The sequence below is a fragment of the Nothoprocta perdicaria genome, unplaced genomic scaffold, assembly GCF_003342845.1.
Source record: "Nothoprocta perdicaria isolate Ctin4 unplaced genomic scaffold, notPer1 scaffold_4, whole genome shotgun sequence".
NCBI lineage: Eukaryota > Metazoa > Chordata > Aves > Tinamiformes > Tinamidae > Nothoprocta > Nothoprocta perdicaria.
This window is the reverse complement of record NW_020455643.1, coordinates 2,375,381-2,519,559: the sequence shown is the minus strand read 5'-3', so window position 1 is coordinate 2,519,559 and position 144,179 is coordinate 2,375,381. Positions and strand designations below refer to the sequence as shown.

The 144,179-nt window shown below is 40.0% G+C and overlaps 2 long non-coding RNA genes across 6 annotated transcripts; both read right to left on the bottom strand.

The window, feature by feature from the left end:
- Positions 1–48,249: 48,249 nt before the first annotated feature.
- LOC112952478 lies at positions 48,250–88,785 on the bottom strand. 3 transcript variants are annotated; one of them, XR_003250388.1, is made up of 5 exons: positions 88,765–88,785; positions 88,558–88,631; positions 87,631–87,706; positions 59,802–59,900; positions 48,250–48,772 (listed from the first exon to the last, which is right to left on the bottom strand). It is a non-coding gene; the product is annotated as an uncharacterized LOC112952478 (long non-coding RNA). The 3 variants fall into 3 exon arrangements; XR_003250389.1 differs by lacking the exon at positions 88,765–88,785 and having other exon boundaries at positions 88,542–88,668; XR_003250387.1 differs by lacking the exon at positions 88,765–88,785 and having other exon boundaries at positions 88,558–88,668.
- A 22,890-nt stretch (positions 88,786–111,675) lies between these two features.
- Positions 111,676–121,647, bottom strand: LOC112952468. Of its 3 annotated transcripts, none has more exons than XR_003250384.1 (3): positions 121,601–121,647; positions 118,732–118,874; positions 111,676–111,753 (listed from the first exon to the last, which is right to left on the bottom strand). It is a non-coding gene; the product is annotated as an uncharacterized LOC112952468 (long non-coding RNA). The 3 variants fall into 3 exon arrangements; XR_003250382.1 differs by lacking the exon at positions 111,676–111,753 and adding an exon at positions 117,661–117,762; XR_003250383.1 differs by lacking the exon at positions 111,676–111,753 and adding an exon at positions 117,759–117,783.
- Between the last annotated feature and the right edge of the window lie 22,532 nt (positions 121,648–144,179).

The following is a 144,179-nucleotide window of genomic DNA, read 5'->3' as shown; positions in this document are numbered from 1 at the left end:
TCCCATAAAACCAAGGTCAACCTTTATTCTCCCAACAAGAACTGTGCTGAATGCCAACTAGAAGAACTCTTATTTATGCCTGACAGTTCTTTGAGCTTCCGCGGGTGCCTCCAGCTCAGTGTACGCAATTAGGAATATATCTTCAGCAAAGTACCCCACTGCAGTCATCGCCCTTTGTGGAAATACTGACAGAGAATAAATGCAGAATAAATACAGAAAAGCAAACAATAAATGGCAAATGCTTGCCATGCCCATGAATGTTTTATCAGAAGATGATCTAAGTACAAAATTCTTCCAGCAATAGGACAACAGAGCTATATTCTTCCCAAAATTCCACAGAGACAAAGAAAAAAAACAAGATGCCCTCTCTTCTCCAGTGCTTACATTAAGGTATTTTATGTTCAGTCATCTAGAGAAGTTAAGCTCATTGGGCCATGACTCGTCATCATTCCCTCTAAGCCACAGGTGCAACAAATGTTTTCTTTCCTTCTTCAACATAGTTGAATTTAGTACTTTTTCTTTTGACTATCACAACAAATAACAGGCCTGAACTCAATATTGGTTCAGAATCACTCCAGGAAAGTGTCCTTAGGAATGTCACTTTCCTCTAAAAGTATCTGAAACACAAAGCGGCTGCACACAGGGTGCTCTCAGGTCCACATCTCTAGTCATGGACTTTCAGCACCAGACCAGAAACTAGATGTTTTCACTCGTATTGTAATTTCTTATTAAGAGCGGCTTCTTTAAAAAAAAAAATGCCTCAGACTCTTATTTCATCTTATCAATTCCAAATAAAATGTAATATCACCCAAATGCAGTTAACACTCATATTTTCCTGTTGTATACAGAGTATGAATCTATGAAACTTATGCAAATAACAAAGTGTCTGGTTTTGGATTATTTTGGGCAAGAGTCCTACTGAAGGGATGCATAGGGAGAGTTCTCAGAAATGCCAATGGGGTCAATGACACAGTTAAAAGAGAATGAGTCTGAGTACACAATGTATACAATCCTACTAATCCACAACACAAAATTCAGGTAAATCCCAAACCGTTAAACACCTCACACACCCCCATGACCATCCATTACTGCCTCTAAAATTGACATTTTGTGCTAACCTGCAAAGCAGCGCCCATCCCCTCCACAAGCTCCCTTTCTCCAAAACGCCAGCTTCTAAAATTAAGCCATTTTTTAAATTATGCATGACTGTGAAAAAGCGTCCCGTCTAATTAAAGGCAGTTTGGTGCTAAGAAACCTTGTTGGCTCTTAATCCACGGTGTCGGGAATGTAGGGCCCATGACAAGCTGTCACTGTGTAAGGACTGGGCACACATCAGGCTGCTACGGAAGACTCTTGACAAGGGGGTTTATGTGAGCAGCACAATCAGATAGTTAAATATCGCTCTGCTATCGCTGCCACGCTTGACTGCGGTGAAACTTTTAACAGCCAGCTTTGTACGCTGCGTTTTCAGCTCTTTCCACACCTAAGGGCAGCTTGCCTCTCTGTACCGACCTGCTTTGGCTCTGAGAACACCCTTCTGCAAACATTGCAGTCCCAACCAAATCACCTTTTGATGAGGGAAAGAAAAAATAAATAAGTAAATAAAAATAATAATAATAAAAAAAATTGCTGAACTAATTTTCCAAGTGGAAATTTCTCTAGTAAGAGAACCTTGTGCTGGAGTAGTAACTTTCAAGAATTTGAATTTTGGTAAATACACAGGAAGATATTTTCTCAATGTGATTTTTCAAGTATTTTTTTCTTCATCCTTATGATTTTAATAAAAGCTTAACTCTTTCTGAAAAGAAAACAAAGCTTGATGCACTATTGAAAGCTCTAGACTTTCTTCCAAAATGTTTTAGAAAAAATCCCTTTTAAAAATCCTTTTTCACACAAGAAGTAAATTCTTTGGAGGAAAAAATGCAGAAAACAAAAATCAGTAAAAACTGGTTGACTATCTCCGCCTATACTACATCCTTCTCCTGAAGCTATGCCTTTTAATCCAGACAATCAAGTGAAAGGAAGCCAATGGATTTAGTAATCCCAGAAGCACACAGAACCATTTTGGGGCAAGTTGAGGTCTGATCAAATTTGACTTGTTGTTGCCAGCACTGCTACATCTGTCAGGGCTTATAGAGGTGATGGCTTCTTTATGGTTAAAATTCAGGGTGAGATGGGAGAGAACAGTGCAGACTTCACAGTTGTTATAGCAATTTAATTTATTATTTGGTTGTTAAGGAGGCTCAGGGTTTTAACTTTTTAATATTACTCCAGATTCTTCAGTTTTTAAACTTAATTTTGAAATAGATGATAATAAACTGTCTTTGTAATACACTCATTTTTTCAGAAGATGCCTATAGTCAACAGCTACACCCATTTTTTCCCCTCTCATTTTCAATCTGTATTGGCCAAAATACATATTTCTGCACATAAGAACAAGAAATGCTGCTAAATTAGTATTAATCTGAGTTGCTCGGTAAGGGGCAAAAAGCTAAGAGGAACTTTTCAAGTAAGCTAAAGAGGTAGTGACTAAACTATAGGAATGAATATACGGACGCAGAGGGGCACAACATGGCCAGCAATGTTGGTCTCTTCCACCCTACCTGTGCAAGCTCAAGCAGGGTGGCCACAGGGTGGGTGTCCACAGCCGAGGACCTCCTCTCTCACCAAGGCAAGCAATGGGCTTGCCACTCCGCAGCAGCCAAGCCTTCCATCCTACCTGCCATTCCTGTCCTTCCTGGCATTACGGCTCGTGCCCTCCTTCAAATGTGCACCTTGAACCTCACAATAAGAGTTTTCACAAAACAGATGCTATGTCCAAAGTGTGAGTGAGGCCTGCAAAACCCGAGTGAGCACTGAGGCCTGCAGTGGCTTCACAAGGCTAAGCCTGAGGGCGTGGGCAGCACACGACAACGCCATTTATCACGGCATTATTGCTCGCTTGGACAATTAACCTCTCGTTCACCTCTGGACCACTAATTACTGCGGGAGATCATTGCTCCTGACTTATCCTTGCTGCTGGGAAGGCCTTAGCACCACCACAGCTGCTGTGCAGAAGGTAAATGGAGCATGAAGCCCAGCACAAGAGGTGTTAGCGGAGACGTTCCTACCAGATAACATGACCTCTGTGAGTCTTTTAACCTTTTTAATAACCGGAATTTAATCACAGTCCAAGCATCTAAGCTGCATAGATGACCGACCATTTTCTGCTGAATACTTTTGGGACATGGAAAAGCAAATACATCTTTTGAGTGGAAAAAGAACCAAACACAGTGAGGGGAAGCAGCAGCTTGCTTTCACATGTACCCACTGATAAACAGACCCCTCATCTTCTTCCCTGTTTGCTAAAGCAGAGGACTAACAGTATTTCCAGCCATCCTTTCCTCCCTTGCACAGGCTCACTCCTGAAGGAAAAATTGTACCACACGCTGTAAGAACAATTTCGTCAGCTAATTTGCTTTTATTGCTTTGCAAGGTGCCCTGGGTAGCCGTTCGCTCAGTGAAGCGGGTGTGGGGAAGGCTCACAACGCTTTCATTACTGCTGTCCCTCACTCCAAGCTACAGGTCTCACTGCAATATTCAATATTCTAAGTTTTGAATATTCTATATATTCAGTAAGAAATTAATTTTGTCCAAAATCCTCTACATCTGGCGGTTCCCAATGGTTTCTGCAGCACACAGGGTGCTGCTCCCCTGGGACATGGTGCATGTGCAAGGACCTGCCGAACCCCTGCTTGGGAACATCTGTTTGTAACAGGCTTGGGCAGAAAATGGTGAGCAGACAAGCAAGGCTCAAAGTTCAGCCTCCATCGACGCTTTAGAAAACCTTTGGAAAAAGTCGCCTTTCTAAATCACTTTTTGTGGTCCTTTTCAAAACAGGAAACCAAAGATGGGACAGACCGCAACAAGGAGCAGAACTGCAGCTGCTGGGGAAGACTTCACTGGGGCAAAAATTCCAGGAGATTTAGAAAAAAAAGAAAATAAGATGGATCTGGTATTAAGTCACTGTGAATAATTAAGGAAAAAAAAGTTTTCTCATATTCACTATAAACAGAAGGCAGCCACCCAGCTGTTTTAAGGAAAAGCGCCTATTTGCCTTGGATGCCATGTGTGCCAGCCGGATGGCTAGCTCTCTCCCAGATTTAAAACTCTTCTTATCCCTGGAACACAAACTTCTTCATGCTAGAGGATGGGGAGGAGCAGGTGATTGCATCTTCTTTTGTCGCTCTGCCTGCTCGCTTGCTTTTCCAAAGGAAACTCACGTGCTTCAGCTTTCAGGGCCGCTGAAGGATTTCTCCCAATCAGTGGTTTGTGAAACTGTGGAATTCTTCAGGGTAAGACGTAGTGTAATTGAAAACCACAAGATACTAACATTATTAAAGATGCTGTGTGTTATCACAGTAAGAAAAAATGGGGAAAAAGTGCAGTGAAAAAAGAATTGAGAATATCTCATGAATTCAAATTGCAACACTATGTTTTTAAGTGCCTGATTAATTTCCCTGAGATTTTATGGTTTATATAAGCAGGCTCATCCGATAGAGGACAAGAACTGGAGAAGGGCTCTCGAGAACTGAGCTGAGATGGAGCACTACAGCACCAGAGTGCCTTGGTGAGCCTCTACAGCCCTCGCTGATGTGCTGAGGAGGAAATTCCCCAAATCTCTGCATGAAAGATCTTCACCAGAGCAGACTAAGTGGCTTGAAGGCTAGAAATTATCTGTCTGAGCAATGCAGCATATTCCTCCTTCCATGCACTGTCGCAGGGAGAGGTTCAGGAGCTTTTCCCTGTGGCAGAGCCCTGCTTTGATCTCCTCCATGACCTGCAAGATCTGCAGAAGAGCCATGGACATGGCCGCTATAGCAAGGACACCTTTGCCTCCATCATATGGTGCAGCCAGCGCTCTTGCTTCTCCCCCTTCCATCTGCAGCTCTCTATATAAATTACTTTCTTCGCACGTGCAAAAAATACACCAAGACTTAATAAAGAAACAAAAGACAAAATGCTGTGTTTGGTGCTCTAAATTACCTCCTAAACCTCCAAGATATGACCTCCTTGTTGCAAACCCTCACAAGCTATGTGTTGCTATGGCGGTTTAATTTTATTTATTGCTGCCTACTGCAAGCAAGGTGCCTATTGCTCTACAAGGTGTTCGAAGAGCAATGTACAGCACGATCACCGTAACTGCAGCTCCCAGTCACCAGGGAAGAATCACAGTTCCACACTTAGAAAAATTATCTCATCTCCCTTCATTACAGATTGATCTTCGCCCTCTATTATTGATGCTGCTGACAAGGCAATCGCATTAAGAGTCCTCTGAAGAAGCTGACACAATAGGGCTCTCAGATATAAATTTATAAGTGTCCTGACTTGTCAGTTTTCCTATTACAAATCTTCTTTGGCAGGGAATAAGGGGAAATGGCTAGTTATAATTTAGCCATGCAAATTTAATTATAGGGGAAAATCTGCTGAATTGAGGAATGAGGTTTGGTCATAAAACCCCATGCAAAAGAGACACCAAGACCAGAAGATACTTGACATGTCTAAGAGATATTAGCTTTGCTTGTTAATAAGATAGGAAATTAATGGATTATTAGATTAAACATCTCTTTGCTGGAAGCATAAGAAGTGCAGAAAGAACATCTGAGATACGTCAGCAAGGTTTCAACACTTCCATACCCTTATCAATACTGATGCTTGTTTTACCGCTAAGCAAGGTGACTAATTATGCATAAAGTATTTCATATCTCTTACAACAGCCATGGAAGTTCTCCTGAAATCAAGGAAAAGATTTGCCCTGCTGTAGACAATACTTGTCTTTATTTCATGATGTCTGAGCCATTCAGGCCTCTAGACACATCCAACACGGAGACGTCCCGAGAGTCTCGATGGCTCCACCTGCAAGCACTTTCTATAGGACTTTGGAGATTCAGTCCGACCTGGACTAAATTAGTTCCCTCCTTTCAACCTTTGCCTGTCCACCACCCTTCATGGTAATTTCAAGCCAGTTATTAACTTCAACCAGAACTGAAAACCAGTGCAAGAAAATGAGTTGCTTCCAACTAGCAGTCAGCCCCATGCAAGTGTGAGAGAGTATCTAAGTTCTAACAAACCGAGGATATAAACACATTTTGTGTTACAGTTTCTGAGTAATTTGAAGCCAGGATTAAAGCAACATTATAGGCCACGCATCGTTAACATGAATGCCTGAGCTAGGAATTCAGGACACACAGCCCTGGGCAGACATTAGCAGTCACAGCAAGAACTTATAAACAGGACTGTATACAAAAACAAACAAATTAAAAAAAAAAAAAAAAGAAAAATAGAGAAAAAAAAATGATACTGCAGACTGCAGCTGCTCAATATAGGTCATCTTTCAATTTTATTTTGAGTCATCACATTTCCAAGTCCAATTGACTAATACCAGGGCACCTTATCCAAAAGCTACACGGTCCAATCAAAGATCAATTTAAAACATGTTCGGAGAGATTGATTCTCGTAATTCATGGACATAAGCTTTAAGTACTGATAGTGCTGCCAAGACACGACCAAAACATCACTTTTGAAGGCACTCAGGCAATGCTCATAGGATTGAGATTAAAAGAAATGCATCTTTATTAAGTCACCTGGAGACTCTAGCCAGACAAAAGAAACATGGTGCATGTCCTTGAGCATCACATGGTATCAGCAGTGCTTACTTTTTCCTAACCGCTTCTGCCCCGATGTTTGGGGCATCTCCAGCTTGCTTTGGGAGAGCTCTCCCACTTCTTTAAGTGCCTTCTTCTCTTAACAGCCATGCAGGGTGAGAACCTACTGCAAAGGACCAACAGAAATGACCCTGGCCATTAGTGATCTGCTCAACTGCGCCGCCTTGGCTTGGAGCCACCAGATTGATAATCGGCTACCAGCCTCCTACTAGGACCAGAACAGATCCTCTTTGGCCAGAAACATATAGACTGAAACAGAACCACAGAATCATTATGGTTGGAGAAGACCTTAAAGATCATCAAGTCCAACTGTAAAACCTAACGTACTCAGCAATCTAAGACTACTTTCTGAGTGCTAACTATGCCATACCTATGTGCACCTTTAATGTGCACCTGGTTAAGAAACCAGCTTACTTTGCTTATTTTCACACCCGATATACAGATTTCCAGTGCTCTCTGGAAAATGCAACACAGCAAACCCAGCACCTGGTTTGCATTTGAGCCCTTAAGCAATCCAATATCTGTAGGAACCCATTCAGCAATGTTCTTTTTACTCCCACTTGCTGGGTCTTTACGTTGAAATATAATCTCTTCTAAAACGGAGCCACTCTTGACAGTTTTTAGGGGGTTGTTTGTTTTTAGTGTTTGCATTTTCAAGTATTTGCAGCAGAGAAGAATTCAGCATAATTATTCTGCTAAATTTATATATTCAGATTTGGAAAGTTGGACAGACTCTTTTCATTATTGGCTTTGCCACACCATTAACTTTAATTGGTCATGTTAGTAATACAGGCATGCAACACAGCAATCAGACACTTCTCATTTTATTCCCTTTGACACTAAGACCAGAATTCCTTTGTGTAAAATCAGTCATCATATTTATGACCACATGCTTCAAAACTCCCCTTCAAAATGAACCTTTAAGACCTCAAAACTTACATTCAAGGTATTTTCCAACTTTGTAAAACATGTTTAAAAAGAGAAAATAAAACACTCAGAATACTCTAAGATTTCTTCTGCTAATATTCCCATGTGACAGGTAATCCAATTTTTGCACATTACTTATTAAGATATAATCATACCACCAAATAAAATATCTCCATGACTTTGGATAGCACAAGCCAGATTATATAAAAGAGTATGTTTAAGCACAGCACTTAAGGAGCCTGGTTTACAGAGTCACAGGAGGCAGTGCTACTTCAAACCCACACAGGCTCCAAAGCAGCCTGATCACTGGGAACAGATGTTAAAGACTCAAGCTCTATTTTGATGTATCTGCAAAATAGCAATTCTGATTGAATTTCTATTTTCAGAGAAAATTCAGACTATTTTTAACACTTAAAAATATATAGTATGACTTTACCCTCACTTTACCCTCAGACATACTTTTTGGTCTGGACCTTGACCTCATACCTCCACCTTCCTAAGCTGGAAGCATCTTTCCTGAAAATGGATTTATTTCATGAGTTAAGTTGTATCTGATTTCATCTGCACAGTTTTTGGGTTTTTTTTGGAGGTGGGGGGACAAACCCTCCATAATAATGGTGATGTCCCCCTCAAGATCATTTTGACGCAGCGAGAAGCTCATGTTGGATGTACCACCAGGCATGGGACAGCTTCAGATGGAATGCGAGTCTTGCTCAAAAAAAATTGCCTGCATTAACCTCAAATGGAAGAAAGAATAAAGACAAGGGCAGAAGGGCTGTGATGGAAATGGGATCTGCAGTGACTGTGCTGTTTTCAGTAGCTTTGTTGCATGAAGCCTTTATTTATACAATATATCTCATAATCAATATATCAAAATGTTTAAAACAAATCTACGGAGAACGGAGCCAAGATGCGCTTTCTAATGGCTGATATTCTACACGCCGGGAAAGTAAAATATTGCCTAGCAAAACAAACAAGACAACCATTTTATGAAACAGAGCAGAACAGTTTCCTCTAATGCAGGAATCATGGATTAAATTTCCTGCCTCACAATACTCAGGAGGTCAGGCAAGATGTTTATAATGGCACTTCTTGCTTAAGAATCTATGAAAACAGCTGATTGGTATGTCAGGTTTAAGCCATCTTCTACTCCGTTACTTTCCATTATGACCTCTTAATCCCATCCATCTCTGAAAGTTAATACCTTCCTAAATTAATTTGGGTTCTGCAAAGGTTCTGGGATCAGGGAGAATTTTCCATTGGGTGCAGATCGCCCCATTTAGTCCCCATAGATGGATGCACAAGATGTGCTTATTCCATCCATATATATATATGTATATATGTGTGTGTGTGTGTGTATATAAATATATATATATATAGGGCTTTATGAAAAGCACTTCAGCTTGTGTTCCCTATACACTGCCACTGAGACAAATTCTTCACTATCCATCTTTTCTTTTTTTTCTTTTTTTTTTCCTGTTTCCCATGAAGCAGACAGACTTATGACCCTGTGACAGGGCTACAGTTAGGGAGCATCTTCCCTTCCACAATAAGATAAATAAATAAATAACCACAGTTTTTAAAGAGAAAACAAGAAAATCACAAGGGAAGGGATCAGGACCACAGCCAAAAGAGGAAGATGTTGGAAGAAAGTCCCACTGAAAGACTTTGCTCTAGGTTAGAAACAGTCAGAAAAAAGTGCTGAACATAGCCTTTACAAATTTAGAACAGGACTTAAAATTTAGGTGATCTCGGATGTTACTTTAAGAAAAAATGAAAGCTCTAGTCAGTAGTACAAGAAAGTAGCAAATCTAAAGCAACACCGTTAATAAGTTCTAAGCAGATAACATTCATTATATGTAATCTTTGTGAATTTTTAATTACCTTGAACCTTTTTCCCCTAATGGTAGTAACTATATTAGGATGCACCATACTTTCTAATAATCCGCGATATTGATTTATGCTATATTTATATTCCTAAGTATGTTGACTCTTAAGCAATTCAGGATATTTGCAAAATCTAATCAACTGACATAAGCCCTGGTTTAGCAAAGCACTGATTCGTATGTTTTGGTGTGTTTTCAAGAGGGACTGCAAAGCATTTAGAAAGACCAAAACATCTCCTTAATTATCCAGGTGTGCAACATCTGCTCAGGAACTCTTTTTTTTTTTTTAACTCTATTAACAGTAGAAATAAGCACCACCAGAGGATTCAAGTGTGCACTGAAATAAAACAAGAATGCTCCTTAATAAAACCGATTACATTTTCTACACTAATTATTATACTTGTAAAATTAGAATTATATGAAATGCGTATTTAGCATAGCCTCCATAACATAGAATTGGAAGGAAAGGGGTTTCTACACGCTTACTATTGTCCTTCTTTAAATTAATATTAGAATTCAATGACTTAGGGCTTTTTAGTGGTCAGCACAAAGAATTCCACCTAAAGTCTGCCTTAATTGCTTTCCTCTTTGAGAGCCCACAGATCTACCCAAAGAACTGATCCCAACCGAAGACTGAGACGGGGAGGAGTTTAATACCTGTTAAAAGCCTTGTATGCTTCAAACTGAGAACTTTTAGTATTATTATACTATATATATATAGTATGGTTGGTCTGGTTGGTCTACCAGTTGCACTCAGCTACTGCCCTGAGATAGAAGCAGATATTGCTAATTACGTGCTGAAATATTTTAATGAATGCTCTCGTTAACTATTCCTTTATTTTTGATGAACTAATAAATAATTTCTTCCCCGGCCATTATAAAACCATTCAGCATAAAGACCTTTGATGCATTCCTGAGAGGGCCTCCCTTACAAGCCCCTCCAGGTAAATACTCATTATGTATTTTTAATCATCCTGGAACATCTGGAGGGCTTCAGCGGGTCCCTGGTTTGCGTTTGGGGCATTTTCACTGCCAACATCAAGCAGCCCACCCCGGCAGCCCTTTGTATTATTATTTGCAGTAGTTTTGCTGGTTATTCCGAGAAAGACAGAGGTTTCTTTTCCCACTACTGAACTTTCCATTGCCTTTACATTCTCTTCTTTTTTAAAAAGAAAAACGCAACCAGGATAACAAATCCTCTCTGGAAACAATATCTGCTCCCATTACAATGCTTTTTCCTCCCTGCAAGAGGGAAGATAGTGCAGCAAACGTGGCAAGTCCAGCACAAAATCAATTCTATCCACTGCGCACCAGTAAAATGCAAAATATAAATATGAACATTCTTGTGCTGTTATAAACACTGGGTTTTGTTGTTGTTGTTTTAAATGGAGTGTTAGCTTATCTGTATTATTTCCAAAAAAGCTTTTTGGAGTTATATGTGTAACAGCAGCTATAACAACTTGTTCCTTCAGAGAAACCGTGTGATGCAGCATGAGCAGAGCAACCTAAATAGTAATATTACAGGTGAATAGCAGCTGCAGCCCTAACAGCCACTTTTCGTATTTGTTACCCGAGTCATTTAATTCCAAGCGTATTTCAGCACTGAGGCCGAGATAAGCTAAGCAGAAAATCCATGATGATAGTGCTGATGATTATATTTATTTGCACTTGGGTACCAGGCAAGATCCCCAGTCACGCACTAGGAAGCAGGAATGCTAAGTACTGCATAACCTGCGGATATTTAAATAGCTTTACCCCTGGAGCTCGCAATACGGAGAAAACAGCCGAATGGCAGCTCCTTCACTATTCATTAGTGTTGTACACAGTGTCTTAGTTTAAGAAATCCTCTTTTTGGTCCTTTTTTTCTGTGCTGCAGCTAGACAGCATGAATCCAGGCCCGCGCTCCAGATCAGAGATCAAAAGATTTCCAGGTATATTTAAGGAAGCAGTGGCTCATAAGGCACTGACCTTAGAAAGACTTATCCAATATAAAGGGACACCTTACTACACCTCCACCTATATTTCTAACTGTGCCATGGATCACTTGCAACACAAGAGGTTTTAGCTCCAATTGCATGGCTTTTACTACGATGCCGGTAGTAGGTGCAATGCTTGCACCATTCCCATGTCACAGGCTAGGAGGAGGAGGGAAAATTCTCAAAGTCCACCCGCTATTGTTACAACTATAGCTATAAATGCCAAAATTCAAGAGACAGAGTAGGCAGACAGCAAAATGACTGAAAGAGGCAAAGATGGAAAGAATACTGAGTGGAAAATGTGTGTTTTAGCAATGCAATATTCATACAATAAGCCTCACAAGTAAAATCAATTTAACAGAACTTTTTTTCCTCCAACTACATTTCAGTCCCTGAACAATATATTGCTGTGTGCCTACGTTTTGTTCCTTGCCTTTCAATAATTTAATGGTGCTGATGCTTGCCTTGGGCTCAGGAACCTGGAGAACTTGGAGACACTTTTTATTAGAAATCATTTGCCAGAGGCCTTTCTTAAGTTTGCAAAGGTCAGACTTCCAGCCATCCAACTTCCTTCATTATGCAGAATGTACATTCCAACTTACACCTAGGAACAAAATGCTAAAGCTGAAAAGTATATAAAATGTACAAAATGTTGGAAGACAACCTGTAAATATAACTTCATCATCAGAGGATGGGAATACATCTATCAGAAAGGGCACATAGGATAACACCAACCATTACGCTTCACTGAGGTTATTTTAGGAATGCTTCGAATGCTTCTATTTTTGTTATAGAAACCAGTTGCAAGGGAATAAACCCATCATGCTGCGTAAAATAATTCACTGGTATTAAAGTCCCTTTGCTAATGCAACTATTGATACTCTGACATGGAGATGGACCTCTTGTCTGACCCGGAATATCCATTCATGTGATTTTAGGTTGCTTGGCTAATGACCTATGTCTTTCCTCCTTAATTTCAATGTCTCCACACGCACAGTCCCAACAATGTAAGTCCTTGCCAAGAGCGATGAACAATTCCAGCAGCTCACTGTCACATCAACCCTTTCCCAATGTGCCACCACCTCCATCCAAGGACTTCTCCTTCCTTCCACATGTTGCAGTGGGTAGAGCAATTGCAGAGCCACAGGCTGAGGTTGATTATGATGCTTTGGTTTTGCGAGTCACTCCATCAGCTTGGGTTTTTGCCTGAAATCAGTCACTGAAATCAGTCACAGAACCCCAGATCCAGAAGCTAATCTGTATTTTCTCCAGTTTGTTGGTCTAATGGAAGACATTAGGGGAAATAGAAAATTGTAATTCGTGCACCACACAGACTTTATTGGGCAGATGCAGTGGATGAGCACGGTCATATATTCCCATAAGAGACTCATGTTAGGATGAAAATACTCTTTACCTCACTCCCCAGCTCTCCCAGGCATTCCACAAACACGAGCTCCTCTTGGAAGCTGTGTTTGAAGCCAGGGCCACTGATCTGCTGACAACGTTTTGCAGCTTTCTCAAGCTATTTGCCTTACATCTGAGGATGATTTATTGAATGTAGCACGCAAGTTATACACTCGACTATCAGGTACCTCCTAAACAAATTTCAAGATGTGCCTCGGTACATCTGAGGGACTAGAGATGGACACTAAACAAATTTGCTGGTTTTCTGAGCAATCTTGCTGATTTTTTTTTTCTCCCTCTGCACCAGTGATGGAAAGGAGAAACGTGTGTACTTGTGAAGATTAAAATCTCCTTCGCAAATTGAGTGTATTAAGTGTCTATGCTGTTCGGCAGACTTGTGCATCAATTCTGAAATAAAATAAACAGCTCTATAAGATTTTTATCTCTTATAGCTTTCCTCACTCTGGGTGAATAAATAGCAAGGGCAAAAATTGAGCCAGCCGCTTAGACAGGGAACTAAACAGCACTTAAGTCAGATAAGCACAGTGCCCATGCAAGACAATTTGCCTTTTCTTAGGCCATTTCAAGGTATCAAAACTCTTGTGCTCTGAGAGGAACGGCTCTGAATCTGAAAATTGTGTAACTGACCATAGTTTCATGGTATATGGGGTATTTATGTCACAATATTTTCTTATTTATGTCAGGCTGCCTCACTGGCAGGTTCCAATGCTGAGCTATGGGCCCTGCAGTGATGCTGACACCGAGCGCGTAGCGGGACGCTGCCGCCTGCACTGCAAACCACTTCTGCTCCAGGAAACTTCCAGCGGTGCCTAAATAGATGGTTTTTTGGATTCTAATGCTTTATTAGCTACCATCATTCTTCTCATACAGCTACTGCACCACAAATTTGCCCATTTCCTCTAAGCTTTTGCCCATACACCATACTGAGCAGTCAGTCAGAAGAATTTTATGCTCAGAATTATTCTGTGGATCTTTTTTTTTTCCAGTGCATTAAAAAATAATTCAAATTAAAATGCTGCTACTTAGTTTTCTCCGGTTTAAATCAGTTACTTCATACATATCTGTCTAACTGTGATAACTATGATGGTCAGAAAGTCGAAGACCAGCACACCTTAATTGTAGAGCACTAGTGGACAAAAATAACTGAAAAATATATATCTATATAGGAAAATAGTTATGCTTACACAGTTCTTTAATGACTAGGAGAGTGTCCTGAATGGATTTGTATGGAAAGGTATATGAAGGCTTACAAGTTCTTGGCATTAGATCTCCTCCACGATGTAAATAAGTGCTGGAGAGGGTTGTTGAAGCTCCACTGAAGTCAGTAGGGCTCTACCAACTACTCTAGTGGAGCAGCAGCCTCTTTAAGATGAAAATGCTATGAAATCAGAAGAGTCTACCAGCTAGGAGTGCTACTGGGGAAACTGCGGAGCTATCCTGTTTGAAAATCATTAATAAACTATAGGGAAGTGAATCATCCTCCCAAACAAGTCATGTATACATTAAGAAATAGTTTCCGCAGCATTCAAAAAGATTTCAATAGGATGCTTCACGATGAAAGGGGGCTTAATTAAGGGGTACAATTGCCTAATGGAAAAACAAGTACTTCCCTATTATTAGATAATACCCTCAGTAGAACAACTGCAATTACTAGGGACATCCTCTATACATTGAGGAACCACAGAGGCAAATTATTTACATACACATATGTGATTACTCAATTTACCTATGAATCCTGACAGCAGTCATTTTGAATTTAAACTGAAGGTTTTTACAAACCACTGAGAAGTGTTCAATATGTTATAAGACTAAAAAGCCCGTCTACTTAAAAATAAATGGTTAAGGTAAACAAAGACATATGAACTTAAAGGACTTGAATCATGACCTCATACTCAAACTGAAGAGCTAAATAGATGGAGAACCACTAATATTATTAACAATCAATCAAACATTTTGAATGCAAATTAACTTTAACATATAGCCCATATATGGGCTATAAAAACAAAAGACACTTTAGGCAAGCTAATGAGTTAGTATAGCATTTCTTCACATTTTAAATGTTCTAAGCAATTCACAAATTCTATATTGTAGCAGCTCACCCAGGTTATTCTTGACCCCTACTTGATGTTCTGGCTTTGCTGCCATGTGGCAGTAGCACTTTCCATGGTGAGCCCATCCCATAGGAGCTTTATTGACACGCCACAGGGAGAGCTTAAATGTGCTAATAATGACTAATGATTAGTGATACCACTCAAAACACATCATTTCTGCCTGAGGAAAGCATAAATTAATGCAAAACTCTCCTCACCACCAAAGCCACCTACGCTCCTTTTGGGGGACTATTTTTCTTTTCTGTAAAGACTCCTTTTCTGCTCATTTCTCCCCTTCCCATGGCTTTATCTCATGCTCATTAAGGCAGATCTGAGCTGAATGATGGAAAAACAATATTTGGTTCCCCTCCCACCTAAGCAATTGATGGGACATGCTATTAAATCTAGTTTTATTTATTTCTTCTCTATAACAATTTTTTTTTCCTCCCAGCATCTAACTTAACTTCCTTCAGAGAGACACAGAGGCAAATTTCCTCTGCTTTCTCAGAAGAGCCTCTGCAGCTCTTCAGCTATCCTAAGTCACTTGTGGGCCTTTAAGTTAATAAGCAAAAGCCTTGCACACTTTTTCATAGCGTGCATTTGTATTTTACAAATATTTGGAGTCTCAAACTTATGAAATTTTCCCTCAAAATAATTTTGAACTGCAAATACTACACATACAATTGTGTTATGACATTATACTCCAAAGGAGTAGCAGCCTCACACTTTGCAGATCAGACCGTAGTGCTTCACACTGCTGTATTCTAAAATAAGAGCATAAATATTATTTCATACGGAATTAAAACTACAGACAAGGATGAAATGCTCAAAGAAATAATATGACACAAACACCAGATTCATTAGAATGTGAATGGGGATAATTCCTACTTGTTTGAAGAAAATGATATAAATGTCACTCTACTGAGGAATGATTTCTGATCTCTGGTATAATCTAACTATAAGTCTTAATCAAGGAGGATTATTACTGCAAATGGAAGGGGCCAGGGTTTGGGATATATCTAACCTTCAATGTTTAATGCCATGCCTAAAAATATGATTAGATTTGAAAGCCTAAGAACTGGTAAGCCACCTCTCTCTCTGAGGCTTCATTTTTCACAATCTGCATAAACTTGCAGAAACAATTTTGTAATCACGACTGATATTTTCTTGCAAAATCCGTATTGATTAGGACAGTGAACTGATTCTAAATGACATGTTCTCAAACACATGCAATGTAGCCTTAAAACATGACATTTAAACAAACAGCAGTGGAAGAAAGCTGAACACAAGGTCAATTCAAACTATACCCTAAGAATAATCAGAGTAATGAATGGTTCTAATATAATAACTGTAAGAACACCTTGCAGACAAATAGCATCTTTCATGATGAGGGCTCAAATTCTAGATTAATCATTAATGGTTTAAGACTTCAAAATCCCAGAAGTACTTTCTCATTATCACAGTAGGGTGTTTGCACCTTAGGGGGGGAAAACAAAACAAAACAAAACAAAACAAAAAAAAAAAAAATTGGATGTTGAAAAGGCAAATTCTCCAACCAAGGTCTCTCACCCAGGGAGAGCAATTGTTTAATATAAGCTTTATATAACTGTTTAATATACTACATGCATCATTGCAAATCTTGCACTTACATATTTAAACAGGAAGTTTTGCAATACTACACTTTGTATACAATACATATATAAATACATAATTGTATAAAACCTTGTTGTGACTCTTTTGATCTACAAGATAGACATACAGCCATGGGCATTTAGAACTTATTTATAAGCTTGTCAAAAAAAAGATGCCTTTGTTCTTTATTAAATAGGAACCAAATTGCTCATGTTTTTAAATTATTCAGATTCCGATATAAATAAGGTATTTTAATGGTTTATTCTTTATGAATATCAACATTTGTTTTCAGATTTCTGCTTTTAACTGCCCAGATACTTCAGAAGATCTTACTTTATTAGGATTTGATTTCTTTCTGTTCTGCATTTTGACATTAGTTTCTAATTAACACACATGATGCAGCCCAGCTGTGATGAATTAGCACAGAAGAACCATGCAACTTGCATTAACTAAACACTGAGAGAGGGATGCAAGATTAACTTCATATTTAAAAAAAAAAAAGTAATCTAAGAAAAGTACAGAAATTGCAAGTGAAAAGAACATTTGGAGAAAAGAACAGTTCCACAGAGCTTCAAGGAAGCTAATTCTTGTTATTATAATGCTATAATTCTTGTTATCTTGTTAAACGACACATTTATGTGTTCAGGATAATTGTAGGAGCTATCGTACATCACCTGTACGCTGTGATCCCATCCCGTGTCGCCTGGGGACACGGGCACCAGCAGCCGCCTCCCGCCAGAAAGAGCCTTTTTCCCCCCAATTACATTATTTCCAGAAAAATATTTCCCTGCTGACAAAGTTTATGTCCTTGCAAAGAGGAAAAAATAATGCACTGGAAACAAATGAGAACCTACACGTAGTTTTGGCTACATACCAATGGTCTTCATTTAACCTGGAGCAAAATGGTTTTATAATACACAATCAGCATATTAATAAAGAAGAAATGGGTGTACTCTTCAGATAACCTTAAATGCCAACAAATTACACAGCAAAAAACCACTGCGTATTGAAGCAAAAAGTCTAACCACAAGTGGGGATTTTTGGTGGAATTGATATAATTGGGAATCCTTTTTTTTTTCCCCTCTCTTAATTATAATTTGGACTTTGGGAATGCAATGACTGAACATTCCTTAATCCTTATAATTCCACAGTTATTACTGACGCACTTTTATAGCCACTGTCCTAGAGGGTTTTACACTAATGCCTTCATTACAGGACTATCTGGGAGGAAAACGCATCAACGCCAACCACCTCCACCCAGAGCGGGAACAGAGAATATTTAGATTTGAGCTCACAAATCTAAACCACCCTTTGCAGCATTCCTGACATGCAATTTGTCACTGATATTAATTATTTCATTCTAGAAATGCCAGTCTTTGAATGGAAAGGAGGTTTGGACATTGTTCAAAGGTGACGAGGGGAATCCACTGCTCATATAAAACTGCATTTCCCAAACTGCAATAACTACGGAAACTCATGTCCGCCACCTGTCCAAACTTAAAGGGTATTTTCAAATTTCTCCATGATTGAAAAATGCTGCCTAATAATCCAAAAGGCATTGAGCTAACAGTACTGGTGAAGTCAGAGAGAGTAATTGCTATTGTTATTAGGAAATCAGCGTATTATTCTCTGGAGGCATTAGGTACCGTGCCAAACACGCATCATTTTGTCACATGTCACTGTTTTTTGGAGTGCAAAGACGTAAACAAATAGTACATAATATTATTTATATGTAATATAAGAAATATAATAGAGAGACACGTGTGATGGGCGCTGCTTTTGTCCTCGGCCACTCATTGCAACTGCGATGACTCTAGATGGGACCTGGACGTGTTGGAAGGGAGCAGGTCTTTACTCATGGAGTAAGGGTGAGACTTTAGGACTAGCAATATGGTCCCARCTTGACTTTCCAGAGACACACGCACATTTGTCTTTCAAGACTCAAATGCAGAGGTTGCTTGCAATCTCTGAGAGGTCCTACAATCCAATGGTGCATTTTTTTTGCACCATTACTCTAACTTTTCACTTCCTGGCTAATACCTCTGTTGTTTCTGCAGCACACAACAGCATGTTCTTTTTAAATAAGGAATTTGCCAAGAGGATTTGCCAGGACAATGGCTTTGTTTTTCCAGCAGGATTTATACAACTGAAGGAGAAGCTGGAAATTTAGGTTTTTAGCATCCTCTTGGCTCTATTCAGTGCTGAATCCCTGCAGGAACCCCCCCATGTGGAGGTTTCTAACCACCCTTTGGTCACATAGATCCTACACTTAATTTTTAAGGCCAATAAGGACATATCACACGCAACTTCCCATGACTTTAGTGCAGCAAGTTCACAGGGATGTCATTTGYTTCCAATATCAGCAGGAAACTTGGGCCATCCTGAATCACCAACCAGGCAGCRGGGACCTGTTCTGCAGCTCAGCCACCAACTTGATTTAACGCACTCGAGTGCAAACAAACGAGCAGAATTGTGTTTTTGCAGATTTCAGTCATTGAGTAATGCCTGCGGCTTGCCGAAAATCCTTCTTTTTGTTGTTATTGAAAATAGGATATGTCAGCTCAGTCATCACTTTAATTTGTTTTAAAAGATTTATTAGAGTTTGATATTTTCCTCTCAATTTCTATGTATTTCCCTGATAAAATTAAAATCATTGGAGCTTCAACAAGAGATCAACTTCATCAATGTGTCAGCAAGCACAATTTTAACAAAACGCTTTGGGAAAGTTTTTTACTTTGTACTGGGGGTAGGAAGAGCTCACGGGTATGCAGAGACRGGGCCTTCCTTAACACGGTAGCTGTTATCTGGTATTTTTTTTGTTTCCTAGGATACTGTTTTGCGTTTGGCTGCTTTGCTTTAATACCACAGAAGCAGAGTTCTCTTGTGTTTTGCTTCYGCACACGCAGGCACTTATTCCAAATCTTTATATTAGCAACTTATTTTGACACCATTTGAGATAATATTTGGATCTTGTTATAAGCCTGAAGCGTGCAGACAGCTAGAATAAACTTGGAATTTTATCAGTCACATATCACATATTATCAGCGACCAGAGGCGAATTGGGAACAGCCAATTCTCCAGGCCTTTGGATGGAGAACAGGAGCCCCTCACACCCGGCTCCAACGCAACACAGAGCAAAGCTGGGCAAGATAATTCCTGAGCCACCATGATCTGGGCTTTAACCTTCAAATGTCACCTATTTCCTTGCCAAGATGCAAATCTTCTCATCCCACACTGATATTTTTGCTATCCCTGGTTTCAGCTACGGACCAGCAAATAACGTTGACCCAAGAGCATCTCATCCCAGAGCATCTGTCTTATCGTCCTCCCCTCTCCCAGTCTCCTGCCWGTGCAACCACAAACACAAAAAGCTCTGCTGGTTGCTGCTACTGTTTTATCCATGCTTGTCGATAACAAAAACATGTCATGTGGGAGCGACAGATGAATCACAAAAAGTTGATAGAAGAGACATAATTTCACCCACTCTCCAGGTATTAATACAAATATGTCAAGTACCCATATTGGACTTCACTTTGATTTGCAAATTGTCCACCTCACACAAATTAAGCTATGCCAGCAGAAATGTTTAAAGATAAAATCAAAATATCTCACTATTCTGATAAAATTAGTTAAAATGAATATTTGAGGTAACTTGTGTGATAGACAGATGAAAACACTAAGTAACCACATCCACCATGGAAACAAAACAGTATTACCGAAATGAATATACTCTCAGCTCCGCATTACAAAGCTTCCTCGTGAAGACCCAACCCAAATGAATTTGCATTGAGATAGCAAAAGAAACTCAATGATAAGAAAAAAATACAGAGAAATGCATGTGGGAGAGCAAAGTCTGCACTACCCAGCTCCCTTATGGGTTTCAAAATTAATTGTAAGAACTCAGGAGAAAGACTGACATGCTTYTCAACAGATAAGAGCAGACATCTGCTCAATACGTAGCTGCGGTTGAAACCACAAACAAAGCATTAGGATGCCTAAGTGGGATGAAGAATAATATGGAAAAGATTATAATGTCATTATATAAATCACTGGTTCGCTCTCATCATGTGAAATACTGCATGCAGCACTCATCATCATCATCATCATCTCAGAAGGGATAGCACTGAACTAAGTGGCTCTGAGAAACCAGCAGGGAGGATTATTAGGGACATGGAGAACACTTCTGGCAAAATAAGATTGAAAAGATTGAGTTTACCTCCTAAAGGAGGCCAAGGCAAGGACACAATCAAAACATATAGAATTACTAATTCTATATTACAGAGGGAAGGTAGAAACCTCTGTTCTCCAGGTCTTGTAACACCAGGATTAGGGGCAGCATGTGAAATTCACAGGTCACAAATTGGAAAGAGCATTTCCTCGAACACAGCACATAATGAGGGCAGAAACCACCTCCACAAGGACATCACCATGGCCAAGAACTTAGTCAGATGATCAAGACTTGCATAGTTTTTACAGGTAATGAGGGTAGCGACAGTCGAAATAGTAATTTTCAATAAAAAGGTTTTTTGATGGAATTCAAGTACTAGAATTAACTAATTTCTAGTGAGTTAGAATCAGATATTTTCTAGATTGCAAATGTATTTTGTACTTCTTGACTGCTGGAAACTGCTCAAAGAGAATTTGCTGCCTTTCTTCACAGCCCCTCAGCGAGRGGACCCAGGCTGGGCTCAGGAGGGACCAGCGCTGGCATCAACCCTCTTGACCAGCTTCAACATCCACAGAGGTCGACTCACTTCTGTTCCATGTGTTGGAAGCCTTGGCTTGTATTTTAACTTCAATATTTGATGTAGCTCCCCAAACCACCCAAAACCAGACTTGGAATGATTTATAAACGGGAAAGGCAGGGAGTGTGTTGAGGAAGCAGCAGCAGCGCCCACGTCAGCACAGGCTAACAAGCCGTTCCTGGCACTCGGGTGGCACCTTGCACACATCAGCCTGAAGGACTGGCTCATTTTGCAGACAAATGTTGAGGTTTCTCTCATGAGTCATTGGAACCTGCAGTGTTTCATGTGCACAGTCGGGACTTCCAGGTACAGGGGAATGAAAGAAATCCTCCYTTTTTCTTGTAAATCCTGTCATAATTCTGCCTATACCGCTGGTTAGATATGAAAATTGGCAAGGTGTCTCATCTTGTGCTTGCTCGCTCGGCGTTTGAGCTCTTCCTCCCGCGCAGCCAAGTTCAGACGTGCAACCTGGGGTTCTGCCAGGCCATAATGAACTTGACGCTGCCTTTAATAGAGCCCTCGGATTGACTACCGAGCAGGAAAGGCGACGTAGTTGGGGCTGACCTAAATAGGCACGCAGATCCTGTCAGCATTGATAAATATTTCAGACAGCAGCAGAATATGTAAACGCTCAGATTTCAGTRACAAGGTGCCTGCTTCTCCAGGCCGGGCTACGATGTGATAAAGCCACAGCTGAGGATTCATCCTTCAGTTGCTTCTCCTCCGTGCACCGCAAAAACAACTGCTGAAACAGCAGTTCAGATAAAAAGGGGATGTATTTTACTTGAATTCTGCTTTCTATACAAACCTCCCACATCCCGCCAAGACCCAGGTTTCCATATTACTATCGTGTTTTGGCCCAAAGATTAAAGAGCGATAGCAACTTTGGAAGTGACAAACACATAGATCATTTTGTCTCRATTCTCAGCCAAGACTATGAAAATGCGATATGCAACATACTCATGCACCCCTGTATAACATCCCCTCCAGAACCAGGTTTCCCCAGCAAAGTGTTTTTTTATTTTCATTGCAAGGAAATAAAACATAGTATTCATTAAATATATATATAAATCATGGATTTTCTATTTAAAAATAGTTTAATTTTGGATTTTGTTTTAAAATCATTTAATTACAAGTCATTAATAAAAAAGCAGCAAGTAAGGGCTGCCTCACCTTTCCTTTCTAGTGGCAGTAAATGAAAAGGAGGGAGAAATGAAAAATATTCACTATCAAGATAAAAGAAAGATGAGCCATCTGAGAGCAATCAGTGCCAGGGAACTTCTCTCAGTGCCCTCTGTGGTTTGAATTAACCATCAAGACAATGGTTGGCATCTTCCTTTTCCCACTAGKGCTCCTTTTTTCCCTTTTGCCTTGAAAATTCCCCCTTTCTCCTCTTTCTAAACACAAGTGGATGCCTGTAGCCTAGTCCATCAACCCCGTCACGGTGTGCTGGGCTGCTCCCACATCCACAGCTCAATCCCAAGGCTCCCGGTTCATCTCYAAATGCCCTGGCCTTGTTATCCCCCTTGTCAACAAGTCCACTTTGGGGACCCGCTGACCGCTCGTAAGTTATTAATGGAGTGGGCAACTCCACGCTCACACCTAATTAGCTGCCTTTGCAGAACCCGGCTCCTATTTTAAGTTGCCAAATAATCATCTCCATTTTGTGCAATTACGTACCTACTTATGTGTTACATAAAATTAAATCAATGGCTTTGCAGTTTGAACGCTGCTGCTGCTGCTCCACCATGAATACTAAGCTGGGACTTACAAGGTGCAGCTCCGCCTGGAGCTGGAAGCCTGATGCAAAATAACTCCAGGATTATATCTCACTGGCAATGCTATCTGGAGGCTGCCAGGTGCATTTCTTCTGAGATTTCTTGCAAGTCATAATTCTTAGAGGTTCTTATGTAGCATTTTTCTTATTTTACATAAAATCACCTGGATGTCCAACAGCATCCTTTGTGCCAGTTTTTCCCAGGCACGCAAATATACACCTACCACCTTTATTTTGCTATTTTAACTATTCTGTTCTAACATTAACCTAAACTTGATCTTACATTAATAGAAAGTATTAAATGCACCTTCTCTATGCCATTCTGAATAATTAAGTTGTAACTAGTGCTATGCACAATAATTTTAGAGACTGACGTTTATCACTAAAAATGGGTTTGTTCTCTAAATAAAAAAAAAAAAGTGCTCCCAACCTTTCTGAAACACATTCCCCATGCTACCAACCTAATATAAATCAAATACTAATCCAAATATGTCCACCTCATACTCCTCATATGTGAGCTTGACACTTAGGAAAGCATCTGTAAAACTGAGCCATCTAATTTGCAAAATGTAGATGATACCACCACAGGCCYAACAGTAGACTTTACAAAATATATATATGATTTAATTGGTTTTCACCCTGACAGCTCAGTTGGAGGACAGTCCTAGGCAACAAAAAATACGGGATAGCCCCTGGGTCAGCTTTGTACTTGATGTGATCCAGATTAGTGTGAAATCCCACCCCAGCAGCTCCAGGAAAGCTCCATCTCACACTGCACTTCTGAGCCCTTTCTGCAGAATTTAGCATGGATCTGCATACCAATGCTGCAGACAGGTTGGCTGTTCGAGCACCCCTCCGTATGCAGAGCTAAGCGCACGTTTCCTGAAACATAATTTATGGGATATAGTCTCCTATAAAATATGCAAATCTGAAGATGAAAGAGTAAATGCAATTTCATTTTCCATTCCTTTTTAAATATTACAAAACCTGAAGCAAAAGACCTGGAGGAAGCGCTRCTATAGAAAATGCCACGAGTCCCGATGCTACGGCCTTTGCTGAGAAAAGTAAACCAGGGGAGGAGCTGTGCAGCAGAAAAGCCCTAACCACACAGGGTGAGACACGGAAAGCCTCTGAGATATTCAGACCTGAGCAAGGGCTGCATATTGAGCATATAAAAAAAATCTAATTCCCGATTTTTTTTTTTTTTTTTTTTTTTTTTTTGTCCTTTGCAAGCAGAAATGTGGAAGTTTCAATCCATACTGAACTTCAGTGAAGGCAGTTTTAACCTTTTGGTCACTCAAAACATAAAAAGATTTTTATAGATAAAATGGATGACATCGGCGTTAAGCTATAAATTGGACTACCCCTTCTGTGAAGAATTTGGTTTTAAAACAGGTTCAAGCCAGTTAAAAAGATACTTACTATTCTTGAATAGAAGATGCAAATTTGCAACTAATTTGAATAAATAAATGGAAAAATAAGAAAATAAAAGAAAAACTAAACAAAAATACCCATGGGAAGCAGCCCTGAAGAACTGCAGAGGTTCCGTGGGGGAGAAGGAAGGGAATTTTGCTATCCCCACTCATAGTTCAATAACTGTTTCCATCGCAGCCACAGCTTCCTATACACTCTGCGTGAGGACATAAGGATTARGACTGAGGGAGCATGGCAACGTTTCAGATAAACTTTCTGGGAAAATTAAGCGCTTTTTTTTTTTTTTTTCAATCAATATTTGAATTATTTTTCCCCCCTCATATTTTACCTTGGACTCGGTTCTGCTAATTCTGCGATATACCCGCAGGCCTTGACTTAAACAGTGCATGCCACACGTACGGGTGCCAGAAAGAGGAAAATCCTTTTCCATTCTCAAATGACAAAACCCAGTGGTGCAGGACATCGCTGAACACTGGCGGTTGTGTTTTTGGCTCTCGTTCCTCAAAGGGGATCCAAAAAGCAGATGCGAATTTGGAACAAGAGCCTGCAACTCAAGAACTACCCTCAGAAACAGCAAGAGACACTAAGGAACCTTCAGCAAAGGATTTACTACCTTGCCGTGCTCTCCCCCAAAATCATCACTATTTTTTTCAATAAAATACACCAACTGGAAATACTGCAGCTACTGCAACGAATTTGGGTGAGCTTTGTTTGCTTTGGAGATGGCTCAAGTCTGATAAAATGACCCTTGCGATGCCAGCAAAGTCAGTGTCATCTTAAATTACCCCTGACATAAATCCACATTACACAAGTTGCCTCCTGCTAGAAGCTCTTCTTCCAACTTGCACGYGGAATTATTTGGCAAGGTTTCTGTCTGCAGATCAGACCAACTGGCTGGTCTGTCTTGGGTTTTGACCACCCTGACATTTTTCCCTGTTCTCTCCAGGTAGGTTGTTAGTGCTTTGGGAATTTAATCTGGCTTCTCCTCCTGGATGAGCTCAGCATGARGTTCCCTGGGGGAAGGAACCAGGATGAGGGCTTCACAAGGGCAGAAAGAGAATATCCAGGATAACATTGGGTGTGTTAAATAGGAGAGGTAACAAACAGTACAGCCCATATGCCACCATTTCCTAGAAAATACATTTTCTGGATGGAGATATGTATTTGCTAAAAGAGAACAAGGGTTTAACATTGCAGCGTCTTCACCTGGCCTCAGTATCTATGAATATCGACATTTTACTCAGCAATTAGCACAATTTATGGTCTGAAGCTTATTTTCTTCCCAAAATCAATTGCGCTTTTTCCTCTGCTCCGAAAATATTTTTGAGGAAGAAAAGACAAGATCTAAGAGGTTTTTTTTCAGAAAAAAAAAAATCATTTAGCTTCTGGAGGGGCTTAACTGCCTTGCTATGAGGTCAAATTGTACAGAGGCATGTATAATGTCCCCATACAATTACAGATCCTTTCTTTAARCCTTACTTGCCAAAGGTTTTAATTTACCATAAAAATAGGTTTTAATTGAATTACTCAGAATCACTGCCTCCAAACATTCAGGTTTTCCATTAAAAAAATATAAATATCAGTTATAAAACAACGACATACAAAGTAGAAAAACACTGAAAGTTTACTTATCCTAAAATACAGAGAAAAAAAGAAAAAAAAGGGGTGGAATCTAACGGAAACTTTGAACATATTGGGTAGCTGTATACTTTCCAAAACCATTAATTACAGTGTTCCTTTGGACCAGATCAGCAGTTAGCRTAAATCAACACAGCCTCACTGAAATCAATGCCGTTACATTGATTTTGGAACAACCAAAAACTTAGTCCGAGTCCTTTTCCACCCGTCCCCGCTCCGTTTTTAGCATTTGAGAAGTCGGACTGCAGAGTTTCTGAGCTCTGGCGCTGCTCCAGCTCCTCGCATCCCCCTGCCTGCACCCACGGCACTGGTACCCGGGATGCTGAGGAGCACGTGCCCAGCTAGGTTTTTAGCAGCCTCCTTATAGACCTGCTGGATATGGACTCGTTTACTCCTCTTTTGAACCTACTGATGGGCTCTGACTCCACAACCTGCAGTTGTCTTCCCCTCCTCTTCACCTCACGGTCGTGCAATGCTCAGTCTTTCCCTCTCCAAACGGGAACATCCCGACCTTTCCAGCTGCTGCTTGCAAAGCAGCTGCTCCGTTTCCCCATCATTTTATTTTCTTTCCCTGGGAACTCCTCTGACTCTGCTGAGCCCCTCCTGAGACGCGGGACTTGGAGCAGCACACAGTGCTCAAGCTGGGCACAGCAAGGGCTCACACAGCCACAAATGACGTTCTCTGTCTTGTTCCCAGCCGCTTTCTTTTTTTTCTGGTTTAGTTTCATGTAAAGGGCAAGATTTATGCAGTGTAACCAGGAGATGTCAGATTGCAGTGTGCTGCAAATGCCCATTTTCCAGGTGAGTTTGATTCTCACACCCCTCCAAAATGATTTTTTGCAGAAATACTGCAAAGTCCTGTACCTGCAAGCCTGATGGCAGTAGCCGCAGTCAGAGCCTGTAGCCTTCCTGACCAGCCTCCTGCAAACATCTCAGCAGAGACCCCCCCCAAACCAACCTAAAATTACCTAAAATTTCTTACAGCTTCCTAAAATTCTTACCTAAATTGTAAGCTCTTCCTAAAGTATTATTAGTAGCAAGTTTAAGCACAAGCACTTAATTGAATTCCAGACTTTTAATAACTGATTACAAGTATTTATAATACCCTGTAGTGTTTTTCTTTCCTAATCACGCATTCATACCATCTAAAACCTCCAAGAACCCTACACAAGGTGCTCTGCCTCGAAGCAGACACGAGATCTTGGTGTTTCTTATTACCTCGGGGACCAAGGGGCTTGTCCCGCCTGTCCTCTGCCAAGTGACCCAGTATCTTTGGGTCACCTCAGTTTGGGGAAAAACAAAACAAAATTCTGGGATCTTTTTGCAGCTATAAGCTGCACCACTGTTTGAGAAAATATTCCTTATCTAGGTCATTGGTTTTGCTTTTCTTACATTCCTGCCTGATAAAAACAACTTTTATGAGCCAACTTTACAGCAAATAATTTATCAAAAGCAACACATAGGGCACGCACATTATTGAGTCCAAAATAATGAATGTTTTCACGTTCTCTGTTCCTATCTGCACTGCAGGTGGAAGAGTTGGAAAGAAAGCTGCCCAAATCCTGATCTCCCCCTTGGGTGCAGATGGAAAAACTCTGGATGGTGGGTAAAGAAGTGGGAAAATGAGGGAGGAGGAGGCAGTAAATCAAACACATGCTTTTACCTTAATGCATCAGAGCTGGCGTGAGAAATAACCTGCACAGCCCTCCCAGGTTATTGTCTCCTTTCTTAGTGCTATTACACTACCTCGTGCTCCAAGCAGGCTCATCTCCAATGAGACAACAACAGCAAGATTCAAAAATTCTAGCTACCTGCGKGTAGCTGCTTGGGAAAGAGGGTTTCCAATTTAATTAATACATCATCATCACCTCAGTCTAGCGGCAGGTTGCATGTGGTTCAGTGAGAAATGCTCTATTTTCCACCTGCTGATCACTTTGTAATCTTTAATAAGCAAGTACAATTTAAAAGCACCTCGTTCAACAGGTTTCTGGTGATTGGGTCTATCTGCATCGCTGAGATAGAGCGCCTTCCCCGGCGCGGGATGAGGGTGATTGCCCATCACGCCAAGGCACATTTATAGCAAGGAAACAGAGCATGCAACTAATCCTCCCGAGTGCTGGTATTTTATTTGAGGAGATTTACTCCATGCTCTGTTTCACCCATCTGAAGAGTCAGTTATTTTAATTCAAAAGATTTGTGTCCAACACTTCCTCCCTATTAAGATTTAGCACCTTTAAGYTGAAAGACACTTTTCTTCTTCTGTTTGTTTTCTGTGGAATAGCGAGCGCTGAAATACCAATTTGTTCTATGCTACAGCATCTACCAGGAAGCTTTTTCAGTGTTAAATTTAAAACGATGTATATGGCACCCTAGGATACCTCTGAAGGCAACAGAATTGAAGTATTCACAACACCACCCTATAGATCTGCCTTTTTGTTGCTAACAGAAAGTATTTTATTGCTCAAAAATAACAAGATGAGAGCTCAGCACTGCGAGTCAACACTGCATGTAATATTAACATCATGTCCATTATGGGCCTGAGGCAAGACCCATTAAAATCAGTGGAAAAAATTTCATCGACTCGGAGAGGCTTTATGCTAGCCACAACCTCAACAATTTGCACGGAGGAAGCTCGGCCCCACTGAAGCACAACATTAAAGCTCTCAGACTTCAGCAAAATGAACATTTTTGTCTATTGCTCTTAAGGGCCAAGCAAAATATTCTAGTTATCTGCTTTAGCTGGGTGCTGTAGAGCRGTTTCCTCGGAGCACCCCTCCAGTCCCACTGTTTCCTTCACGTGACAGGGTTATCCCAAAGTTGGGAGCTAACAGGAAACCAGGAGAAATTCTGATTACAATTGAACAGCGTCATTTTTATTCTTAAAAGAAYAAATTATATTCTCTAACTTTTGTATGTTTTAGAAGATATAAGACCATTCCTGCTTTAGTTTATCCTAGTTTTTGTCTTTTTTCTCCTCCTTCCCTTTAGGAACTTTATTTCAGCAATTCTATGTAACAGTGGACCATACCTAGGAGATCACAGCTAATTATATACAACYACCATTACAGCACCCTCATTCGCTGTTCAGCTTAATCCCTTGCCCAAGAGTGGAGTTCTTTTTCAAGATCTCTTGCAATGAGTAAAATCGATGCAACTTTAATGTGAGAATTAACTTGCAGTCACTGTCAGAGATGCATCCCGTTGTTATGTCTGCATTGTGTATGAATATCTATGACTGATTTAAGCGACGCTTTGCACTCGGGACTTGTTTAAACCTCTGCCTATAGTGCGTAGCCWGATGCTGAGCACAATCCTTTCCACACAGATATTCCCACCTTTTCTGGCGCCTCTACGGCTACTAGTCRTGTATAAGCACTATCCAAAACACACTGTATCAGCATAGCTACAGCTGAAAGATGCTTATCTTCTTTCCAGTACACGGTGAATATATATGCACACAAAGCTCTCTTCTTTGGAGACYGTTTCCTACGCAGTCTAAAGTGCAGCACGTATCTATTGGCCTTAGAAAGCAAAATAGAGCCAGTCAGTCTAACGCCAATACTCCTCCACAGTACAAACCCTCTGACATGCACATCCTTCTTGCGAGCAGCACTCAGCCCTCTTTGAGGGCATGATTTAATGTATTTAAATTGCCTGGTCTAAATGAGATTATTATTTGTATATAAGATATTGCAGCCCCTAAGATATTGAGCCCTGATGCCAGCCCCAARCTTGACCGTATGACACCCGCTGCCCTTACCCAGCCTGGCACGAGAGCGTTTCACCTCTGCTCATTAAACCCGTGGCTTGGACACCCCATGGGTGACACGTCCACATGCAGTGTCATGGCAATAGCAGCAATTCCCAGCCTCATTTCCAACACTGACATTTTTGTGACAATAACTCGCATGTCTCGCAACTTGCACCACCGTTAATCAGCCACGCGGAGCTTCCTGGAGACAACTGGCACCTCTGAAGCTTAATTGCAGCATCCTGTATTTTATGAATGATTATAAAACAGCAGCGAAGCACCTGCTATACACGACTGGATCAGCCTCCAGGGAATTACACTGGTATTTCTGGATACCTCCCTACTCACCCAGCGCCTTCATCCCACTCAAAAGATGCCCGCAAAAACAACCTAAAAGTCTCTAAAACATTCAGAACAGCAAAAACGCAGCGTTGCTATTTATGGTGCCTCTCCTTCATTGCAAAGCAACAGATGCTCCTCGGCTTTCCAGATGCAGGGGTTTACCACACTAAAGTTTGTCTAAAGTTTGTCAAAGCCAAATGCAGCAGAAGTGAACAATGGACAATGCAGAAGATCCCGACCAACACTCCCKTTCCAACTCCGCTGTTATTTATATCATCATAAACTGGGACTCAAGAGCTGGAAGGGAGGCTAAGAAGCTCTATGGGGAACATCCTTGGAGATGCCCCCACCAGCACCTACCTGGGCAGGGCTTAGAGCTGCTCAAGCCCCAGGATTAGAAAGACCAAACCCCAAACCACCCATAGCTCCTAGGGAAGACCTAGGCTTTGCTCTTCCAGGATTTTCCCCTACCTCAACCTAGACAGAAACATATSTTCTCTGCATCCACTGAACTTTGCAACTTTTTATTAAAAATTTAAGCAGCGTAGCCCAGCTCCCTTTATAATTTGAGATTCTGTTTTCGCAGAGTTRGAGCAGATGTGCAAATGTTTGTTTACTCAGTTCCTTATAGTAGGCATTTGCTAGCGGATGCATGAAATTAATTTCTGCACTGGTATTAAAAATCATTTCCTTGATTTAAATGTCTCTGATAAAGAAACAGCATCATAAAGTGGTTTAGCTGATGAAGCAGTACGAATAGAAACAATACTTGCTATTTTAAGATTGCTATTTCTATTTGCTTAGATTGCATAGTGTGTCTTTCAGGAAAACAAATAATTATTTGTAAAGTCTTCCATTCAAACATTTTTCTTCTGAATGTTTTTTCCAAGGGTAACACAGGAGATTTTATTTTTTAAACTGCAAGAAAAATGAGTTTAGCATCAGGGTATAATTCCTGTGGGTTTCACAGAGCTGGAAGAAAATATAAAACTTCATGCTTTTTCTTTTTCCCGTTTTTCTTCTTTCCTTCYTTTTCTTCTATTCATTTTAGYGGTAGTACTGTGCAMTTGCAGAAAAGCATTAAGGTATTACTGCTGTCCAAGACACTTTTGTGGTGAATACAGATGTCAAGGAAGGCGACTTGCCACGGAATCCGGAACAGGACCTGCTTTGGAAGCAAATGTCCTCTTGGGCTCCTGTCTGCTTTGCCTATTTGCAGTGTCATCTTTTCAACAATCTCTCAAAATATTCCTGATGTAACCAGACCTGCTTGCAAACACGGAAGAAAAGATGGACAACTCTCATCCTGACTCTGCTTCAAAGATCCCTCCTCTCCTGTCAAATCTGTGCTGTCTCAAGAGAGCTTTCCCTACCTAAATGTAGATGCTTGYATGCAAAGATGGAGGAGTTTTTGTCCTCCCGCTCCCTTGAATACATGAGTTTAGGTCAGTGACAATCCCGTCTCCCATGGATAAGCTCGGGATAAATGCACCCAAAGAGCTCGATTTTACAAATGCAATAAAAGCTGCATGGAATATCTGAAGAACGCAAAAGAACTAGTTGGCATCTGTTTAAAAATTAGTCACTTCACCGCATGAGACGATATTTTCAAAAAYGAACAGAGGACATTTTAACTGTCCAAAATACCTCACGCAGAGAGGCTTTGCCCACCGGCAACGGCCGGACCAAAGTCRCGGGGAGGAAGCAGCAGCAGCCACCACACTTAATCCCAGTGATTTTCCTTCCCGAGCAGCAGCCGTTCTCCTTGACGACGGCAACCCCGGGGCCAGGGACAGCAGCTCTTATTAGCAGCAGCAGCTTCTCACTAGCAGATATCCCCATCAGCGGCGGCTGCCTTGAAACCCTACCAAGAGCTGGTCTCGCAGGAAGCACTTCCCATCTAAAAGAGTGAACTCCTTCCCAAGCTACTTGTTTGGACTTCTCAGGTGTTTAATCCTATCCAGATCTTTTCTGTCAAAAAAATAATAATAATAATAATAATGATGTCACTCTTTCAAAGGCAATAAGGGCTCCTTATTGTGTTGGCAGTCAGAGGCTCCSCCAGGTCTGCTCCCAAGAGCAGGTATCACAACTTCAATAGCTTCTGGAAAAGCATCAGTGATGCAAATCCACTATAGGCCTCATATAYGGTCACTTCAATGGCCATCTTCCTCCTGGGTAACAATGCTGGTGAAAAACGCAGGCAGGAATTGCAGCGACTTCAGTTTAAAGCCTGCAGTTTAGTAAAATAACCTTAAGGCACCAGAGGTGTTTGCCAAAGAAATCTGTATCTGGACCTCTCCCACACCTCAGGACCACGCAGATCCTATAATGTCAGCTCATATCACATTAAATTTAGCTCTGTGAAGTGGCCAATTCACAGACACTGTCAGGGCCACAGGAACCTGCACTAGGACAAAGCTTTCTTGATGGGCCCATAAAGACAAGAATGGGCTGCCCTGGTGCTCTGTTGAAGCAAGAAGGTGGCCTGGAACGTGAAAGCCCTCAAGGCAAAGGTAGCTGTTAAAGTGAAGAAAAGGGGGGCGGGGGAGAGAATAAAACCATGACTTGAAACCTCACTGTGGAGCTCAGGGAGAAGGGGGTTATGAGAACTTCTTAGCTTTTATTGCAATATAACATTTCTATGGTCTACAGTTTTCAAGTAACCTGCTGCTTGTTAAGCATGTTTGAGGACTTCTGTTCCTCTTTGGGGCTGTAAAGCACAAGTTCAGGCATAAAGCAGCCTCAGAACAGCCTAAAACACATTTCTTGGCATTGCTTCCCCAGGCACTGCCTCCACACTCCCATCTGCCTGCACCTGTAGGTCAAGATGTTCATCTTGGGGTTTTTTTGTGTGTATTTTGTTTGCTTTGGGGTTTTTTTGATGCATGACAGTTTATAAGTGAATTTGAGACTCAGTTTGACCTTCATCCCTGGTTTCATTCAAAAAAATAAGCGTTAGTGACTTCAAGGTATGCACTCTTTCAATCTCACATTAAATTTTGTTCCCTTTTTTTACTACCAAGCAGAAAGGATTCTCTTCAAGGCTGCAACTCCCGATGCAATAAATTGTTAAAGAAAAATTTGGCTTTCCCTCAGCAAGTGTCCGCATTCCTTTAAGGGGAAGGGACTACAACCCACAGCGCAGAAAAAGCAGTTTAATGTCAGGAATCCCATAAAAAGAGATAAACCATCAGTTCAAAGCACTAACTTGCACAGCACCTAGGACAACAGGCTGTGACAAGTGATGCAGTGGCTGAGGGATCAGACACAACTCWGCAGGATTTTGAGATAACTTTGGCACAGCAAATCCACAAAGCAAATCCACACTGCACGGTCAAACATTCGGGTGAGCATCTTGGTTCCCACTGCGGCTCTCCCTCCTTGCAGGTGCAAAGAGGGRAGACCTCTTGGATAAAAAAACTGGAGAAGCCTGAGGACAGTTCAAGGATCGTTTGGCACCCAAATTTGGGCTGTATGCAACATCTAACTCCATTTGCATTCCAGACATTACTCCTCACTCTCAGTAAAGTATCCAATATCATCTTCTGAAAGAGGGAGACATCCTCCCTCCTTACTTTTGTCATGGAAAACAGCAGAAGACTATTTTCAAAACCCCATTTCTGCCTATTTTGGAGAACTTAATTCTGCTGGTTTTCCAGCACTACTGAACTACTCCTAAGTGTACTTAGGACACTAACTACTAGCGTGTTTTAACATGATCTAAATCAATGTCTTATAAGCAGAACAGAAGAAATTCAAAGGAAAAACAAACAAGAAGACCCTAAGCAGGCTTGGGTGGTTACGATGCTGCTGACATGAGAGGTTTCCATTCAAGCCCCCTTACCCAGTCTGGCAGAGATGAGTTTTGAAATTGATTTTTTTTTTTTTCCCCCCTACATGAGCAGTTCATTCAGCCCATGGATCTACATGTCCACAGAGCATGGGCCCTTCAGTCTACACATTTGTAGAGCCTCAGCCTTCGTGTGGCAGTGTGCCTGGCAAGACCCTTTGGTAAATATTTACCAGACAGCTTTTGCAACTGAAATAGGGGGAAGAACAGATTTAAAATATATTTTTGGCTAGAAGCAACATCAAAAAATCTACAGTTTGCAGAAAGAAAAAGTATAATTTTGCCATTATTACAAGTCTGTAATGAGTTTGCTTTTATGAATCAAAGAGAAAATAAGAATGATTTATTCCCTGCAAAACTCCTGTAATTCTCATTGACACATTATTTTGTAAGTACCCACAATGAGTATGAAGTGCAGAACTGCACCGAAGATACTTTAACTGATAAAATGATACTCTAARTTACTATGTTGAATTTGTTACTTTGTATTTATTATTGTAGGGCCCATGCACCTGTATCTATTATAGTTTCAATTCACTCTCACATTAAATTTATAGCTAATTTATTTGCTTAATCTCAGATGGCAAAGGAATATTAAACCATCCATCAAAAGAATGTTCCATCAGAGTCTTTGAAAGCGTCACCTATAAATCTACAGATTACAACTAATCTGCTATGTACATTAATGGGAGTAATGAATGATTTTTTGTCACTTTGGAACTGTATTTAGTGAMCAGGAACATCATAAAATGCAGTCCTTCTAATACAGCCTGACACTACTGAAAGTCTCCCAGTGCTTCACAACACGCTGGACTTGATACAGGGCATATACACAAAAGTATGATGCGCATCCAGCAAAAAAAAATAAAATAAAATAAAATAAATAAAAGAAAATGAAGAAAAAGTAAATGGAGATTGTTTCCATCTTATATTATACAACCCTTCTAACTCATGACACTCCAATGGTTTGATTTTAACTCTGCACTTGCAACTGCAGGGTTATATAAACATAATAAAACTACACAGACGCACGCAGCTCCGTTTATGAGAGGCTCTCCTGGCCCTTGGCTCACATTAATTAGTCAAGCCTCACAACACAGCGCTCGGCAGTGGAGCACGACTCATCCCTGGGCTTCCTCTCTCCCCACTCTGGCGCTAATGGGCTTGTCGCTGGGTCACTGTGGATGTAATCCCAGGGAGGCAACGAGAATAAATAAATAAATATTCCACTAAAACTACATGCACAGCTTCACGCTGACAATATTGCTCTTCTAGATAAATGGCCCAAGAGGGCGGCCACTCTGCTACCAGGCTGCCAWCCAGCACATTGGCTACGTGCCTTAGCAGCAGCACTTGGTAGCTCTTCTCCCCACACATCTAACCCTAGGAACACACTTAAAAGTGCCCCCCCAATTAAAGAGCAGCTCATATAAGACATGAATAAGAGGATGAAGTTACTACCTATCTCTACAGAGGAGCATAGCGTAGAGGATGAGTAACAGCAGCTACGTGTGTCCCCACCTTGTAGTTCCTGACTCAGATGAGTTGTCCTCAAGGCAGCAGCAGAGTCCAAGGGAAGCCAAATCATCAGTAACAGTCAAGTGCCCAAAACAACTGTTGCTAATAGCAGTTTTTGACTGCTCTGGCAATGCTCAACCCTGCCCCATTCAGATTACAAACAGCCCGATGCACAAAGGCCACTAAAAYACCACTGGAGTTGAGTTGACCCACCTACAGCAGAGGATGGAAGTCCTCCCAGAAGTCATGCAGCACATGTGCTTTCAATTCCAGGCTAAATTTCATCACAGGTGAATCTCAGCAGTGCTTAGCAAGACCTTACATGAAAGCTCTGCTTTAAAATGCTGTGTTAAGTTTGTGATTACGGATAGCAAGGCTTGTTTTATGGCATCGTTTACTCATAGTTAGGCTGYGTTGTGAGGTTAATTGCATGAGGCATGTTTTATGGCTTTATTAAATGCTCTCTTCCATTTCTTATTGCTTTTATAATGCATTATAATGGATTCATTTTGTAGATCTATTTATGTATTTTTAATTTTTTTTATAACAAAGTCTTTTTTTGGCACATCACTGTAAGGTACTGTCAACTARGGTTTAGAAAACAAACTTAAGTTASAAAGCAAACTTAAACTGTATTAAATAAAAGCACACTAGATAAACAAATCACTCTAGAACRAATAGCAGCAACACTCGTTACAAGYTTAAAAACGTAAAGGATTTGGCATGCAGAAAATATTGTGCTAATACTGGGAAAATGACCATGCAAGTCAGTTCTAGACAGAGGGGCTATTTGTGAGTCCACAGGAGCACTGAGTTTGGACTATTCGCATGTGCAGCAAAGTGGCAGACTTTGCCCCGAACATGTGCTATTAATTACAGAGATAGTGGCACCAAATTAACAAYGATACTTCTTATTGTGACTTGTTTATTACTGAAGAACAAACTCCACTTCTTTATTAGACTAATAAAAATATGASTTCTGTGCAAAAGCATTCAAAACCTCAGGTCTCAAAACAATCCCACATCCAATCTAAACTTTGCAGTGAACATTCTTTAAAAATTTAAGTAATATGAAAGTAAGAGAAAAATATAACTCAATAAAATGGATCATCATTTCATGTCAAGAAACTGATATGCCTTTATGTCAGTTTAGATGAATAAAATTCATCTAATTCATCTAAAATTCATCAGCATATAAACAATTTATCACAATGTATTTAGAATTATGGGCATTCTTAGATATATCCTTATTATTTTAAGATCCTCATATGATCCATTTTAAGCAAAACCAATGTGAGCATTACTTATCACACCTTATTAAACCACAKAAACCTACCTTCCTCTTCTAAATACATATAAACAGAGTACCGATCACAGGAGGCACCACAACACATTAACTCTAAAAATAAGTGAACAAGGCAAAGAGCTTATATAGAGAGAAGGACACACATAGGACTCCTCCAGGAAATTCAATTTCAGCAGGGACACAGGCACAGATTGAACTGAAAGACAAAGAGAATGAAGGGCCCATAGTGTCACCTGCACCAAGCAGTTCAAGGTTATCACGTGTACATCACTACTTAGTTTTCCCTTYGTAGCCCTTGTCATTTCCTAGAAGGGGAAAGAAGCACAGAAGGGGCCTTTCCAAGGTCATCGCGTTGATCAAAGATGCCCTGAATAATCWTTTTGTTATTATAGAAAATCTTAAGGCAGAAAATACCCTGGTCAAGCGCAGAGCAAAGAGTGAGGCCAGCACCTTGTTCCRATCTGCCTGGTCACATACCCAAACAGGGCTACATAGGAGCATGCTGCATTTAAAAGCAAATTTCCTTGCGGTGAACCCAAAATACAGCAGAAGATATGAGCACACCAAACATAAACTCCTGTTGTGCACCAAGGAAAACCTCATTTGTCTGCAAAGCTCAACAGGTTTAAGAACTCCCGGAATATGCAGCTCCAAATTGGCACGTCCCCAGCTCCACCAGCACTGCACAGGAACGGATTCTCTCGTCACGTCAATAAATACACGTGTTTAACAACTTGCTGCTTCCCCTTTTCCTCGGCAGGCAGCGGTGCTCATTGCTGCTCACTAACCCGTGTCCTCCAGGAGATGTTGGCAGTCTGAGTAYGGCGTGGAGAAACCCCGTTTTGTAGTTAATGCTCCAGAGGAAGAGTGTGACCATCACTGAAGAGCTGCTTTCTTTACATTCACTCTATTCCCCACTATTCCCTTTTCCTCTGGATACACGCAGTACATACTACCAACAGGGAATCACGTTAATGCACCTAGTCTTGCTGACTGCTTTAACGTGGAATACGGCCCATGTTTAAACCCAGGGAGGGTTATCTCAGCCTATGGTAGGTACCATAATGGTAGGAGAAACATTAATAGTAGTATCACTCCTAATGACTTAAACGAACCTCCAGCTCCAGTGATTGTTCTGCCCATGGCACACCAGAGAATAGAGAATGGATTTGCTGACTATTAACAGAGAGGAACTAGGAAGAGGAATAAGTGGATGCATAGGGTTGTAATGCTCAAGAGCCTGTAAGTGACAATCAGAAGATTTGTGGCAAGTGTTAATTAGTAACGAGCTGTAGATGAGCACTCCCATCAATCTCAGGAGGCCTAGAAAGCCCTTCCTTTCAATTTATATTCCTGTCCTCCTAATTCACCATCAGCTCAGAAGAGAGAGTGTGCATAACTGCTGGGCACTCTCTGCTGCAAGCTCAGACAAGTTCACAGAAACTTTCTGCTGAAGCCAGAATATCAGTGATTTTTTTTTACAAGCTTAGAAGCATAATCGGCATCCATTTGAATTTCACTGTAGATGAATGAGACTTTGCAGCAGGCATACTCACTGAGAAGCGACACACCGGTGATTTCTGGAAACAAATAAAATCTCAACGCAGATTTTACATCATGATCTTTACCAAACACAGAGCCATCTGTTTCTGATGAATGAGCCTTCTCCCTGCAAAACATTCATCTGAGATGGTGGGGAATCCTCTGCTGTAAAATTGGATCTCTTTCCCTTTCTGGTCCACTAACAAATACCCTCTACTTCCCTTCAAAGTGTTAAATTAACAGTAAATGTATTTTCTCAGCTGAGGACACAGTTGCTGTTTTAGAGAGTGCAAGAGGCCTGATCCCCATAGACCGTCATGCCATCAAGCCTTTGACTGTTTTAATGTTGTGTTGGTTCTTGCCTAAATCTTAGTGCTCCGAGGTCTTCTGAGAAGCACTGATGCAGTAAGGCAAAAACCACCATATATGAGATTGATGAATAAAAATGTATCGGTTCAGATGGCTCTCAGGAACTCATCAAATTTGCCATAAATGAAATCTGGCCATCATATCTAATCATATACACAGATGCTGTGTACACGGACAGCATGAGATTTAGGGGCCAAAGGCATTTGTGGGGGAAGTCACAACTTTCCTCTCTGCTTGTGCCAAGCACAATTTCCAGTTTCCATGTAGGTTGAGGCTCAGTGTGAGTCAATGTGCTGCACATAGAAGCTGGAAGTGACCCTTGTAGGAGCTGAGACCTATCTTCCCATCTTGGTGCTAATTATCACTATAGGCTTTTTGCGTGCCTGGTACTCACCTTGACTCAACTTGCACACATTTCCCAATGCAGGAGCTTCCTCAGAAGCAATCTCAAACACAGCATCTGTAACTGGGACCACTAAGGAGGTCTCAACTCTGCCTTCTTTCCTTAACTGTCTAAATTATGCTTTCTGACATAAGGATGTTAACAGATAACAAGTAGAAGAACGCTCTGTTTTATTTTACTGAATACTCAGAGCAGTAGAACTTTTTAATACCCTCCACGGATGAACCTCCTCCAGGACACGAACRTGCATGTCCTGTTCACCCATTTGGCACCTGTACAAGCAGATGTACGGATGCCTCCACAGGCAGATCAAGGGTAGGGTCTGCCCTTGATGAGGATCACGARGAAACGCGTGTCATCATCGCAGAAGCCAAGGTACTGCTGGATTTCCTAACCTCAGGACTTTGCAAAAAGGCAAATTTTGCAGAAGAATTTGAGGGAAGACAGAAAGGTGACTTCCCACATGCAAGCGCTTGAAGACAAAACTTTAAAAGACTCAGCAGCTTYACAGACTCCACAGAACTGCAGGTAGGATCTCAAGGCACCAGTAGATGAAATAGTTCCACTTTCTTTCCATAAAGGGTCGGATGGTGCCTCATAGTTTTCCTAGCTACAACGAACATGCTAGATTTTCTAGCAGTAGGTTATCTAGGCTGTGATCTGACTCACTTAATCACGAGCTGTAATAATTCCCGAAGTGCCTTCCAGACTTTTACTGCAACCGAGGCGGGGATGTGGTTCACACTGCTCAATCTGACAGTGCTGGAGAGAACCTGTTTGCTGTCGCTGACCTTTAGAGATGCTTACCCCGTCGTCYGCGGTGCCAGCACCCTTGCTCACTTCATCTGGCAACTCCGCTCGCACAAAATGGTTTCCTGAACAAAATCCAAATAGATCCTGTAAATAGCTCACTCGCTCTTGTTGTAGGCATGTCACTTCATTAGACTATAAATATCGGAATCCAAAGGTCATGAAATAAATGCAAATACCGTAGTGTTATAAGGGCTAAAAAGGCATATCGCTAAATAGAAATCTAGTAGTGTTACGGGCAAATCTCAGGCTAAAGTTCGCAAAGGGACAAGTAGTAGTCTTCCATTTAAAAGATCAAGTACAAAGAGGTCTTCACACTGTAAAAGAGCAAGATCCATACATTCTTTATATAGCGCAAAATCAATGCTTCGGGGCTAGATAATGGTCCAATAACTTTGTCTCCTGAAGGACGGCTGAGGATCAAATGGATACAATTAAGTGAAAAATATAAGTACTTACAGGAAGAGTTTAAAATGGATTAAATCATAAACTACACATAATGGCTAGTGAAATACTCTATGCAAACCGACTGAGGTCACATTAGCTTTCTTCTTGGAAACCTACTGTAAGTAGTCAGTGAACGCAGTAAATTAAATTTATGGGAAGATAAAGCACCACACAGTCACTCCGACATTTCAAAAGGCAGGAAAATCCAACAAGATTCCTGCATTTCAGAACAGTATCTCTCAACATTGGCTAGGAAATATGAAAGACGAATAATCTCACACCACAGACTGATTTGACTGCTCTAATCTAATCTGTCTTCTTTGTAACCACCCCCAAAATCAAAATTACTACAAGTGTAGCTGCAGCTCATACAACATGAATTGTTCTTTAATATTTTAAGATCAGAGCTTGCTCAATTAGCGAAATGTTTGGGGGAAACAAGCAAGACGCATTTACTGGCACGGTGCTGTCTAGCACGTGCTGCAGAGAGCCATACACTGCCACCACAGTAACTCCATAAAACATTATAATAAACAACCCAGGCTTTTTTTCTCATTGCTTCTCTCCCAAGAAAAGACAGGGGAAAAAGTAGCTTTAAAAGTCAGTGATRGTTCTGGAGGGCCCAATAAGTATCCCAAGGCTCTCCTGCTCTCCTCCAAAGTGGGATAAACATCTCAAAGAGCTACAACCATGGGCAACGGTGATACCATCTGCAGTATCCTTGTTATTCTCCAGTATTAAATGAGCTACGTGGACACAGAGCCGGAGTCTTCAGAGCTTAGAAGGCAACTGCATCTCCCACTGGGACACAGGTGCTGGTTACGGCTAGTTAAGCTTCTGATGGACTAAAACTAGGCTAAGACGCATTTATTTTGCTAACCTTGGTGACAACTGAAGAAACCTAAGCTGAAGCCTCGGACTGAGGTCTCAAGWTGCGGATTTGGATGGACAGGCCAGCTTAGGGATGCCAGATGTCTACAAACGTTGAAAGGATGTCAACTGCTCTAGCGCTGCAAGGAAATCCTTGTTACTTTTGTTAGGCATAAAAGATTTCTGTATATGATATTACTTTTTTTTTTTTTTTTTTTTGCCAAAAAGCTGGCTTGAATCTCTAATATTAAACCGAATGTTTTTCATCCAGCTAACAAAACACAGCTGACTAGGAAATCTCCAATGTAGAGTGAAGGAGGTCAGATGGGAGAGAAATACGGCATTAAAAAAAGGAGAAAGAATACTCATTGCCATCTGTTTGTGACTGGATTAGTAAACAAACTATTGAATAACTCTCACAAACGAAAAAAAAAGGTCTGAATTATGAGGACGAGGGCATGATTTTCAAATTAACCTTTCCAGTTGAGGCACTAATAAAACATTGGTATGCATGTTAAGTCTCTCTAAATCTTTCATGTGCCAAGAGACACACTTAAAATTGATTTTAGGAAATATCTCCCTTCTGGTAAAAATAAGATGAATGATTCTTTCTTCTCCAGCAGTGGGTGGGAAAAGTCCTTGCACAAAATAAAGTGGTATTGAGTTTTATTCCTAACTATGGCTCTGATTTAGGAAAACAGCCTCACTCGAGAGCAGCTCCCAGCACACGCTTAACATCAATTGCATTACCAACACGGAGTAGGATCAGAAGGCACACTCAAAAGTAAATACACTTTTAGGTATATGTATTTGTAAGAAAAGATAAATGAGCTGAACCACTGGGTAAAGGCAGAGGGAAAGGAGAAACCACTTAGTTTATGCTTGATTTTTTTTTTTCATACAAATAGCTTGACTGCAAGAGCTAAAAGAAAGTTGGAAATCGAACCACGGCAAACCTGACAATACCTGCACATAAATGCTTGATTCTAATATAAAAATATTACGAGCCTGAAATTGCTATAGCTTATGATTGGTTTCCTACRGTTTTCTTTTTCCATTAGCAGCTATATTTCAGTAATCATGGAGCCATTTGCTCTTAACATAAAGCAGTTGTCTACCTGGGATCACACACCGGTCCAATTTTCTGCTCAAAATCAGATACATTTCTACCACTGCCACTTGGAATTATCGCCTCAACAACATGAACAGCCAGAAAGTTTGCAGAAGAAAAATGTACAAAAATAAAAAATGTTATGGATATCTATCATCTAGTGATTTTTTTTTTTTTTTTGCTTTTTTTAATGACTGCAAAAGCATGCTGCATATATTTCAGCAAGGCCTCTGAACTTATTATACTTCCCTGAAATCCTTTTATGCAAGTGTTTTTGTTAAATCTAATCATAATTCTGCAAGTAAATTACAGATTTAAGCTTCAAATTTTCTGACTGCCAGGACATTCTCTGCCCATTTACTTATTGGCATAGAGCAGACCATATTTCAGCAAGATTTTGGCTTACATGCACATATTAATTTCTTCATTTATTTTCTGAGGAATAAACTAGTTTTCTGTAGAAAAATCACTGGAAGGAAAATCAATGGCTTACATTTGGTTCTTGTGTTTCTATTACCTGAAATGTCAGATCAGTCTTCGGGGGCACATTTGGTTTTCCTAGTGTAGCAGGTAGGATATGAGGCCCAAGATATATCTATATCTAATTATATCTATATCTATCTGGTATTTATAGATATATATATATGAGCATTTTCAAGAAGTCATACAAATTATAAAAGAAATCAAAAAAATCTTTCCCATATGGATTTGTGATACTGTAGCTCAGAATGAACTTTAACATCTCAGGGTTTCCAGAAACCTACATATTTTCATGGTCCATTATATACAGACACATAATTATTGTCTCCTGCAGAATTTCTCAAAAATGTAAGGAAAGATTATCATTTTCTAATTAACGCATCATGAATTTTCATACAGAAACTACTCCAAGACTTACAATTTAAGAGAGTTGTCACCAAAGCTGAGAAGATAAGAAGGGTTTTTTGACACGCTTAGGCAGTTTTGGCACCTAGAGAATTCCATCATCCTAAAAAGGTGACCAGGACAAAAAAATATATATATATAAAAAGACTAAAAGAAGAATAAGATGAAAATGAACAGTGAGTGACAAGCTGCCTTTTTCCACAGTTATTAGATCCTCACACAAAATTTAATATGAAGCACTTAGAAAAATGATGAAACAGAGCAGTCAAAGCCACGCTAAGTATCTTGACATCCCAGGATGTTTCAGAATGAGCCCAGGGAATAAGATGMTGATAAAATACATAAATAACTAGCATCAGCATGCACAAAAAAAGATATTTGTCATTAGAATCACAGAAATGAATTGTCAGAAATAAATTGCTTAATCTGGGATCTCATTGCCTTATATTCACAACTAGGCAGTTTAATTTATTTTGGAAAAAAAAAATGCTCACTTTGCTGCTGCTCACTCTGCGTACTCTTTGATGACAATTCCTTCCTTTTCACTAATAATATATRTTTTAGTTGCACTTTGTGGCAAATTGCTCTAATTGTAGCAGCACTGATTGAAGTTTTCCTTCCACGTGAGCTGGATTTCAGGTAACATCAACAAGGTTTGCAGGGAAAAAAGAACCAAACTTTGTATATTGTCCTCCGACACGCTGACCATATCGACCATGAGAGCAGGAAACCCTCACCTGCACTTGGGCAAAGACAATAGAATAAATCAACAATTCCAGCACAGAGAGTGCAAATCTGGACAATAAGAGCACGTGTGAAGATTGCCTATAAAAAAAAGCAAATAAATAAATGAGTTCAGGAGACATGCTCTGAAATAAGGTCAGAGAAATGCAGTTATTCACTATTATTCACTATACTGGGTAGGAAGGTAAAGGCCAAATTGGGATTAGAACCCATAGATAACATAAGGACCAACCCTAAAGCCTAGAGTTTCAACATTTTTACAGCTCAAAGCAAAATAATTATACAGGTTGAAATGCCTTAACTCACAGAATATAAAGAAATTGTAGCAGTTTAATCCTTCAGTTGTGGAYATAAAACTTAGTATTTGGAATCAGAGCTTTTTAAATCATGGTTCRAAAACGCTGAAGCGATGGTGACTGGTCTTAAATTTTCCCGTGATTTCAAAGTTAACATTTGTCAAAGCTATGAGATCCAAAATCTCCCCAAAATTTAAAGAGTATGAACTGTGCAGGAATAATGTTAAAAGCTGAAGACAAAGCCACAACCCAGAAGACAAGATCTGGGACAGATTTTCGAGGATTGTTTTAAAATGTTGTACCCACCAAAAGTGTGATCTCACTATTGCTCGTGTTCAGTATTGCAGTGAGACCCTGCAGCTGCTTTTCTTTGCAATTTTACCTTCACAATTTTAATCCGAGGGGCACAATGGTATTGGCGAGTAGAAAAATGAGAGGGAACTGGCAAAGACAAAAGCAAAATAGAATAATACAGATGTAAGTGTAAAAAGCCAGAACGCTCCAGCGTCAGACATCAGAGCTGATATCTAGTGCCATAACATCAGTGTGTTCTGATTTTCCAAATTTACAAAAGGTTTGCAGCTCGAGGAACTTGTTTTATCCTCACAAAACTGAGGGTACACAATTTTGTAATTCCTCTTAGACTCCTCATATGGAAGATAACCATATGCCACTCAAAGATAACTTTACATTTTATTTACCTGCCTCGATTCACAGCAGGAAATTGTGATAAGAAGCCATAAAGGTTCTGTAATTCATTATGCTGTCATTATCATTTATAATCTTCCTGTAATTAGGTATCAGTGGGTTTCCTTAGAGGACATATGATTGAGCCTTAAATTGCAATTAAATTGCAGAATATTCTCAGCAGCATATGACTGCAGCTCGCGTGCTTGCTGCATACTGCTTCTCAAGCATACACTTAATATTGCAAAGGGATTTTTCATGTGTGGAAGCCAATTTTCCAGGGAACGTGTGTGCTTAGCAGCCAACGGGGCTGCAGTTCTTAATGATGACTTTGATCTCCTTGTGTAAAGAAGCGTAAACAACGTATTCCAGCTTAGGATCTGACACCAGGCTTTTTTTTTTGGGAGAGTAAAAATTGCAAGTCTTGCATTTTCAAGTCRTATCAGGGCTCGGTTTCCTTAAAACATGGGCCAAGCAGCAGAGTTGTTCTCAGTGCAAAGCAGTTAAGCCCAGAAACACGCAGCGCACACGCAGACCTGTCCACTGGCACAGCCCAGGGGGCTGCAGGTGGATTTCTGCACGTGTAKTTTTGTGTATGCACACAGGGAATAGCTGGAAACTCACCCCCAGCCACTGCTGCACGAGCTTCACCCTCTGCAGCTCTTCTCAGCAAACCCTCTAAAGGAAAAACCTCTGGGATCAGCTGTAGTTGCAGCAGTGATGTTGCAGAAAAACCCCTAAAAGYGCCACAAAAAGCACCTGTCAATCATCTTCTAGTCACTACTTACGAGGAAAACTGTCTTTATAAAACCTATTAATATGCCAGTAGAAACCTATTGCAGCAAGTATCCTCAGAGGGGAACACGCAAATGAAGGGCCTTTACATCCCATTTTGGGCAGTGAGAAGCTCCCTCTTTGCATATATTTTTTCACATTGCAGATAGAAATGCTAAGATGACAACAATGAAAAACTAATTATCTGCATATATATGTTTATTTTATATATAGAAATTAGATTAGTGAATATTGACTCTTTTCTTCCACTTATGATCGAATCTTTTATTTATCTCAAACACATAACTTCCAATAAGGCTGTACACTTAACTGCCTTATCTGTGATTGCAGCCAGTTGTGATAAAGTTTTAAAAATAACTTATAACATCTTTTAAAATTCAAATGAAACCAAGAGATACATCTCATTACCCATGATTGCTATTGACAAAAATAACACCGTATCACTGGGCTTATATATCTCCAATCTCTAAAACCCAACCCTGAGCCACTAAATTTGAAAAGAAGTTTTACAAAATGGCAATATCAGATTCTTACTCCTGATCCAATAGCTCCCAAAGGCTACGGAAGTGAAGTCTACAAGATACCTAGCAGCAAATTAAGTCCACGACTCAAAATCCCCATCTTTTAAATAAGCTTAACTACTTCTTTGTCATTACTTAGTGATTTCTTATTGGCATGAAAGTCGCTAAATTAAAAATGCCAAAGTTTAATCCTGTGCACTCCAGAGACTCCTGTCATTAGACAAAATGCCTACTTCTTTTTTCCCMAAAAATATGCTCTCAGCAGTTGTCTGTGCACCCTTCTTCCTCCAAAGAAGCTGCWTTTCAGTAAGGAGAGTTGTAATTCTGTTTATCGTGGGTATGTTTTTTAAAGTGCTCTGGAATCCTTGAATTTGTAGGAGAAACAGCTCATCAGCAGCACAGTGTGAAGGCGAGTTTCTTGAAAGGAAACATTATAAAAATGGAAAATAGTATTAGAGTTCACGTGGTTGTACCAAACAAGGAGTTGACATTTTGGTCAAACTCATTTTAAAAATCCAGTGTCCTTCCACTGGTAATTAATATAAGTTATTACAATTTTATACAGAAACAGCAGCACAGCAACCATCATGAAATAAATACCTAAAACAGAGGAGAATACAGCATTTCTACCCTATTGTGTGCAGAGAGGAGGTGAAAGATTCATTCAGACCGAATTTTAAGGAACGACTTGTTTCGATAGAGCACAATACTAACTGAAGTCTAAAACATGGGAGGCTCCTTCCCTCCACAAAAGAGACATCTTAGGAACAGTATATCAAGAAATCAATATAGTTGCTACAGCAAGCTAAAAGAGTAAACATATTTTTCTTTGTATTCCTTTTTTGCTGCTGACACATCAAAGCATTTTTCCAGAACTGAAATGCCAACAGACAGTGACAGGGGTTGTCTGCAGTTCACCGTTTACAGCACGTTGATGCCATGGGGCTCTCAGCTGTAAAAAGATAAAAATTCTCTTTGGGTAAAATTTGTATTCGAGCAGGTGGATTAAGCACTCCCCAGCACCAGCTGTGCTGGGTGAGGCACCGCTTCTCTCCCTTCCTCTCCAAAGGGCCTTCAAGCATTGCCTCCCTGGAAGAAATTTGCTTTTTTGGTTACCCAGATGATTCACACTTAACCTCTGCATCTAAACAGGGATGCAATGACAGCATCGCATAGCAGAGGCCACTGCTTAATGCAGAGGGGAGTAATGTCAGATACAGAATCTATGAGCAGTGCTSGGGCAAGATGAGTGTCCCATGGATAGCCTCCATGGAATGGGAGTCATCTACCAGAAGCCAYCAGTCCAGCTGTGGTTTGGGAGGCAAGCAGTGTTATTACAGAYAAGCTACATGCTGCATACAATATCCAAAGCAGCTGGGTTATACATGAAGTGGTCAATGTCATTGCCCTCTGGTTCCCTTGGGCACAGGTTTTGTTGATTAGCMCAGCAAATTCTTAAGTCTGTTCATTTAAAAGAAAAAAAACACAGACTATTTAGGAGCACATAAGCAGGTGTCAGGTTTACCATGATATATTTATTCCCCAGTTAAAAATCAGCCCAGTTGCCTCCCTTATCTATCAAGCTATGTCATGTTTTATTTAGATGATTTTCTCATTGGCTTCCATATTGATTTTCCTTAGCAGTAAAGATGGCAACATGACAACTGTCACTAGATATTTTACACAACACAAGGTCTGTTGCGTTACTAGCCAAAACCCACATTCCACGTGAAAACTATGGAACAAGAAGTAGTGCTCCTCTTCCTCCTATTTCATGACCCTGAGGCACACAACACATGCCTGGTCATCTCAACGGCAGTGTTTGAGGTCTCGCAATCCTACAGCTACACAATCCAGTGACTTTTCCTATTTGTTTCCAGCCTACTATTGCTCAGACAAAAATTAGAATATGTGAACCGCCTTGCCTGCATTGCATACTTATTTAAGAGGGATGTCTCATAACACTGATTAATCAATCAATAGTCCATGAGAGTGTAAAAACTCAGGAACTGGCACAAAGCAACCACCTCTCCAGGGAGCTGGGATGCACAGGAGCACACTTTCCACAACTTCTCCCTCTCCTCTTATTTCCTTTTTTGCTCTCAATGTTCTCTTTACTTGATTTCTTCAGTGTTGTGTGTGAATTTTTCAATGGATGAGAAGCACTTGAGTGTTGCTGTGGATCTTGAGCATACAGCAGTGGGTGCTTTATAGCAATATAACTTCATATAACAATATGGACTTCACGTTCAGACTTCTGTGAACTCACATTTTCATCAGCAATATACCTGAAAGCAAAAATCTCAAATTCTTAATCAGCGTAAAAGCATAAATAGTTCCCAAATTGCATATTGGGAGCATCTTCTATCCAAAATCCTGCATGAGCTTCCTTTTCAGAAATGAAATTAAATTTTACCTAACTTAGGAAAAGTAACAAATTTCAGAAAAAGAAAACCTTTTTTTTTTTTTTTTTCCCAGCATTTTTCTGAAACCAGGTGCCTTGATTCAGGGAACACATTGGTTGTACACTGGTTTAATCCAACTTGCTCCTGATGTTAGCCCAAGTCCTCTAATGAGATAATGAGATCTACCACTCTGCATTGCTGGGCCCCTGAGGAGTCTCATTAAAACTTGGAAACAGCACTATTATTAACAGGGAGGATTTTTTTTCCCCTCCATGAATACATTTTTACATTATTTAACAAGATCTACAGAAAACAGGGTATTGCCCATTATTATTTGCTGAAATACTTTACCCAATTTTCTAACTGTCCTAGTTTAGAGTCACTGGAACAGGAAAACGAATTCATTGGAATGCTACTGAGAAGAAAGCAGGTAATTCATGGCAAAAAGTTTCAGAATTTCTCTTCAACATGTGGAAATGGATCTTGTTCCTCATAAGTTTTAAGAGGTCTTTTTCTTGTTCCTTGTACATTTTGCACAAGAGGTTGTTGGAGAATGAATACAGTTTTCATCTGATAACACATTGACATAGCAAACATTTTCTCCCTTGGCTGCTTACTGATGGGTGTTACTCAGGCAAATACAGAACCACTGCATGAAAACACAGAACAGGTTTAAAATATTAAGAAGAAATTTATACAGACATTCCCCATGAACCACAGAGCTGCTTGCAGCAGATATAGGAATAAAKGGGAACCAAAGGGCACTAGGGTCTCTCTAGGTGAATATATTGTCTGGGAAAAAATAAATACCAGAATGARGGTGGAAGCCAACAGTGTGAGATATATAGATAGATAGATGTGCGTGTATATGTGTAAAAGTATTTATAGAAATAGTACACAGTAGATATACAGTGTACCCATCCTTCCTTCCACATCCTCAGCTTAAATTGGTCAACACGGGTTCCCCTTAGCTAAGGGTCCATGGAAAATGTGTGGTTARAAAGTAATATTGCCTGGCACTTGCAAACATTTCCTCAAGAAACTTGCTCTCTCAGTAATTTATTTTTGTGGAGGGAGAATCAGGAGAAAAATGTCCTTAGTATTTTTTCATTGTAAAATTGACTTTTACTGTTTGTCTGTCTTGAAATAATTTAAAAGCTTTTTGATTTTTTTCCAGAAGGGGGGTGGGGAGGGGGAAACCACACCACTGTCCACTTGCAATAGAATTTCATTTCATTTGTGACTGTTCCATGACATTTTTGAAAACTCAATTCAAGCCCAGAAAGCCAATTTACATGGATAAATCCTCAGTAATCTATTGCTTCTCTAGAATTTTTTTTTATTATTATTATTATTACTTTTTTGAGCCAAGTATTTTAAAATCTGTCAAAAACCCAATTACTATAAGTGTGTGCAGAGCCTTAACTCCCTCTGGCTTTTTCAATGTTAGACCAGAAGCAAAAAAAATAAAATAAAATCAAATAAAAAAAAAAATCCAAGCCATTAATTCACCTTTGGCAAAATTCTTACAGAACTAGAAGTCTTTAAACTGAGAAGTAGGCCTATGTGCATGAACATTATCCCACATGCTTACATATATGTATACACACATAGATATAGGCCTATATCTCTATACAAAAATATGAATAACATCCTCTGAAATGGAAATTGTTGTAGAGATGCAAAATCTGTTTTAGGCACAACCAATCCATCAGAAATCTTCTGCAGCTGGTATAGATTTTAAGTGTGTCCTATGTTTCATGCAAAGGATAAAAGCTGTTCCTTCTTTTAGCAGTTACCTAATTTTTGGAGGAGGTTATGGGGGGAGGTGGAAGTCAGTGTTACACTTTTTTTCCCCCAAATAATACATAAGTTTTAAAATAGTCTGTGAACTAAATTTCAACTCTTCCAGAAGAAATTCTTTCTCTTCAGTTTTCTTGAATGCCTCAAAAAAATAGTATTAACATAATTAAAAATAAGCATCCTTCCATTTCTGTTTATTAAGCCAAAATATAATTATCAGAGACATGCTGTACTGGATGTTGTCTTTGCAAACAGACGAGCCCAGCATTGTAAACAGGCTGCTCTCCTAACGCCTTATGCATATTTATGTACCCATTTGTAAACATTTTATTTACTTGATTTTTCAGTCGACAGTCTCTAAGACTTTTAAACACAGTTTAATTAMATTCCATAGACTTACAAACAATTACCAGCCACTCATTTTAGAACATGCTCAGTAGCAAAATRTTTGGTGTGCTACTACAATTTTTGGTAATCATAACAAAGCATAAATTAATTGAGAGTTAAAATACAGGCTATAGCTATCTCAGAGAAAGTAAAGTGTTTTCAAAAAGTACACCAGTAAATCACCAGTAAATTAATTTAGGCCAAGCTGAAGGATAATGAAGTAATGTACAAGGATTTGCTCTTTTTTTTTTCCCCTATGTTAAACAGTTYGGTTTTGCTGTTGTCGTTTTAAGAAAATACTTGTACTCTGACATATGCAGGATGAATAGATTATCTGCCTGGAAAAACTACCATCTTTTTCATTTGAGAGAACACCGAAAACTACACATTAATATAACAACATAAAACACCTCAGGAGAWCAGTCCTCCTGCAAAGTCGGTGGCTCCACCATACCCATTTTCTTCTATTCTGTCCTCTCAGATCACAACTCCTACATATGCAGATATACACATGCATGTGTGGTTATATGCACACATATATTTGTGTATATACCTGCTTGCRTGTTCTCTGCACGCTTAGAAGCACTAGGGTTGCTGAAACCGATGCATTTGGCAGTACACGCCTTTGGCTTTCAATCTCTCGTGCTATAAAGGTGCCATTAAGAAAAGAGTACAATGTATTTTGTTTTCATTTTAGGAGTTTTCTACTCCTACAGCTAGTCAGAAGCAACCAGAACTGGTGCATTTACTGCGATTTTGCAGGGCAGGTCCATGTTCAGTGACAAATGCTAAAAAAAGAAGTTATTGTGAAATTGAGGGGCTCCTGATTAAGCAAGAGACTCTGGAAGAAGCCAAGCAAATGTACAAAATCAAGGTTCAGACAGCAAAATCCAGGCAGCTCTCTTCCCTTAACATCCTCCTTGTAAACAACGTGGAGTTATCGAAAGCCTCTAAAAGAAAATCTAATTAGGGAATACACAGCGAACATTCAAAGCTAAATAAACAGGCCAGAAGACAAAGTAAATGAAAACGTATCCAGAGATTAAAAATCAAGGAACATGAGAAAACCGAGAACATCAACAAGGTCAAATACGTTATAACACCTCCTCATTTTAAACATGTGTGTTGTAGATGCAGGGAAAAGTTAGGACTGACCCTGTTTCAGCAAGACCCTCCATTCACCTAGGACACCTCAAGCAGAGCCACCAAACATCACTGCTACAGGCATCAATAATTTGATTTTTAGATGGAATAACAAGACCAGTCCTTGCATATCACCAGCTSTACCCTCCTGGTCTCCTCAGAATGCCACGGCAAGACCAGCTCCAACTTCTCACCTTGTAAGCCTTCATCTCCCTCCACCTATTAAGCTGTTCTCCCAGCTGGAAAAGATGCTCACCTATTTAAGCATAATTCTTTGAATAATACAGATTTCTGGACTAAGCTCGTGTTGCTGCTGTTCTGATTGTGGATCGATTTGAAGCTCCTCTGCAAATTGGGCTTAAAAATTTTAGAGACTGAATTAATCCCAAACTGGGACTTTCAGGAGAAATGCAATATACGAGCCTGAGATACAGACAAATAACGTATAAAAACCTAACAGCTCCTTTTCCAAAGGGGGCTAGATGTAAAGTCTAGACTTAAACTCTAGAGAGCCCCAAGAGGAACAAATTACTATGCAAGCAGAGGGTATAAGCATTAAATCAATCCKTTTTCTTTCCAGTAAAGTCAGCAGAGATCTCTCAATAAAAGTGTGATAAGATAAGGAATTGCATTTTTCCCATAAACAGTGCAGGCTGGAGACATACAGAAGAGATCAGCAAAAGAAAAGATAAAAACCTCAAGTTAAATAGTTTCAGAAAACTATCAGCTACTCAAGGTTTAACAAAACCAGAAATCACACAGGAGAAATTAAKTGTAGCACCTTAAGCATTGCTAACTATAGCAGTAGGAGGGTTAAATCAAAATATTTAGAGGTGTGAAAATCTTATGAAATCATTCAACTTCTGTCTGCCCAAAGTGTCAAACCCCAGGGTCCTGCCTGCACTTGGGAATCCTTCATGGCATCTCATGGCATCTTTCATATACTATAACATTTAAAACCTCAGTTTGTGTAAAAATGTCAATATTTACAATAATGCAGTCATATTAGAAATACTTATAAACATAACTAGGTAAATCAAGTGCAACTTTGCACACATCCCAAAAAGTCAATGACAAATAAGAATATAAAAGAGAAAAATATTCAGACAGCTCTGAGTTGCACCTCATTCTTGTCTGCAAAGGTTTGATGACATCTCTCCAAACGGGAATGGCATAAAGACAATCGTGCAGCAAAGGGAGAGGCAGCTCTGGGTCAGCAGGTACTGAGAAACAGATTTGGGACTTGTCAGCAAAAATGTAACACTAAAACCTACGAGCATGAATAATAGTGCCCTAAAGAAGGATATAAATACAGAGTAGAATAGAAAGCAAAACGATATTAGAGTGACTCAATGAGCAATCTGGGACACTCTGGAAGCRTAAGGACAAATCTCACATTGCCATAATGGGAACCTGAAGAAGGCCAACATATTACAGACTTAATACAAAGATTCAAAAAATCCCAAGCTCATTGCCCACAGCAGCAAATGAAATGTAAGGAAATATAACATCCAATTCACAGAAATGGCATATAGAATTGGGAACAGGACATAACCTAAAGACAATATTTGGAAATGACTGTATTTTTGAACAAACAGAAAATCCATCTGTAAAAAAAAAAATATATGTATATATATATGCTATAGTTATTTGAATTTCCAAGGCTGTATAATCATTACTGATTTCTCTTTACACTTTGAAAAGGAGGTCTCTCTTCTGTACTATGTATGGAGGAAAAAAACCCAAAAGCTTACATTATTCACTCAGAGAGATGCAAAGAACCGCAGGACTCCCCATCTTGCTATTCTGCCAATCATCACATTYCTAATGCCCTGTATCAAAAAATCCTTTAAAGACAGTCCAGACGAAGCCTCATTCATCCACAAGAACTTAGAAGGATGAAAAAAAAAATAGCAGAACCAGGGTGAAGCTTCCTTAAAATTTACGCAAGCTTCCTCATTTATAAAATACCTTGAAGCTGCTGTCAAAGCAAGGAGTGAGCAGGGACTGAGCTGGAATGGGGTCCTGGGCATGGCTGGTGGGGTGCCCAGGGACCTGYCAATTGTGTCGCAAAAACTATGGRCATTCCAACTGGAAATGAGCGACCAGGCTTGCCCTGGAACAACTGTAACTACAATAATGCTATTTTTAGAAGAGATGTGGAGAACGATGGAGACAGAAACAGATAAAGAAAAAAAAAGAAAAAAAAGTAGAGGAAGATGATGGTTTGAATTAAAATCGGTGACTCTCTCTGAAGCTACCTACAATGAATGCAGGATTAAACAGCTGACAAGCTTAACCACTCCGTGATTCTGTGTGAACTATGGTGGGAAGAGAAGTCATGGTGTCTTTGGAGCAGCAATTTGCTGCTCTCGTACTTCTSGAAATGAATGTGGCAGGCTTAGCCAAAAGAACACAAGATGAAAGTTTAGATTGTTAATTTAAGCGGTGGAGAGATGATTACTGCCAGTGACAGCAAGAAAAAGCACATTAAGATGGGAAAGAGTGGGTCATAATTACAACTGAGCATTAGCCTTAAGTACTTCCTGCTTGGTGTTCCAAACATGCATCCAAAACCCTGTGATCAAGCATGATTTAAATTCTAAGTGCATGAAGATAAGAAAAAAGTGAGCAGTTTGGACAGAACAGTAATCTGCTGAATTCAACTCATACRTTTAAAAGCAATCCTTACATTGCATTTACTTATTTCACCTTTCTCCTCAATTCTTTAAGATCTATATTGAAATAACATCGTAGGTTTAGCTGACCTCGTGGTATCAGCTCCAGCAACACGCAGCTACCATATTCAATGTGGCCAGTAAAACAGACATTTCACACAGGACCACACATGGTCTGCTCAGCACCAGGAGGGCAGGACGTGTCCACCTTCACCTTTCCTATTCCTCTACTTACCTGGTACAAGGCACCCATCCCCTCTCCCTACTGAGGGAACGGTCTCCATCCATCTCCAGAGCAAAATCCTTGTACAACTAAGGTCTTTCCAAAATATTTCACTCGAGGAGAGGACAATTAGTAAGACAGAAGCAGATAATAAGCGATAGTCTCACTATCACAAGATCCCAGCAAAAGAAAACCCAAGGAGATAACGGTATCGGCAAACCAGCTCTCGATAGGAATCTGAAGCTCAACATGCTGATTTTGCTGAATATAATCTCAGTGTTCCAAATGCAAAGAGCTACTGAATGATAAAGAATAACCATTGATTGAATCAGGGAAAAAAAAAAAAAAAAAGAGATAAAATATTGGCAGGAGAAGAAATAGAGGAAAAAAAGTCAAAGAATTCCTCAGTAAATTTCAGCACAGGACAATGTATAAGAATGTATATTTAAACATACAATGCAATTAATAAGTGACAATGGGAAGGCAAAAGGAAAGGCCTCAGAAAAATATTAAAAAAAGGAGACGTCCAGGCAATAACCCTTTCAAAAAGTGACACAACATTAATTAGCACAGCAGGAAAAAATATTGTTCAGATTTGTAAAAATTGCTCTGTCTAGTAAAGAGAAGAAACATAAATCTTCTCTTCACACATACAGGATAAGTTCTGATTCCTAAAATTTAGGGGAGGAGTTCTGGAGTATGAGTTTGCATCCGCCTGTGATTTGAAGGGTATTTCACTGGGAAATAAAGAATTTGTTGAACTTTGGTTTAAAGGAAAAACAACAAAGAAATCAYTAGGAGAGTTTTGCAGAGAGAAAAATAACAGCTCATAGAAATCTCATTTAGAAACCTACTTGACTGARAAAAACACAAAACTGTGAACTTCAAATAAATAAATAAAATACCAAAAGCAAATCCATTAAATTCAGAACCAGAAAAAAAAAGAACATCTATAAGAAAGTAAAGATAGGCTAAAGTCCCATCTCCTCCAAAAATGCACAGTTGCAAGTAGGCTTTACATAACAAAGAAAATAAATGCAAAATCATATACTGAATATACAGTGGATATAATACCAGTGGTAAAGAAAAGCTGTGTAATACTTTCCTCCATAAAGAAAAAAGCAAATTGAGATGTCCCATCTTTGGGAAAGGGCACTGCTTTCTAGACAGTGCTACAAATGCTATATATGAATCCTGTTCCTCCACTTCATGACAAAATCCACATCTTTATCTCCAATTCTTAATAGTTATTTCAGGAAAAACAGACAAAGTCAAGAACAAAAGCAAAAAAAAAAACTAGAAAAAAAATCAATTCTTTCTACTGCAGTTTTAAGATGTATTTACTTAACTGAATCAAGTTACTTGAATTATGGTTTTTATACTGCTGTTTCATATTCTTACCTCACACTCTAGAAAGGACACAGAACATCCTAMGATGTTTTTTTCTTACAGTAATAGTTTCACTAAGTGCAAGAGGAAACAGAGCACTTCCCTGAGTTTTATTAGCTAGAATCCAGAAAATAACTGGGGAAAAAATTCTGATTTTACACAGCTTTAAAAGAAGAGTTGCTACAACAGTGGATGGTCATTCCAAAAGACCCTTTACCTCACAGCATGTGGGCAGAACTTGAGCTCTGGTTGCTGCAGTCTGGCTGTACTGCTTTAGGTATCTATTTCCCTAGTTTTTATAACAACAAAGAACAAGAAGCACACTGATGAGGGGTAATGAACTAACAAACTTCTGATCAATGGGAAATTCTGATCAATGGGAAATTCAACCCGAATTTATGAAGCAAATCATTCCCTCTGTATGTCATCTTAAAAAAAATAATTTAAGGTGGGGTATATGCAACAGTTTGATCCTCCTTATCAAAGCTTTTACATTGCATATATTCATAAATACAATAAACACTTATCATGAAAATGACAGGCTGCAAGACAGAGATTTCTAACTGAACTGCAAAGCAGAGTGCAGAATTGCTTGCAGAAGTGGCAAGCTCAGTTCTGAGAAACACAGTCCTTATATGACAATTTTAAGATATTTTACCAGTGCAGGGGTCAAAAGAAAGAACCTTTTCATCACAATTTTAATCTAAATATAAATCAGTCTTGATTACAAAGACTCTTTGCATCTCTGCATTTTGTTTATTGTACATATACTGAAATTATTTACAAGCATTTTTATCTATCTCCCACCTCCTTTTGTAAACATGGACACAAAGTCCAGGTCATCAGGCAGTTGAAATTYGCACAGCTCTGAAACATGTGCATCTGCTTAAAATTAGCACATATAATTTAAATGGCTCCAGTATTTCTCATTCTGACAAATCTTAACTTAAATGTTTAATATTTTCTCTAGGTTTTATCCTTCCTCCTCCCACCCATGTCCAAAGAAAAGGGAACTTGGTTGCCATCACAGCGCCTTCCCTTCCTCTGTCTGCCCTTGCAAGGTGCCTTTTGTCCAAGTCCAGAAAATCTACATATTCTTTATTCTTACAGAAGGCAGTTAACAGATTGCATAAAGTCAACAGTATTTCCTCAATTTTCCAGCTGAATTCAAACCTGGTCGGGAGCGAACTGTAGCACAGCATACGATTCCTACCAGATGCCTCTTTTAGCAGATATTACTAGATTTGAAGCCATGCATAAACTCTCAGGTCAGAGAGAGGTAAAAGAAACAACTGTAAGAGGCTGAACTAAATAGAGGTATACACTTCTAACAACTTTTCTAACAGGCTCCACGTGAGTCASTAAATGCTACCTTTCCTCTGCAGAAAGTTAAATCTCTACAGGAACACACCAATTTTTGCAACAAGAGCAGCAACTTCTATTTACATGAAAGAAGAGGAAAAGGAAGGCAATGCAGCAAATTCTAGTCATTATAGCAAATTCTGTAAAATCACAGCAATATGTAGAATACTCCCACTTACCGCTCTCACCTGAGGAATCTCAGTACTTCCGTCTATAAAATAAACATACCTATAGAGCTAATTCYACAAAGTCTTCATTTAAATTACTTGTTACAAAAGACAGAATTCAGTATTTTGTCTACAAAAACAACTCCCTTTTCCCGCGCCAGAGCTCCCTGTTGAGCCTTTGCTGCTGCGGGGAACAAGACTCAAATACCTCCCGCTTGGAAGTTTGCAGCAGGTGGGGAGAGGGGGAAAACACATTTTTTATTGTTTTTTCTTCTTTTTTTCTTTGTAGTATGTGTTTTTAACACTTTTTAACAAAGTTGAACAGTTTTCATAAAGACTAGTAGTATTTTTTATGGAAACCTCTATTCTAGTCTATGGGCTATGGCACAAAGCCATATCATGACCAGTTGAGGCAGTGTGTGGGAGTGTTTCCCTCTTCATTCTACCCTTTTTGACACATTCACCTGGAAACCCCCAGAATTTTTTTATCAGAAAATCCCTTACCAAGGCAATAATCGGAAGAGCACTGTCTCATACTGAGATATCTACTTGATTCAGCAGGGGAGGACCTCAGAGTTTTGGCCCTCCTCTCACTCAAGCATCAGTTCTGGGACACCACATGCAAAGGACCTGCATTGTGCATGAGCACAGCTGAAATGCTGCACTCCCTCCCTCTCATGCAGCGGCAAAAAGAAAATACAAATTAAAAATACTAGAAAACTGAAATTGTCTACTGTGGAGCAGCAGACAGGACAATTGGAAGACTTAGATTCCCAGTCAACTCYTGCTACTTAACTCTGTTTTGCCTTTAAAAAAAATATCATCTCACCTTTTGTTAGGATTTGCCCCGTCTCCTTAATCTTTCTTTTACATTCAAGTTCTTGAGAGAATAAACTGCTTATAATTKTATCTGTTAACATCTTAGTAGGATCAAATCCCAAACTGTAACTGTCACCTCAACATATTTCCCACATACTACTCGCTGTAGCAAAAAGTTGTTATTAGTTGGAAGACTTTCCAGAAAGTCTGTACTAGTTTTATGCATTTTCTTGCAAGTAGCTTTCATACCACTCCAGCACTGAAGCTACCTAAGCAAGGGTAAGAGCCACATGAAATAGAGCACACAACAGTGAAAAAGTCCACTAAAAGTCTCCCTTTACTTTGAAAAGTCAAAGCTAGATACACAGAATAATCTAGGTGAAGTGTAACTTCTATTGGCAAAACATTCATACTTATTTCATTGATAATACATAAGAAGGGATTTATTTGCCATATTTGATTTTGGCACATTAAAAGCAAAGTAAATAATTTAGACTTTAATGAGCTTCCCTGAAGGCAGCAACTCTCAAGAGAGTTGCGTAAAAGAATCAGTTTACATCCCACACATGGACCGTAGTAACGAGAGATCTCCCTAAATGCAACACGTCAATACAATTTAGAGTCTCTGGCTTTATATAAACTACTATAAATCTGTTTTTCATAGTTTGGCTAATGTAAAACCCTTGTAGCTGAACCATAATGCCATTCAATTCTTATGCCTGASTAGTCTGAGCCATTGGAAGGAAACAAGCAGCATCTAACATACGGGCAGAGACAGCAAAGAAGATTTCAAGCAATTGAACCAAACCAGGAAAGAATAATAAACTAGTTCTCTGATACTTTGAAAGACATTCTGCATGTAGTACAAATACTAATATAATCTAGGTGGTTTTCAGTGATGAGGATATTAACAAGCAATAATATTTTCTTTGGAGTCTCACCATACATAAGCTGAAGAGGCAATTAATGTGGAAATGCAGGAATCCTGGTTTCTGGAGTCTTAGTGCAGTTGTGCCAAGCAGGAACGTTACTTGGAGAGTCTAGAGAGGCAATAAAGAAGATTCAAGTTAAGAAAGAAAAAATCCTTTGCCCTGAGTAGCAAGTCAGATGTTTGCTAAAGCTGTCACGATGGAAGAGACAGTTAAAAGCATCAGTGACTTTCCCTTGAAGTTTGGGGATTCTCAGATTTAATTTGCCATATGCCAGAATTCAGCGGTGGGGCAGATCTAAAACTTTTAACATGCAAGACTTAACAGATTTTAATGCTTTGATTCATAATTCAGACCGTGCTAATCAAAGTATGAGATAGGTTATTATTACAAGTAATTTCTAATGCACAGAACATTAGCTCACCCTTTGCCTGTAGTGAAGAGGGAGTGCAGGTAATTTTTTGGACAACGATTCAAGGGATATTCCCACTCATCTGGCATGAAAAGCACCTTTCCTTGCCCAAGACACTGCCAGAGTCCAGGCAAACTAGGGGCAAGTGATTAAGAACAGCACAAATAGAGAGCGCAAACTGAAGAACCCAAGACCAGATGTCCTGAGGCTCCAGCTGGTGGAAGAATGTCATTCACCTTATTATAATGAAGTTATTGTTTTTAAAATAGTATTGAGAAAGGGTAGAAATGCAGGGGTTTCCTCAAGACTCAACATCTAAATGGCAGTCCAGATTCCTACCACCAAAAACAAACGAGAGGTGAGAACTGGTGGTTGCATCTAGAAAACGTAGGTGCACCACCAGTGTATTCCAGAGAAGCCAGCCAATTAGCAACATTACCAATTAGCAACATCAGCAGCGTGATCAAACCAGTACTGAGTTCCATCACATCGGAGCCTAAATGCAAGTTTTAAATTAGAAAGCAAAGTATTTCTTGCACAAGTAAATAGGTTGGAACCTGTCAGCTGTATACATGCTCAGGGGCGGCTGAAGAAAGTGTTATCACTCATCAACCGCAGCTCTGAGGACATTAAACTACAGCAGTTATGCACCTAATGGGCACAGATGTTCTAGTAAATCCTACAAGTGCTTTTGCTCTATCATTTATTGCATAAATATCTTTAGGAAACCTGGCCCCAAAATTATTGCAGTATAACTTCTTCCGGGGAATAATTGAATCTTGTATGCATTGATGAAAASTGCAAAGAGAGAAAACGCACAGATGACCAGCAATTACTAACAGRAAAAGRCAGCAAAAATATTCTGAGGAGCCAACAAGTCCTCCTGGTCCAGTGCACAGAGCAGCCACTTCACCCGCTCTCAAGAGCCGTCCAAGGTCAACTTGGGAGTCATTCAAACCCCTTTTTTCTCCTGTCACAATAACTTAGTTTTCTTTTTATTTAAATCTAAGGGATATAAATGCACAAGGGAGGTTCTCTCTCATATCCTTTTATTTATTTTTAATCCATTCTCTCCAAGCAACTTTAGGTATTGTTTCTTGAAATATCCATTATCTTTTAGGTCTAAAAACTGCACACAAATCTTACCACCTTCTGATACATCATTAATGATTGCAGTTCCTCTGATGGAAAAGAGTACAAAAATCAAAAGGCTCTTTCAAATTGATGAAATACAGATAAGCACAAAACACTTAAGAAAAAAAAAAAGAAGGAATTATAAAAGGAGGCAAAGAAAAGTAGTGTCACTAAAAAAAAGGGCAAAAAAGAAGTAGTGTCACTTGGGCTAAAGCTCRTGTTAAGTGTATTTGCTGCTTAGTTTCTGCAATTCCCATTCCGAGCTATTTGGGATGCAAGTGCCCTTTGAGGCCTCCCCACTGCTCCTGATAAAGAAAAGGAAGGCATTTTTCACCTCACCACTTCCAAAGAGACACACAGATCTTGTTCTTGTTCTTTCTATTCCAAGTTTGATCACCTACCTATGACCCTTCTTTTAGTCAAAATTACTCTTGAACTTTAAGGACCAATTCAGATATGCCTATCCTGATTAAACTGCACCAATAATGGACAAATCTATAAAGTTCAGTTTTGCTTCAGTTGCAATGCATGGTGGCTGCACACACATATTCTGCAGCTAATGATATTTAGATATTTCTGACAATCATCTCTTGCTAAAAATTTGATATACTGATTTGAAAGCAGACATAGAGCCATTAAGGGTGAAATGGTGGTATTACATTAAACATTAGGTTTTTCCTTACTGCATACAAAGAACGACATAATATGAAGAGATACATCAAATTGTTCCTGACATCCACTCTATCCCATAAATGGGACCTCAAAATGTTAAAACAATCTAATGTGAAAAACTCAAGTGGTATAAATGCAGATTTCTAATATATGCAAGAAATAATCAGTCTGCACCAATTTAATTCAGTTTTTCAGTAAGACTGTCACTTACAGAAACATCAGAATCACCNAAAAAAAAAAAAAAATCACCAAACACACTGAAGACTCTTCACAAAAGCAGCCAAAACCTGTTTTCATGTATAAGTCAGAACTATTGTGCTAATATCTCATTAAAGAGCAACCCTCAAAGTTGCACTTTCCATTAAATTCTCTGCCTTATTTAAAATACCCAATTATAGATCAAGAGGTAATTCTCATAGTTTTGGAAACAGACATCAGATGTTCACTATCTCATGGGAAAAGGCAGGCACACAATTTCTGCAGACAGCAGAGCAGGAACTGATGCCCACCAGGAGCTCGCTCCATGTGTAGGGAATGTCCTCTGGATCCTTTCCGGTTACGGCCTCAATCAGATGCCTCGGGACCACCTGAGGCTCCAAGAACCGCTGCCCATTACCTGCTGGTAGCTTTGCATGCGACTCCATCCTTGTGCTGTTTCCCTGCTCAACAGTGTCCGCGTGGTCCCCACCTTGTCCCCTCGTCACTAACTAGCTGGCAGTTTCCTCACAWCCCCCTCAAGAAAATAAAGAATTTTTGATCTGATAGGCACCCATAATTTCAGTAGTACTATTTTGTGTTTCATTTTGCAGCCTTGAGGTTAAGCCACACTTTGCACACTCTTAAGCCTTTTTCCAGAATTACAAACTTACCTAAAGCATCCCAAAGAGAAGCTAGATTTTTGCCTTCTCATCTTTTCCATTTCCATTTTATCCACCGATAACTGATAAAAGTCTCCAGAAGACTATCCAGGTGGGAAGGCAGGAGCTGAGAGCCCGTTTTGTGATACTGCACGGGCTCAATGAGGTTGGCAATGAGAAATTCTCCCTCCCAAGTCACAGACGAGCAGCGGAAACACGAGCTCAAAAGCAACTCTTACAAAGCTTACAGAAAAGGACACACTGTGGAGAGTGGTGAAGAGGGAGGAAGGAAAATGGGATTGAGGTCACCCCTGCTTAACCTTTCCCGGGGATGAAAACGCAGGTGAAACRGAAAGCTGTTAAAAAGCCAGATCAAATGAAAAGTGATTCTGCCTAATAAAGTTGCCCAAAGGTCAAAGCTGATAGCAAAAATAAATCAAAAGCAAAAAGGAAKGTTTTTCAAGTGAGATCAGCGCTATCCAAAACCCGCCAAAGGAAACCACAGCAGCACTGCACTGGGTACTTTGCATTCTTACCCCAAACCCGCACAGCTTCGACAGCACCGCTTCCTTCGGACCCATCTTGTGCAACAGTGAACATTAACCTTGGTCTTGCAGAGCACAGGTGAGATCACGACACTTTCCTTAGGAGAGCCCAACACTAGCGAGCACCTCCATTGTGTTCTTCAGCTGTGTTATTTCCAGACAAATTTCATACATAAATACACACACATTTTAATTCATTCCTTTTTTTCCCCCCCTCCTTCTCCAGGCAGCATGCACGAGAGTGCTGCCAAAATTACAAAATTAAGGAGGTTTTGGTATCATGCGAGGACATTCAGAGAGTTCTAAATTTCACTTCCTTATTATGAGTCACCCAGCTTTGCTGGAAGTCTCCACAGGGCCACACTTTAGTGACACTACTAAATACAAGCACAGGAGCAAGGGCTTGCAGGATCAAGGACACAGCATGTGTTAGCCTCTACTGCAGGACATTTGGTATCGCTGCTGGAGAGGACATTCAAGTCTTGAAACAGCTAACAATGATCAACCTGAGGATAAGAATTATGATAGCTTAATATTATTAGAAATAAATATATTGGAATTTTAGAAATACATTTGGTCTCACATTGCCTGGAAAAGTTAAGTTCAACCGGAGCATAATCAAATCCAAATTACGCTAGGCCGGTTTAACAAAAAATAAAAATCAAGTAATTTTGGAATCCATCAACTGTTCTTCTCCAATTCTTCTGTAATGCTATCAAAAGCAATGCCCTTGCATTTCATTGCTATATTTGGGAGTAAGTTGTAGCCCGATTCTTGTTTTTGTTTGTTTTAACTGGATAATGCCAAATTGTTTGGAAAAGACATTCAATAGCAATTCATTAAATGGTTTCGAAATTCATTTCAAAGTGGGTTTTTTAGCTTAATATTACACTGGATTGMAAAGATAGATTAGCTTGAAATTTGTTCTGTAATTAATTCCCTGGAGAGAAATCTATTTGCATGCAAAAAGAATGAGATTTAATTAATGGACAAATATATTTAAATTGATATATCAGCTACTCACAGACAATTGTGGCTTCATTCTGTATTGAAATCCAACACAGAACTGACTAGCTTTCCCATAAAGCAAGAGAAGACTATAGAACAGTTCTTCTCTAAGCAAAGTCAGGAACAATTCTTTATATGGGCTTCACAAACTCACTAGATATGGATACACTGATACTGATATTAGTTATACTGGAGAAAATTATATTTAAGCTAAGAAAAGTTGAGGTCCCTTCCTGTCTGAAGTCCCGAGGTTCCTACAGATGCACACGGTGCTCACCTATCGGCTTAATTCACACCAAGAATCTCAGTATTTGCACCATAGAGGACCTTCCACAACCGGCATGAACAATTTTAYTCAGAGTTTGCAGCATGGGCAGCAAACGGCTCTTAGAAAATGACTTTTTCTTCTATAAATGCAAAAGACTGCTGTAGAGGAGCTTGTTYTGACAGGATCTTTGCTTATGGATGGAAAATACAGTACTTCATTTTCTTGGGATATTAACTGGCACCTTTGGGAAGCCTTACTCTCAATGAAAATAAGGAAAACCGCAAGGTAAAAACCAGGAGATTTCCACGAGCATAAATCTTTTCCACCTTCTAAAAATGCCCTAGCTCAACAGAAGCCACGTTCTAATCCCTTCTTCATCTCACCCCTTTCGTGAGCTGGGGAGCTGCTATCTGGCATCTCCAAATCACGTGCCTTTCGGGATATCTACCAGCTGGAATCACCACCCCGGCTATCAGGAAGATAACACTGCCGCAAAACTCATGGGCAATTTATCAGCAGTTTCTCATAACTCTTTCTAGCCAAAAGAAAAAAAAAAATCCTGCATTTTACAGGAAGTAATAACAGACCATACTCAAGGCTCGCTCTGAAGGAAAATGAATGTATTCAGACTTGACTAAAGCAGAGTTTTAAGCACAATSCTCCAACAATGGTTTTCTTGTTCTTAGGATTTAATACATGTATTCAGGAACGAAATGTGCAGCCCTCACTAAAACACTTTGTGCAGAGCATCACTCACAAGCAGCTGCTGAGCTGCAAAGACTGGGCTGGGGTGGTTTTACTGGGAGGATCCCAGTGCAGCTTCCACCAGGAGCATCCAKGAGCACGTCAGGAGATTCTTGTTCTCTCCTTACCTGGTAAAATTTTCACTGAAGCCAACAAATTGTCTCTTCCTAATAAAGGACTTTCTGTCGTATAGAGAAATTGTAAGCGTATTTCTTAGGCCTAACACACCTGGCTATATTTATATGCATAAACTTACACCACTATTCCAACTTATCCCAAGGAAACAAAACTTCTGAGTTTTGTCCCTTCCCTCCATCTCTCAAGAAAAAATGTATTGGAATCATAAACACATGGAGAATTACACTTATGTAGTAAAAATATAGATTTCTTGTAAAGAAAGAAATATGATGGGGCTCTGCTTCAGCTCTCTAGAAAATCCCAAAGCTCCCATCAGATGAGCCCACAAGGTACCTTTATGGAGAACTGCTACACAAATTGTATCAACCTSATTAATCAGGATTTATAACAGATGTCCTGTTGGACAAGTAAAAACATTGATTAGATTATAATATAATGAAAAGAAGTGACTCTGAAGTCAAATACAAAATTGGGTAGAATACATTCTCACAAAGAGCAATGAAAACTGCTAGCTAGATGGGAAAGGCAAAGCACAGAAATATGCAAAACTTTGCATGGAGTCATCATTCRATCAATTTTTCATGCAAAGGTATTATCTAGAATCTACATGTATGTCCATCTTATGAGCTGTGTTTGTGATCAAGCTGCATTAAGCTATAAATTCATATTTATAGCTTAATGAAGGCAGCAGATACAAGAATTCATGTTTTTAAATTAAGACTCCTGGTGAGCTTATAACAAAGCACTTTAGGACAGCAAAGCTGCAAAGCACTGAAGCTAAAGAAAAAGCAGTTTGAAAAATCACATTTCTACCAGTGTCTTCAAGAGCAATGTGTTCAAGATTGCTGTCCTGCAAATTCAAAGAAGTTTGCATGTCCAGGAGATGTCTTCTCCCATGAAAAACAGAACTCTCCTTTTGCACTGTACCAGTAAGACATGGAAGAGGCTACAGAACATGTCATTAGGCAGTACCTGTTACTCAGCATGAGAAGGGATTTTCAAGGGAGGTAGGAGAGAAAAAAAAAAAACCCTCACACTTTTAAAAGTTTGAATTAATGCTATCTGAGATCTCACTATGCTGATTTCTTCTATTATTTCTCTGAACGTTTCAGCATGAATAGGTCTGCTGCAATAGGGTATGAAACTTCAACAGTATATTTGCACGAACAATTGTTGCCAAAGAATTTTAAAACCAACCGACGAAACCTTTCAAAGAAAACATTCTAGCATTATGGTTAGGTAAATTGCTTAAAATTCGAAAAGAAGAATCCTAAAGAGATTATTCAGTTCTGTGCTTCTAAGAGGACATCCCTGCAGAGAGCAAGCTGCACTAAATGCCAGTACAGACGCTGAAAGAAGAACACAAACSCCATGAATATTTACATCATCCTAGGCACAGCACAGAAAACACTAGGCTAGAAAGACTAACAATAATGGTAGTGGTAAAATATAAATCAAGTCCAGCGTTTAAGCAGTAACCGTGAAAAATAGCTTTGCTACCAGCATAATTCAGTAGCTACATCGATAACACAGGCTGAGGCCATACGTGCGGATCACCTAGCCACAAGTCATGCACCCATGGATGGTTCAGCCCTTAAATGCAATCATGACACGAGCTTAACAAATTCAATCAGATAAAGGTAATGGATGAAAGAAAAATGAAAACAAAAAAGAAAAAAGAAAGTCCAATCACATATATAGGAGCCTTTATAAAGCCCTTCATGAAGTCTCGAAAACTTGTTTTCCAGCAGCACTGTTTGCACATGTCAGTCCTCCAACCTGCTCCAAGGTTGCCCAGGAGCATCAGTGACCAGCAGAGGGGATTGAGGAAGTTTGTACCTTATTTTTGCAACCTAAGGAGTTATAGAAAGATGATGTCACACAAAAATTAGTCTTTAAATGGATRTGAGCCTCCACATTTATGAGATTCCTCTTATTTTTCTAAATCCACTTATTCCTAAAGGCTTTTTCCATCAAAAAGGGAAACACTGTCTCCTGGGTACCATTTTCCTGGTACAAATTATTAATTTGATGAAATTAAGCTTTTGTTGGAAAAAGAAAAAAATATATACATATATATATAAAACACAGATGCTTTCAAGGTTGAGTGCTTTTCCTTTCAGCAATGGACAAGCATTAAGAAAAAAACAAAGTCTCTGAAGATTGCACAGATTCATATTACAGCCTCTTCTGCAACATGTCACAAATTCTGTTCAGAGAATGACACTGGCTTTTATCAGGTATCAGCTTCCAATATGTTTAAAGAGGTAGTGCACAGGAACCAAATTACAACTTACGGAGTTAAATATTTCACAGAGCTTCCATACCCCCCTCTTTTGTCAACAGAAGATAGGCGGCTTTTCAGAGCATATCCATTTAGTCTGTCACTTGAAATGTCTCTCTTTAAAAATTAACACAAATACTTAACTTTCAAAGACGTTAGTATGTCATTACTTGTCACATAAATTGTAGAGTTAGAGACTTGCAGAGGTGTATTTGAAGCCTGCTGCTGAGCAACTTTCAGGGTTCATGAATAAGACATAGGACCTTTCATATTTCATTAGGTATATGCACACTTTCTATAGTTACRAAAGGAAAGTGTGCGGTGTCTATTTCTAAAGTAGGTGCCCCCTTCAAATCATCTTTAAATAAATGGTTTCAAAGCAATAGAGCCCTGGGTCTCCATCCCGAGACGCTGGTTCAGAGACAGCATTTCATACTCGCCATCCACGTGAATTAAGGCTTTTCTGTATTGACAGGGGCCGAAGGAGAGAGGAGGACTATGCGGAGGCAGAAACAAATCATAGCTGCTGGTCTGCTACTGAATCAACCTGTTAGAATCAGGTTAAATTTCTCTACTGAAAATGGGCTCCCTGTATGTCTCTTTTTTATTAGCTTTCCTGCAAAATCAACCATAGACTTAGGCTATGCAGACAAGATAATGTTGCACCGGCCTGACTTTAAGGTAGACAAGTTAGCTTCTTTTGCATCAATATCATCTCTGTCCCTTCACTAAGGGTGTTATTTTCCATCTTAAATTCTCATCCCCACTGAAAAAGGATCACTCCAAATGCACAGCACATGCAACCCCAAGTTTGCAAGCATAGACTGGCATTTATTGGCCCATGCCAGGCTCTCCAGCACTATCCCGCCTCCAGCACCATGTTTATATGCCCTTCATTGCTTCAGGGGCATTTTTTGTTTGACACTTCAGGGACATTTATGAGCTGGCATACAGCCACTCTCCTTGGTTTCAGGTCTAGCTTTTGCTAGAAAGCCCTTTTAGCAGCTGTGCTAGYGCTTCCGTATAGATTGCTTTTGGGTTTCATTTCCACCTTAGAAAGCTGGATTTTCTGTTCCTGTGCAGAAAATATTACCAGAATGCAGGTATCTATAAGATATTATCCAAAAAAATAAGACTCAGAACTTCTCTGCCCAGTATCAGGGAATAGTCAGGGCATTCCAGCAGAAACATCTGAAGAAAAAGACATAAAACTCTTTGTATGGCAACGTTATGGTAATCAATGAAACTGAATTACATTTTGCAAGCTGTGTTATCTACAGTGTGGCAATTTTCCATAATTAAATGAGCTACACATGGCTCGTTTGAGGAGACGGCAGGAGGAAGCTCCTTCAGGGCAGCTCCATTTTCTCCCATGATTGGACATTACAGAGCACACTCAACACCCCAGCCTCCAGCTTCCTTTTGCAGGWKTTTTTTKKTTTTTTTTTTTTTTTTTTTTTTAAAGAAATAGCAACAGTCTGCACACATGATGCAAGTCATGTCTCCCTGCTGCTTCCCTCCATCCTTCTGCTTCCAAGATCCTCCCTGAAACAGCATCAGCACCAGGATTTGAGTCGCCAGCCTTCTTTCCCCCAACGATCACATTCCACTTCTTGCTTTCCTGTTCTTCTTCCAGAAAAAGCTTCATCTCGCATTTTATCCCTTGCTCGTGAACTTTCTAACAAGCATTTGGTAACCTCAGATTAGACAAATCCCAGAGCACAGAGCTAGGCAGCAATTTTTCCTCAAGGGACAACTACCCTGGAAATTGGACAGTTAAACCTAAGTGCAGAATGCACTACAATAATGCAATTATTCACAAGGAAACTGTTTTAAGACACAAAAACATTTTGGTTTGATATTGTTAAATGGCTGTGTGATTTTGAATTTAAATCGTGAATCATCCTTGCACGCTCCTTCTGACTTAAACTTGCTTTCATTCAAGCAGCATTCATGAAGGACAAGTGAGTCATTGGGGATGGTCAGGCTTTCACACAGGAGAAGACATTGGAAATTCCCCRCTGCAGCCAGCTCATATCATCCAAAATCAACAGGAAGAACCTGCTTCAGAGGTTAACATAACACTGAAGAGGTTTTCTTTTTTTTCCCCCAAACATAATTTAGCAGATGATAAATTGTTACCGAACTGTGAAGGTGTAGAAGACAAAGGTCTATTATTGTAATTGACAACAGTTATGAATTAAAACTGATTTATAGTTTTAGTTTGGGCAAATCAAAGTTTGAAATTGAGGGAAAATATCACTAGTTAATTTATGTACGAGGAAATAATCATTTATCCACATGATTTACCTGGGCATCAGTCTAACATGCCTGCCTGAGCCTTGCTGTACCTATTTTTAACCTAAAAAGGTTATTGCTCAGTTCTCTCTCAATTCTCTCCTTCCCGATCAAAAATGTGTAGCTCCTTACATACCACAGCCAAGATACATATTTCATATGCCATCTCTATCCATACCTTTTGGGTTTGGGGGTCTGATAATCRTCAGCATCTCTGCAATGTAGACACAACTTCCTACTCTCCGAAAGCAGCAGTGCAACAATATGGGATGCACAATTACAGCAACACGCTACTTTTCTAGCAAACTTTTTTAYAGTTTCCTTATACTTTAAAGCACAGCACAGATTTCAGAACCTTTTTGTTTGTATTTTTTTTTAAAAACAAAGATCACTTAATTAGATTTTGACATGGACCCAAGAATGAGGTTTCACCATCAGCTAATGCCCACCCATAGCCACACTGTCCATGAGCAGCTCCCTTCTCCTCACCTGGCTGTGACAGGACAGTCCCACTTACCAGTCCAGAGGCAGGTAGGACAAGCAAAGGTTGTCCTCTTCTGTGGGAGCACGGCCTTGCTCATGACCACCTTGTGCTCCTCAAGAAATACCTACCCATTTTCATCTATTTTAAAGAAAATATAWACTCAGTCTTTCCTGAAGTCACAGGCAAAAGTCTTAATCATATTTTTTTCCGATTCAAATTCAACAATATTAGCACAAATAGACCACGCTATCACACTCCCATTTTGTTAAATGAACAGAGCTGTCTCACTAGATCAATACAGCTTTTCAAAGCAAACGGTTCATCTCAAAGGAAATTAAAAGCGGCTAAAGATAAAATCAGAAAACACGAAGTGAGAATTTTAACAAAAGGCACTAGCATGGCTAGAAGGAGATGTAGGAGGGGWGCGACTCCACTGCCTCCACACCTGGCCTGAGAGCCCTCTGCTCGTGTCCCTTGGACACGGCTGCTGTGGCAGATGTGGCAGCCCATGTGGACACGYTGGACAGTTCAAGTGGGTCCAGATGTTTATTGGCAACCAAGTTTTACTCAGYACAACAGCACCTGTAATGGTATCAGCAGCTCTGCACTAGGAACATTTACACTGATCCTCTTTTTTAATGGATAAGAAGAATAAACAAAAATTAAAAGATAAGCTGTTCTCTTCAGTTATCGTTSCTAAGTCTCCAATACTCTTGCAAAAGTCAATGCATAGCCTAATAAAGTACTCAAAGCTAAGGGCATAAGAACAATACACAACTCTGAAATTTTAAAACAAACCTCCGAAAACAATACTTGTTTTAAAATACGCATCTGAACTACATGGCAGACAGTTTAATAAACAAATGTCTATTAAATTCTACATGCAAATGATCTTCGACAGGAATAAAATAACTTTTCAATGAATATATTTTCACATACACTGTCCTGTGGGCAAAATCCTCTCTGCAAAGATTGACTATTCATACTTGATGTAGCTGAAGAACAGAGTGGCAGGTGAAGTGGAACATAGGGTCAAAGTGTTGAGCTTTCGTATGCAGAAGATGTTCTCATGGAAAAAAAAGAAAAACAATATTTCAATCAGTACAAAGTGGTAATTGTTCTTAATTTCTCAAGGCCATTTTCCACAAGCGGCCTCGCAGACGCCCGCCAGGCCCTCCAGCTGCCACGAGGAGCCAGATCTTTGACGTATTCCATCRCCCTTTGGAGACAGCAGCCAGATGGCGAGGACAGAAGGTCCCTCGCAGCCGGCCGGGGCTCGTGCACCTACCTGCCACCCAGCTGGCCAAAGGCAGCCCCAGGCTGCCCAGCCAAGGAGCATATGCTGCCTTCACGCGGCTGGTGGAGCAACCCAACGGGATGCAGCAGGAGGCTGGCGCTCGGGAAGCCAGGAGGCAGGGATCCAGCACGGAATCGCACGGAGAAAGCGAGCCGGTTGGGAGGGGAGGCGCATCACGCATCGTAGGCTTGCAAAAACTTCCTTGCGCTCATCTACAAACCACAGCTAGAACTGCTCCACTTTGATAAAATAAAGAACTGCAGAGTTAGAGCTTTCTGTAAAACTGGGTGGGTTTTTTTTTTTTTTTTTTTTTTTGGCCTATAATTAATTTTCCTCACATTGCTAATTTTGCTCTTAGGAAAGGGCCATGTGAACATGCATTGCAGGCTCTGTTAACATGCAAAATAACATCATTCAGAAGTCATACATACAGATCAACTAAAATTCAAAGGCTCATCCACTCTAAGACTGCTTTCCAAAATTATCATCTGTATTTCACTATAGTAAGAGTAGAAATCTGCCTAGAAAGACATTCAAATACACAAAGGGAGATCTGTGCAGGAAGCTGGAAAATAACTAAGGTCATTGCTATTACTTAGTATTTTTCCTAACAGAAATATAATATAGGAGCAGTGGAATGTAGCAGAAATTAGTGTTTCAACATATAAGAGAAGATATAATGTTGTTTCTTTTCTTGTTCAGCACAGGAATTCTGGCTAATAAGCGACACATACAACCCAGCGAGATGAGGTGATGTTCAAGGAACAAATCTGAAGGAAACTCAAGTTGCAAAAGTGTTGTAAGAGTTTGTCTCTTTCCATCTGGAAAGAAATGGAATAATATCCCTGAATGAGCGGAAATATGAATTTCTAAGTTAAAGGGAATGCTACTATAAGTTCAACAAACATGTAGGCATATTGCTTTTAGTTAACATATAACGTTGCAGGGATCGGAAAAGGAGGATGAGGAGAGGGGCAAGTGAGAATTAAAGATATCTCAAGTACAATTTCTTATGCATTTCTTCAGTATTTCAGTTCAAAGACACTGAGGGCAGATCTATGTAAATATTTTCAGGACTTCTACACTCAGAAAATTCCTGCTTAAATAAATCTAAAATCTGCTAGGTTCAGCTTGACATAGGTTTCCTTTTCAAAGTTTTTGGACCCCGATTCATTCACCACAAAGTCCTGGCGTTGCAGGAATCAAGTCAGAGCACACTGACTCACCTCTTCCTCCCCGCAAGGGCAGCTCTCTCTGGCAGGTGCTTTTGTAGCCGATCGAGCCATTCAGCTGGGTTCACAACAAGCAAGTCAGAAGCACTAGTTAATCCCCATTGCTAGTTAATTTATCTGCATTTTATGCAAAGGAGAGTCCTCAAAGAAACAGTTTAGTAAATGACAATGCAAAAGGAGTATTTGTCAACACGTCGCGTCAGCCCAACCAGACGCACTGGAGCAATCTGGAGCCAAGAGCGCCATAAATCCAGGGGCACAAACAGCTCCATCCATCTCTGCACCTGCTAATCTCACAACTGATCACTGCAATTTAAATTTTGTCATAAGGTCTTTTATTACGGGTGATTTGGACTCGGCACTTAAGCAACTGGCTGATGCCAAGGAGTCAAGGCTGCTGGTGGAGGGGAGCAGGATTGTGTGCCCTGCAGTGAGCATCACGTCTACCTCTTCTTACTGGTCCTGCAGGGAAGAGACAAGGGCACAAATGCCACTGAACTTGCACTAAAAGTCCACACTGGCTCCATTTCTAAATATTGCACCGTTCAGTTGCAAGACTTTCAGACATCCTCTGTCCTGTTTACTTCACAGCCAGGTAGATGCTTTAAAACACAAAGAAAATTAAGTATTTCAAATTAAATTTTAACATCTCTGAAGTGTTTTTGTATTGCAGTTTTTAACAGTCAATTTAGTCCAATTCCTGGATTTTTAAAGCCATTTCATGGTAAAAGGATATCAACATATTATCACCATGCAAGTTTTTCTATATGGTCATCCTGTATACAAAGTCATCGCTGTATTAAACAGAAAGATTCTAATTTGAAAGATTTCCTAAAAAAATTCATTGCAGACGTTAGGAAATTAAACCAAGGAAGGCGGGGGGCCCTTTTGTAGATGGACATGAATATTTTACAAGTTTCTGCAAAACATACAAGAGATTCTTGGCAGACCCCAAGTTCGAGTTGCATATCATACTAATGTGTCTTACTAAACAGCTTTGGGCTATTATAGTATTTCCTTATATTGAGTGACAGATCAACCAACAAAYGCACACGTAAGGAATAACGTTCTGCCACCATCTGCATCAGGGGACCTTACTCTACGGCCAAGATACACCTTATCTCCTCATCGGTAAGATTTGTCTTCACCTAATTTGGAGGGCTTGTTTGGTGACCTCCTTAAATATCTGTGGGTGGGATTTTGCACTTAAAGGCAATAGCATTTAAAAGCCTCGAGCACCCAGCAGGATCTGGCCCTCAGTAACGACTCACAGAAGGCTGCAGTTCCAGTTAAGGGACATCAAGCATCCTTAATCCAAAGTCTTCCCTTTGAGCCCATCCACAGACTCCACCTTCTGCCAGTTGGCTCCTGTAGATAGAGTTGCTACAGGCAGTTTGGAAAGCAGCAAGGGCTGCACAGTCTTCAGAGCAGAACAGGACCTTTCAAGTAGCTGCACTTTTGGATGCTGAGCTAAATCCAGTAATCCTGCATTTTTCCTCCTCTGTAATAGACTCTTCAAAGTTTTCTGCCAAAGGCACCACTTTTTGATTAAATAACATAAGAAAAACAGATACCGTCATTAGTTGGACAGATTTTGTTCTGAAAGGACCTTTTAATCTGTGCAAGAAGGCTAGTTGCAAAAGGAGCTTTCAATTATTTGAGAGTCATTTTCCAAAAGCACCATTGCTACAGGTATTTTACAACTACCACAAATACCATTCCTGATAAGAAACAGTTTTTCCCACTTCAGGAACACTTGCCTTTCATCATCATCCGTATATTAAAAAAAACTATGCAATTTCCCAAGCTGCCATGTGCTAATAAGCAGGCACACMTAAGTATGTGTTCTGTAAGTCTGTTCTTTATTAGTTTGGGGCTAGATCTTATTARTCATGTGTATTTATCTCCACCTATTGGAAGCCATTACTCATACATATGGATATTGTCGTGCAGGCACTGCATCCTTCTCCTTTTCTTATACACTCCATGAAACTGTTTCCGGCAAAACTTTGTTCACTTTCTACATGAAGGATATGTCTAGGTCTTACAGTGCTGTCTTAATTTGGATTTTCATTGGCAAAATAAATGTCTCTAGCTTCACCTGGAGAAGAGATCTACTGCAAATCCACCAGCAATAGGGGAAAGGATGAAAGTCTTGCCTAATTTATAAGGAAGGATTCCGATTTGYGCAGCATTTCATATTCAGAGGCTACTATGAAATCCTACCCACACGTATTAGCATAGAGAGCACTAGGGGAGAAAGTGGAAGGATGATACTCATCCCTGAAAAGATGAGCATCAGACTCAAATACTCTTGCACAGAGAAAGCAAAACCTCAAGGATAAGATAGAAGGATCTTCAAAAGCCAAACTGAGGCAKCCTCTGCTTTTCAAAATTATACATATCAAAGAGTCATCCCTAGTTCAAAGATCACTTTACKCCTAGAAGAATGTCTCCCTGGTACCAAGAATGAAAAAAATCAATTGTCCAACCACAGCAGAACTTTAAAAAACAGAAAGGCAACAATCCTCTTGAAACTAATGGTTTTTATAATACAGTTATAAAGCCGAGTCTTTAAAGTGAAGCACGCTTTACGTAAGAGTCATCCGCAAGCTGTAAGGTAACTGTTGTTATTATCGATGAATGAAAAGATGCATGAAATTACAACACAGTTTTGTCAAAATTAAAAAGCAAAAAATATGTATAAACCATGATGTTAGGGATGCAGTTGGTAGCTCTGCATTTACAGGCACACTTTCAATTGGTTTGGTATCTAAAGAAAGCATTAAGCCCTTGGAAAGCCCAAACATTAATTTTCCTGTATTAAGGAAAGCTCACCGTCTACAAAAATCTGCTTCCTTTCAAAAAAGCTCTTTTGCAAAATGGACTTCAAACTCACAGAACTCTGCTTCATTATTGGGGAGTGCTATACTTTAATTTCAAATCATTGATGCCAGCAGTTCCTTGAGCGGCAGTGATGAGCGGTGAAGGGAGGACAGTTTGCAGGAGTGTCATTAATCACGTCTGCATACTGCAGGACTCTGCTTTGACCAAGCTGGTTGGGGGAGGACGTCCTTCCTTTGCTGCTCCAGCAGCAGTCCTTTTTTGCTCRAGGATAGGAAGGCAAGTTCTACCAGACCACTTTCTATTAAAAATAGAAACTCAAAGTGGGGCTTCATAATGTGCTTGGGCTTTTCTTCTTCCCACTGCTTTGGAAGAAGAAAGGAGCTGTTCAAGCAAATCATGGTCACAGAGAACAACCGCTCAAAGCACTTAAAAAATCACACCGTGGAATGTTACTGAACTTCCTGATGGTTGGTATTTTCCACRTACGGTTCGAGCTTCGAATAATATATGCAAAAAAAGAAACACACATATAAAAAGAAAAGTTCAGCCTGCCTAACTTAAAGAATTGGTGCCAAAGATGAACAAGTGAAGTACCAGAAGGTCAATATTTAGCCAAAATACTCAGTTCTGAGAAAGGACCAAGTCAGGTAGAATCTACCACCACYCCAGGGTTGTCTCCTGGCACTATTGCTAGCATTGGGCTCCTCTCTGGGTCCACTAAGCTCCTCAGCTTCTAACTCAGGTGACAAGGATCTGGAGATCAGAGATCTGGGATGGCCAAAGGGCAGGATGCTCCTGCCAGTCTCCTCCAGAAGGATGGTCTCTGTCATGAGCATTTTTACTGGCATCAGGAAAGTAGCTGTTTTCCAGTGGGACAGGCTCACAAAAGCAGGCAGAGGGCCCTTTCAAGTAGTATTCATAGCCTATTGTATACATTACCTATAGCATTAAATCTCAGAGGAATTCTTGTAGGGGAACACAGATGTTCTGGTTATTTTTGCAGAAATGGTGGCCCATTGAAATTAGCGATTCCACCCTTAAGGACAGCCTAGCAAGCTACAGCTTGCTCCGTTCCCTCMTATCGCTGCCAAGAGCCCTGAGTTTTAAGGGCTCTAATCCAAAATTAGCTATTTTGCTCATCCACAGGACACCAAAATTATTTGGCTCTACTGCTGGGAAGACTTAAGCTGCAATGAGCACCATCAAAACTCATTAAAAATGAAATAATACGAAGTAGCTAGCTCACACTAGATTATCTAGCTGTCATTACTTGTGCAGTAACCTGATATCATTTCACACCAACCCTGTCAAGAAGCAGTCATTAAAAAAGTTATGAAATAACCTGACCTGTCTGAAAATGGGAAAATTCTTATTATAGGATAATTTTGGTAAGTGCAAAAACATTAATATTCACAGAAAATGTGCAAAGTTTTGGATTTAACCTACTATCTTCTCAGTGAGGTATTTCCCATTTTTATTTGTTTTTACCAGTAATCTAGCTTTATAGGTTAATCTTCCTTTATTGTAGCATTGCTACCCCATGGGGAGTGCATCCCCATGGCCGATCATCTCTGTCCTTGAAAGCATTTCTGAAGTCAGCATTGAAATAATCTCGCAATAAAAGATTCTGTTGAGGCACTACCCTGTTAATGAAATTAAATAATGATACTCTATTAATCTCCCAAGACTTTGATTAACCGTACACCTGGATAACGGCTCCAAAAAAGCAACAGCACGTTTGAATAGACAAGATACATTTTCTCTAGTTTTGATAGAGACAGAAAAATGTATTACTGTTAATGAAGCATTTCTACTCTGTGCCATTTTTTCCACATTAGCTGGAAGTTCTCAGCAAATATTTTGCCTATTTCTATTCTGAAAATGAAAAGCATGTATTTTAGTCACATTCTTTCTCTGAATAATTTTTGCATGTATGAGAGTACAATGGAAAACATTTCATTTCCATCTGCATTAAGAACGATACCGGTACTGTTGCATTGTTTTGTAAGAAAAAGCACATAATTCTTTCAGCTCTCTCAACAAGAGTTCTTTAGCAGAAAAGAGAAGAAAGGAAGAGGAGGAAAGGAACAGATAGTCAAGTGTTAAGGACAGAATTTTTACACTCTTCATCATATATTACTCTCTCCATCTTTTCAAAGTTACTTCTAAAATCATTAAAAAACATATATTTCAACATCGTACTATGGTTTTAGAAACTACATTTTATACATACTTATTAAATTGTTATAGAACAGGTCTAGACCTCTGATAACTGAATATGTCAATAATGATTCCAAAGTGGATGACTAACACTGCCATTYGAAATAATTACAGATGCCTGGAAACACAGACCACTCCAAAAGCAAGTCATATGCACCATTCATATGTAAAAGTATGCACAAATATCTTCCTGTGGATATATGACTATGCAAATAYACCTATATACATATGGATGTTCTAAATTAATACCGTTTGGCTGTAGTTCAGACTGATTTTGATCTCTAAATTGCAAAATGTCAGATAAAATTCAAAAAGAATTCCTTTCATTGTTACATTCAGCAACAATGGGCTCTAATGTGTTGCCCTCCTTCCACAAATTGGGGTCAATTATTTTCTTCGATAGCTCTCATCACAATCTAATAAACAGGCTAATAAATTCCCGCTTAAAAAGTGAACCACCCATTCCTTAGATAATCACTTATTATGTCATATCAAAGCCTGTCCCTTTGTTTTATTTGAAACTATGATTTCTTTTCCAAGTGACCATTATTTGTTTAAGGGGTTTTCTTTTAAAACAGTTACATCTATTTGATGCTGCATATTAAATATTAATATTCAGCATACCTTTTCTAAGCAGGTTATTTATGCTGCTGTGGTCAGTACCTAAGCCTTCAGGGAAGCTGAACAGGAAGAAATTTATGTATATTGGAAAGATTTAGAAATATTTCTAGAAACAGAAAATGTTTCAGTGTCACAGAAATCATCAAGTGGCTGGATTTAAAAAGCAATAAAGGAATTCTCCACATCATGGACCTCTAACAAGGTCCAGAAGGGTTGTGTGAATAGGACCTTAGCTTACAGGACAAAGCTAGTTGGATAATTTTCATCTTCTCTATCACTGCAATTTTCTGGAAAACATCTGAACAAAGCCTTGAAGGGCTGTGCTGCCATCCAGAGGGACCTGGACAGACTGGAGGACTGGGCGGCGAGAAACCTCATGAGGTTCAACARGGGCAAGTGCAGGGTCCTGCACTTGGGGAGGAATAACCCTGGACACCAGTACAGATTAGGGGTGGACCTGCTGGAGAGCAGYCCYRCAGAGAGGGACCTGGGTGTCATGGTGGACGACAAGTTGACCATGAGGCAGCAGTGTGCCCTGGTGGCCAAGAAGGCCAACGGGATCCTGGGGTGCATTAAGAAAAGCGTCTCCAGCAGGTCGAGGGAAGTGATCATCCCCCTCTACTCAGCCCTGGTGAGGCCACATCTGGAGTACTGCGTCCAGTTCTGGGCTCCCCAGTACAAGAGGGATGTGGAGCTGCTGGAGAGAGTCCAGCGCAGGGCTACCAGGATGATCAGAGGCCTGGAACATCKGCCMTATGAGCARAGGCTGAGAGAGCTGGGYCTGTTCAGCCTGGAGAAGAGGAGGCTGAGGGGGGACCTGATCAGCGTGTATAAATACCTCAAGGGAGGCAGTGAGGAGGAGGGGGGCGGCCTCTTTTCAGTGGTGRGCAGGGATAGGACTAGAGGAAATGGCTTCAAACTGAAGCATCGGAAGTTCCACAGGAACTTAAGGAAGCATTTCTTCACTGTGAGGGTGACARAGCACTGGAACAGGCTGCCCAGAGAGGTTGTGGAGTCTCCTTCTTTGGAGATCTTTAAAACCCGCTTGGATGCAGCCCTGTGCCACGTGCTCTAAGTGACCCTGCGTGAGGCAGGGGGGTTGGACTCGATGACCTCTGAGGTCTCTTCCAACCTTCTATGATTCATTCTATGATTCTAAAGATACGGGAGCCTGATGATCTATGTGGAAGGTTTCTGTATCCTTTTTTCTTCCCAATTTTCCCATTACATACTTCCCATAGTATGCAACATTCCTCTTCCTGTAGCCGGGAAGCATTATTGGTTCTTCTGAGATGCTACTTCAGGATAGTGCATTCTGCTTTTCTTTACCAGCAGAGTCACAAAATCCTCGAGCTACCCTGACACAGACTCCAGTGGACATAAATAGGAATATTTCTGTTATCAATCACACCTGTGGAAACATACCTGCAGCTGGGTGACTTTAGGGAGAGTAAATTGTGTGTAATTAGCTTTAGAAATAATGCTAGATGATGGCAATTATCCTTTTAAACAGCTGCTAAGTAGTGTTAATTGGCTGTTATGGACTACAGTTTTCCAAGGTATATACAGCAAAGAGTCTGTATACAYACACCCTAATTAAGCAGAACATACTTGGTGACATAAGAAATAAATGAAATGTTGAAAACATGGGTTTTGGAAGAAGGAATCACATTAAGACTTCAGAGAGYTACAGACTACTGCTGTAAAAAAGGAATTAAATTTAGCCAGGTTGCCGAGGTTAAGCACTTCCCGGTTATGCAGCATATCACAAAACCCTGACAAAGACCAGCAGATCCCAGGCTGCATCCGTGACCTCTGCCAACGCAGGACGCTGCTATTAAAATTCATGAACGCAAACAAAATTTATTCTATTGAAGAAGGTCAGCTTTCACATTTGCTTTCAACAGGTGAAGTTTTTAGACTAATAGCCAGCAAAAACTGATAAATGGAATCACGACCAAAGTTTGGTGTYTGTGGCATCATTCCATTCAGGCAGCTCCCATGGAATTTACTCCCCCTCTGCTAATACAGCTCGGGACCTAAATCTGGCATTTCCCAGCAACTTTTTCTGCCAAATCTTATCCCAAAAAGTCAGTGCAGCCTGTTCTGAAAAAGCTGCCAGGAGGACAGTCCTCCCAGGCTAGAATTAGCTAAACTCTTGGCATCTGCCTTCATTTTTACTGATCAGAAAGAGTTGTGTTGTAGGAAACTTTACCAAGCATCACTCTATTACTTTGTTTACATGCTAGAAATCTAGAAATGCCCGAGATGTTTTTTAGAAGTTAAAAAATACCTATATAGTTCTACTTGGCCCCATGCTTTTATTTAACATATACTTAGATACCAACTGCAATAACTATGGTGTAGCCAAATGTGCCAAACTGAAGAGCTCAAGTTGGATTATGTCTTTCCAAAACTCCAGAAATCAACACATATTGAAAGTTTTTATAGGGACACAAAAACGTGTTGCAGAGCAGCAAAACCCTCCTAAGGAAATAAAAGAGGAGCTGGGGAGGAAAAACTGCTCCCTGAAACTGAAAAAACTGTCGTGTGACTTACCGATATGTAGACACCACCAGAGCACGAGCTTGGGGAACCAGGGGAGAGACCAAGTTCAGGCAGATATTTCACAGCAAAGTTTGTGGAGAGGCATCAGGAAGAAAACCAGAGGAAGAGAATTGGGACGAGTTTTTACAATAATTCTTTCATCAAAAAGCTAGGGTTACATTATTTTCACATTTCTATCCATTTTAGAGAGAAACAATGGTCATAGTGGTTACTGTAAAGTTAAACTTAGCCCTTTTTCTGTCTGTATATCTGCTGTATTTGCTCTGAAACTTTCTTCAAAACTTGATAACTGATCTAATATATGATCACTATTTTTCAGTCAACAGGAAACTTCGTTAATAACTTCGCTTAATGAAAGGCGAGGAAACTGCTGCATCTCATCTTCCGGAGTTAACTCTTTCTGATTTAATATATGAAAAAGTGTGCAGCAAGTAAATCCATGCATGCAGAGATGAGCATCACAGGGAGAGTTTCTAATTACAAATTATTCCAGCATGATTTCTATTGGGCTACTGACTACTTCTAAGATTGCATTCGTAGCAGATATTCATCCAAGTTGCTACTATAATGTAACTTTTCAATTACTGGCATTTCTGTGTTTTTCTTTCCATGCAGCCACATGCTCAATCTTAAATAGCACTAATTGAAAGCAAGCAATAAATGAAACGGTGCTTAGAGCCTGCGCATCTACCCGCCCAGCTCATCTCTCCAACAGATCCGCGAGCGATACAGTTTAATGCACTGAATTTTCAAGTATGGTATCTAGACAACCAGGCTTCTTACCCACTTCACTATACCCTCATGTACCAATCGCTGTAAAGTTTAAAACTGTTCTGTGAAAAGGCGATTTAATACAAGACTGATCTATGACTCGTGCCACATACGGGCTGAATATTCCTCATGGGGGCACTCAATATCAGAGTGGATATATTTGGTGGCATGCAAGCCTTCAGAGCTTGACTAATTTGGTCAGGATGTCATTTGAGCAAAGCACTCCATTTTGTTCTCATAAAGCTGTATTTCTGCTCATATTTTCCTTCCTACCATTATTTCTAGAAAGGCTTTTCATCACCAAGAAATCTTTGTGAACATCCTCACCTTGGCTGGTCATTWCAGCAACCCTTCCATAAGGTCTCCTAGAAGAGAATGATTTGTGCAAGGGAAATGTTTTATACATGCTCRAAAATGACCCAAGTGAAACCTGAACTAATAATTCACCCCTCCTTTTTAAGAAAAAGGCTACATATCTTGAATTTAACAGTACAGGGTTTTTTCAGTAATTGCTAGTGACTCATGATTTTTTCTGTGGTCTACCCAGAAGGCCTATAGATTTAGGCTCAAAAATTGTAATTTCATTTTTTTTAGAAAAGTCAATTTTGAGCTTTATACTGAGGTACCTGCACTATATATACATTTATGTGTGTGTACATAYGCAAGTGTTATACAGTTGTATATTTTACATAAGTAATTTAGTACATGTGTATAGTTGTTTTGTGTGTGCATGTATATACATATGCAAATATATGTATACATACCTATTTTATATACACACAGAAGAAAATGGATCAAGAGTTTTTCTGCTAAAGGGGAAAAATTAAAAGTCTCAGCGATTCCCAATTCTCCTACATCTGTAAGTGCTGTAGGTGACATTTGCTCGACTGGCTGAAGCAGGAAGCTCCATAATCCTAACCTAAGAAATGACTGCAAGCACCTAGAACRTTTTGTTTCCATTCAATCTACCATGAAGCCCACTTCACAACGTGCTTGTGCATCAGYGTCTGGTGCTGCACAGAGCAGAGCCACCACCCAGTTGGACAGTATTACACATGTGCCTTTTTTCTACTCATTACAGCTAGTAAAAATTCACATCATAAAAGATGGGCTAAGAAAGCAAAATTTCATACCATATTATTAATTCTGAGAAATTAGAATTAGAATCCTGTTAAGTTCCTTCCTTGTCTTCATTCTAAAAGTAAAAAMTGTCTAGCTTTATGTGCAAGTTTTCTAACTTCCAAAATATCAGCCTAATTAGTATCTTTTCCTGAAGGTGATATGATCAACATTGTAATTTTAAGTTTTTAATGTCTACTGTTATTGTCTAGAATCTTGTTTTCAGTGTCATTCTACTCTGTTTTCCAAGTTCTTAAAATTGTCATTCTGATTAGCTACAACTCAACTAGATAAAAGGTAAAATGCAAAATATTGTAAGATTTAGACTCAAGTGTTTCAGAGCTTCCCGAAAGTCAAGTAGGAGAAATAAGTTCAAACTAAAATCCAAGTTACCAAGGATACAGATCTAAATGTGRTATGTAGGCTTCTCTTTGTGTGTTCTCGGACACACATACTTTTCTCACCACCTCAAGAAAACCTCTTCCTATTCTTTGTATTTTATTATCATGCTCTTAATTATGGTAGCAGTATTAAAAAAAAAAAAAAAAAACAAGCACAATTTTCCTAAAATCATTTTGCTAACACAATATTTACAGTAGAGCTCAACACTATTGTTAAGAGATGGTGGTGGAGCTGAAACGGGTGCAGACCTAGACCAAAGTTGCAGTAGTAACTTCTATTTCGTTTAATCGAGCATCGTTCAGTGAAGTCACTGAATTTAAAGTATTGGAAAAGGAAATCACATTCAAGGTTATACCACCCTAACTTATACCTTTAAGTAAATACACATTTATGGAAGATGCTTATATGTTTCACAATCTCCAAGTACTGCACTATCATTAAAGTCACCCATTACAGCAAAAAAGGCTAATAGAGTCGCTGTTCCAAACTGTTTGAAGTAGACTAATTATCACAAGATTGATTTCACCATAACATGCAAAAAGGCCTACAGAAATCCTACTATTTGTAGTAACATATCTGTAATCTCCAGACAGGAAGTCTATTTTCAGTCCATTTGTTATTATGATTTCCCTTGAAAAAAATGCACAGATATAGCATCCATTTGACCAGCCTCACTGAACAAAGTAACTTCAGAAATATTTTCTTCCCCACTCACTTGTAGGAATCTCTCTGTATCAGCAGCTCAGTCATTTGAGAAACCTATAAACACACAGAGACCAGCTTTCTTAAAAGGCTGCATTGATGGATGTACTTCAGTTTATCTTCATCATTAGGTGCAATCCAAAGATTTCAGCAAGCCACAGAAAACTCGGGCTAATGAAGTTCATTAGATCAACAAAATGCTTAATACTAAAGAAGAAAGATGGTAGATTTGAAAAGCAAATCCAAAATTAGGTCAAGAAGAGTGATAACAACAAATTCCTGTTTACTAATTAAATCTATGTGATATATAACAAGGCAGAGAAAAAAAAAAAAAACATCCCAGAACAGTGCACATGAATASCCAAGTTTTGAGGGTTTTGAGTTCAGGGAAGATGCATTTCAAATAAAGTTCACAGAGTTGTTTATTTTCTTTCCCAAGGTTTCATTTTTATGATAATAGCTATATATTTATAGCTAATAACATTATGCCATATTTAGAATGCATTCTTTAAATAAATGAAAGAACTCTGCCTTTCACACTTTACACCTAATGAGCTTGGTTTTTCCACATAAGGCTCGGAAGACATAAGAGGACATACTCCCAGTTGGTGTTTATACATAGAATATTTACCAACAAAAATTCTATCATATATGTGGGTCTTAAATTATTCCACAGCTTTAAATCAAGTGATTATACAATGGGGTGGTTCAGTGGGAGTAAAGGAGGCAGTTCAGCTTGCTCCCAGCTGTGGAAGCCTGCGCCTTCTGCAGATGCTCAGCTGGGATGCAGCTCATCCACCTCTTCTGAAATCCCTGCACAGGGAAAGAATAGTTTTCAAGACCCCAGATTTTCTCCAAATCAAGTCATCATTGAGCTTTTTTCATTTTCAGTGGCAAGGTTGTTTTTCCTGAGCAACAAGGCTGCACTGAAGACATCTCCCCTAGCAGCCAACCTTGTAGGCCCGCAAGCCCTGCRTTCTCACATCAGCATAGACAGAGACACGAGCTATTTATCATGGTTCTCCAAAGCCCTTTCTTTGCTCGTGGTTCCGTAGAACATCACGGGGCCCATCTCCATATCAGGATCCCACCCGGAAGGTGCCAAATCCTTGGAAGGTCTATCCAAACCCCAGCTCTGCAGATGAGCCACGTGCTCAGCGTGTGGTGGGAAAGACAATAATGAGAAACCAGAGAATTATTTTTTTCTGGTAATAACTTAGTATTGAAGATTATCAGCTCTCAGTGCAAGCAGTCCACCGGAGTGGATGTGCACTGTCAAGCAGAAAGGCTAATACAGTAAAAGCGTAGATATGAATGCCTCGTGGCACTACCCATGGGGGCATCGGGAAAGGAAGAGATATAAATAATTATTTCAAAAGCATCATTTAAATATTCATTAACACAGCTCTTTTCGAAAAGTGGTGGAGAATGTAGAAAAATAAATCGACTGCCTAAATACCTTCAAGAACAGACACAAATTAACAAGTACAAATACCACTAAAAATCCAATAAATATCAAAATATTTTTTTTTACTTGATTTATTTTAACTCTGTGTGCCTCACAGCTCACCAGTAAACGACTTGGAAAATTAAAGTAATGGCAGAAACCAGACATAGAAGAGAATTTGAATTCCMCCTCGTATAACCAGAATATTAATTCCAGGAAATTCTTCAGCCATAGTTAAGTTTATTTCATGCCATTAACCACTGGCACTGATTTTATCTGACATTTAATTCTGTTCAGGCAGCACTAGCTCAGCAAATCACACGACAAGTCACCCTGCACATATCTAAGGAGGGGAATTTACCATAAGTCACCGAAGGAGCTCTCATTAATCTGCAAGGAATTAAGGAAAATTGACCGATATAAAAGTGCCCCACATACACCTTTTTTGAGGGAAAAATCAGTTTTCACTCTAATTGGGCATGCCTAGTGACACACATGTAGTGGTGGTGTGGGGAAGATTTTTTGCAAAAGTGTTTGCARAAAAAAGGGGGTAAAAGGATATATATCAGCTATAAGGTTTTCTGGTCAGCAGGTGTTTTGCTCTGCTTAGGACAGGCCAGAACGACCTAGTAAAATCCAGGACTACAACTCCTAGACATTACGTGGAAATAAGTTAATAGACTGAAAGCACTGGAATAGGGAGAATGTCCCAGCAATAAAATGAGATATTTAGAGGTTTTGATCAGATGCATACAGAGCTGCAGGAAGATGCCTTTATTGGCAGGAAAGTAAGGAAATTCCTRAGCATATATTGTAAATACTAACTCGGCCACACACAAGGGACAAGAGGTGGCCCATGCAAAATACACCCCGAGGTGCACAGCAGCACATGAAAAGGGTTCTCCTTGCACAGCACAAGATCTCCAAACAAAACTGGCCCAGGAGCAGGAGTTTCACAGAGAGCAACTTCCCTATACATTGAATATCCAAGAAGTTATCCCAGTCTCTAGGCATCAAACCACAAAAGTCAGAGTCGAGGCTTCCCACAGCAGGCCAGAAAGCTGGAAGAAACCTTCCCTTTAGGTGCTTCAATGGACAAGAGGGKCTGCAGAGCAGGGAGGACAACCCGAGGGACAGAATCGCCTACACCAGGACTGCACAAGTCCACTCGCACACAGGACAAGGCTCAGGAGTCCTGCGGGTGTAATCCTACGTACTGCTAAGYGGAACCATGCAAAAAAGGAAGCATATTTTTAAAAGCATAATGAACTATTTAATTGCTGTCTGAACATTGAGCATTGCCGTTTATATCCTTCAAATGACAATAATTGTATACTGACTTGAGAGCTKGGAAGCTCCAAGAAAGCCACTAGCAAAGCATTAACATAGAGGAGAGAGTAATTGTAGACTATTTGTGCTCTGCAAAGAAGCAAAAGTAATTCCTCAGGAAAAAAATATATATATATTAGTACTTCTTCAATTAAGAGACTATCAGCATCTCAATTAAGTTCCTATTTTCAAGAATTTATATGATAACTAAGCTGCAAAGAGTTGCTCCAGGATGGAATGTGACATAAAAAGAAAAATCATAATCCCAGCAGCAGAATTTTAAAATATATTTCTGAAAAAAAAAAAAGATTTTTTTTAAACCATCTTTAAATTATACAAATTGGAAATGACTAGCAATGCATTTCAGCACAGCGGTTCAGAAATCATAATCAAGGCATATAAATGGCTCCACTTACTCATCACTAGCTAAATATTTACTTACACGTTCATGTCTCATGCAGCCATATCATCACGGCAACGACAGTAGCGCTATTTCGCTGGATATAGTCAACAACTTTCTAAAAATAGAGAGTAACCCTTTTCAGATTCAATTATCTTATTACAGGATCCAAAGCATTTCTGAATACCTTCAATTCACTTGCTTTCCTAGCTGCATGAAGAAGCAGAACATAGAATATGATACGAATTGAGATGAATAAAACATCAGTCCCTTTCTAACATTTGACTTAGCGCTATCCCTCATCTTATATTACTACACAAATACCAACTTTGTGATTGAACATGTGTAACATATTTGCTAATTAATCAGCATTCCGTGTCCCACCAAAAAGATACAGTAATTTTGAATGCAAAAGTTATGGATTCTGCCAGAGAAATTAAAAACTTTTGCATGTCCGCTTACAGTATATTCATTTATTAAACATATCTTGGAAACAATTATATGAAAAAGAGATCCACAGAACAAGCATCCATCTTGTCACACTCCCTGCAAAAGCGAAAAATTAGCTTTCCACAGGGCAACCTCTCAGTGAGGCAGCACAGCCCCACTGAAATGCAGAGCAACATCCTAATTTATCCTTATTGAGAAGATCATTTTAACATGGTTCATGATCTCAGAGTCTGCTACCACGGGGACACTCAAAAACATCATTCAAATTAACTAAAAATATTAAGTTAGTAGAGTGGATTAGTTAAACTGAATCAAGTATCTTTGAGGCTTTTCAGGTATGCACAGTTGACGCAGCCTCAAAGCAGCTTAGTTTGTTTCATCTTTAAGGCCAGTTTAAGATCTCTTCAATTCCCAGTGTCTGGATGGCCATAATTTAAAGCACAGTTAATAMACTCACTTTAAAAAAAATCACTTAGATTATTTTTTTCACTGATTATACCTACCAAATAAGTGACCAACCTTAAACAAAACCACCAGCTCTTCAGAGGAACCTTCAGGAGATGGTCACCAGGTTCGTTAAGCACAACTAATCCCTATAACAGCGATTAATGCCTATAGCACAGGTGATCTAGATTTCAAGAGCAACCTCACTCCATATATCTTAGTCTCATGACTATTGATAACAAGAACATATTATATTTTACTGCAAAAATACAGACTGCTTACTCTATTAAATGCCCTCCACCAGCTCCTCTGCCAGCCCTCTCCTGGTCCAGGGATGCAGAGGTTGCTCTTCATTCCTTAAATCGGTTTTGGTAAAAGTGTTGCCAGCAGTCTCAACAGCTGTAATTAGCAGTTAATTAGGTGACCCCTGAAATCAGCCTAATTGACCTGCAGAAGCAATCCACCTGCTCCTGGGTAAATAACCCATTGCTCTCACCCGTGGGTGTTTTAGAGTGGGTGTTTTAGAGCTTCTGCTTCAGTCTTTTGTCTTTCTGCTATTCGGTGTAAACCAGGTCAGCACATGAGCTCTTCCCTTCAGCCCCAGCTTGGTAACTTTAAACAACCAAAGGAATTAGAACATATTTTTTCAACTTAGACATGTGCTCAAGTGATTCCCTGCCCCAAAGCCTTAAGTTATTCAGAGAAATTGAAGAAAGGGAGAAAGGAGCAACCAGCACAAACACAAGGCTCACTTGTATTCTCTGACAGGATGGGRATAAACAGATAGTAAAAACTGAAGGTTATAACGGGTCGCAACTGCAAGACATGTCACCCAAGAGCAAATAAGGCAAAGAGCAGAGCACAGTGTAACTAGTGATGCAGTTATGGTCTTCTTCCTCATCACCCACAAGTTGGAGCACACTGCTCCTTTTGAGGCTTCATGCTTTGTTCAAGATAGAGAGATGGAGAGAATGGATGGAAAAAGCCCTGAGAAAAGCTAGAAGAATGGCCTAAAGCAAAATGACAGAGCCAGATGGAAGAAACGGCTGTCTCCAAATCTGGGAAGGGAATGGAAATACAGCATTTTCCAAAGCAAAAGTGCAATGATGGTGAGAGGAGGTACCTAAGCCTGCACCAATTTTTATACTTTAGAAAAATATTTTCCAAGAATGATGCTCTGAATCAGAAAAACAGATTTACTAATTTCCAGAAGTCCCTTCCAGTTCCACTCTTCTAGGATAGGACATCGTCATGCATGCCATTAACCACATTATTCACCCAACGTAACTCAGAGTCTCTGTCTTTCAGAGTGCTGCGTGCGCCAACACAGTGAGGTTACCAGATCTTACCAGGTGCAAAGTGGCAGAAAAAGGACAATTTTCTGAGCATCCAGCAATTGGATGCTGCTGCTCAGACTCAGCTAAAGAGAGTCTTTTGTGGGCTGAAATGATGAGGAGGTCTCAGAGGCAGATGGGCAATGCTGCTGCACAGTCCAGTAAGCAGCATCCATCTCCTTCCCTGCTTCCAAGCCCTTTTCCGGAAGGCTGAAAGCTGCTCGCTTGAGCTTGGCCATCTCCATGCAAACTACAGGAGAGATTTCAACAGCTGCAGGCCTCCCACTAGACTACAGGAGCTCTGCTCCTCTGGTTGGAACCAGAACTGGATTGACATCTAGTCAAGTTACAGCAATAAGGGTCAACGCTATGGAAGGAAACAGTGACAGGTCGCAATCTGGTAGGCATTCAGTTTTGTGTTATTCACAAAATAAATTTTGTTTTGTGTTATTATTGTGTTATTTCAGTTGTTAATAGCTCAACTTTGTGAATTCCCTTAAAACCTATCAGCTTCAAATACAGTTGTAAGATATTCTCGTCACATCCTTTTGGATACCACAAGTAACCTTAAACTCAAGGTCTGAGGAAAATGCTGAAGAGAGCACAGTGCTGCAATTTTGAAACTGCAGGAGGATCGGGTCCTTCAAATTATTCCTAGGAGATTTGGAGTCAAGGACAGTCAGAGAATCATAGGATCCTTAAGACTGGAAGGGACCTCATCTTTACCATCTTCATCTCCCATGAGTCTTTCTTGTGCCGCTCTGAGATGCTCTGCTGAATGAATCCAGTCTGACTTCGACCAAGGAGAGAGTACTCTGTTTCTAGCCCGCTTTGCAATATGAAACTGCATTATCATTCATGGATACAAGACTCCTCCTCAATAACATACTCTGCAAAGTAAGTCCTAGTCCTACAAATTGGTCTACACTGACAAATTGCCCAATTACTGCAAAATAAAAATGATTCCAAAAGAGCTTAGTGGCCTGATCGGATTCTGTCCAGTCACATCAAACTCCAAGGCTTTAGGTTAAAAACTCATCCATGAAACCAAGTCTATACATGAAATATTTATTGCATCACAACTAGATGAAATCTACTCTCACCACTATTTTTTTTTCTTTTTCTTTTTAACCAAGAAGTGCGGCTCACCTCTCTTACTCATATACTCACACACTCAGACTGAATCTGTGTGTGCATGTAAAGGTACCAATTTTCAGTTTTTCCACTTTGAGTAGCTTGGGATTAGAGATTTATTAAATATACAAGAGAATTTGTATCATGCAAAAAGTTCTGCCCATTTGCTCCTCAGCTGCCAATGCACAAACTTCTCTTCTCTGGATCTGCAAATACTTTTACCTTGGATTACAGATCAAGCAGTGAAAATCTCCGGCCACGCAGTGAATGCTTTGGAAACATAAGCTGCTGAAAATGGGTTTCCAGGAATACCTGCAGGGGTAATTAAAGGGGTTGTTAGTCGCCTGCTGTATTACACCAAGAGGCACCGCTCAGCCCGGGCAAACCGTTTTCTTGGTCTGTTGTAAGGTTTGTAGCTGTTTCTTGGGCTAAACCTCATAGAAAACTGTTTTTTTTTACACGCATTGAACTCTGCTAATCAAATGTGTCCAAAAATCAGTTGCAAAGTGAGAAACGCAGCATCATTTTGCTCTGGATAGCAAACCGCTAATCCCATCAACTTTCCAGTCCTATGCAAGGAGGATGTAATTGAAGGCAGTCCCCTAACTTAATTAAAGTAAAAAGTTACAAGTGGAAAACCTCTTGCAGAAGAAACCTTTYCATCATTTTGGGTGCACAAAGAAGCAATTTGCTTTCTGACATACCAGAAGCATATTGGAAGCAATCAAATGCAACAATTTCAAAGGGCTATTACCAACTCTCTGTTGAAAAAGGGCTRAGAAATAGATTTTTGATTTACATTTTTTTCAGGTCTTACTAAAAGCAAACGCTACCAGAAACTCCTAGTATTTCCCACTGCCACCAGAAAGGTTTTTCAATGTTAGGAATATTTCAGGCTGATCCTTCTGCCTTCCTTTTTCAACAGCAACCAAAATGCTTTTTGTCCCTATGTGTATACATATATATATATACACACACAAACCCCACATATTTATACATACACATGTTGATATAATAATAACATTTCCAGGGGACAGCCTGTAAAACCAGCACAAGTTCCTGTGCTTTTGGAAGCCCCAGTCCTKCTTGTGCCAAACTCTGCTTGGAAACAAAACCCGGGTTTGGAGGCAGCAGGTGAAAAATGGGTTAATTTAGATCACTGCAAAACTGGGGCAGGCAACAAAACTTGCACGTGAAASGAGAGACCGGGCATATTTTGAAGCACCTTTTTGCAGGTGGGCTGCAAACCTGGTTTCCTGGTGGCAGGAGCTGCACCCTGGTTGTTTGATTAGTACCAAGACCCGGGTTGCTGCRGGAGAGGCGCTGACACCTGCACCTCGACGCACCTGCGGGCTCGGGATTCTCCTACAAAAGGGAGCTGCTCCACTTAATGCACCCCTCGCTGCTTGCTGTTCCTCATACATAATGTATTCCCAGCTAAACTGAAAATTGATTTTTTTTTAAACTATACTACATGAAAGTGACCTAAAAAAAAAAAAAAAGTAATACATTTCATAAAACCTTAGTAGAAACACGCCAAGCCACTGAAAGTAATCTGGGAAGTCAGCAAACGCACTTATCTACCTGTTCTTAGATATCATTTTCTGCTTTTACATTCTTTTTGCTTTGGTATATGCTGCAACCAATTTATTTTGTGTTAACTGAGAATTTTCTAATGTTTCTGTTCAAGATAGCAGAAGCCAGAGGACTTGGGACTCTATGTAGGAGACATAAATGTTTAAATTCTTTTCTTAATAAGTTCTTCTGTCAGCTATCTTTTTAAAGCAAAAAGGAAAGGAAATTTCATTTTAATTAGACTACTGACTAGGGAGAAATCCTRCCTATCACTTCTATATGAAAACTGCATTTAGCAACACGTAGATCATTAAATTTGCTTACTTTCTGCACTGCTACGCACATTAAAAAAATTAGGTGAGTGCTCATATATTCTTTCCCTCTACAAATCTATCTTGTTTCCCACAAGGAGAGTTTTTCTAACTCACGGTCTGCAGGGCAGAGCAGTCCTAATATGTTCAAAACCCACTGAAAGCACAAACCACATAATTCACGTAGATGTAAGCGTTCCAGAAAGCGGGCACCATGCTTCCTCTAAACTCCCTCGGAGTTTGCTGAGGATAAGAGCATCTCCTCCAGGAGATACTGCTTTTCACAGGGCATTTTTCTAGTGTTTTCTCCAGAAAACAGCATCTGTAGATGGGTCTCCAACATTTCACTCTGCTGCCTCTCAGCATTTCCCCCCGTTACCCTCGTGCAAGCAGAAGATTCAGACAGGATTCACAAACTGTGCTGAAATGCTGCCTTTCAGCTTAGCTATAGAACAGCACATTTTTATACGAGGCAATTCCCTTAGCTCGATGCTCTTTGGCTCCTATGGCTACTATGGCCAAAGTGCATTTACTGTGGCCTGTCACCTCCAGGCTACTGAACCTGTGGTCCCACCTATTCCGGGGAGCACTGGAGCACCTCAGCTCCCCTGTGCTGACACAGACCCCGCGCGAGGTCCCGGGACACACAACGATCTCTGACCCTGTGCCCGCTAACGCCGGCGCTTTCTATAGCATCCCATATGGCCAGGAGTCACTTTCTGCCCTGCTGCTTGGATTATGGTTGGTTTATTCCTTCTAGCCTGGACTCCCCAACCACCAGGAAGAGAGGAAGGCTTTAGAGCTGTTACTCCCATGGTTTAGGTCCTCTAACTTCACTGTTATATCCCTTCTTGGTTTTGTTTTATCACTTTTCTGACATCTTTTTTTTGTGCTAATTAAGTTGTCCATGGCCTGACCTTTTCTATTAGTAAGCTGTATCTCCCTAATTCCCCATTTATTGATTTACTGCCTTTTGTCTCCTTTATATGAACCTCAATGAGGTCATTCATATGATTTTTTCTTTCCCCTCTTTTAAATCTTGTCACTCACCTGCCATCTGTTCCCTATATATACTGGAGAGGAAAATATTTCTAATTTGCCTCAATGAAACCGGTTTTATTCAGCTCACTTACCATGTATGTCAGTCTAGACTAATTTACTTGAGCGAAGTCACCCATATTCTCTCCGCTCGCGTTTCACCAAGGATGCACCATTTATAGGCTTGAATTCTCCAAGGTCAGCGATGCTTCTTCCAAGCTTTATTGACCATAGAAAATAGGAGTGAAGCTCATTGGACCCAACAGTGCTGCCGTGAACTTGCTGAAGAGTGTACAGAGCAATCAATATTACTTTTTGTTTACTTTTTTTGGTTATAARGTCCAGCACACTATGAGAAGCCTGATAGTCCAAGAGATGCAACAACCACTGTGGAGGGGAAACGCAAGGGCCAGATGTGCTATCACAGTGTTAYGCATCCCAAGGGAATTGTCCACTCCTGCATTTCTTATTAGGACATTTGCCACTCCAGGTCACTGTTAAAATTGCATTTAGCAGCACGTAGATCATTAAATTTACTTACTTTCTGCATTGCTATGCATATTAAAAAAAAAAAAAGAGTTTGTACAGACTCATATGTACCAGCCTTTCTGTCCATTCTGCCATTTGTTAGGACTCTTATCACCACGTTTTACTCATTTTCTCAAGAGGCTACATAGTGCTTTCTGCTGGTGCAGGAGAAATGCAGACCCTGGCATCTCCTTCCTCGAAAAGCTGTGAGCCACTTTGCTGAAATACTTGGTCTCAATAAAGACTGAGCAACTCCAGCATGCTTCTGTGTTATCTGACGTAAATAACAGTGGCATCAAAAAGTACYTGGAGCTATTGAAGCAAACCTTGAGGAAAGGATATCGAAGGTAAGATCATTTCTGAAGATTATTTTTTCCTCCGGTTACCATTTTCTAAATAGAAAAGCAAAGTTCCACTGAAAACATTTTATCCAGTGTTTGTTTTGAAGATTGGAGCCAAAAACGCCACCAGAAGTAAATGGCTATCCAGTGCTCAAACCACTGCACAGAGGGGATTTTGTTCCTTTTCTAATGAATCCAGATGGTCTTGTTGTTGAGGAACTAAACGCACACACGGGCACACATTTAGCTGGCCTGCTTGGATGCCTCGGGACTATATCACCTACAAATGCAAATATAAATTATTCACCCTTTAAAAGACACATCCATGTACAAACTGCAGTAAAAAATACCCTCACCTATGAGACAACAGTATAATTCTTTCAAGAAGGTCAGACGTTGGCAGCCGTGCCAGTGCCACGCAAAATCCCCAGTCTGACCCACTTTTTTATAGATAGAGTTTCCTTATTTTCTCCAAAGTAGACGCAACGCAAGCTTGGCACAAGACATTATAAATCACCCATTTAAAAGGCGCCGGTAGCTGGAGAACTGCAAGCACATTGCGTTTCCCTCAACGCCACGAGGAAGTACCATCTTCTATCTTAACATTCAAATTCTATTCCCACCGAGAAAACAACTTATTAGTAAACAACTAACATTCCCCACAGTGAAAACAATTTATTTCCCACAGAGAAAACAACTTATGAAGGGAAAGCACACTAGAAATGCAATCTGGGCTCCAAGGAGCAGCTGCTCATCAATAACCCTCCTTTCAAAACACGCATTATAACGACCTCGATTAGAGCGTGCATAGGGTGGCGCATTACATCAAACGCCTACATTACCTTGATAATGGAAACATATTATAGCTTCCCAAATTCCACGTGCAATTCCGACACACCTGGAAGTCTTGGTTAGACACTGGGAAATGAATTCTAGCATGTTTATATATCAAACAGCCTCCGCAGGAAAGAGAGCCATTAAGGACAACTCTCCATTTCCATTTCTTTAGGCAAAGCACGCCCAGCCCTGAGGTTACTTGAATAATGTGAACACAGTTCTCGAGATGAAATTAAAGGTTTGTGGCATGGAGGTGGCCCAAAGCATGCCACCAAAAGGGGGAGGAAAAGAGAAAGAAGAAAACAAATGATATCCAGATTAACCGTGAGTGTGAAAATAAATGGAAAAAGAACATAGACTACAAATCAAGGTCATAATTTCAAATTGTTTGGGGAAGCATCAAAATGTGCTAGTAATTAAATTCATGTTTTTCTTGCCAGGAATTTTGCCAAACTTGAAGCACTTCCCAAGTTTCAGGAAGCAAATACTGTTCACAGACATTCATGCTGACTAGATCTGGCCAAGAACGTTTTTCATGGAACATTGTAGTAGTCCTGATTAGTCAGAACTCAGGAATTTTGTGGACATTTTATATATTAAAATTTTGGAAATTTTGGTATATTTTTGAATATTCCTCCTGGAATTCCAGCCTCTCTTCCATGAGAAGGAGAGTTGCTTTCYGGAGCACGAGAAGGGCAGTGAGCACATTTTGCTTAGCTGGGTTGAAGAAGARGAGTAGCAAGGGCTGTAAGCAGCAGAGTAGGTGGAAAGGCAAGGAATGAAGATGCCCGAGTGCCACCCCTGCAAAGCGTACAGGTCCTCTGCATGTCCCATGCTCACACAGCCCCTTCCCACTCTTCCTCTCTTTACAAAAATATTTAGAGCAGGTTTTACTTGTGTTTCTGTACATTTGCAAAGCACCTGCACAAGTCTCCTAACACAGCAAGAAACCAAAGGTATTTCAGCAATACAACTAAGAGCTACTTCAGCACAATGCTGGACATAAAGTTAGAAAACTATTTTTTTGTGCCAAAATGCTAGTTATAAATACAAATCTGTATGTCTTAGCACTAATAGCTGCCCGCCACAGCATGTAATTTGTACGAGGGATTTCTTAAGCCCCAGTTCTGATGAGCTTGTGTTTATCTCCTATCAAGGCAATCCATTAATGTTTGCACGTTTGGGCAGCATGGCCGTAGATGTTTACAGAGCTATTCATCATTTCATTCCCTCCTGTCCAGACTCACTGACTCTTTCTTGAAGCAGAACACTTTCAAGTGAAGTCCGTACACTTCTCAAAACAAATAAATTCAACTTTGAATGCACYAGTACCTTTATGCAATGTCACTCAAGATAGGTTGGGAATGCTTCATCATATCAGGTGATGTTACCAAACTCCAGGAAAAAATAGTCTTTTATTTGGCAGGAGAGGACAGGGGGGTCCTCTCCTGCACGGTTTCTATAGTTTCTATAGTGTAGAACTCCCCACAGTTCCTATAGATCCTGTGCCACCGACATTCTAGCTTCTGAGTTACCAACACAGTTGCCTATTTTCCATGTTTTTGTCATTTAGCTTCATAAATTCATTCATCATCTTTCCCTGGAGCATGCATCTCAGTCGTGATGAAACTACAAATTAGGCCCTCCCAAGCTTGTCCAAGAGCGAGTGGTCCTGAATGGTCAAGATAGGGATCTCACACAAAATTCATAGATGTTATTTAATAACTAGGAAGAAGTGGTCAATAAAATAAAGTTTATAAAAGGCCTTTTTTTTTCTGATGCCTGGGGATGAGCATCCCCTGAAACTGAATTTCTGATGATATCTTCCTTAACCAGAGGTGACTGAGTGGCACAAGCTATTTTCTCCCTTTAAATAAACTGAGAGCTTAGCCCTTATTTAGGTAGCACATTAGTGAAACCAGACCCAAGTCTCCTCAGGATAAAAAAGTCGCGGCACCCAAGTCCAGCTCTTTGCAAATAGATGGCAGCTTTTACTTAGCAATGAGGCAGAGAAGAGGGAACAAGAAGCAGGGCTCATTCTGCAGCATGATTTATCTCAGGTTGGCAGCTCCGACAGCTACTGTGCTTTTTTTCCAACCTGCTCGTTTGATGGATGGTGTCCCAGTATGACTGGACAGAGAAGCTACAGAGGTGATGGTCGCCTGCCCTTAACTCATGTTTGACTGATGAACCAAAAGGACCTGCACAGCCTTAGAGCACCGAGTTAGGCTGGCTACGGGAAAGGAGGAAAAGAAAAAAGCTCCAAAGAACAATCAATGTTTAATTCTAGTCTCACTCACAAAAGTGAATCCACTGGAAACTATGACTTTCCATCACTTCAAATTGATGTTGGGTAAGAGCAGAATCAGGCCTGTGGTCTTTTATGATTTTATCTTTTTCCCATTACGTTTCATATTCTTGAGACTGAGCTTTGTTATATGGAATCTATTATCCCTTCGTTATGCGGGCACAGCTCCCATTAGTGTCACAAGGAGTTACTGTACATCTGCTTATCGAGAGAGGAGCAGACTCCCTCGTGGCAGGACTTCTTTCAAAGAAAAACTAACAGAGCTATTGAGCAAGAACACTTGAAAATTTAAAACCCTTCAAGCAATGATTATAGCTTTGCCGGTCCTTCAGAGGAGCATAAAGGGCCCCATTATACAAAATAAAATGAGTATTTGATACCTAGCAGTAACTCAAAAAAAATGTGACATGACAGGACACCTAAGCTACGTTTTAAAGAGCAGCAAGTGCAGGCTACTTTCCTCACCTACTATCTTTAGTATTCCTGAATGAGCGCTGTTTGCTTTTAAATTGCAGTAGGATCTCAAATTCCTCATCTACAAGGCAACAAGACGCAGCCACATTCCTAGGAGCTCTGGCTGTTCCAGAAGGATTGAGTTCTTCAGCTGCATATACTCATATATTTATATATATGTGTGTGTGTGTGTGTGTGTGTGTGTATGTTTTCAGCAGGTGAGGCTCTCAGTTGGTTAAGAGGCTCACTTGACCGAGGCCAGCTGCATCAGAGACAGATATTAAAGACAGCTCTTCCAAAGCGGAGGCCTAAGGCCACCCCGTGGAGCACTCTGTCCTTCAGGACTTGGCACCAATGCTCAGGGTGGCCCTGCAGCTCCCTGGCCTGGGAAGAAGAGGCCAGCAGAGACACAAAGAGTTTATTATAGGTAAAATAGACAATAACCCAAGGTAAAATCCTTTTTTTTTTTTTTTTTTTTTTTTTTTTTTTCTTCTCTCTATGAGGCGAGTGTGGAGAACAAGTAAACACAGCTCTGGAGAGGCTGTGACAGCACATGCTGTCCCTGACTGTTTATGCAAGACTGACCCATTGCTACTAAAACATGTTTTCATAAAGATAATTACTGTTTCCACTTTGAGTATGTGCAACGCTGAAATATGAAGTGTCAAGTCATAATATATCAGCGTTGGGAGCCAAATGCTACAATACACAAGGTATTTTATTGCTGTGGCATAAGGAATTTTGCTTCTSCTCTTCCCCCAGTGAAAACAAACCCATGTCAGAAGCAAATCATCACAAGCACCTATTGAGCTCAGCAGTGGTACTTCCTTCTCCTTAATTTCCATTATCATAGACTTTTCCCTTTGTTCCTACAACAGCTTCTCTTTTCCACTATAGCACGAAAGCATCAATCTCTGTCAAAACCAGAGCAGGAACTATGATTTTGGCTAGAGCTGCTGTCCATATCAATGCATTTTTACTATTTTGTTACTCCAAATCCTTCGCTCTCAGCATGCTGCTTAAAATTGAAGAGTAGGGGGTTGAACCAGGAGGAAGAGGAGGTTCACATTGGCTCTTCAAGGCCCACTTCCAGTCCTGGCACAGTTTAGGTCTTTGGATAAAATAGACAACAGTGAAGATATTTGAAGACCTTGCTCTCAGCTTTAGGGCCATCTGCAGGTGTGTGTGTTTACATTCTTATTAATTGCACCACAGTGCATCCACCTAACGCACATCCGTGCCCCAGGCCTTGTCCCCACTGCTCTGCACATCACATAGTCATGGCAGGAGGCAACCTCTGCTGCAAGACGTTTACCACCCCGCTATAGGAGTCTGCACAAACAGAAGGCAGGAGACAAAGGTAAAATAGAAAACTTTAAGACATATATCCCAAAAGAAATAGAGAATCCCATGGCTTTTGAGGCTCATAATTGTATGAGGTTCCCCAACTGTAGGAAAATTGGGAAGTTCTTCAAATCCTTGATAAACAGAACAAAAGCCACATGTAGAGAAGCTAAATGAAGCAGAGAATGTGGCCGCAGCTCRAAATCACTGGTGAAAAGCCAGATGAGAGGGGTTTTTTTCTGTCAGTAAGAAACAAGGAGAACTGTGTTCTGCCACAAGAAACAAGGAGAACCGTGTATACTACAGGGTAAATAGACAGTAAAGAAGTTCATAATGTCCCTGCATTTCACAATAAACTTCAGTTAAAGCTAATGAAAGTTAATAAAGTTAATGAAATATAGTATCCAMCTACCCCACAGATCACTGTCTATTAAATGAAAAAAAGGATAAACTTTTATGGAAACTGAGGTATGCATTTTTATAAATGGCATTGCAAAAATACCCCACCTTTTGTACCCAGGCCATTACATTCGCCAAGAAAATTAGTGTATCTTCTTGACATTAGCCAAGGAAATTAGTGTATCTTCTTGCATCGGCATGTTTGCATCTCTGTGGGAGAAGAGAAAAGCAACAAGCTCTGCAATCAGTACGCTGAGACTAAATTCTGGAACTGGAACCTGAGATGAAGCAAAGTCTTTGACTGAAACACAGTTTTTGACCTGATGTCTTATTATGTAACATATCAGGTGCAAAAAAAAAAAAAAAGCTTGTTTTATTTTTTCCTTTCAGTTTTACAGAAGTCCAGTTGAACCTTCCGACAAGTTTCCTTACTCATTAGCAAGACTACTCACAGCTTTCTGTGTGTGGAGTCCTTTGAAGCTCCCTGGACATTGGATCTAGTAGATTTCCCATTAGCTAAATTCTCCAGAGATGCTTTTCCGCTTTCTCATCAAGCATAGGCAMGACAAAAAAGGGGGAATATCTGGAACTCCTGGAGGAGCAGAGGAGGGAAGTGCTTCAAGTAGGCACACTAATGTCAAGCTATCATCCATAATAATATTTTTGTTAACCTAGTGAACAATCAAAAGCCCGGCAAGATTCTGCTCTTTGCTGGCATTCTCTGTATGGACTTTATAATAAAGGCTATTGAAGTACTTTAGTTGTCTTTTAACCATTCAGTATTGAAAGGTCTAGACTTGTTTATATGATCTCAGAGCTCAAATAGAAATGTAAGTGACATTCCTCTGATCAAAGGAATTGAATTATTTATATGTTCAATTCAAAAGAAATTTTCTAGCAACAACAACACATCTCAAAAATGACCATTATCATAATGTAATCAGACCTTTATAGGAATGGGATCAAATGCATCTTTGCACACTGAATGTAAATCATCTCGCAAGGACTACATTTTATTTTGTCTTACGGCTTTAAAAAAAATGYTATCAGTGCAACACCTTTATCTGGACATATCAGTTTGCTGTGTTCTTGAAGCGCTACTTACATATTCCAAGCATCTTTTTGTCCTTGGAAACAACTTAAGCAAGCAGGACTCTTCGTTCAAAGCAAGTTCGTGTTGACTAAACACGTCCCTCAGGCTGTTGAGAGGACTATGCTGTGCTGGATGGAGCAATAGGTGCCTTTAGTGTTAGTAGTAAAAATAACAAGAGGTGGATTCTTTCACATGGAGAGGCTTTCTGTTGTGCCTAGAGGGAGTGAGTCACAACGAAGGCAGCGTTTGTCTCTGAAAAAGTTGAGCATTTTGCAAGACTCAAGTTTTCAAACTCAGCATCAGTCACAAGAGTGGGGATTGTTCTCCAGTGGCATAGATACGAAACTGATGGCTTCATTGGAATAAATACTGGAGCATTGTAATAAATACTGAGTTAAAAAGCTCTATTGAAATCAGCGAGATGTGAAGCTGAAGAAATACTTCACAGGCACGCAGTTACTGCAGCAAACCCATCAGGAATAAAGGACCTGGACTGACAGCATGGCTGTTGCACAGAACTACTTCAGCACAAAGAGCAGCTAAGTCATGATGGGAAGCTCAAACTTAACCCTCTGCAGGATGAGAAGATGTGTCACCCTCTGAGCAAGGAGGACCCGAGCCCAATACACACATGGGAATACAAGGGGGAATACATGGCCAAACTGAAGGGCCTCCAATGGAGGGAGGAATGTCCTCTGGCACATGGAATCTGGCTGTTGAGAAGGGCTGGAACGGGAGCCTGCTGTTCAAGGTCACCTTGGTGAGAAAAAACCCAGCCTCCCAGCCATGAAACATGAGAGAAGTCACCCCCATCACTCTGTATTTCTAATTATGCAAGTCAGCTACAGCCCTGCCAGACTGAAAGGGAGCTAAAGGATGGAGTCTGTGCTTCCAATGAGCGAGAGCAATCCACACTGAAGTCAGTGCTGAAGGTCTGCAATCATCCATATGAGAAACTGCTGAAGCATTTAGGGCTGGCAATGAGAGGACAATGTGGTGAGATCCAAGATCAGGCAGGAAACAAAGAAAGAAAGCCTTCAGATATAAAAATAAAGACATAAAGCTTTATCTTGATGTGGGAGGGAAAAATAGGACCAGTGAAGAGATTCRAAATTGATGGGGCTGTCAGTGCGAGAGACAATGAAAACGACCTTAGTACTTCACGGAGGACTAGGAGGAAGCAGGAGAGATAAAGGGTGAGAGGCTGCATGAAGCCACAACAATCAAGATAGCAGATAAGATTTTGACTGTTTAGAAAGAACAGACTTTCAGAAATATTACATAAGAAGAATTGACAAGCTTAGGAAACAATCCCGGAGAACAAAGTCTTAAAGATAAACTACAAAAGATGGGCTTAAAGACAGATAGTCATTGAACTACAGTTACTACATAATCAATATTTCTTTTTGATGGTTATGAAGCTGCAAAGTCATTGGGAATTTTGATATTTTTCCTCTGAAGTTTAGGATGTTCAAAGTAACTCGCTGAGCTCCTTTGAAAATCCAAGACTAAATGCTGACATCCATTTGTTCTAGTTAAGTTATGCAAATATATACGTATTCATGACCAAACACAGAACCTTTCAATGATTGCTTCCTCAAATTAATATATTAAAACAGTTCATATTGCATCTCAGCTTGTCACACACAAGTGCTATCTCAAGAAGCTACACAGGAAAATGAAATTTGAAAATGCTATTTCATAATTCTGGAATAAATTCATAGATAATGAAATAGGTATCGTGCTGTTCCACTTAAAACTTAATTCCAGTATAATTCAGATGCACAGCACTGATTACCCATGCCATTTATGAAAAAAATAAAATAATGGGGGAGATTTCAATTTCAGCCAAACTGAAAACATCTATAGTCCTACCAAAAGCAGAGCAGGGAACATGTCTCAATTCATACAGACTCTTGGGTTTCCAGACATTTCAGCCTCATATATATATATAAGAAGATTACTTGGCTTGATTTAAAATGTGCCYGTTCCAAATATCAGAGGCAAATGCTAGAGGCTCACAGTGTTCAGACCCATGTGACTGTCATTCACTGCAGGCAATAAGCAATATATGTAGGTAGAATGATTTTCTGATGATACATTCATAATGTAGCTGGAGCAACTTTGAAATACGATTCCCGTACCGCACTCCTCAAGGAGAAGCCTAAGGATGGCTGTTTTTGGAAAACTGTGCACCACATTTTTTAGAATTTTAACATTTTAATGCACAGAAAGCYACCTTCCAACCAAAGGGCTGCCACATTCTGCATCACTTTTAACCCGAGGCTTATAAGAACATTTCGCTGGAAAAATGCATAAAAGGAGAGAAAAGTCTCCAGTGCTGTGAAACATCCCTCTGAGTGACCCTAAAGAGGAAAGAATGATAGAATTATAGAAAAGCCTAAGTTGAAGAGATCATCTGGTCCCTTCAATGAAAGCAGAGCCTTAAAGTAGGTTATCCAAGGCCTTCTCAAGTCTCGATTATTTCCAACAAGGGATAATCCAGCACTTCTCTAGGCAATTTATTCCAATATTTCCTTGTTCTCACAGGGAAGTTTTTGGTTTTTGTTCTCTTAATTGCAAGGAAATTTTTCTGGAAGCAGCTCGTGCCTGTTGCCTCCAAACTTGTCAGAGATCATCACCCTATGATAGGTACAACTTCATCTTCTCTTTAAATACCTTGTAAGTACCAGAAACGGGGATTAGATTCCCCGCCCCGAGCCTTTTCTTCTCCAGGCTGAAGAAATCCTTCCTACATCAAGTTCCTTTGTCGCTGTCGTGGCGGACTAATAATGGCACCTGGTCGAAATAATTACAGAGAGAATAGAGAGAGAGCTTTATTAAGCCGTAAGTGTTCTTTTATATGTTTTATGTAAAATCATGTCATTGACTTATTGGCTGCAACAGTCAGCCAAATACAGTGACAAGGTTGTGACTGGACAAACTTCAGCTTGGTCAGTTTTGCAAGTTTTCTCACCCTGCTCTGTAGCTGAAACTTTTCTTAGACTTGTTTACAGTTTTCTGCTATCTAAGTAACTTCTCTTTCTCACGGGYACACTCTGAAGTCTTCAAGGTTAACCCTCTCCGCTAAGGGAGCCAGGGATCTCACAGACCTGCTGTAATCCCTGACATTCCTTAATGCTTTAAGCATCCTAGTGGCCCTCTACCAGGCGTTCTCCAAGGTCTTTCTTGAATAGATGGAGACCAAACCTGGAGAGAGTATGGCATAGGTAGAGGTAAGCAACATAAGGAATCCCTCGATCTGTTGTCTGCACTGATGGAGGCCAGAACTACTCATCATTGCTGAATCAACCAGGGATTGATACTCAGAGATTAGGGGTACTCGGGAAGCAGAGCAGCGAGGCTGCCTTGCTGGGCATGGTTAGGCCGTTAGGAGCTTTAAGAAAGTACTTCACATCATTTCTCCTCTGCTGCTAGGTGTAACCAGCACAGCTCAGATACCGACTGCTCGGGGTCAAAGGGGATGCTTCTCTTGACTGAATATAAAGACTTGGGGAATTAAAGTTTTAGAAAGCTGTTCAAGGATCTCAACTTGGCTCAGGAGTTTAAGAGCAGATACTTTAAGACAGCCAAAAAGCAAATGCTGTCAGCAAGASAGCTCTCTGCTCACAACTGCTTTATAAGTTCTCCCCGTTTGAAGCAACGAGGGGAAAACCCAGGATATGCTGAGGGCGAGTCAAACGCCAGCAGCCACCACGCAAGAGGAGATACTTCAGGCAAACACACGGAGAGTTTCTTCTGTCCATGGAAGGGGGCAAACTGTAGCTTTAGATCACTGGCTCTGGTGACCTCGGGAAAGCCGGCTTGAGCAGAGATGGTTCAGATGGTTCTTTTGCACTTGGCATTCATTTTCTGACTGTGGCATTTCTCTTTTCGTGCCTCAGTGGGACAGGATCTAGGAGTTACATTGTTAGAAACAAGGGTGTTTGTATTAGAGGTAATCCTTGAGGATATTTAACATTTTATAAATGCTGTGTGATTAATATGCTGGTACCAGGACTGTCTAAAGACTTCTTAAAAAACCACCTATCCAGCTGGACATTTCAAATAGAAAATTAATGCTTATTCAGGAGCATTTGCTTTGCCAGGAGAAAAACAAAACAAAATAAAACTCTTCAGCCTCAGGAATGTATTTAGCCAGCTGTTAATTTGTACTCAATTCAATAAGACTGAAAAAAAATAATTAAAATCCAGGAAAGTCATCAAATACTAAACATTGCTATACTCTCAATGTTGCATTAAGAAAAATGAGTAAATTTCTCTCAGTGGATTATGCTATTCATTATTAGACACATGCAGCAGTAGTAGCACAGACTTAGTTTTCCATTTCAATTCTTCTCCACCCAAAAAAACATGGAAAGGAATGGAAATGATCATTTTTGAAGTTAGCCATGCATCTTAGCAGTCTTTGCATAGAAATTCATTTCTTACAAARTCCCTAGGAATTGAGTTAAATTATGTCAGCATGAATACATACAGTAATTACAACAAAAACACAGACCAAGAAGGCAAGGACTTTATAGACTAATCATGACAATGAAACATCTTGAGGTAAACATTTTTTTTCCTGCATACAACAAACACATGTGGCCAAATCCTATTTAAAAATAAATGTATAAGTGAAACAGTAGAAATTTTACTGCCTCCTAAGTAAAGATTCAAGATTGCASCCACTTGGTGGCAGTGCCACCAGGACCACTGCAGCAGCAGCAGTTGGGCAATGCCACCTCTTGGGAACCTCTCAGTAGATTTGAACCCTGCAAATTTTGCACTGTTCTTTAATATATGATTATTCAGTCATTATTGGGATATACTTTAGAGACTTGATTTGGCCTTTTCCTTTTAATCTGGRTGAATACAAAGCACTATTCACTTCCTTCTATTTGATGCAGCTGAGCTCTGAATTCAAAGACCTCCCTGATGGGAGAAGTTGGCTCACACCTCTCCACTGGGAAGAAAATGGTGTGAGTACCACTTCAAAAGGCCAGTTTCTTGCAGCCTGTGGAAAGGTAATTAAGCCTAGTGATGTTTCACAAGACAAGATGAAGAATAAAAAAAACAAACAAACCCAGATGAGCGCAGGACTCAGTGCGCCCAGTTCCCCAGATCTGGTTGTCCGGGCAAAGCAAAACAAAGAGCTCGGTCTCTTGGAGCACAGTAGCACACAACAGATATTAAGTACCTAAATATATTTATAACAGATGAAAATACAAAATGCCTCCAAATGGAAGCCATTGGAAASCCAGGATTCTCTGCTCTGCGTGCTCAGCGGTTGCTTTTCCTTKCTGATTCCCATTCCGAACTCGGATTTCCTTTCCTGCCTCTGTCACTGCTGCTCCAGAATGACTCCTTGATTCCAGGTGGCTTCCCTGCCTTCCACCTCAAACACGGAGTGCTGAAAACGTAGCAACAAGCTCAGTGCAACCCCTCGGGGCAAGCCCACCAAACAGCCACACCACGCTAAAAACCACTGCTTTTTTCAGAGCTCAAAGACAGAAGATTCAGGGAAGAACAGGGATTGTTATTCAGATGAAGAATTTCTACTGCAACGTACGCTCTTCTCACCTTCACAAATATATGCCTCAAATACATCAAATATATTCATTTACTGCTTCTTCGGGGAAAGTGAGAAACACCAGTGAGTGAATATGCCTCTACCCCGTCCCTAATATTAGGACTATTGGAGAAAATTAAGTTAAATAGGAAACCTGAATGTACATAACCCTGGTGTTTAAGTAGGCACTGACAAATCCAACCCCCAATTTCAGCATCTAAGCGSCCTGCAAAAGAAGGGGCTGCAGCTCCATCCCTGCCTGCGCCATCCCGAGGACRGGAGCAGGAACACCGAACTCTGCTGCAATTCCCTTAGCAGCTGCAAGAGATAACAAATAAATACAGGCTGATCCAGTGCATATCCCAGGAGCACAGATCACCCAGAGGATTTTTCAGGAGCTGAAGGCTTTCCAAAGCAGCCTAGGTTTTTTTTTTTTTTTTTTTTTTTTTGCATATATCAAAATTTAACTAATAACTTCATGCAAATACAACTCATTTTGGGGCCAGCTTTGCAGGCTGCTCCCTTCGATACATTTTAGGGCGAAATATTTCATAGATAGAAAATGAAGGGAGAGCTGTGAGAATGCCCTGGAGCTGCAGACACTTCTGCAGTAGCCCAGGATAGGGCAGCACATGGGAGACTTTATTTTGATTTTTGCTAACCATGAGACTGAAAACCCCTGAGCTCAACCTGCATCCCGCCCTGTGCCTGATCCTCACCACACAAGAGCCTCCCATTGCCCAGAGCTTTGGAGCTGGATCCCTGACTTGAGCACAAAGATTTCCCCTTTGCCCGTAAGCTCCATCTCCCATCCTGGTCCCAGCTCACTGGGACCAGAGCAGGAGGCTGGAGGAGCTGCTGGGGGCTCAGGTGCTCAGCAGCTGCCTCCCTGCAGGAGCTCCTGCTACCGGTGCCTCAGGGGCTGCCCTGTTCAAATTTAAAAAAATTTTTTTTTACCCTTACCAGCTGATGGAGAGAATTCATTAGAAACTGCACAGTGCCGCACAGTGTCACAGGGAGCACTAAAGACAACTTGGAAGAAGGCAACTGTGTTGGTTCTTTTACCTGAGCTACAACTCTCATCACTGTAAACAGGAAATCCTGCTTCTTAGCACAGCTAATTAACCCACAGCAAATTCTTTGCTAATTCGACTCACCTGTGGCCCAAGAAGCACTCTCTGCTCTGAGCAGGCGCCCTTCTGATGCTTTTCAGAAATATTTGGGTGAAAGTGAAAAGAAAGTAAAAAAATAATATAAAACCTTAATATAKCGGTCATTGTAAAGTAACATCTGGCTAGTAAGGTCTTCAAATACACCAAATTTTCAAGTCAACTTTGTAGTCTTGGATAATATCTACGTAGACGTTCCCGAMGAGGAATTTCATCAGAGATGCAAACATGTTGGATCTTCATGGGGCCTGTCCAGCATGAGCAGGTGCTGTAAAGAAGAGGCCACCAGTGCCAGGACACTACCATGGCTTGGACATAAAGGCAAGGAGGCCACCACATGGAGCAGAGGGCTACGAATAGCAGCGGGATGGGCACCGAAACAGCTCTGCTTTCTAAGTTGGTCAACATTTTTCAACACTTACATGTGTTACCCATTACAGTAGGTGATGACTGGGGTGAGGGGACAGCACAAGGTCTGAGCCCAGCACCAACATCTTGAGAATGTCCCTTATGAAGTCCCTGAACACAGAGCACCTACTCCAGCTAAGTAAAATTAAACCAAGGAATGAAAGTGGGAGAGGACCAAAAACAAAGCAGCGTAAGCCTAATTAGGAAAGCAAACTCGCAGGAATGTCATCGAAAGTGCAGCTTGTTGCTGTATCCCAACAGCCAKCCGTGGGAGCATACACTGTACGGTGGCAACAGGAGTGAGCACCTCTGCAGGAGGGCGATGCACACCTGCATGGCAAATCATCTCATTAGAGAAACAGATTTCACTATGTCTCCCGAATACTGTGTGCCTTAGACTTCTCTGGTGCTGGGGGTTTTTAGATGAACCCACTTCGTATGTCGAGAGTATTTGAGCTTGAATAATTGGCCCCAAAATAATCCTTTTGTTTCTAGATTGATAGAATTGCTTGTACTGCATCCAAGGAGCGCCAGGAGATTAAGTTGGTAATGAGATTGTACCTTTTGCTATACCTATTAGTTTGTCAGGAGAAATAATTGATGTGCTGTTTTCTGTTCTTGCCATGAGACTGGATTAACACTGTGACATCTCTGCTTCTGAAGGGAAGGACAGAGACAAACCCCCMCACACACAATTTGCAGGCTACAAGATAACCACTCTCTCCAAATTCGTACCCTTCACCTTCATTTTACATTTCCCTATACTCTTCCCTACCCAAAACAAAACATAAATAGCAGTTTTAGGATGTGCTTCGGGACTTTGATTTTCTCTGCCACGAAGTGAGCTGAAGGAGTTCCCTGTTCCCATCAGGGGCCAGGGCTTTCCAAGCTCAGCACTGAGCCAGCCCAGAGCAAAACAGTGGGAAGCTGGATATTTGTGCAGCTACTTGGCCATATTTCAAGCCATCACACGTAAGYGTTCATGTTTACACGAGGCAAAGCATAGACCAGTGCTCTGTGACCCTTGTAACACGTAGACATCCACGTGTAAATGGATTCGCATCCTGAGCTCAGGGCTCTTTATTAACACCCTGAACCGCCCAGGCATTTCAGGCGAGAGTTTATTTTAATGTTAAATATGTCTCTTTTGGCCCTGCAAAACACAAGATTTCTGCGCCAGCCTCTTGCACCATAACACGGAAGAAATGCAGCTTGTAACGTACACTTTGTACCGCCACGGGGAAGCACCGGCATTTCCTACCACTGCTTTTTTTTCTTTCCATGCTAACAAGATACAATTCCAACCGCCTGCACAGTCTGTATCAATGATGYAGGGAGTCTGGCTCGAAGGTGGGAAAACAATCCCAGTAAAAACTGGATTTCTGTAACCTCCCAAATGTGTATAGCCAGAATGGCAGGAGAGAATAAACAGGCTTTTATTAAAATCAAAGGGGTTGCAGTTTAAGCAAACCATGCAAAATGTCATCGTCCTCAAACATAACCATGCACAAAATCATCCGCATCCAGAGATGAGCAAGCCATGCTCGCAGCTGTGCACTGTAACACGCAGCTCCATTGCTCACATGATCCATTTTCATACTGAAATAACAAGAAGGTGAAAGGTAAAGATGACTCCACAGATTTTTTTCCTCTTTCTTTAGATCATCCCACAGAAAGGACAGGTAACAGTTTACTCTAAATACTACTAAATACAAGTTCCTTGGCAGAACCTACACATTTGTTTGATTTTACAGTGACATTTAGTCTTCTGAATCAGATTTTTCATTGCCTTGCACCTTTCAGTATAACCTTAGCCTTTACAATATTAAAGCAAAATATCATTCTGGTTTAGCATTGCTGCCTACCATGCACCTCTAYGCAAGCTCCAAGACCAGGAACCAGCACAAGGCCCATAAATAAACAAATAAATCTAGCAGATAGGTAGATAGATGAAGCCAGTGTAAATAATAAAATAAATAAAACTTCCCCAAACTTCCCAAAACTGATCTCATCAGATCAGCAAGCTCAATTCTGTGTGGTAGACACACTCCATTCACTGCTTTGACTCTAAACAGGGGTTTTGAGATAGATGGTGGCAGCAAGCCAGCGCGTTCACAAGTTCATTAGTTCCCAGTGTTTCCCCAAAGTGCCTTCTTACTACTCTCTGGATGATGCCTTAGCTTTTCTTCTTGCTCTCCTAATGGCCTCCRATACAATTAGGCAGATGACCCCACAATAGCTTTGAAGAGCAAGCACTTGGTCAGGTACTCGAGCACAYGAGCCCAGTTCTGGACCACGTTTAAGGGTTTTCCTGAAAGTGTACGTCATCTCAAGATTGCTTCCAGCAACTATGAATAATTAAGCCAAAGTTGGACATGTGATTAAAGAATATGATTAAAGATCTGGCACTTCATTTATCAAACAGTAATTCACTCAGTGACTAAMTGCATGGACATGCTTGTTCTCTCGAGGCTTTCTTGTGAGCTTGTCCTGCCCATGGGAAGGATAAGTTACATTAGTAGAGGCTGCTATGTGGCATAAGAACAAGGTACAAACTGGTTTTGCTTTTCATACAGAAAGATGGGATGGAAAGGAAAATATCATCCCATTTTTCAGAAACTGTTCCTTTTGCATCAAAGCTACAAGTGAATGAGGGGCCAGTCTTTGCCTATTCTAAAAAACACCTGCTTCACAAATTTTTAGTGATATTATGGTTAATATAGGCGGAACTTTCACACAATATATGAGGCAGAGGGGGAGGACATTCTCCAGGCTTAACGTTCTCCTCACCCTTTCTCAGATAGAAGTGAAGTTCCTCACCACATGCAGCTACAGGAGCTCATCCAGCAGTCTTCAAGCCTTCAGCCTCTTTAGCAACATATTCATTTTTCTGCATTAATTCATTGTGTTCAAGGCATCTCAGAGATCTTGATAAGATCTGCCTGTTGCTACRTGCTGTACAGTATTGTGTTTTGCAGCAGTTAAAAATGTACATCCAACTTGTGTAGCTTATGGAGCATATATTACTGTTGCCCTAGGGCTGCAATAACCTTGCACTTTCTCACTGAACACATTTCAAAGATGGGGAATTTTTAACCTTAAGAAATAATCCATATTTTTCACCCCCAGTGAAGCAAGCCCTGAGGCTCTCTCAGGTGTCTAACCATATCAAAGACAGGTGTGCTGGCACAGCAAGGCCTAAGCACTTAATAATTAATAATAATTCACAACTTGCATTATGAAGCAAGAGCAGTTGTGAAGAATTATCCCCAAGTAGAASACCCACATCTGACAGACACAAAAAGTAAAAGAAGGGTCAGTGGAGAGAAGCTGTGCTTAATCCAAGGAGGAACCCAACAGTTGAAGAACTCAGCACTGCAACTTGGGTTGATGTGGTGCAGTCTTAGAAATCTGGTGCCAAGACCTGAAAGAGGATATAAATGACATCAAATCAAAAAGTATCTAACGAAAACCTGTTTGCTTTCACCCTTCTGTAGACATATGTGCATCTTTCAAAGTAAATTGAAGTTAAATATTTAAATTCCCTCTGGCAATCGAGTACGCCAAAAAACACCCTGTAATAAAATGCTGTCCATATTTTCACTTGAATGACAATACCTATAAAGACTTGAGCTACTCTGTTAAATGCCTCTTTGTGGCGTGCCACAAAGGCACACGCAAGCAATTTCATATTGTGGTGCTTAGAAAAATATCTAATAATAATGTAGTAGCTGCTGCCCTATGCTGCAGAGTAGGCTTTCTCTACATAAGCCAGAGTGARGCCACCCTAAGCCATACACAGGTAAGGTTTGTCAGAGAAAGTAAGAACCTCAAGTCTTTCTGCTGCTAGGTACCTCTAGCTAGGTTATAAGTCATAAAACTAAGAGTTTCTCCCAAGTAGCTCAAGTTTCCAGAGGGAGCCTAAATGCCAAGCAATGCTAGCAGCATTTGTCAGCTCTGGAAGTCTCTAAGCAAACTTGGCAGAAATTCATCTGCGAGGAGTCGTGAAGGATGGAGGCAGCCCTGGGAAACAGGTCCATGCATGAGAGAAGCCGGTGCCTGATTGAGASTCTGTGAAAGCAAACAAAGAAACAAAACCCAAACCAGTGGCAGGCAGCATCGGAAAGGCATTAATGTATCAAGGATGTCTCTGGGCACCACGTATGTTCCAGGTCACTGATAACAACACGAAGAGCAGACCCCTCAGGGGCCAAGAAACCAGCCTGCCTGGCCTTGATCAACACTCACGCTGGATTAAGAAACTACTGGGCACACACGTGTTGTTAACCATTAGCATCTGCTTTAAGAAACACACTGAGACCACAGGTAAAAGGATCCGTGTTATGCTTTCAAGGGGGAAAATGGACCAAGAAGTTATTAATGTTTTAAAATGCCATTAAAAACCCAGGGAAGTTTTTAAAAGCTAGCAATGGAGTGCGCTGTGTCCCGAGTCGCATGGTTTGATCTGCTGTAAAACGGTGCACTTGGAAATTTAAGGATTTGTTATGCAGAGAGGCCACAGGCTTAATTCCTCTGAAACCATCCTGAGCATGTCACGGATGTGCTCCCGATGCCGTTTGTTTCAGCAGCTTTGCTGGATGAGGAAAGGGATAYGGGCTCAGGGGATGCCCAGAGTGCAAGCAAAGCAGCAGGGCTAAAGCTGCAGCTCCGTGTGCCAGAGCTGCCAGTTTATTCACCCTGCGAGCGAGCCCGCTCTCTAATGTATATTTAAAACCACATACGTACGAGTGCACCTCATTCATCACTCAGCACTTCGTTCGCACTAGAAACAGCTATTCCGTGGTGCAACAAGTCTTAGTTGCAAGGTAACTTAGCCTAACTTAGCCTTAGCCTATGTGAATAGGACCCTAATCACATGTGATCCTAATCACACAGGATCAAGGTGAAATTCTAACCTCCAGCCCAGAAGCTGCCGGGCTCCTTCTGACACTTGCYGTTACCTTTCGCCCCCTTTTCAGCACCTTAGTTCTCTTATCTATGTGAGCGCAGTAAAAATCAGTGCCTTGAGCTCCCTATATATGAACTGCTATATCAAAGCTAGGTACGATATAGCGAGTTATTAAATAAAACTTAACAGCGCCTAACCCATTTCCAGGGAAGATTTCAGCTCACCTGGGAGTCTAAAGAAGCAATCCCAGATAAATCTGATCTCTTTTCTATTTCTGTAACATGATGTTTTCCACCCTGCACTTCCATTGTGAAACTTTCAAGTAAATCCTCCCCCGCTTTCTTCTTTCTTCCTAAAGTACAGTGCCAGTTGACTTTTAATGTTCAGAAAGCATTTCTCTCTCTTGGATTCTGTGTACTAAAATTTGGAGTGATAAGGGTTTCTTTCTCACCTCCAAGAATCTGTTTCTTTTGGGGGCTTGCATGGACGAGTGACTGAGAAGAATAATATACTCCAAAGTTGGAAAGAAAGGTATGGCTGTATTAAAAAAAATTGCATTTCGAAGTGGCACTGATAGTCCCAGTTCTCAATGGCAAGGCCGCTCATAGGAATTGCATGCTAGATTAGATAGAGCCTCAAATAAAAACATAAATTATGTTACATGATTTCATTTGAATCTCCGGGGAACACTGAGGTTTAGAGCCAAGAACGGTRTAAGTTTTTGCCACTGAGAAGTAGTGCCATTAATTGCAACCCACGCTATATTCACTCAAATAAATGAACCTCCCTGTAAATTGGCTTAGCACAAATATACCACGCTATATTTTCTCACACAATCCCAATACAGGATTACTGCAAGAACTTATTTCTCCTATTAGAAAACCTATAAAGAAATAGATGCTCGAATTCAATTTTGGAAGAGATATGCGTAATATGTTTTTGGTGAGATTACAGGGACTTTCTTTATCTTTCAGTGRGATTTTATTAACCTCATTCCATTACCATGCATCTTTCACACGAGTTGACTTGAAGCAGATGGAGATTCAAAGCTTTCACACTGCTTTGCAAACTCCAGGCTTGACTGAGTGATCATTCAAGGAAAACAGGTTTCACTTCTGCCTCTTTCCCTGTTGACCACCCCATCTACCTCAAAGGATTTTGCACAGAGGTCTTCTCCTGGGCTGGACATTCAGACAGCACTACATTGTATTAACACCCATTTTTGCTTAAAAACAGAACTATTGTAAACAGCAATTCCATCACTGTGTGTCCCATTTAGCATCTAATTACAAACATCTTGTACAATTAAATTGCTGAGTTAGCTTTTTGGTGTCATATAAGCATTTAGTATTTGTGGGAGGCTTCCTAAATCGGGTTACTCTCTAACCTAAAATAATCAGTTCTTKTCCTTTCGTTATTCCTTTCTAAGTATATTAAGCACTTGCATGAAAAATGGCAGGGTAGTAAGTCCAGTGCTGGATCATCATCTAACATCCCAATATACTACTATTTATATATGTATGTATATGTATGTATACTGAAATATTTCATAGTTTCACTGGCTCCAGTTTATGGAAATGACCATTCAAATTAGACTTTAAAGGCTTCAAGAACAATCTATGACAACGTAGTGGCTGAATCTCCTAACCTATTAATATGCAATTTTGAATCATTCTGTAATCTTTTAGCATCTTAAAATTATGATCTGCTTCATTTTTACCACCAAAACTGCCATTTTTGCTCTATACAAGATCTACTGCCACCAACACTGGATCATCGTGGTATATTTATGCAGACAGTTGATGCTGCACTATACATTGAATAAGTTACAGTCGCGGGGTCAGATTAAAGTACCATAGTTCCTGCTGAAATCGATACTCGGCGCTTTGCTCCCACCTTGCACAGAAGCATTGAATAGATACATGTGGAAAAAAAAAAATCAATTCTTATTTTTCAGAAGCATTACAGAAGGAAAGCCAAGGTATGTACAGTGCATTGTGGTGGATGCACACGGAGCCTCCTTTTCTATTGGAATACATATCTTGCACGGAAAGGCATGGAATGGGGAAGACGTTTAATTAAACCATCTTTATTCTAGTTTTTATGTGTAATGACTAGCTAATAACAGCATGCATGACTGCTGCAGCTGTATTTACACTGACATGCACTGCTTCTGCTGAATGTATGGGGAGTGAAAATTCCTGCATTTCCCAAAGCTCCGCTGAACAAATTAAAATTTTAATTAATATTCCTTTTCATTATTTTTCTTCCTCTGTTTCCCTCTGCCTGGGATTACGGACCTGGAAGTAAAATAATACAGTCCTCATTTTCGTGTGTGATACGAACTGCATGCTAAACAAAAATGGTAGGCACTGCAGGCTACAGCTGTGGAGCAGGAGTAGGAGTAAAAACAGTGCAAAGGGGTTGTCCTGCCTACAAAYACATGCACCCACATATGTTTGCACATAACCCATAAGTTAAGCAAAGATATTGGGTAAGATTAGAACAGAACCCAATCCTTCTTTAAAATTAAGAGTTATTTAAGCAAAAATGCAAGATTTCCTGATCAGTCTTAAGGACCTTCCTCCTCAGTTACCCACCAGTTCTAGAAATCATCTCTTCCAGAATGGTATGTTCAGTACATATATACATATATAAATATGTACTGAATATACGTATATATACATACGTATATATACGTATAAATGCTCCATGACAAAGGAAGAATTAAAGTTAATACGCAGCCAAATTTATCAATGCTATTTTTCTCTAGTGCCCCACAATAACTGCTGTATAATAGTTCTCTACAATGACTTAATCAAGGAATCAGGAAGAGAAACATAAGTCCCAGTTCTTTCTAGGATAAATATAATATAGCTGAAAATCTATATGCATACTCTGGCTTAGCTTGATATTTTTCCGATGATATTATGCTGGTAAAGAAAAAACAAAGAGCACAAAAGAAAAAAAAATACAAACTATCAAAAAGAAACCATCAGAAAACTACCCTGAATGATAAATTCATAGCTGGCACTTTTGAACACAGCATATTTCCATTTTAGCTTTGTGGGTCTGCTTTAATAATTTTCTTTCAAAAACTCCCCCAGTCAAAAGCTGTAGCGTTAACAGGAAAGTGACTGTCAGTGATAGAATGGATAGTTAGATCAGATTACTTCTGCAGGAAATGTTTTCTCTTCTGCAAGTACAATGTGTTTTGAAGCTATTTATTTAGCACTCTTAAGGGTTTGCTGGTATTTTCTTCTCACTTTGTGCTTTTATGAAAAATGTACTTCTCTTTTCTCTAGAATGTTGATTAACTGGGCATCTTAAAAGAAGTCATGCTTCAGAGGAGCATCGTGCTTATACAAAAAGGTCGGCCTTTAGTTCTTTATATTGAAAACTGGATTTGATTTTGCTGCATTTAAGTAGATCTGGGGTTTGTTTCTTCCTTTATTAAACACAATGCTGGAGTTTTCTTCAAAAGGCGACAAAGCTATCACAGTTTGTTAGACTGTCCCACTGATACCAACGCAGAGCCCGCTGTAGCCATGGTCTTCAAATGCTCTGTTGATCCAGCTGCCTACAGCAGGAACAATATGCAATGTCTTTTYAGAGATCTCGATGATATCTGAAATTCAGCACCCTGTGCTGTTTTCGTAGCCGCTCTGCACAGTCGCAGCAATCAAAAGATTTCTGTGGTCTGTTGCTCTTCCCATGATATTTAAGTTAAGGATTGTCATTAAGCTGCAACAATGTATCCGGTGGGGGAAGATATAAAATATTGATGAAATAAGGACCGCATCAAAGGTTTATCTCTGCCTTTGAGTCATACTAGGCAAGTGGAAGACATTTTATAAAAACTGGAATTTGTGTTGCTTGATACTAGCTCACCAAATTGTGAATCCCTGACCTATTCTAAGTCTTTTATCATCTTTAAACTGAAGAGACCAGAATATCATGAATCAATCTCCTTAACTCAAAGGAACAATGTTCACTGGTATACAGATCAATACTCCTTTCATTACCCAACTTGCTGGTCTTAAAGGCTATTAGCCAAGAACTCAAGTTCTGCCCCACTACAGCATCCCAATTAAGTGATGCCAAGTGCTGTTGTCTGGAGAACTGCTCACTGAGAGTGGCTGGAATCCAAAATCRAAAGAGATGCTGGTGAGGACACAACACTTGATCAGACGCAAGCAGAATGGATAACATTAAAGCAGTTTGAGACTGCCTTTTTGTAGCATTTGTACCACAGACTCCTTATACCCATTAAGTCCTGGTTCACCAAAGCTCCACTTTGTGCTACTGCTACAGCTTCTGCCTCCTAGAGAAGATCTGATTATAATTACCCTATGACATGTTTAATTTCTAGTAAGTGGGCCATTAAACATAATGGCGTTTCCCATCAATGAGTGTTTTCTTCCTCTTCCTTGGGGGAAAACATCACTGCACAGGGAAGTCTCCTCCACCACTGCAGGAGCAACCTCAGATCTTGCAAATTTATGCTTTTTGTGAGCAGAACTCCTGGCAGGGTCAAGAAAAGATCTGCTAAAGTTTAAGGGCCTGGAGAAGTGACATGATTTTTAAAAAATACTTTTGAGCAACCAACAACCCCCTTTGAAATGGGATAGGTCTATGTTCACCAACTAGGGGTGGAGGAGGAGGAGGATATAAGCTATTGCTGGCTGAAATCCTCTCCGCACTGTTTAATATTTACTTCTAAATATGTTCACTTCTTGCTTGGCTTTGTCCAGCTTCTCCCACAAACTTAAGCCGCAGCAAAAAATAAATTAATAAAGTGGATTTTTACATCTCGTATGCCACCTAGTGGCAAAAAAAAAGGCCAGAAGACTTTCTCAGAGCCTTCTGGAATTTTATCAGATTATTATACTCTGAAAAGGAAACGTTTGCGGGGCCCAAGAGACGCATTAGCCATTTTCTTACCTATTGACCCTAAAAAGAAAAGATCCCACAGCATCTACCCCTGCCCGACCTCCCCCAAAGCCCAGCGAGTGCCTTTCTCCTGGTGCCCCAAGGATGAGTTTCTTTCCAGGGTTTAGTTATGGTTTATTAGGAATTAGCATTAGGAATAGCCCCAAATTGGGCATTTTTTTCACCCAAATGGTGAAAACTTTATTTGCCTGAAGAATGTATGAAAAAAACCAACTGTTGTGTTATTTGGGCAAGTCAAAAGAGCTGGAGGGTGAAAAAAGGCTGTTTTYGTCCTGTTTACGTGCGCCCTGCTCCCTCACCACCGCCCCATCCCCGCTCCGCACGGCGCCATGTTCTCAGCAGCCATCTTGTCCCTGGCGCCATGTTGTCCCTGGTGCAGGCAGTGTCTCTTTCACCATCGGCCCTGTTTTCACCACCACCATCTCGCCGACACAAACACCCTGCTCGTGGATCACCCCCCTTGCTTCTCRGAGGCCCTGATGTGGTGGAACGGCTGCTTAATGCAACTAAAAKATGGAAAATGGCTGAATGGGGCCTTACCTCAGGCAAGGCAAGGCGAGTGCCGCTGCCGACATAGCTGGCCTTCCTCAGGACCTGCCATTCCTGAAATTCCAGCAGAAATGAAGGCCAGTGCACCATTCCTGGCACAAAATGAAGCTGTGAAGCTGAGGGGAGTCATTATCCTGGCAAAGATAGCAGAAGGGCCATGGAAAAGGCATCTTGGGGGGAGTTAGGGTACAGAAACGGGCAGAGAGCACTGCAAGACCTGCAGAGTAATTGATAAGGAGTAATTGATTACGTGTCTGCACCTTAATCAGGGTTTTCCACCCTCCAGAGAGCAGCTATTTTGTCTGATTTATTTATTTTTCTAAGAACTACTACTGCTCCGTATCATTACATTTCTATGGTCTCCTTTAAGGGACATAATGTTTGGTAGGGCAGGAGGGAATTAAAATAGATTAAGAAGATGTGATCCTATGTGAAAATTCCCAGGTCAGTCACTCAGCCAAACCACACTGTCCCTTCTCCTGCAAGTTTTCCTGCAAGTTTAAGTCTACGTGGAGCGCTGCAAAATTAACTCTACAAGGTGCTTTCTTTATCACTAGCAGCCATTTCATTGCTTACAATTTTAATTGTTTTACCATTTTGCCATTTATTTGAGTAAATATGATGTAGTCACTTTTTTTAAAAGAAGTTGACAAATTCTTGAGTCTTTTAGCCACTTCACTTTTCATTTTCTTCACAATACCTGGTCCTTCTGAAATCCTCAAAWTTTTGGTGAAGAATTTCACTTTGTCACTTGACACCTCAGTCTTTCAAAGAACTTTACTAATCATCTCTAATGACTCATAGCTTATTATATTACTTGTTACCCAACTGGCTTTAAGCAGACAATTAACTGGCAGTAAACCTTACCCYGATTAAAAATATTATATATCTGCTATGAGAGATAAATGCTGATCACACAATTTTGCGGGTTTTTCTTTAAAATTGTCGCCCTGTGAGAGCTCACCATTATCTGAGGCAACTTACTTTTTTTTCTTTAATAATAGCATAGTAAGGGTACTATTTGGACAAGCTAACTAAAGAATATTCAGTGCATATTGTGTGCTTCAAAGGAGAAAGTCTTCAAAACTGTCAAATTAATAATACTGTGGTGGCTACCAGAATACCAGACAGCCCCCAAAGCACTTAGTGTTTAAGTCAACCACAAGCATAACTTGTAAAGAAAATGTTTCCTCGACATTAAAAGCAAAGGATGCTTGCAAACAGAAAGCTATAAAAGGAAACATTACCAACTCTTTTTCAACTACCTTCTCTATCTTTTAAACAAACAAAAAGTAAATACTGAACAGGAAGACCATGCAAGAATACAATGATAAATACCATGCTCCTAATATTCAGTTCCAAGTGTACTGTGCCATGGTGAACCTTTAATTATATGCAATTCAAGCAATTGATTGCATTGAAGAAATCCACCTTGATAAGATTAAAATAGCCTTCTAGAAGTCAGAAATAAATGCCAATATACATTTAATTCACTGCTTTCTTCCTGTTGGGTAGTATAACAGTCTTGGTCCTCCTGACACCTTCCCTTCTAATTGCTGTCTTCAACTACCTCATGAAAAAGAAGAAAGAAAAGAAAAGGAAAGAGGCCAGACTCTGTAAACAATGAAAGGACAAGTTGCAATGGGCATAAATTACTCCAAGAAGTGTTCTGACTAGCTATAAAAAAACAAAAAAACAAAAAAACAAAAAAACCTTCTTAAGCAAGAAACAGGAGTCCAGAGAGTTGTGAAGTCTCCAATCTGAAAGAAATTCTGAACTTGAGTGACCAAGGCCCTGAGCAATATGATCCAGTCTTGAAGTTAGATTTAACTTTGCAGGTGACTTTGATCTGAGCACAGATTTGAGCAGATGAGCTCCAGAAGTCCCTTACAACAGAAATCATTCTATGAATCTAAGAGGGGTGAAGAGTGTAATGGCATGAAGACTGGACTGATTGTTGGATTTTCCTTTTTTTTTTTTCTGCTATAATTAGTATAATTGGTTGTTTATCAGAAGAAGATAAAGTCCATACTCCAACCCATGTTCTCCCAAGTTTATATTTTGACTCTCAGTTTATATTCCTGACTCTCAGGAAGGGGAACACTTTCTAGTCAAAGATTACCAGACTCACTACAACCTTTACACAAAAGCAGTATATCAAGATGTAAACTGTGCCTGTGCCAAGTAAATGTTAATGAGTAGTATCTGGAAAGGTTAAATATAAATACACATAATTACAGCTTGCTAGTGACAAGAAATTATTAGTTTCTTTCTTTTTAGGAGGCACTGCTCCAAAATACTAAACTGAAATAAAAGTATATATCTAATCCTGCAATCATAATGGGACTTGGAGAGCTACAATTATATCAATCAGTCAGAAATAAGTTGAATACATATCACTGCTAATGTCCTTCATCAGTTCTATATTCGCCCCTTCCACATAAATGCATATAGATTAGTCAGAAAACAATTCTGAAAACTAGAATTCAAAAATTGCATTGGGAAATCATTTCATTTATATTTTAAGAATACAAACTCACAATTGTAGAAAGGAGAAAGGGGAAGAAAAACTACAAATCAAGCACAAAGAATAAATCTCTGTTTTCATTCATAGGCGGGACAGAAAAATGGGTTTGCAATTATTTAAATGCGCTGTATTGCATTTGATTGGAGGGTAAAATTCATTTCTTCCCCGGAGGGAAAAAACTAATATACCACTAACTGCACTAAAAACAGGGCCATTCCAAGCTGACATTTGCAATTAAAAAACGGAAAATATTTAATGAAAGCTTTCGAATAGTTTGCAATAGCAGAATTGCTTTTAGAAAATTTCCCTTTTAATATAATTGGTGCAACCTACCAATCCACAGTTTTCGTAGCAGATTGAAGTGAATGCTGCTGTACTTTGAAARGAGGAGCAGTCTGCCACAGTAACGTTTAAATATCCTCTAGCCTGACAGTTAATTGAAGGAATTAACCTTCTGTCCTGCCAACCCGGTCTGTACTTAGCCAGCTACTGACCTCTACTGGTATCCCCAAGCAGAGCCAAGCCACCTGTGCCAGTTTAAAATTAAAGTTTTCTTTACAACCTCTTAAACAGTTCTGAAAAAAATGAAAAGCATAATACTTTAATACTTCCAAAGACATCTGTTTTCCCCTAAAGATTTGGAAACGCCTGAGCTATCTGTGATTCTGCCCGGTGTAGCTGCAATGCTTTGGGGATGGTGAGAATGTAGCTCGTGTAGCTACAGGTATCTCACGTAGCCAATGTAGCCACCTGAGATGGGAATGGAAATAAGAATGATGAAGGATGTATTATTAAGAAGGTGGACTTTGTGAGGAATCGGTTAAATAGTCCTTTATAAAAGTATTAAAAAGTTTTGCTGTGGTATTATATACCATACTATGWACTCCTTGGCAAATTACTATATTATAATAAAACAACAAAAATTAACATGAAGTAACTAGAAAATTTTGAATCCCTCAATCTCATTTTACATCTAAAATATCGGGAATTTGTTTTGTCTGGAGAGGAGAGGGTATTTTTGCTCACCTGACCCCTGGGAGGGATTAGCTGGCCTGGATGTAACAGGAATGAGATGGGTGGGAGCAGCACCGTATCCAGAGCCACAGCTTGTGCCCAGCTGCATGGAGACAACAGCAGCCCAAAATCCACTTGCAAGCTTCTTTGTCCTCCCATTCCCTTCCATCCTCTGTGTCCACAGCCAATTATCACATAAAAACAGGTGATAGATCTCTAAAAAGAAAACCTTGCGATTTGCACTTGCAGTGCACTGCTGTGATTGCCAATCTCGACAGTTTAAGTGGAAAAATAAGAATAATATCAGCTCTAGKCCTATAAGACTACCATTTTTTACAGCAGCCTTCTCCAGAGAACCTACAGACCAACAGCCTGAAGATCATTTTAGCAAGGATTTTTTTCTCATTTTTTTCTTGCTATTAAAAAGGTGAAAATTCTTACCAAAGCATATGCTTCTTCTGCATGTATAGGTTCACAAGGGATATAAGATAATTTTGCACAAAATAAGATTGGAGGTAYTTGGGGCACACTGGCTTACCCAGATGTTTTATTGCATTAATTCTTTTCTATTTACTTGTTTTGCAAATGAGGGGATATATAATTAATTCATTTCTATAATCTACTATTTCTACATTTATTTCCTCAGAGCAATCCCATCAACATCACCTGGTCACATAAGTGTTAGACAAGAATGGAGCACACAAAGCAGGGGAAAAGCCAAGCACAATTTGTTTAAAATTTGAGTAAATCTAAGTGAGGGATGAAAAAATGAATGCAGTTGGCAACCTCTGATAATCAGAATATGAGCTGTTTGGTGAGAAATATGAAAACAACTGAAATGAATTCTACTATTTCTTTTTTCTGTAGGTGGTAGCAAAGCTGTGAAGCCCYAGTGCAAATTCCAGTATTCCGTCCTTTCCCCCCACACCTCCCTCCTTCTTCATCCTTCCTCTATTTTGGTACCGCAATAAATCTTTGCCAACCGCATTTGCTTAACTAGGTGTGTTCTGACTAACTACCTAACGGTTTTAAGAGGTAAGTATCATTAATTTTGATTATAGGGCCTTAAAGCATGAGCTGACTCGCACTTTAATTCCCATCGCTTTGCCTGAGCGAAGAACAGTGGTCGTGGTACCTGCGGGCACTGGCTGTGGCTGCTGCACCTTGGAGCTCCTGTCGCTTTTCCCTGCCCCACGAGCATCCCATGGCTTGGCTTTGCCCTCAGCATCGGTGTCCTGGGGCAGCTAACACTAATTTTTGGGTGTTCCAGCAAGTGCCTTGACAAGGGTTGGTGTTTCCAGGCTGCAGGAGACCATATGTATCCCTTGTGTCCAAGCCCAACGAAATTCCTACCCAAGGACTTCTCTGCGAGCTCCTGGTTTCTTTCAGTTCTGAAGGTCCTGAATAAATAGTTATGGGGAGACTGTTAAAAATGCTCCGTGCACTTCACAAAGGAAAGATCACACCYGGTGATCTGGGAGGATAGATGATCCACATTATTAATGCGAGAAAATGCTAGCAAAGCAATACATTAAAGCAGCAGAGGTTGGAATAATGACAGCTTGGTAGGGAAGGGAGATACCAGATACTACACACTCAATTAAATGCAATAAAACAACCAGAATTTTAAGAAGAATGCCAGGCTGACAGTAAAAGACCGTTTCTGTTTTGACCTTTCAGTAGAAGGAACGTGTTTATACTAAAATGAACCTGCATTTTGAGTAGAGCTGGGCAAGAAATAGGTTTCTCGTGCTGATGTTTGGGACACCAGATGCTTTTACCCCAAGAAAAAGGATTAAAAATAAAAATACATTGATTATAATAAATGGTAATCAATAAACAGACTTATACCAAATCTGCTGAATTATCTTCTTTTGTTATTTTAAACATACCGTGATTGAGCACTGACCTTTTTGCTGTGCATCTTAATTAATATACAGTAATTAAATTGTGAAAAATATGCTTCTGAGAAAACTGCAGTTTTCATTTAACACATATCCAAAGAAATTAAGATAATTTTGAATTGTTTTTCAATATTTCTTTTTTTCTTCACTTGAACATTTGTAAAACTGACCTTTACCTCTAGTTTTTATGAACTGACATTTTTTTTCAATGAAATAAAACCTTGGTCTTAAAAACCAACTTCTATTTTCCTCCAGAACCCAGAGGAAAAGAACAGAAATACTCAAGTTAAAAAAGCAACACCCAGTTTTCCACAAACCCAGGATTTACTCCACCAAATAACATTATGACCATTGCTTACATGCCCAAATGCGCCAACCTTGTTCACATAAGCATTTATTACCCGAGCAACTGGGAACAGAGCGATGACTCATATCAATAAGAATCACATTTTAAATAGCCTAAAACCAGAGCATTTCAAGCCTATTCTCCTTTTTGTGAAGCGCAGGCTGCATGTCTCATTTTTTAAGCACCATCAGGACTGCAGCCAGTTCTGACACTGCTGGGTTCCCTTCCCAGCAGTGTGTGAAGCCGCCCCACAAGCGTGGCATTTGGGAAGGACATTTTGCAGCAAAGCCCCTTCACTTCTTCTGTCTGTTTACACCTTCTGAGTGGGAAACACGCTTTTCCTGTGAAAGTCCCCCAGGAGGGCTGTTCTCCCCTGCTTCTTCTTTCTTTCTTCCTTTCTTCCTTTCCTCCGAGGTCAAGTATATCCAAAGGAACGGCCGCAATGTGGACCTCTGTGGACCACAAGCTCAGTTTGTACCTTTGCACATCTGCTCTGCATTTTCCTGCTAGATGAGGACAACCCGTCCTTGATGTTCATGCCAGGGCAACCCTGGAGCTTCACCCTTCAGCAAGAGCTGGAAGGTGTTGAGAGGGCTCCTGACACCCACACAAAAGCTAGATGTGATCTATCTCCAATGCTCCATGTCCTTCCAATCTATGATCTGAAGCCCAGCACCTGGTAAAGACTTCATTGTACTCTCAATATGCACCATTTTCATGGTAATTTATGAGTCAATGATAATTTATGAGTTAAGCAACTTACACTATTTATGTAACTTTTACCATTGTGATTTTGCATAACGTTAGCAGTAATTTGCAAGGTCACAATACATTTCTTTAAAACCATTCTTATTTTAAAACTTGTTTAAGTTTCTGCTTTAAAACTGTAATTAAAGCTTTCAGGAAAATCTATCCTAGCCCTACTTTTTATTCTTTTTATATTATTTAAGCCCTTCTGTCAGTCCTCAGTTGCCTACAAAAATATTCTGGAAAGGGTTTTGAAACACAAGTTTGTCTCCTATCCAGGCAGGATGGACAAGTGCCCTGTGCTAGAGCCAGGGGGAACTGGTCTCCAACACAACATCTCCTTTGAGCGCGTGGAACCAGTACACTACAAAGACCCAATTTGCCAACTCAGATGTCATTATTAATTGCTGATTATGTCCTACGGGACACGAATTCGTCTCCTATAATCTGCTTCGTCTGAAAGCTTAACAGGGAAGTGAAATTAGACTCTTCCGAGCTGCAGCGCAGAACCCATTGTCATTTTTAATTTCATAGCATCAGGTCACCAGCCAGCTTAGGATGGCATTACGCTGGGGCTCTGCAACTCGTCGCTTAATGCGTTTAATGAACTAGAAAGATTGTGTCATAAGAGGAGCATCACTGTTGAAGACAATTTTTTCAAACAATTTAAACTGCAAAATTAACAGGGTTCAGCTCTATCTTTTTTATTTATTTATTTATTTTTTCTTTTGGGTTGGGTTTGGTGTTTTTCCTATAATGCTCCAGAGAGCAGTTCCAAGTCTGGGGAGACATTGAGGCACAGCAGACATGGAAGATAATCCAACGCGTTGGTGTCCTGTGTCAGCCAGCGTGGCAAGCCAGTGGTTYCCTTTTATAGCCTGTCCATATGGAATAGCAAGTGTCTTGCCACTTTCATGTATTTTATCAAATGGTTGGCCTATAAATGTAAACCGGAGAGCTCAAAGAGTCATGGAGGCACCGAGGAGCTGGTGGTGGGGACCGGGCGACCTGGCTGGGGACCCTGCACCAGGAGCGGGTGGCGAGAGCTCCTGGAGCTCCCACCTCTGCAGCAGGGCTAACAAACGCATCTTCCGTAGGAGCAAATCCTTTGTTTGCAAGAGGAGTTCAGTTGTGAAAAACACAGCTTTAATATACATCTTCTAATAAGCATTTTTAATCAATTGTTTCCCTTCCTTTTTATGAAGCTTTGGGAAAAAAAAAAAAAAAGAGGTTTTAATGGAGTTCTCTTCTAAATCTTTCAAGTGATCTGATCAATCACTTTGATCAAATATTATTTTGAAGGTCATGGGGCCGCTTCACTTTTTTTTTTTTTTTCTGGTTTCTGGAAACATTCTCTTCCTGAAGAAATTTACCTTCTAAGGCTTAAATTCATGCCCTCTAATTTTAAGTGCATGACTAAAGTGGAATTGTTCTAGGGGGGTATCTGTCTCTTTCCTCTGCTCTTTTTTGGGGGCTTTGTCATATATTAGTGCAAGTCAAAACCCTATTAGCAGGAGAGGACTGCACTGCACACCTTGGAGCTGAGCATCCATGGTACCATTTGCTGAGGTACCAACCAGCAGATGGCTTTTTAAATTTTTTTTTTTTGCTCATTTAAAATGATACAGATAGAAGCTTGTCCAATTATAAGTTTCAAACCATTGCTCMGCACCTATTCCAAACCAAGCACTTCTCACTTCAAAAAAAAACAGCATTAAAAAACCAACTTCCCTACCAAACAAGCACAGTAAAGGCAGTCATCTCTTTCAGTTCTTATAATTTAAGCACTTCAAACATTTTAACACTTGAAAAAGTGTGTTTGTACAAAACAAACACCCCCAAAATGTTTTTTATGTAATCCTGGTAAGTGAATTAAAGCAAAGTTCTCTAAAATAAATGAATTTAGGGTACCAGATGGCTGTCTGAAATAGCATGTATTTTCGCTTCCTGTGTAGCAGCCAAGTTGATTTAAATCAGAAAAAAAGAGAGGTATGCTTTAATCAGGTCAGCTGACAGCTATTAGATTAAACCTGATTGAAATTCAGAAATTTGGTGAAATTAAATCTGTTAAGAATCCAGCAGCTCCAGTCCACAGGGAACTAGTGGATTCAACACTTAAAGTGTTAAGATTGYTTTGGATTGGGAATAAGATTCAGTGCAGCATCTTATTTTCCTGTTTAGCTTGCTTGGTAGAACAACTTTATGACTTTGTCTTAGTGCAAAAGGCACCATATAAAAAACAAAGGCAAAATAAACAAGAGGAGACAGAAAAGGTCTGATTCTTTCCCATCTTAGGTTGGTCCTTTACAACTCTTCACACCAGGCATAAAATATTACAAAGTCAGAATATCTGTATTGTACACTCAGCTGCAGAGCTATAAAGGATAACAAAGCTGAAAGGGGAGAAGCTGTGCATTAAATAAGACCTATTTCCTTCTGGAGTCCTAGCTGTCTGTAATATCATTAATTTTCAGCATTCTTTTGGTAAAAATATATTTGCTAAATATAGCAAAGAGATAAGTTACAGGTGAGTTACACTGTGCCTACTGAGATGTCCCTGTCATTTTTTAATTATGATAYTCTTCATGGCTCTGAGCTGTGCAATAACAGCTGGGCTCTTATCCTCCAGGTAGGCAATGGGATCTCTATAGCACTCTCGCGTAACATTTTGCAGATGTTATGTACAGTATGTACAGAGCTGGTGAAAAAATAGCTTTTCCAGCCTGTGGGACACTTCCAGGATTTTAATATTCATTTTTACCTCAAAGTCAAGTTAAAAAACATGCCAGGTTTTTCTCCATTAACACAAACAAAACATCTCACCTTCACCTCTCCACCTCAGGCCACCTGAGCACCTTATGGAGCAGGGCAGAAGCAGAGGGTGCATCCAGGGGTGCCCACACTGGGACCATCCTCAGAACCAAGGACCTGAAAGAGCAGCCAAGGCTCCCTGAGCAAGTGAAAATGCTGGCACCGGGGACTGACAGATCTGCAGCTGTATTGTACAAATGTGCAAAATTGGAAAAAAGCAGCAATAGCTCTCTGGAAAGCCCTGCATTTTTTCCCTCCAGTTAAAATTTAGCATTGTAATTGTATGGACACGGTTGTGATAACAGGAATGAGAGTCCAAGTGCTCCTTTATGATTTTATCTATTTACTTCTATTTCCATTTTTAGATGCTCTCACGCTTGCGATTTTGTCACATTCCAGCCACTTCTAAGTCAAAGGGAGCTGAAAGCTCCAGCGCTGAGCAGTATCTTGCAGAATCAAAGGTTTCAAGTGGCTCCTAATCATTAGACTGCATTGAACTTCAGACTATTCATATGCACAAAAGATTATGAAATCAAAGCTTCATATAGCAGTGCTTAATTAATGGCATGAGCAGCCACAATTATTGGGTTGTTGTTTCTAAGAATAAGCTTAGTCTGCTTAGAAATATAGGCAACTAGGCACAATAACCATACTCATTGGATGGTAAGCATCTTTGAAATACCAGCTCTGATGCAACTTTATTTTAGACATCTCAGAAGATCTGTTATTCATTTTTGGCGAAGGCTTCCCATAAAATAATTATTGGTTATACATGGCTATTCCACTTGCATCCTGGTGTTCAGGGTCTGAGCCAGAATTAAATACTGACGTCACTGCTGGTTTATCTAGGGTGAAATTGAGACCCTGCTGAAAGTCCTGAGTTTCACCCTTTGAGTTCCTTGAGTCCAGAATTTCTCCTTCAGTTTTAATGCTTGGGCATTGTAAAAAAATGTATATATATATTTTTCCTCTGTTGCAGGAATGCATGCATTAAATTTAACTCACCTGTTTGCAAGACTTACATGCAAGCTTTACTGTTTCCCTAAACTAGTGCCCCATACTTCTAGTTAGCAGAGATTCAGGGCAATGAAAAGCGCCACAAGAAGATCTATGTGCTCCTTAAAACTCGCTTAAGTCTGTAAACTAGCCTTGTAGATAGCTTTAAACTGATGACATACACTTTGCTCTGCAGCTTTACTCTAGGATTCATTTCACCCACTAAATCTTGCAACTCTATCTGCTAAGTGTTTTTGTTCTTCAGGCTATTTTGGTAGGATCAAAATAGTTAATAACCACTGTTTTTTAAACATAAAAGTTTGCCACTGCCAATATGCAGAGGTGAAATTAAATCATTACAATAATGAGTTTCATTCTAAAAAGTTTGGAGGGTTTTGGTAAACCTTTTTGTCCTGCAATTTTAGTAAAATAGGTATTCCTTTCCTTAGCACTATTTACAATGCAAACTGCTGAAAACTCTTAAAAATCCCCTAACTCTAAAGCWTGGGGCTTGTGCAATGGAAATATCCCTTTCTGCATAGCATGTTTCTTTGGTAGATATAGGGCTTCTTTTTTTCCTCTGTAAGTTAGATAGCTTACAGGGTATTCTCAATGTCATTGACTGCTATGGTACACACAAACACATATATATGAAAAATCACGTATACAGAGAAAGCAGGCTAGCAAGTGTGTATCAGCTGTTCTTTTCCTCAAGAAACTGTTGCTCTATTTTGCATACATTAAAAAAAAACACTTTCATTTTTCCTAGAAGGACTATCCTTCATGGATATCATCATGTTTTTTTATGGATAAATGAGAGTATTGCTATGACTGTGAAGCCTTTCAGGTACTCTGCAAAAAAATTGAAAGATATGGAGTCTATAATATCAAAATTCTTATATTTCCCATAGTTGAAATTAAACATTTTCATCAACATCAAATACTTACAGGAGGAGGGAGTCATTTTTATATATTAAGAAATCCATTATATAGTTTTAGGTTTTAACGTTTCTTTCTTTCTTTCTTTCTTTCTTTTTTCAGTTCATCTGATACTTTTTTTTCAGTTCATCTGATACTTTCCCCAATTCTTTCTACTCATTTTGCTCACATTTACTACATAGCTATTGTAAAAAAAAAAAAAAAAAAAAAAAAAAAAAGGATTCAACTCAAAAGGAGAAGTTACACTAAGTATTATATCAAATGTATATATCATCATTATATCAAATATATATATCATCAAACATAATACTAAAAGTATACTTTTATACTAAAATACTAAAATACTAAAAATACTAAATCCACTGAGTGGATTTACCTGGCCTTTACCTAAGAATAGGAATTTCTGTACTTTGAAAAAACATTTCTTTTATCAAAGTGATTTTTTTAAAAATGAAACCTAGTTAAAGGTATAAATAAAAGGCAAATGTAAGTTTTCATTGCCTTGCCAATTAATGATATCATGTATCCTGTCCTTTAATGGTGTGTCACTTTTTGGAAAAATGAAAACCTGAAAGATTACAAAATCACAAAAGGATTGAGAATTCAAAGACCCTCTAGTCCGGCCCCCCTGCAYGGGCAGGGTCCCCTAGAGCACATTGCACAGGATTGTATTTGGGCAGATTTCGAATATCTCCAGAGAAGGAGACTCCACAGCCCCCTGGGCAGCCAGTTCCAAAGCTCTGTCAGCCTCACAGTCAGGATACCCCCAGGATATCATTGGTCTTCCTGACCATAACGGCCCGTGGTCAGTATATGGCCCATCCCCTTCTCACACCCTCTCCCCTCACTGGCAGGACTGAGAGAAGACAACTTGGGCTCCCAYACACTTGACCACCATTCCTAGAGCCCACAAGTCCTGTTTGATGCTCTCCAGTTTCCCCTTGGCATCCCACGTGAAAGAGTGACCCAGGTGGAAGAGCAGCAGTGGGTCACAGTGTGAGCGCTTGACAAGCCATGGCAGACCCTCCATGATGTCCTTTACTCAAGTGCCTGGCAAGCAACAATCCTCTCTGGACAAGRGGCTGGGTCACAGGTTGGTACCTCCATTCCCTTCAAGAAGACCCTCAGGATCTTCTACTGAGGGCCTCAAATGTTCAGCTCTAAGCAGAACCCAGACACAGCTGCACAAACTGCAGTGTCTGCTCACTGTCCCTGCTAGCTGTGCTTTAGACCTGGCTCATATATAAAGTCAGATTCTTCTATCCCCCCAAAATGTAATTTCTTCATCCCTTAAAAATATAGGAGAGCAACGGGCAAAAGAAATCAATGTGAGACTGGGGTCTAGGAATGATCAATTACATGCAGAAGTTAGTCAAGCAAGARCAACAACAACAAAAAAGTAGGATGTCAGTGCAAAAACTTAATTGCTTAGATTTCTTAAATTTCCAAAGTGAAAGGTAATACATTAAGGAACCTAATTAGATATTGATTTAAATAAATTTTGCCTCCTGTTGACTAAATGCTGTTTATTAAGGCCTCTGATGTAAATTAAAAGCAACAAGGAAAAAGCAAACATTTTTGTACCCCTGCTTATAAGAGGAAATCAAAGGACCAAAAGAAGCTGTAAGTCTCATTAACACTAAAGTTAGAGTATTTTGAAATATGCCWCCATTTTCGCTCTTGAAACCTTCGCCTAGTCAACAGAAAATAAGTGCCTATAGACATTGGGACAGGATTCAGGATGGTAAATACTCAGGTTAAGGTTCAAGCATCAATTACCGACCTCCACAACTTCAAAATCCCCAACGCTTAAGAAACTTCAGTTCCCTGAAATGCTGGAGACAAGTGTGAGAAAATAGAAATTGTAGTAAAAGGAACAAGTACAATTTCCTGGAAACAAGAGTAAAGCTGCAAGAGCCTCTGCTTCTGGAAAGCAGAGATGTACCCTAGGAGAACAGTCCCAAACATACTCTCTGTTGGTGTTTTCCCAAAAGCCTCTGTACTGAGATGTCACTCTGCCCAGGAATGTTTGTTCTACTTGGGTATAAATCTTTTTAGATTTTTAAAATACCCTGCTCTCCTTTATAATCAGTACAGCAGTGGCAAACTGCCTTTGGAGTCATTAGCTATGAAATGATTAGCTATGAAGTGATTAGCTAGGTAGTACTGGTCTCTATTTTTCCTTTAGRAAAACAAGATGGCTTGATTGAGTTCACATCCCAATTTTTAAGAAAATTTAGCTTTAAACTATGTATGTGGCAACTCAAGAACTCATTACCACCTTAATCAGGATGAAATAGGTAAGCACTTGATTAAATTTATGTATATGTCTCATTAATTTCAATAGGATTAATACAAAATGCACTGAAATTCCTGAAAGCCTTTCACTGAGAGAAGAGACATGTCTTGGAGATGTCCCATGAAGGGGCAAGAGGCAAKGGGCTCCATGAGCTCCACCACCGTCCTTGACAAGCCCTAGAGCAGCTTGGTGTAACTTCAGACTTMGCCTTTTGCTTAGGGGGAAGATGGACCCCACAACTTCCATGATCCCTTCCTGTCCCAAACGAGTAAAATTAAATAATGCAAAAAAAAAAAAAAAAGGGAGAAAGTCTGGTGAAAAAATCCCTTTACCTCTCTCGTGCTTCTTAGTGTCTAGCATCATGGTTGACAGTTGTGTTTTACACGTTGTGCCTTGCCTCTAATGCGCAGTGTGACTGTGCCCTATACTTTGGATGCTTCTTTGATGGTAGGATGGTTCAATATTCTAACAAGCTTAAAGTGAAAAAAAAAAGTAACCATTACACTTTATTTGTCACAGAATCATTTCACGGATGTATTCAATTGCAAAAGGGGAAGTTACTGTAAATCACTATCACCCAAGCGATGTGCATTGCTATCAACAAATTGAAGTGACAGTTGCCATCGAGGCAGCTGTCCTCTGTGCCCATCACTTCTGCCTGCAGAGCTTTCATGTGCTGCGGTTTTAGCAGCGCTAGAGTTGGGGCTGCTGCTGCTGCAGAGGCACGTGGGCTCTCCTTCTCTGTTTAAAATTACTCCATGTGCTACCTGAGGTATAACTATGGCTAAAAACAGGCATATACACTGATTTTAAATGTCTGAAGCTTCATCAGGCAGCAGCTGCATGAAAAATGTGCCTGCATTTGCTCATGCCAGCATCCACCCCAGTCTCGACTTGGAAAATTTCGGATCTGCTCTTTCTAAAACCAATGCTGAATTCCCTACAGGTTTCCACATCGGCAAACACGCCACCTCCTGTCTTGCTCCCCAGCACCTAACCTTCCTGCAGCTCAGCCCAAAGCCGTTTGGGCCCTTTCGCATGTCACCACATTCAGCCTCCAAGGAACTTCTCTTGGCATGGCACTGCAGGAACAGTGTTGCCCACGCTTGCATGGCATTAGGGAAGCTAATGGAGTTTTAAATTGCCTTCCAGCAGGCAGGTCTGCTGGTCCTTTCTGTAGCGGGGCTATAGAGGTGCTAAAGGCATTAGTTTTCTCTGATTTAAGGTTCCCTATGGGTCTTAGCCAATGTTTCGGTCCTTATTGACGTTGTTCCCTGAACTACGACTCATTAAACTAGACAGAAGTTTGTCTTGGATTAATTACGATATGGAGAGCTTGACATGCTCCATCTGGAGCGGAGTTTCTGGTCGCGGCATGCTGAGGGACGAACCGTTTGATTCATTAAGAGGCACTTCATTTACTAAAACATATCACTTCGAGTCTCGGCTTCTTCCATCCGTGCTGCCACTGCAAGGACTAAATCGTCCTCCGGAATATCATCCTGCAACCCGCAGGGGTCACAGAGGACGAGGGGTTGCAGGCAGGATAACAGAAGCACCGCTCAGGGCGCTGGCCAAGCACCTGAGAAGCAAATTCATTTTATTGCTTCATTCCTCCTTCCTCGCCTACCTCTGCATGTAAAATAAATAAAGAAATAAATAATAAAAGAAAATCTCTTTGGTTTACTTAGGGACAAAAAAAAAAACCTCTCTGCAGATGGCTGGGAACTGCAGCCTGGAGACTCTTGTTGGTGTGAACAATAGGTATTCTTCTAATACCGTTTCAACATGCTCTCCAAAAGAGCAACTATTTTTAAAAAACAGAATAATTTTATGCATTATCTTCAAAAAGAAAAATCATTTTTTCTGTGGGCAAGGGTAAGTACTAGMARRAAARRAAAAGAAAAGAAAAGAAAAGAAAAGAAAAGAAAAGAAAAGAAAAGAAAAGAAAAGAAAAGAAAAGAAAAGAAAAGAAAAGAAAAGAAAAGAAAAGAAAAGAAAAGAAAAGAAAAGAAAAGAGAAAGAAAAGAGGTTTATGGCATTTCAGGCCTCATAAACCAGGTGCACTCTCAAAGTTTAATGAAGATGGTGGCCCAGGAATGCAGTTATCATATTCTTATAGGTAACGTTACAGGAGTCCCCTGCACAATGAGGGCAGCGAGTTTTCACCACATGCAAAGTTTCTAATGCCCCGTGTTGCTCCTACCTCACAGATTAGCTCTTTCTCCCCCTTCTCCAGCAACTCCAACCATCCAATACCTCCAAAAATAGGAATTGTATGGTATTTTTCATCATGAATATGATCATAACTTTTATAGACAGCGTGCTAATTTTGCAAAGTTGTTACACTGTCCTTTCACTTCAGCAGAACAGTTGCATTTCCTGCTAATGGATTTGGGGTTTTTAAGGCCATCAGGAATCCTGTGAACATTTATCTCTGCGCCACTGATTTGGGGTTTATTTCCTCATTCCCTTATCTAGCCCCAAAACTGATGCTGGCCCTGGAGCATACATTTTAGGAAGAGATTCAATTACATTTTGAAGGGTTTCATTGATGGCATGAACTGCATCCATTAATAATCTGTTCCAGTGCTTAATTACCCTTGTTAAGAATACAATTAAGAAATTGTCTAATTTCTGTTTGACCTTTCCAGCATTCAATTTCCATCAGATTCTTCTGATGTTTCTCCCAGATTCTCTAATAAACATCCTGTCTATTCTAAAACAAGTTGGTTTAGTTTTAATGCCCAAGACAATTATATTCCAATAAAAGCTCTTCTGCTCCTTGTGTGTAGTGAAAATACACAGGTAACAAATCCAAAAGAGAAAGCTGGGGAGGAAAAAAGCATTATTTTAAAAGATAAGTTGTTTCATATTAGGTCACTAAGTGGCTCAGCTGTCATAATAGTTATATGTAGGCAACAGTCTAGCATTTAAAGTTCAATTCCAGGACATTTCTAATTACCATTTACTCAGGACTTTAGGGGGTGCTTAGAAGATGACTGCTTGGTTCTGAAATCCAGAGAATCTAACAGCACAGCTTGGTGATTCTCAGGTGCAGATTTTTTCCATGTCCTCCCAAAACAYAGTGCTCTCTGTGGTGTTTTAATAATCCTAATTGAGCCTCAAGATTTCCATGTGGCTAGAAATCCAGCTCATCTGCTTTGGCCATCCCGTACCCATTCCTTGGATTTTTCCCAGCATTTATTCCAACCAGCTACTGAGCATCAAGGAGGTAGAACCTGCTGATTCAGCTAATAATTGGGCAAAGATTATTTTTTGTTCCTGCTGCAGCTCTGTCATTATCCCTGTACTACTGGTCCCTCCCAACATGCATATTYCCTCTACTATGTGTGTGTACTTGCAAACAACCCCAAGCCCTATATGATACTATCTGGGTGACAGGCAGAACACATTTTATTTTATGTATTTGTATCTCCCTGACTCCTACATATAGTTTCCATGGGAAAATTGCAGAATGCCTACGCATGATAATTTTTAGTGCAGCAAACCACTAAACCTATCATCTCACAAAAATGTCCTTTTATAGCCTTGTCAATCAGTGTATAATTAGCTGAATTTACATGCAGAACAGATGGGAATTTTGGAAATGTTTCTTTTACTAAATGCATGTGAGGAAGGAGAAAAAAAAAAAAAAAAGAACCATGACTTGGGGATTTAATATATATGTATTCCAAACGTGAAGTTGAATTAGCTTCTAAAAATACATGCAATAAAGTGTTCAGCAACACATGCCAGGCATCATTAATTAAAAAAAAAAAAAGAAAGAAAGGAAGAAAGAATAAAAAAGAAAGAAAGAAAGGATTTTCCAGTATTCACAAGAGGAACTAAGTAAAAAACTCATTTCGTTGTGAAAAATAAATATAGAGTTTAGGCAATTTTCTTCAATAGATGTCTTCCTTACAGTAGATTTTTCAAAAGATTTAGAAACACGTAGACTCTGCAGACATAACTGGGAAAGGATGAGAAGGCTGGAAGTCCTAAGAAAAAAAGGATTTCCAGTACTCAAAGGAGAATGTGGAACTCTCTTTACCTTGTATAAAGAGTGGGGGTCATTATTTGCCTTAAMAAAAGTGGAATACTGTTTTGGATCAGAGCAGTCTATCCATACGTTTGCCGATGCACCTTGGGGTACCTCATCACACTCGCTGGTGAGGGATGTGCAGATTTACAGAGGCACCAAGAAAGCTCCTATAGGATCTCCTGTTCCCTATACCAGACAAGCCCGTGTCCGCCAGGCTATGGCCCCTTTGCAGAAACATCCTTCATGCTGAGGCCTCTATTGCTGCCCATCCATCCTTCTACGTTACAAGTCATTGCTAACTCCATAAAACAGGGATAACGTAAGTGGAATTCCATAATAAATCAGTCCATTTTCTAATTCCAATTAAAAAGGTACTGCAAATCAACCAGATATAGAAAAATTCCCCCAAACAACCTGCCAGAATATTTTACATACATGCCAAGCTCCCGAATCACTTACAAACGGCGGCAGGGAAGTGATCGAATCCATGTGATTTTGCTCTGAAGGGGAATATTTCCCTAACACATTCATACGTTTTCTGAGACATTCGGATCCCACTCTGGCAGCATSCTGGTTTTGGAGTGGGGATGTTGCAGCCCCTTCATGCTACTGAACATAAAACATAATATATATTACACAAGAACCATTAATACTTTTTGTTCATGCAACAGAATAGCACCCTTAATAGCTATTTACCATCTCCTGTCTTTTCATGTGTTGTTGCATTGCCTTATTTTCTTCCCTATTCGTGTCCTGGATCAGACTGAGCCTTCCTGGTAACTTAAGAAGATAAAAGAACATTAAAATGTGAGTTTTTTTTCTTTCTCTCTGCATGCTTCCTAGATTCTATGTTGATTTTTTTACAGCTTGGATTAAAACTGGAAGAGAAAGTGAATGTCATGTTAGAGGAACTAAAATGAATAAAATCTCTACATTGGATTTGTATTAATATCCACTTACTTTGAGGGAAAAAAAAATCCTTTCAGTTCCAGCAAAATTAAAATTACTCATTTTTTTTTACCATTGAATTATTTAATATTTAATTCAGGCTCGTTCTTGTCAATTAGTACAATAGTTGTTAGCAATGAGCATCGACCACAAAAAGTGAGCTGCTAAACGGAGGTACAAGTGTATTTATGAACTGGAGTAACAATTTCTCAGCTGCCCTTGTCCCATGCAGATATTCTTCATCCCTAAGCACTTTAAAATATAGTAGCTGGACTTCAAATTAAGATTTCCTTTTTCAATGCCATCTAACTCTAGGTCTTCTGGAATTATTTTTGGTATTTGACTCTACTGTTTAAGTTAGCAGCCATCTTCCCAGAAATTCTGCCCTCCCAAGTAACTTCAGTGGGAGCAAGGTCAGGTCCTTTATTAGCATGAATTACCATAATAATAAGTGGATGTAATATGATTAGTGGCTGCATTTGATTTATTACATTCCAGAAGAAAATGAAGGGCAAAGGATATGGCTTTGTTTATTATGGGTATTCAAATAAACACTAATAAGATGCCGGCTAGTAAGGCACTGAAGTGTTAGAACATACAAGCTGATGAACATTCGGCTGTTTCTCCTTAGGGTACAAAATATAAATTAATTATAGCTTGGCAGGCAACTTGACTACAGGGTCCTTGGGGAGGAGTAGAAATAGATGGAAGAGACTTACTTGGCTGTTGGGTATATCAAAGCAATGACAGGGGGATTTTTTTACTACCAATGTAATCAAGTAGCCTGGAGTAAAAAGTTCYTAAAAACATAATTAAAAAAAAATTATCAGGAACATCAGACCTCCTGGCTTATCAAGGCCAGTCGCTTATCAAGTCACTTGTTATTATGGGCAGATTTCTCAAGAAATCCCTTCGTATCATGCTCCATCAGGCTAACTCTTAAAAACAGTTAGGCCTAGAGTTTTAATATGTTCAGAAAATTCCTAAAGAGAGACAGATAACAGGATATCCTTTCTTTCCCCAAATATCTATTCTTGAAAGAAATTGGATCAGACCTATGTAGCATATCCATGAATTTATCTTGGGAGGTGAATACAATGTAATGTGAAGTAAAGGGGGACTTAAGTCAATCAAGTTACCAAAGCCTGTGTATCACAAAACTTTAGATATTATTGCAATGTGAAGATATCATATTATATTCAATAAATAGATGGAAGTGAAAAAAAGGACCTGTGAATTTGAAAACCTAAAGAACGCATATATTTAATAGCGTTGACTTCATTTTCAAAACAACTGGCTATTAGAGCTTTAGGTGCCTCTTGAATTGTCTTTTAGACTATAGCCCCCTAAGTGGCCACGTTTGTGGGGGAAGCACCTCACTGAGCCGTATTTCAATAAGATGTTTCTTTCTCATTAGCTAAGCATGTAGTCATCAACACATTGATGTTGCAAAGTAAAATCTACTAACCCMCTGTATCCAATTAGTGAGTTTGGCTGTATTTTCCTTATCACATCCACTACCTTTGTGGTCCTCCTGGAACTCAACAGGGCSCCGACCGAGGGCAAGATTAACTCACAAAGATGTAACTACGGGTTAAGACTGTAAAACTCAGTTTCTCCCTGTACTCAGATGCATGTTTAGCTTTTGCATGGGTTAAAATGAAATTAATTCATGGCAGAGACTGGTATTAAATCAGAAAGTAAAAGATTATATTTCCTTGGATATCTGAAGCTCAACAACGACAACTTGGAATAACAAGAAATGCAAGATTAGACTCTGGAATACTGTATAGYGTGTTAAATAATAGCTGTGAAATAAAGCTCACATTCATTTTCATGACTACATCATAGAAACATGAAGCTTAAGAAGTTGATTCAGAAAATTATCACATCTTTATAGAGAAGTGGGGAAAATTCTTAGATGTTCTCTATACATTATTCTGTGCATATTGGCTTTGTCTCAGCCAAGAGGCTTCCCTTTACTTCTTCACATTTTTGTATCTAGAGACAAAAACAAAGAAAAATCTGTATAAAATGAACAGCTATGTGATTTTATGTCTTAAAGAAAAAAAAGATTAACAATCAAATATAGTTCTGAAACATGGTTAATGTTTATACTGCTCACTGCAGGAATCCATATGTCTATCAAAGATGACATATTTGCTGAGACTTATTGTAACTGATAGAGTACAAAAAATGCCAATTATACAAAGAAGCAGCAAGACAGCTGAGGGATCATTACGTGCTGCTTGGTTGGATACCTTCTTCCCACTCAAGAATTCCGGAAGGAATGGGTAGAAAAGGTAGGAAGATGAAGTAGACCTGTGGAAGGTCTCATCTACTTGTGACTTCTCCACAGTGATTTTCTAATGATCAGGGAAGTGCTGGGTCTTCAGCAGACATGCATTTACGTTAAATAATGACTGTTTTTATGGTTTTACATCCAAATCATTGGCTCTCGTCATCAATACATCATGCAGATTTAACCCTACAATTCTCCAACCACGTCTATGCTCCCAAACGAGCTTTGCACGCCTTGCCAATAGAGTGCAGCAGGAAAAACCATTTCACAGCATTCTACCTAAAGCATCTGTGGATCCCTACAACACGGACACTTCTCCTGCATCCATCATGCTCACACAGCCCTCTTTGGCAGCATGTCAGTGTGCGATCCAGGTGACACCAGTGCTGGGGATGGGAAATCCACAGTCATATTAAACAGCTCTGTCATGTTCCATATCCCAACAGCCAGCTCTGTCTAGCAAGATAGAGGTAAGATAAGAAGCAAGATAAAAGAAGTAAGTGGTAAGATAAAAGTACTCAAAAATAACCTATCTATAGAGCTTGGCAAGCAGTCAATTCTGCACCACTATCAGATTAAAAAAAAAAAAAAAAAAAATCTCCGTTCTTTCACTCCTCCTCCAACTTCATAAGCAAGCTTCAGTTTGACAGATGTCAACAGAGAGCCCCGCTGGTTCTGCTAATGATCAGTTGTCTCCAGATTGCGCCCAAGAGAACATGAGATGTATGTCCTTCTGAGGGGACAGAACTTGGAGCCAAAGTCTGCAGTGCACCTGGGTTACACACCAGACGCATCAAGCACAATTTCAAGATGAAATTCATAAAAGCAGCCTTTTACTGCAATTATGCTCACTCCCACTGTGAACAAATGCATAATTTTTAATAGGATTAAATTCTGTTTGTGGAAATTGCCTTTTGATTTCTCCAGATAAAATAAGAGTGGACTGAACTTATATATAGGCTTGTGTGCATGTGTGCAGTCACATTTACAAAGAAAAAAAAAAGAGTGAAAAAGAAAATAAGGAACATTTTGTAACAAATATTTTAAAACATATTCAAGCACATCAGACCACTCAAGTCCTGCCAATGCTTTGGGCTCACTGTGTAATTCACTCTTGTTTTCTCACAGGAAAGGGGAGCAGTGTGATTTTAAGTTGACTACTGAGACACTCCAAACGGAGTATTGTCACATTCAAAGACCATATGGACAATGCTTTGAACAGCTCAAATTTGAACTTTGGGGAATCGGTGCCAGGTATTTTTCTATCTTGGATCATGCCTCCCCAAAGTTAATGAAATTCCTTTTAATCTGCCAGCTTGTATTTTTGTTACTGAAGTCTGCAAACAGGTTTAACAAAATGGTTGCATATGGGAAAGTAACTGCTCTCCAAATGCGTCCGGTTTAATGAAACTGATCTGAAGTTTGTAACAACACCTGCCTAAAGACAAGTCTGATGGTGGCCATGGCTCAGGGAGGTGAGTATGAAATTCTTCTATGGATTTTGCACCAGGCAGAGAAAAAGTAGGGTGTTGCAAAGAAAGTTGAAAAARTGAAAATACGACACGAAGATTGCCCAAACCTGTGTGTCATGTTGCTGCCGGTGTGTCACAAATGAAGTCTTCATTATGTTTGGCAGAAATCATCTTTCACCTGCGAGAGTGCCCGTGCGGCAGCCGCTTAGGGCACTTCTAAACAACAACCATAGTCTGAGAGAAGATTTGTTTTTTTTTTGGATCACCTGCGTAATACAGTCATATGCAGAAACATGCTAATTTAGCAGGCGGTGGGGAGGAAACGTTGCAGTTTCAGCAGGAAAGCTTGAGGCTATCAAAATGCTGCATGAACTCACCGAGGATGAAATCCATATTCCCCTACTGAGTTAAACGCGACTTGACAATGCCAGTGAACTTTCAGAGAACTGACAGACAAATTACAATGTGAGTTTACTAAGCCATGCTGAAACCTTCATTTCTAAAAAGCATTCTGTCAGTAATTGTAAATATTGTGGACTAATACTAGGAGATTTTCTGCCTACTTCCTTGACTATGCAATTTCTGCTCACAGACAGCTTGATATCCCAACTGTGTGTAGACCACACAGATTATTCAAAGTATTGTGAATTCGGTTTGTTTTATTTAGAGCAGGAAGCCAGCATGAAAGGGCGAGATATTTCCAGCTTCTGTTATATAATGTTTGTCATTTGTGCCTTAAGATCTCCCTCAACAAGCCCATGTGTTGTCATTAGTGGAATGCTCTTCCAYATTTTACACATTTTGGGGGTTTTCTTGGGGGACATTCTTTTGGGATCCAGCCTGCAACACCCTTCCTAATTTCTTAGTGGCTGCTAATAGTGTTCCTYCTCCTCCTCCTCCTCAYGTCCATTCCCTGCCCCTTGCTCCTTTCCACCAAGAAATTGTTCATTTTCCTGCCTGGTCTTCCCAGTGCTAAATTAGCCCTTGGTTTGGCACAACCGTGTCCAAGGAACTTGCAGGTTAGGTCTGAGCCGGTGTCGTCCTGCAGGAACTCTGCAAAAGCTGCAATGCCTGGCTTGGAGAGCAGCCTAAAATAACCCCCTTCCACGAACGTGAAAAAACTATCAGCAAAACTCACATTTTTTATTCCTGCCCAAAACCAGCTACATGCACAACATCTAATTCTGCCATCATTATTCGTGTTGAGTAATGTTTTATTCACATGCCTGGCTTCTGTCAGGCCAAATCAGACTATTGAGGAGAACAAATTCTGTTTTGTGCGAGCACAGACGGGGGAGCTGGGCTTGCAGCACTTTATTTGCACTGGATGACTGACATGTGAACGTTTGGATTTGGCTAGGGCTCATCACCAAGTTGTTTTGCTTTTATTGCATGCACGGAAAAGTTTAACAGATTGATTATTTCTCCAGAGAAGTGAGAAAGCGTGCTGAAAAATTAACAGCTTCAATTAAAAGCCCTTAAAATAGACAAGACAAATCTGATGATTTTCTTCAAGGGGAGATAATTTTTTGGATCCATCTTTTTGTTGTTGCTGTTCTATTTTTGGTAGGAAGAAGCATTTGTTTAGTCATATACCCAATTTGGGGGCTATTGCTAAAGCTCTAGCCTGGGCCTCTCTTGTCTTCTTCCTCTTCCCACCATATGCTGCTCTGACTTGCCAATATGTCACTGCACAACGTTGTCAGATCCTCCCTCCAGAGCTCTGACTCGATACAGGCGGAAACAACTGTACAGCTCCATCTATCTTGCATCCCAAAAGATTGCAACCAAGCCAACAAGTTTCCAGTCAAGACCTTGAAAACATTCCTTACTTTTTTTTTTTAACATTACCATAAGCTAGGTTATTAACAGTGCTAAATTAAATACTGATGTGAGGTCAGTTCAATTTTTTGGCCCAATGGAAGAGAATAAAACATCTGCAGGAAACACATTTCTTTGCCATTGTGCCATTCTGCTTGACATGGGAATTAATGGGTGCGATTCTATGGTCTATGTTATGCAGGAGATCAGACAAGATGATCATAGTGGTGCCATCTGGCTTTAAAAATCTATGAATCTACATTTAAATTCTCACTTGAACTTAGGTAACCTCTCTCTAAGCCCATCTGCATGTTGAATATTCCCTTTAAAAGGCAGTTGCTAGCTAGCCAAGTGTATTTTACTAGCCTCAATCAGCCTCATTTTATGAGTCCCTGACAATGCTATGCTTACATTTTTTTTTTTAGGAGAGCACTGAATTTTGGCAAMMAAAAAAAAAAAAAAAAAAATCATACACAAAGTCAAGCACTTACACCTGTAAGTGCAAACCGGGGAAAAAATAATGAATTCACAGTCTCAGCAACAATAACTGCACCATGGTGGGGACAAGTGCCCAGGCATGAACAATCACCGGCTCCAAGTTATGAAGAGAAACCTGAGGTTCTCAACAATGAAGTGGCCAGTGGTGGTTGAGCACCACTAATCTAGTCAACTGAGAGGGAAGACAAGGACCTACATAGAAGCTGGTCTTCTTCAAGGCAGAAAGGAAGCTGTGAGATGTTAAGTGGGACAAGTCTAGAAGCACATAAGGGTGAAAATCATCTCTTCTCATGAGTTACTGAGACTTTCCTCCCTCTGAAGCAGAACAATATTTTACACAAAGCCTCTTCTTCCTCAGGATTTACTCTCTGGAGTCACAGTGCAGAAAGCCTTGGGTAGTTAGGATATATGAAGCACTACCTACACCAAAAACAAGCCAACCCAGAGGTGTATGWGAGGTGCACGGAGAGTCAGAAACTRCTTGAGTACCACAGAGAGTAAACTGGCCCCCAAAAGATAGGTTATTAACTAGATTAGATAGGCTATTAGACAAACTGGCCGCTACAAGGTCTTTCATACGTCCTCTAAAGCATGCATACTTATGAAGGAAAAGGTGATGTTATTAAAGCACCTCAGTTAAATACAGTCATATCTTGTAAATCAGTAGAAGGCCCCTAATAACACAACAGGACTCAGATTATATAGCAGTTCTTTATGCGTCTCTAGAGACTGCAGTATTAGAGACCTCTGCAGAATTTGCTTTCTATTGG